We start from the raw sequence: 120,543 nt of genomic DNA, 5'->3' as shown, positions 1-120,543 counted from the left end.
ATACATTAATTAATAAACTATGCCGACAACTTTGATGTATTGAGTTATCTAAGATTCAATGTTACTCATTAATGCATAACTTTGTCACGCAACATCCAATTTAGCTGATATAAGTTGAATCGGAAAGGTAAATCAACGAACTACAATTTTTCGTATATCGAATTTTGCCAAATTCCAACTAGAAAATGTCAAAACCGATTTCGATGTTAAAACGTTATTAGTAAAATTGAAACGACATTTAATATTTCATATTTTAATATTTGGAAAGGTGATGTTTTTCAATAAAATTGAGTAGAAACTAATGCATTTTAATAAATATTAGACAATAAAATCTAATAAAAAAAAATTATTTATTTGTATTATATATATATTATCAAATATTTTGTAATTCAATATTTTCCTTTTTGTTTTTTGTTTTTTGTTTTTAAAAAGACAGTTGGCGTTTGCTTGGGGTGAAAGGTGGCTGACCGCAGCCGAGGAAAGGAAAAGGGGGTGAAGTCGACGGTCTAATCATGAGTTGCCACGTAAGATTTGAGAACCCCACGTGTGGGTGGTGGTGCTTACGTAACTGCTTGCGTCACCAGCACGGGACTCTTCTTCTGTCTTGTTGTTAAACGTCGGCTGGACTGTAAGACTAACAAACTGGCCCTAAATCAACGAATTTAATTTATTTGGGGGTCTCGTGTGAATTTAAATATTTGGATGAAAAGTAATTTTAAGTAAATTTACTAATTTGCTCCGATCCCACCCTCCAAAAGCCAAATACTATCTACTTAATACTTATTAAAAATAAATAATTAGAAAGGATTACTTACAATCATCATCATTAAAATATTTTGTATATAACTAATGAATAAAATATTTTGTATATAACTAATGAATAAAATATTTCAGAATAAGTAATGACGTGAATCGGAATACCTCGAGCAACTCTAATGGTGTTATTTATTTAATTTTTTTTGGACGGTGAAATTGAATTTATTTGGCTAATGATGCCGAATTAGAAGGAAAAACATACTCGTCCAAATAGTTATTAGGGGATTTGAGCAATAGCATGAGCTAACTTATTTCCTAAACGCTTGATAAAACTAGATAAACATTGATTAAAATTTTGAGCAAGTCGAAGACAGTCTTCCAATAATGCTCCAAAAGAAGACGATTCGATGTCTCCATCTCGTAAATTTGTGATAAATTGAAGGCAGTCGCTCTCAATAATTATGTTAGACCAACTCTTTTCTTTTGCCATTATTATCGCTTTGAGCGCAACCATCGCTTCGCACTCCACCGGCTGTAAATTGTCATGCATCTTTTCCACTTTCCAACATAAACAGCATCATTCGTCCTCACCGTCGCAACGGAAAATCCAGCTTGTCCACGTGGTAGGGCCGCATCGAAATTGACTTTGATTATTCCGTGTGAAGGTGGTATCCATTCGCTTGGATGCATATATCCCATTCTGGAGTTGGGGCAAAACTGCGAGTTTCGAAACATAGCCAAGTAGTCCTTGCACCAATCCACAAGATCTTGAGGTTGCATCAACTCTAATGGTGTTATTAAATAGGGTATTAAAATACTGAATCAACTGAGGGTTGTATTTTGATATTTTACCTCTCCGAAGGTAAAATATACTTTAAGGAGAAATAATATCAAACAGGAGTTGGATATTTAACAACATAAATAATCAATTAGAGAATAACATATGGTAATTAAATATATAATCACCTTAAATATATTTAATTAAGAATTGGAGCAAATAAATTCATATAGGTATTACAACAAAATATTATAAGATGGTGTTTCCAAAAGCTTATTTAAAAGCATAATTAAGTGATTTTGAGTAGGGGTTGTCTAGGGTCCGAGAGGGGTTGTACTACTCGGACCCAAACGATTTAATTTGATGCGTAGAAAATATTTAGTAAAAAAATACAGTCGTTGATTTAAAGTACGAACTAGTACGATCCAGTACGAACCTATGATTCTATAAATTAAAGTACGAACCCAGTAAAAATAGATCGTACCCAAGTCGTACTCCATCGTACTTCATGTAAAATTACTTTATTAATCTTTCATAATTAAACCTGAGAATTAAAAGTAGGGTTAAATGTACATTGCCCATAACTTTGGTCGTTTTTGCTCTTTGCCCCCAAATAAAAAAAAGGTTCTACGATCATACCTTGACTTACTAATTTGTCGCATCGATAACTAAAAAGTCTATTTTTTGACAAAAAAAAAAAAAAAACCAATTCAACTCAAATTTCATAATTTAAACCCCAATTTAGCCAAATTTTACCAATTAACCAATTTTTGACTCTAACTTTAATTTTGACCCGCCACCACCAGAGACCCACGGTCTCCGGCGTTCACTCTTTTTTATTTTTCAAAACTTTTTTTTTTGTCTGAAATTTGTTTCCGGTAGGTCGGCTTTGACTCTTTTTTTTAGAATTTTGTATTTTCTTAAAAAAATATTTTAATTAATATTACTGTCTTGGCTCAAAACTACTGCCTTCAACAGTAATTTAACTATCTGAGGCAGTAATAATATTACTGTATTAATTAATTTTATCGTCTTGGTCTGCATTATTGCTGTCTTCGACTGTAATTTACTCTCTCCGACAGTAATATTACTGTCTCCGACGGTAATATTACTGTCTCATGCAATAATATCACTGTTTGGGACAATAATATTAGTAATATTACTATTCGGGAAAATAATAATCATAATATTACTGTCCGAAACAGTAATATTATTGTCCAAAACAATAATAATATTGTATGAGACAGTAATTTAGCTGCCAAGACAGTAATATTAATTAAAATAATTTTTTCTAAGAAAAACATTTTCAAAAAAAAAAAAAAAAAAGTCAACGCCGGAGAGCGGCGGTCATTTGCGGTTGACCAATCGGAAAAAAAAATTCAGAAAAAAAATTATTTTCTAAAAAAAAATATTTTTTCAAAAAATTATTAAAATGGGGGTTAATGTGATATGTTTGTTTAAATCCGGGATCAATGTGTAATATTAAGGAAGTTAGAGTATAATGGATGGAATGGATAAACAATATATTATGGAGGTATTTTAGAGTAAAGACACGGAGATGGGTTTACTTGAAAGATTATTGTTTTGTGGACCAATGTTCATTTAAGTCCATTGTCATGTCCTTTTTTTGTCATTTGCCCTAATTATTAAACATTATTAATTGTTACTTAAGTTTTAGTTATTGGGGTTTTTATGTAATTTCACTTATAAGGTAGGTTTCGTACTTTTTTCATGTGGTTCGTACAAATCATACGTGTCACATTTTTTTTTTTGCTTGATTTTCAATTGTTTGGATTCGAGTAGTACAACCCCTCTCGGACCCTAGATAACCCCTTGTGAGTTAACTTGATATTAAGTGTTTAATTCTAAAAGTTTGAGGTGCTTGCAAAAATTTGGAAGATCAATTTAAATAAAAAAGAAACAGGTATATGGGTGTTTTTTAAATTATAGCTTAAAACAGATTATTTTAAGAGAAGCAAAAGCAAAAGTCAATTTCGCAGACACCTAAAAACAAATTATATGAGAAAAAAAACTCATAATCTATTTTTAAATTTTTTTTGCAAACACCACCTAAATATCAAATGAATATTCGACACTTATTTTGATAAATTTAGATTGGATTTGCGCTTACAATTTAGAATTTCACGATCCTAATTGATGAAAATATTTATGTTCTATTTTATTAGAAATCATTTAAAAAAATAAAGGGGTATAGATTGATTAATAATTTATGAGTCATTAGCAATACACCCCTCCTATAGATAAAAACTAGTGATATGTTTATACCATACTTCTTCCTTTGTGAAAACCCCCTAAAATATTTATTTTCAATCTTACCCTTTAGTACCTATGACCTTTTTTTTTTAATAATTATCTAGTATTTTCAAAATCCCTATTAATGAGCCACCTAATCCCGCTAATTAGGCTTAATTATATACTTTCCCTAATAAAATGGTTCCTAGTATAGTTTATCTCAATTATTCATTTTTCTCTCTTTCCATGACAACAATTTAATTTCTAAAAATCTGCTTCCAAATTTCTAAAAAAATGCTATCAAATCAAAAAAAAAATATATATATATATATATATATATATATATATATATATATATATATATATATATATATATATATATTTGGACTTTACTTATTTATTTTTTATATTATTTTCGGACTTTAAGTAGCCATTTTTTACTTATTTTCATTTTTAATTTTTTTAATAAAAATATTATTTTAAATTTTTTTTAAACAAAAAATTGATATTTTTAATTTTTCTCGACATGTTTGCAACGCCGAATATGACTACAGTTGAATATGACTGACTATATGTGACTATAAACTGTAGTCATATTCTTTCTTTATATTATTGTTTTTTACATTTTGAACTTAAAAAATTCGATTAAATGGCATAGTCATGTTTATGAAATCATGTAAAACAACGAAGATTCCCTATTATTTACTAAAACAATTCAATCAATATCCACACAAAAAATCCCAATTTGAATCTTGTTATTAGGAGTCAACTTGAAAACGAGAAGATAGAACATATTCAACAATAGTCATATTCGAATATGACTACAGTCATATTCGAAAAATACATAAATATGACTATAGTCATGTTCGAATGTGACTATAGTCATGTTACAACTGTTGTTCAGATCTGAAAAAAAAATCGAAAAATACATAAATAAAGATAGAAAAATAACGAGAGAGAGAGGGGGATGGGAGTCGACGAGGTCTTCATGCACAAAATCACCCTGGCATATTTTCACCCCAAACGACCCTCCATACTTCAACACAATCATCAAGGTTGACGACATGATGTGCAGCACTACAAAAAAACATGAGAATGTGACTGCTATGTGAATAATTATGCTGAATGAATCTGCGCTATTCTGTAAATGCAATTCACATAATATTATGTGAATTCAATTCAGCCACAAAAAACACATTGAAACTTACATTAACATTTTAAGTAACGCAAAAAAAAAATTACAATTCGAATAACTAAATACATAAATATGAGTATAGTCATATTCGAATATGACTATAGTCATGTTGCTGCAACTGTACAGATCTTAAATTCTATTTTCAGATCTTGAGAAAAAAAGAGAGAGAGAAATCGAAAAATACATAAATGAAGGTAGAGAATTAACGAAAGAGAGGGAGGGGGAGTCAACGGCGATGGCGGCGGTGGTGAACGAAAGATAGAGTGAGAGAGGCGGCAACGGTGGTGGTGGTGGTGGTGGGCATATCTGGAAAAAAAAAACAAAAAACTGAGCAATCGAGAAAGATAATGAAAAAAAGAGAAGGAGCCTTACGTGAAAACGGAGGAGGCGGCGACGGCACAAGCGACGACGGGGGTGGTGGTATGCAAATCTATGTAAAGACGATGGTGGTGTAAAGAGAGAACGAACACGAGATAACGAGATTATTTATGTGGAGACGAAGGAGGAAGCGGCGGCGGCGACAAAGGAGCGGCGGCGGTGGAGACAGCGGTGGATGAAGCTTGAAATTTTAGGAGTGTTTTGAGGGATTTAAGTGGAGAGGTGGAGAAGAGAGAAGATGAAAGTGGTGGGTGGGCAAATAATTAGGGTTATAGTAGTTGAGGGTACTTTTGTCTTCTCACGCTAGTCTAGGGGGGTCTCACTAATTAAGAATGAAATTTTGGTGTAGGCAAAAGTCTTTACAAGTCAATTGAGTTTAGTGCAAAATATTTTCCATTTGAGGGGTGTATTGCATATTTCCCTAATAATTATTACTAATTGCACAGCCGAGGTATAAATAAAAATGGGGATGAACAACGGGTGAAAATCGAAATGGAATTTCCAAATTCCGCCAATTCCAATAAGATACTACCGAATTTAGAAACGCATTTTTTCATTCTGATTTCTGATTCTTTCAAATTTATTTGAAACTAAATAAGAATGGTATATAAAATTACAATAATTCCGATTTTCGATTTGATTTTACTTCCGAATGTTTCTATGGTCTTTCGAAATATATAGTATAATTTTATGATATATTTGTAATTCCATAACATAACTTATGTTATATTTTATATGAAAAATAAAAATACCGAAGAGTCAAGCAAATTAAAACATTAGAAAAGATTAACTGATATAAAAAATCTTATGTTGCATGTTTCCTTATAAGAAAATTTTTGTATTTCAATTTGTTGTTTCTGCATTTGTTTTTATTTATTGCATTTTGTCGACTCGCTTTTGGATTTTCATGCAAAAAAAGTTCAGAAAAGATAGACTACAAACTAACATAATTTTCAGAATTTCCGAAATTCTGCCGATTCTTAAGTATTCCAAAATCGAAATGAACTATTGTAGTCCCATTCTTTTGGAACAAAAATTGAAACACATGTCTTACTTTCGAAAAAAATCGAAAATTTCCAAAAATATATTTTCCGATCAATTCTGTCCGATTTCCGACCAACATAAGATGAACCTTATTTTTTGGTAAGGATTTTCATATTCAGAGTGTCAGCATGTTTTATTGTGGGGAATGATGCAACCCCACTACCACACTACATTCCAATTCTCATGTCTCTTTGATTTACTTTGCCCAGAGACCATACGAGGAAACAGAAAACGACATCGCATCAATAAAAATTGATATTAATATTAGTAATGTTTTATTAATTTTAAGAAAAATAAACATAAGTAAATATGTAAAATAATAAAAATTTAAATTACTTATTTAATCGAACGTTATTACGGTTGATACATTGTACGCTCGAATAAAATCAAGATTCGGCCCGACTCAATAATGAGATAACCAAAAAAAGAAAAATCAAATGAACCAACATTAATTAGTCAAACAAGAATAACCACATGTTGACCTTTCAACAAAGTTTTGTAGATAAGTCCATCCAACTTTATCCAAAAAATAAAAATAATTATTATTTAATAATTAATAATAATTTTACATGACCCCACCAACCGGTGGCCATTGTGACACTATCCAAACCTTCATCAATAATCATGAATCATGATTAGTGGAAATTTTATCAACACTTTGGTTATGTTTGGCTGTGAAAATCAGTGTAGTACGGACACGAAAATAACGATATGAAAAAACGGAAATATGAATAGGGGGAACGGGTACGGAGAAACGGTAAATCCCAAAAATAGCAAAACATGAACTGCTTGGGGGAAACGTACAAATATTTATAGTATTGATATATATTTATAAATATGCTATATAAACATACGTAGGATTTTATTTATTTAGGAACTCTTTTTATATATTTCCATACAATTATATTCAAAAGAAATATTATTGTCAACTATCATTTTACAATTGATCATTAAATTATATAAATAATTAGAGAAGTAATACAAATCTTTGGAAATTCGCTATTTGGAAATGTTTTTAACTTTTCAGCAATTGCAAAATCACCCGTAATTTGTGACCGGTAGGTAACGGAATATATATCCGAAACATGAATACGTTATGAAATTGAAATTTTCGTGCTGCATTGCTGGCAACAAATTGCTCAAATAGGGGATTTTTCGATGAATTTAATTTATGAATTAATCGTGAGATAAGTTTGTGTAGCAACCAAAGATTGACCCATGAAAATTAAATCAAAAACCAGTAGAGACAAAACTATGATGACGTTTGACAAACAAGGTGTGTGTGACGTATTGCATGACGTAATCCAGATTGTTAATTAGAAAAGTCCTTCGTTCGTTTATGAAAAACTAACAAACTCATGTCTAATTACGGGATAATTAAAACTGATATGCTAAATCTTACACAAATTTTACCAAATCATACACATAATTGAAAAAAAAATTCTCTCTAAAATCTCATTTTCTCCTTCCCCACTCTTCTTCTTTTTCTCTAATTTTTTCACAAAATCACAAACTAAAAACGTCCATATCATTCCAAGTTCGAATTTGACAAAAATCTTCATGTGTTCAAACTAAAATAAAGTTGGAATTTGAGGAAAAAATCTAATTGATATGATTTTAAAATAATTAAAAAGGCATAATGAAATTGAAAAATATTAAATAAACCTAAACTCACTTTTTATGATTATTCACGTGAAAGATTAACGAATTTTGAGTGACTTGGAAAAAATCGTCATAGAGAAAAGTTAGAGAGAATATAAGTAGAGAGAGATATATTTTTTTTTAATTTATGTGTGTGATTTAGTAAATTTTAGTGTGGGATTTAGCATGCCCCTAATTAAAATTAGTGTTTCAATTTAAAATAAAATAACTTATTTCAAATGTGCTAATTTCGATATGGTCCATTATTATTATTTTTTTTTCTATTTTTATGAATCATTTGAATGTTAGACTAAGAAAACATTGAATAATAAATACGTGCATGTATCCGGTGGCATTGTAGGAGGGGGTAGCCGCCCCTCAAAGAAAAAAACAATTGTTTAATTACTTTTTGACATAATATTTTTTAAATTTTGATTTTTGGCCCCTGCCACTCTGGTTTTCTTTTCTGGGCAAATTCTATTTTCACCCCTTATACTTTGGTTCAGTATCACTTTAACCCCTTCTTCTCTTGATGCATCGATATGCCTTCGTGCACTTGAAAATTTGTCTCAATGTGGCCCCAGCTGTTAGTTGTCAAACATTTGACATTAACACCGTTTGGTCTAAACTCTAAAATTACAAAAACGCCAACCTCCCAATTTAAATAATTATTAAAAAAAAACAAAATAGAAAATAAAAAGTCAAGACAACGAGAAAGCATAGTCCACGACGGCAACTACAAATTTTTATTTTATTTAATAATTATTTAAACTGGGAGTAGTCACTGTTTTTGTAATTATCAGACCTTAGACCAAACGGTGTTAAGGTTAAAGATCTGAAAACTAAAGTCGAGGGCCACATTGAGATGATTTTTCAAGTGTAGGGTGACAAATCAATGCAATTAAAAGTAGAAGAAGGTAAAGTGATATCGAATTAAATACATGGGGAAAAGTAGATATTTACCCTTCTTTTTTTTCCTCTTTATTCCCTTATGTAAATTTACGTATATTCGCAATTTTTTTAAGAATAACACTAAAAGAATTCGAGGGCGCTGCCTGTTAAGTGTATATTTTTACACTTTATCGTATCTTTTTATTTGAGCTTTTGGTGTGTTTTAACGATAATTGGTGCTTAAAAAGTTGATTTATTGTATTTTAGGTACAAATTGAAGAATTGGAAAAGTATGGGGTCAAAACTGCAATTTTGGCGAAAATATGGGTCAAAGTGAAAATATCAAAATTCTGAAGATTTAAAGCTCGGACCCCGTCCCAGTTTTAGTGCAAATTGTGAGACCCCCGTCCGAGACTCCGAAGCTGCGCAGTAAAGGAATTTTAATTGCACAAGGAAACTGCCTTCTTCCCCAAGTTCTTCACCCTATATAAGACCAAGCCAAGCACACAATTGGGGAGCCATCTTTTTACCAAATTCAAGAGCAAAGAAGATCAACGAAGATTCAAGCATAGTTTTTCTTATTTAATTTATTTATTTTATTTTATTTATCATAAGAATTACGAGTAGCTAAGTCTTTATTTCTAGGATTTTATTTGGAACCCTATGTGGGATTTATGAACCCTTTTCTATGATTTTATGCAAGTTTTAATTCCGGATTATTTCCTCTACTTGTTTTATTAAGTGCATGAACTTGATCAACTTATGTGCTTTTATGTTATTGTTAATCGCATGAATCGGAAGATCGGGTTGATAATTAGAACTGTGGTAGAATAGCCTTTGTGGTATTAACATAGGAATATAGTTAATCTCTTAGGTAGCCATTATTGAGATTTGTGCTTAATGCTGTGTTCTAGAATTAATTGCATAGGAATATAGTAATTGAATCTAGAGTATTAGAATCGTAATGCACGCGGAAGCGGGTTATGATTATTTTAGCATCTCATGTTAATAATCCGGGTTAATTGCTTGCATAATTGAAGGAATTGGGGGGATAATAATCACATAGGGGGAAGAATAAAATTCTAGGCTCGTTTACTTTGATTAAATCTTCGTTTTAAATTGCTTTCTTGTTTTCACTTGCTTTTTAATTTAGTTTAATTTAGTTAATTCCCTCTAAAATTAGACTGTGTAGGGTGGACTTGATAGCAATTGGTAAAATTTAGCGTCTAGGATTAGATAATTAAATATTCCCTGTGGGTTCGATATCCGGACTTAATTGTCCACTATATTACTTGTACGATACGTGCACTTGCGTGTAGGTTTTCGGCCAACACTGCCACCAAACCCCACGAAAAATTAAACCTTCGGTTATGTGTATTACCGAAAAAACCCGCCCCTTACAATATGGTCTGAATCCGCCCCTACATATATCTATGAAAAGAAAATTAAAATAAAAAAACAAGTAAAATTAAAGTTACTTTCATTAATGTAGATATTAAAGTGGTCCAAATTGTTAAGACTGTCTAAATATTTCTAGCAAGAGCTACATTCCTAGAAACTTCTTTCTTTATTGTATGCTGACTTTCAATTCCAATATAGAATATAAATAAATATTAAAAATAAAATAAATTTTGAAATTATTAAATAAAATATAAGGTGTCACGACTCACGATCGAGACTTGCCACTACCCCATTAAATTATGTTGCACTTTAATTTAATATGTCACGATAAAGTTTATTGTAAGTTGAATTTGTTCAAACTCGATGCTGTACAAATTATATTATATATTTGGCAACCAAAAAATCTATTATTTAAATGGTGTAATTTATATTTTATAAATTTTATATCCAACCCGAAATATCGAAAATAAGAGATATATATATATTATATTCGTCGGATATTTTATTTTGCAACGATGGGAAGTTATTGTAACGAAAGTGTCAACTATATATGCTAATACATGTTGTCATGTTTTTTTCCCTAAGGATTATTAATTACCAACTTGACTTTTAACCTAATTATTTGTTACTCTATCCGTTCCTAATTAACTGTTGTTTTTAGCTTTTCATAAGTATTAAAAATTAATAAATATAGTCTTGATTTTGGGAAAAATACACCAAAAAGACTAAAATAACCTTGATCATTCATCTGATAAGAGAGATTAATATTTGGAGTTGAATTAATAAGATTAAAAAAATGCATTTAATACAGTATTGGAAATATAAAGTGACATATAATATGGAACAAAAATATTTTAAAAAAGAGACAATATTTTTTAAAATTGTCCTTTGACAGGGAATAATAGATCGTTAGGATCGTGGACGATTTAGAAGATATAATCGAAGTATTCAATGAATTTATTTTTATGAATTTAAAATCCTTCTACTAACACTCTTATTGAAATGCCCTCAACTTGTCAAAGTTTTGCATGTGCTAACACACAATAAAAGTTTTGCTTATGTGGATCCCCATTACTTAATTAGTGATTAATTAATTTTAATTATTGTATTCATCTCTTTTGACTATTTTGCTAATTGAAAAAAGACTAAAGGTGTCATATTAATCCTTTGTCCTTTAATATTAATTTGAATAAAATAATAATAATTAATAATGATGGTAGTTTCAAAACTGGACTAAGTGAGGTGAATTTCATTTCACCAAATTGTTTTGAGTTTTAGAAAGTTTTAAAAGAAATACAAGAACTTGTAACATTATTAAATTAAAAAAAAAAAAGCAAATACATGAAAAACCTTTTAAATATAGGTTGAAAAATAAATATAAGAATTAAAAAAATTGACTTTTCAATAATTTTAGGGTTAAATACAAAAACACCCCTGTACTATGAACTTTGTATCATATACCCCCCTTACTACACATAAATACAAAAACCCCCCTTACATTACATTTTTTCCAAAATATGACGAAAATACCCCTACTCAAGCACGCGCGCACGCGCACACACACACACACACACACACACACACACACACACACACACACACACACACACACACACACACACACACACACATTTTCACTATGTATTTTACCATTTTCAGTCCATTTTATGTGGAAAAATTTGGTATTTATATTTTTCTCTCCAAAACATCTAATTACTTAGATTTTTTTAATTTTCTGAATAAAGCCTTTTATTTTTGTCATTTTGAGTTTCTTCATTTTTTTTCTTAAATGTTTTCCGGTAGTTCAGACATCTTAAGATTACAAACATCTTTACAATCGAATGATTGTTGAGAATTTGAACTAGTGGGAGACATTTAAGAAAAAAAAATAAAGAAATTCAAAATGACAAAAATAAAAGGCTTTATTCAGAACATAAATAAATAAATCTAAGTAATTAAATGTTTTGAAGAAAAAAATTAAAATATCAAAATTTCCCAAGTAAAATTGACCGAAAATGTTAAAAAATTTAGTTGAAAGTGGCTCAAACAAACCCTTATATTTATAGGCTTAGCAGGGGTATTTTCGTCATATTTTGGTAAAAATATAACAATAGGGAGGTTTTTGTATTTATGTGTAGTACAGGGGAGTACATGATACAAAGTCGATAGTACAGAGGTGTTTTTGTATTTACCCCATAATTTTATTTTGACTAAGACAATAATTGTATGTTGACAACCAAACAATAACTTAAGTAGAAAATGGAAGTGAAACAATGGACCACCTTAAGTAGCTAAAGTAGATATATTTTTTTCTAATTCTAGAAATTTCAGTCTAAATTGGGAAAGTAAGTGCACTTTGCATACTGAAATGTTAAATATTGTTTTATTTTTACTGGTATCGTTTCGATTTCGAAACATAATTTTGATCCTTATTCAGTTTGAATTTGATAAAACTCAAAACATCGAATTTGTAGCCCTTCACATTAACTTTCTAATTAAACTTAAATCATCTAGATTGCACGTCAGATATATGAAAAAGTTATGTATAATGAGTAACGGTCTAAATTTAGAAAGCTCAAAATATCAAAGTTGTAGTTAATATACATTCATTTATGCACATTCCCCTCGGTCCACATCCAATCTAACTGATTCAAAATGAATTATCGAACTAACTTTAAGGATTACAAATTTAGTGTTTTGAGGTTTGCAAGATTCAGATTGAAATACATCCAAAATCACATTTAAAATCAAATTAATATTTCAAATTATTCTACTCAAATCATGGTCATCAAATTAATTGTCAGTTGGAAGTTTTTGATTTATTATATTTATGACTGGCACATATAAATTTGTAATTGGATGACGTTTCAGTGATTAATTTTTCTGATATGCTAAATCTTACACAAATTTTACCAAATCATACACATAATTGAAAAAAAAATTCTCTCTAAAATCTCATTTTCTCCTTCCCCACTCTTCTTCTTTTTCTCTAATTTTTTCACAAAATCACAAACTAAAAACGTCCATATCATTCCAAGTTCGAATTTGACAAAAATCTTCATGTGTTCAAACTAAAATAAAGTTGGAATTTGAGGAAAAAATCTAATTGATATGATTTTAAAATAATTAAAAAGGCATAATGAAATTGAAAAAATATTAAATAAACCTAAACTCACTTTTTATGATTATTCACGTGAAAGATTAACGAATTTTGAGTGACTTGGAAAAAATCGTCATAGAGAAAAGTTAGAGAGAATATAAGTAGAGAGAGATATATTTTTTTTAATTTATGTGTGGGATTTAGTAAATTTTAGTGTGGGATTTAGCATGCCCCTTAATTTTTTGATAACTCAATTTTCAGAAAGTATATTTACATACAAAATAGGTGGAATGTACGTCAAAATAACTAAATGTTGATCATGTGTTTGATCACATTTCACACACACACATTCATATATATATATATATATATATATATATATATATATATATATATATATATATATATATATATATATATATATATATATATATATATATATATATATATATATATAAATAATTCAAATTCACTGAACCATTCCATCTTGAAAACCTGGAAAATGGGGTGGCATAATCATCTTCATCTGCAACTTAAGGCCTCTCCATTCTTCTACAAACAAGTTATAGCTCGAATTTTTCGCCACGACATCCACCGAAACCTCCTTCCTTTCGATCATCCCATTCGCGTACGCTTCAAAAGTTTCGATCTTTCCCAACAATACCAAACGTCTCCCCATATCCGTTTCTCCTAAAACCCGATAAATCCCGTCTCTCGCTTCCTCAACCCTAGCCCAAAAGCACGAATCTTGCGTCAAACTCGCGTATTTGCTTCTCGGTTTGCCTTCCTCGTCTCCGACTGTTCTCTCTCTCCACCACTTATCGAAAATCTTGAACCTTTTCTCCCTCCCATTCTCGATATAATGCCCCTTCTCCATATGCACATTTTTTCGATAATATTCCGCGATTTCCAGCGGCTCGACTAGTAGTTTGTAGAATTGTGAGGCGTTGACGTATTTCGGCAACTTGTGGAAATCGTGAGTTAAGTGATTGTTTTCGAGCTTATCGATAAAATCGTCCCAAAAGCATCCGAGCCTTATCCGGTTCATGTTGACTTTGGCGTCTCTTCTAGAAGCAACTATTTGCTTGAACGAGTCGTAGTAGCCCAATTCATTGTCCGAATCGTCGCAGTACGATTTGTACCACTCTAATTGGGCCCTACAAGGGTTGATCTTGGCTAACGAGACGGCCATCTTTGCGTTGTTGAGGTTGCGCCTCCATCCCGATTGTCGAGCGTTTGCTAGGCACTTCTTCGCGGTTTCGTACACCGTTTCCTGTTAGAAGCAAGCGGAGAATCATAATATTTTAGAGGTGATCATAAATTATATAACTGTGAAATGATAAATACAGGACGCCTTCTAGTAAATGGAGGATATTTTTTCAATTGTAAGTTTTTTAACACTACTCCTCCCATTTATCATACGTAAGTCAAATACTCTAATTTAATCAAACACAAATTCTACGATTTTAGTCTTCCGATAAAATCGTGTTGATGATTAATGATGCGAAATTATGACAAAATAATATCGTTGAAAATTTATTAATCAGCGTTCACTAAAAGTCGTAACCCGTAACCCTAATTATAATCAACGTGATTTATTAAGAGTTAAGACTTAAGAGTGCCACATGTCAAAAAGTTAGTGGAATCCGATTTATATTAAATATCGGCTGATCCGCGCAAAATTTAATCTCACACATATATATATATATATATATATATATATATATATATATATATATATATATATATATATATATATATATATATATATATAACCTGAGAAGATATCCCTGATGAAGCCAATGCCAATGCAATCCCTGCTTCGCTGCTTGACTCAGAAAAGCTATCCATGCACTTACCTTTCCCTAAGTACCGTCGACAAATTTTTCCGACATAATCCTCGTACTTGAGACCATCCTCAACAACACATGAGTTATTAGGGTTATTACAAAAACCCTCACGAGTCATTGTCAAGCGAAGAAACTCCACAATAGCCGTTGCGTTATCCAAGCAGATCGCCCCGTTTTCCGTGATAAACATATAGCTCCCAAAAGGCCAATATGGACTCATCGTATTCTTCGTTTCTTGATCGTCAATAATAATATCCGACACTTCGTCGAATAACGATGGCATTTTTGGAATAAGTACAATGTGGCAGAAATTTCCGGACCATCTTTGTTGGAGAATGGCTTGTGAGAAGGGCTCGTTTCCGAGGAGAGGCGAACCGTAGGTGATGCATAAAATGGGGGTTTGAATATCGTGTGAAAGGAGCCAAAGGGTCGAGAGCGAAGCGACTGCGCCTCCTAGTGAGTGACCGGTAAATATAATCGATTTGCATTTGTTCGAGATTTCCAAAATCTGCATGCATTTTTTCGAATGTACTATAAGGTTATAAAAATAGCAAAAAATAAATAAAATTTTGTGTATTTTAATTAAATTATATAAATTTAAACGTATATTGTCCAAATATAATTATTGGAGCTCGTTAACCTACATTACAAATCAGTGGGGGTGGGCTAATTAAATTTGATTAGTACTATAAGATAGTAGTGTATAAATAATGGGGTAAATTACATCTACCCCTGAGATAAGATCAAATTACAGAAAAACCCTTAATGTTTGGGTAATTATAATTATCCTTCTCAACTATAAATTTTCTTACATGTACACCCTTAATGGCACATCTATAATTATTTATTTTTAATATTTTTGTTCTCTAATAATTTTCTAACTATAATTTTCAATAATTACTAATCTCCTATTTATCATCAATATATCTCAAATCTTAAGAGATAAAGATGTAAATTCGTTTTGTTAAATCTTAATATGTAACATTTATAATATTACATTATTATTTTTTTCTATATTAGTGTATTACATTTTCTCACTATATAGTAAATTGATTATTCTTTTTCACTTTTGAAATAATACCCCGTACATTGCACGGGGAAAAAAATGCTGGTAAGAGAGTAAATTAAAACTAATTAAATTCACAAAATTAGGTACCGGTTGGAGACATGGAAAAGGAGTTAACAGTATATATGACGAGAAATAACATCACTAATCGTAATAATGATTTTTTTTTAAATAATAATAATAAAAAAAAAAAGAAAAAGAAAGAGTAATTACAATTACTAACTCCTCATAATTAGATAACATTAGGTCCTTTTCAATTCGGTTAACACTGTACAACTATGCCTTAGTTCTTAGGACTGTAGCCACCAAAAAGTGTCTAGGCTTTTTGGATGAAAGCTATATTTGGTAATGTTTGCTAACTTTTTCAAATTATTCCACTACTTCTTAAAACGGAATTATGTTAATTTTTTTTTTTTTTAAATTGTCTATCTTTCGAATATGATTTAAGTATAAAATATTCATTATGCAATGCGATTCGGAGTAAATGAACTTGTGTCAATTGACTTAAGTTCGAATCTACTTGCCAACGGACGTCAGGTCGAGTTTGTCACACATGGTTAACCTAAAATGAGTTACGACTCTTGTACGATTTATAAACTATTATACGAGAGTATATGTTTAGCCAGTGCACCTATATAATTGGGTATAGGTTCATTCATTAACAAAAAAAAATTCTAAAATATTCACTAAAATACTGCAAAAAAAAAAAGAAAAAGAAAATCACTATATATATATCAAAATAGTTGCCCAAGAGACTTTTTTCAATATTCAATTAGAAAAAAAAAAACAAATAACTATATATTTCAGATTATTTGTTCAAGTTACTTTTTTGGACATAATGTGACTGCTATAATATAAATTACACTACAAGAAAAATGACTTTTAACAACTTGAATTCAACAACGTGCGGGTAAAGCATCTTGTTATATTATATATTTGACAAGACGCTATAAATGCATGTTGTTATTTATCCGAAAAATATGTATATTACAACATGCGTAGTTTGTGTGTTGTTAAAATGACATACTACAAGATACTTACGCGGCTTGTAGAATGGGTTTAATATAACAACACTCCTTCGTGTCTTGTAAAATAAATTAAATATAACAACATCTATAAGTGTGTTGTGAAATATTGTAATTTAAATTTGTTAAATAAAATTAAATATAACAACCTGCCAAAGTATGTTGTAATTTAAGAAAAGCACGATATATGGTAAGCTTTTATTTTTCCTTTCTTATATTTATTTTTCCTTTTAATTTCCCTTCATCAGAACGTTTTATCCCCTCTCACCCTAGATTCCTCTTTTCCCTGCAATTTTCTCCCACGTTCTCGTCTCTCTTTCTAGAATTTCGACCACCGCCTGCACCACCAGCATCGCACAACGGCCAATCTATTTCCCTGAGTTTCGCTCTTATCAAGGACCAGCCACCACCACGCCACCACACCACGAGGAGCCACCACCGGTACCTCTTCTGTCTATCTCTCGCAGAAATCAGACCATATGAAGAACCAGCCTTCACCACTACACCGTACCACAGCCGGTTTCTTCAATTCGGGTAATTTCTCATTTTTTTTACCTCATGTACTCTCTTAAATTTTGAATTGTTACTGAAATTCAATTTTTTTTAATAATTTGGATTGGAGAGTCAATTTATTTTATGAATTGAAATGAATTTAGAGATTCGGAAATCCATTGATTTTAAAATTTAATTCTCGACACTATATGTCAGATCTCAGTATTTGTTTTTAATTTTTAAATTTACTTCTTGAATTTGTAATTTTGAGGATAAGTGTATCTGTATTCCAGGCATGAATTAATCTAGTTTTTTATATTTCTTAATGATTTTACTTGTAACTAAATCTACAATTTAAATGCAGCATAATGGAACTGATGGCACATTCTGGTGGGAAGGGTTTTGAGATTCACGTTTGTATTCTTTCTCCTCTCTCATTTTGCTTGGGAAATTATTTATTTCATTATCAAGAGTTATGTCTATTACTACAATTTCTTGCATTTGAGTATTTATTATATTATAGCAGGCGTTGAATGATAGGTGTTGTGGATTTCATTAATGCAGATAAAGAAACAGACAACTCTGAAGGTATTTGCTTATAAGTTTGATGATATCTTGAAGCTTCTTTTTCATTTATCATCTTGCCATGATTTATATTATTTTCTTGTTTTTAGTACATTTCAATCAATTCAGAGGTAATTTGTTTATATGCAAAACACAAAAAAGTTGCTTTTTTTTGTACTAATTTGAGCGAATCTGCTTCTTCTTAAGCAGAAAATGGAGAATGAGAAACTAAAGGTAGAAGTTGTTCAAATCCGAAAGGAGAATTGCGACAAAGGATGGATCTGCAGATGCACATGAACTTAGACAGAGTATTCTAATTTCGCTAAGAAATCTCTGAAAAGAAGATTCATCTGGTGAGATTTTTATGGTTTCTATAGCTAGGAAAATTCACATATAGTGAGCTAGTGAGTGTATCGGATGATATGATTTCAGGTGATTCATGTTGTACGCGTTCGGCTTCATAGCATCACATTTCATTGATATTAGCATAATTACATTGTAGTAAACAAGTTTAACTAAATACCCTTTTTTTTTTTGCTTACAGGTAGGAGATATCGAGTAAGTGAATGTTTTCGTAATTGATTCTTTATTTCTTTTTCTTAATTTTATTTTAATTTATTTGGGCACCAGTTAACAACACTTATTGCTATTTTCAGCCTATTCTAGTAAACTATTGGAACACTTGGCATCCAAGAACCTAATTGAGTTGTGCAGTTAAGCAACGTTGAGGAATTTCGAACAATGTTGAGGAATTTCGACAATGGGAGACTTGAGAATTTGTTAGACATAAAATAAATTAGTTTTGTTATTTCTTAGTACATGATATGCGATTATAGTATGGTTGGATATTTTTGTGTTTAGAGAATTCTCGCTTGTTTCAAATTGTATTGATTACGATTATGTAATTTTTTTTTTTTCTAATAATAAATCATTCCACAAGGTGCAAACGGATCTGGTTGAAACTCTACCGCAAGATGCCATGGTGGCTTGTTATAAAGTCTGTTACAACATACAAATACATCTTGTGAATAGCTTATCACAACATAATGTGCTTGTTGTTATTCTTCAACCGCAACATGCGTCGCAACACTCATAGCGTGTTGTTAAAATTCTAAGGCTTTAACAACATGTTGGTCTACCACGTTCACGCGCGCGTTGTCTATACAATTTAACAACACGTGTTGTTTGTTGTCGAAAGGCCTTTTTCTTGTAGTGTTAATTCTTTTCAAATAAAATACAAACACAAATTATTATCTTTTCAAAATTCTCACCAATATAAAATGAGAAAATTTAAAAAACATTGTGTGTTAGGATGTGACATATTCATTGAATATTTAGGCAAATGAAGGAAAAGTTAAGAATATATTTTTTCCAATCATAAATAATCATAAGACATCTCTCCAAACTTGATCTTTAACGTTTCAAAAATTATTTTTCAAATACTATTTTTATCACAATAATAATACATGTAAGTACATGTGAAAATCGGACGAAATAGATAGAAAATGTCTTTTTTGTTCAATTTTTTTCGGAAGTAAAAAATGAGTTTCAATTTTCGTTCCAATTAAATCGCAATGCAAAAATTCATTCCGATTTCGGAGTGCCTCGGAATAGGCAGAATTTCAGAAATTTTGGAAATTACATATAATTAGTTTGAGAAAAAAACAAAAATGAGCTTGGGCTCAAGATCGACAAAATGGACATGAGCTCGAGCTCGAGCCTACCAAAAGAGGCGAGCTCGGCTCGTTCACACCCCTATTCATAATTATACAATATATTTTGTGTGTTGAAAACAGTTATCGTTATATTTTAAAATTTAAGATACAAATTTAAGCATTATAAGTAATATTTTAAGGGGTAGGTGTTACGTATGCTTCAGCTATGCGAATTGTATTTAATCATTATATATATAAAGGTGATGTGCATGGACAAATGAAAAACATTTGCATGGATAAATGAAAAACATTTGCATTAATAATTGCAAATATTCACTACAAAAAAAAAATAATAATTAAAGAGAATAAAAAAAAAATACCAACCTGTTGTTGAAAATTGTGGTTGTGATAAAATGAGAGAAAGAGTTGCAGAATGCCAGCGTGGACCATCACCTTGGGTTTTGATAATCCCCTCTCAACAAATGATGAACTGAAAACCCCCTTACTATTTTCCAGCTCCACCAGATTCTCCTCCTCAGCCGCCGCCGCCGCCACCACTTGCACGGCGGAGAAAGCCACGTACGCCACCTGCCCCACAATGTTCACCGCAAAGCTCCCGTGGTGTGTGGCGGCGGCGTTGGCGCGGCTGCACAGCCGCCACGACTCCTCCAGCAGCGGCGTCGCCGCCACAAACGTTGCCAGCGTTTCAGTTGACTCGAACCTGCAGCCATCCATATATATTCGTTAAGCAAATTCATGAAAAAAAGTTACAATTGCAAATTGAGTGCTCGGAATTCTGAGTTACGTACTGCGAAGTTTCGGGCGGCGCCGCCATTAATGGATGAGCTAGGTTCTTGAAGTTGGGTTGAAGATGGTGTGTTAATTATTTCAAGAAGTGGGATTTGAGATGAAGTGTTTATTGCCCACTTTGAAGTGGGTTGCCTTGTAATTATAGCTTCCACCATTTTTCATTTTTTTCATTTTTCTAGTGTGTATGACGATTTATTTCATATTATATAGTGAATATATTTTTATGGTTCATTCGATCACACGTAAAAAACACACACATCTATGTTAGTATTTATAGATGAACGGTAAAGATTTATTCGTCTAGATAATATTAATCTTATGTAATATAGATTTGATATTGTGCAATATAAAATACATTTTTTTTCTTTATTATTAGTGGCAATGTCAGAATATACATTAAAAAATGGGGAAGTTACAGATAAATCCATAGTCCAAAACACAAATAAAATTAGTTCCTACTCACGCGCCTAACATGCAGATCAGTCCCTAATAAAATGTACAAATACTAAAATACCCTTTACTTTATACTAATTTTACATAATTTATTTTCAACCTCCAATGCGCCGTTTGTGTTACACGCTCTTTGCCCGTTATATTTTAAAAATCAAACAACAAGAAGGAAGCTAAAAAGGCACAGAAAAAACCATCGTTATGAGTTTATACCCATTTCCAAACAAAGAAGCAACAAAGAAGAAACAAAGAACAAAGAAACAACAAAGAAGGAAGAAACAACAAAGAACGAAGAATCAACAAAGACGCAGAAAAATAATAAAGCGAAAGGAGAAATAAAAATAAACAAACCCATTTAATTTCTAGACAATGGTGAAGCAAAGTAAACAACAAGGTTTGATTTTTTTTTTTTTTTTTTTTTTTCATTTTCTTGGAAACATACCTATTTGGGTGTTGCTTAAGTTTGCAAAAAGGTTTATTTGTTGTAGAATTGCATGATTTTGACATATCCACTCGTGGGTATTATGCCTCGACTTTATTCGGTGTTTCCCCTAATCACTAATTCGGCTCCAGTATCTGTTGTTTTGTTGTTTGAGTTTGCAAAGATCATTTATTTGTTGTCAGAATTCATGATTTTGTAACACTTTCCTCCTGGGTATTATTCTTCGGTGACATTAGCATGTCCCCAAAGCATTTTGAGTTCTAACAAGGGTTTCATATAGGATATGGGAAAGAGGCTCATTGTATTTTTCGTACTGGTTCTATAGTATGTGTCATGCGCAGTAATTGTATTAATAGTGCATTTAAATGGTACTGACACAGGGTACTCGAAGTACTGTCCCGAAAGCATTTAGTCCTAACAAGGGTTTGATGTATGATGTTTGATGGTTCTGTAGTATATGTCATATGTAATAATGGTATTGCTCTTGACTTCAAATGGCATTAACACTGGGTACTGAAAGTATAATGTTTGATGGTTCTGTAGTATGTGTCATATGCCACAATAGTACTGCTAGTGCCTTTGAACGGTATTGTTAGTGACTTTGGATGGTATTGACACAGGGTACTGGAAGTATAATGTTTGATGGATATGTAGTATGTCATATGCCACAATAGTATTGCTAGTTCCTTTGAATGGTATTGCCAGTGCATTCGAATGGTATTAACAAAGGGTACTGGAAGTATAATGTTTGATTGTAATGTAGTATGTGTCATATGCAACAATGGTATTGCTAGTGCATTTGGATGGTATTGAACGAAATTACTGGAAGTACTGAAAGTGGAACTTTATAGAACGTTATATTTGTTATAATTGTACTTTTATGTGTATGTAATTGCATGAATTAATGTAAAAGAAGATAGCAATAGGCTAGCAATAGGCTGCAGGTACTCACCGATCGCTTTACAAGCAACTACGGAAGGTGTGAAGAAGCTGATGAAGAAACAACATCATGAAGAACTGAAGAAAAATCCCTTCTATCACTACATGGACGTGCCTAAAATAAACCACAGCTTGCACAGGGCTGCGTCTCTCAAGCAAGCGTAAAATATAAAAGATCGGGCCTTCTCGTTTGGGGGAAATACTATACGCTTGGAATTCACTCCGCAACAATTATCTATCGTATTAGGGCTGCAATACGAAGGCGTACAGGTCGATGTGAATATGGATGGCAGAGACACTAATTTCATTACACGTATTTTTGATGGTAAATTATCATTAGCGACGAGGCCATATATTTCTTTCAAACTAGAGGCCTATGCAAATTATGACCGATCTACAATCTGTTGCAGATTTAAGTAGATTGTACACTATTTATCTATTTAATACAGTTTTACTGCCAAAGGGTAACAAAACATTATAAAGGTGGATTTATCTGCATGTAGAAGATTTGGGGGTTTTAGGGTCTTTTGCATGGGGAAAGTTGGTATATGATTTTCTTGTTGAGAATAGGGATATGTATTTGAGAGGGGGATTAAAGTATTTTGATGAATGCATTATCTGCTTATCGGTAAGTGATATCTAATAGTGAATATATATTATGTTATATTGAATATACAAATTAATACTGATTCCAAAATGAGCAAGCATGGGGGCATGAAAGGATCACGTTATTGGGGGTTCCCACCAGTGTTTACAAATTTCCCCGGTTCTTCCGGTGGCAAGACAGCAAACTCCCAACAGATGAAGAAGCAACTAGGTTGCTTTTTGATCAGTTAAGAAAAGTACATGTAACACTGTGAGTTACATTATATAAAATGTATTAGGTATTTGCTAACAATATTTTTACGTTTATTAGGTTATACCATTTTTTGTGTACCCAAAAGCGAAAGCGTTGAATTTTGGAAATAATTTATTGTCCAGTTGTTGCAACAAAGCCAACGATAAATGTTGATAGGTTTGTTGAAATAAGTTCTCAAAGTAGTAGTGGAACATTATAGTACGTTGTATTTGTTATAATTGTACTTTTATGTGTATGTAATTGCATGAATTAATGTAAAAAAGACAGCAGCAAGCTAGCAATAGGCTGCACGTGCTCACCGATCGCTTTTCAAGCAACTATGGAATGTGTGAAGAAGTTGATGAAGAAAAAACAACATTATGAAGAAGAAAAATCTCTTCTATCACTACATGGACATGACTAAAATAATCCACAACTTGCATAGGGCTGCGTCTCTCATGCAAGCGTACAATATAAAAGATCGGGCCTTATGGTTTGGGGGAAATGCTATCCGCTTGGAATTCACTCCGCAACAATTATCTATCGTATTAGGGCTGCAATACGAAGGCGTACCGGTCGATGTGAATATGGATGGCAGAGACACTGATTTCATTACACATATTTTTGATGGTAAATTATAATCAGTGACGAGGCCATATATTGCTTTTAAACTGGAGGCCTATGCAAATTATGACCGATCAACAATCTGTTGAAGATTTCAGTGGATTGTAAACTATTTATCTATTTAATCTTGTTCTACTACCAAAGGGTAACAAAACGTAGGATTTATCCGCATGTAGAAGATTTGGAGGTTTTAGGGTCTTTTGCATAAGGAAAGTTGGTATATGATTTTCTTGTTGAGAATATGGAGATGTATTTGAGGGGGGATTAAAGTATTTTGGTGGATGTACTATCGGCATATTGGTAAGTGACATCTAATAGTGAATATATAATATGTTATATTGAATATACGAATTAATAGTGATTCCAAAATGAGCAGGCACGGGTGCATTAAAGGATCACGTTATTGGGGGTTTCCACCAGTGTTTACAAATTTCCCCGGTTCTTCCGGTGCCAAGACAGCAAAATCCCAACCGATGAAGTGGCAGCTCAGTTGCTTTTTGATCAGAAAGGAAAAGTACATGTAACACTGTGAGTTACAAAATATATAATGTATTAGGTATTTGCTAACAATTTTTTTTACGTTTATTAGGTTATACCATTTTCAGTGTACCCAAAAGAGAAAGTGTTGCTTTCTCCAGTTTTGGAAATAATTTCTAGTCCAGTTGTTGCAACAAAGCCAACGATAAATGTTGATAGGTTTGTTGAAATAAGTTCTGAAAGTAGCAGTGGAACTTTATAGTACCTTGTATTTGTTATAATTGTACTTTTATGTGTATGTAATTGAAGCAATTAAGATAAAATAAGATTGCAGGATGATAGCAATAGGCTGCAGGTGCTCACCAATCGTTTTTCAAGCAACTATGGATGGTGTGAAGAAGCTGATGAAAAAACAACATTATGAAGAACTAAAGAAAAATCCCTTCTATCACTACATGGACATGCCTAAAATAAACCACAGCTTGCATAGGGCTGCGTCTCTCAAGCAAGCGTACAATATAAAAGATCGGGCTTTCTGGTTTGGGGGAAATACTATACGCTTGGAATTCACTCCGCAACAATTGTCTGTCGTATTAGGGCTGCAATACGAAGGCGTACCGGTCGATGTGAATATGGATGGCAGCGACACTGATTTCATTACATGTATTTTTGATGGTAAATTATCATCATTGACAAGGCCATATATTGCTTTTAAACTCGAGGCCTATGCAAATTTTGACCGATCAACAATCTGTTGAAGATTTCACTAGATTGTACACTATTTATCTATTTAATACTGTTCTACTACCAAAGGGTAACAAAACGTAGAAAGGTGGATTTACTCGCATGCAGAAGATTTGGAGGTTTTAGGGTCTTTTGCATAAGCAAAGTTGGTATATGATTTTCTTGTTGAGAATGAGATGTATTTGAGAGAGGGATTAAAGTATTTCGATGGATGCACTATCGGCTTATTGATGAGTGATATATAATATTGAATATATATTATGTTATATTGAATATACCAATTAATAGTGATTCCAAAATGAGCAGGCATGGGTGCATGAAAGGATAACGTTATTGGGGGTTTCCACCAGTGTTTACAAATTTTCCCGGTTCTTCCGGTGGCAAGACATTAAAATCCCAACCGATGAGCAAACAGCTAGTTTGTTTTTTGATCAGGTAAGAAAAGTACATGTAACACTGTGAGTTACAAAATATATAATGTAACAGGTATTTGCTAACAATTTTTTTACGTTTATTAGGTTATACCATTTTATGTGTACCCAAAACAGAAATCTTTGCTTTCTCCAGTTTTGGAATTAATTTCTGGTCCAGTTATTGCAACAAAGCCAACGATAAATGTTGATAGGTTTGTTGAAATAAGTTCTGAAAGTAGTAGTGGAACTTTATAGTACGTTGTATGTGTTATAATTGTACTTTTATGTGTATGTAATTGCAAGAACTAATGTAAAAGAAGATAGCAACAAGTTAGCAATAGCCTGCAGATGCTCACCGATCGCATTGTAAGCAACTGTGGAAGGTGTGAAGAAGCTGATGAAGAATCAACATTATGAAGAACTGAAGAAAAATCCCTTCTATCACCACATGGACATGCCTAAAATAAACCACAACTTGCATAGGGTTGCGCCTCACATGCAAGCGTACAATGTCAAAGATCAGGCCTTCTGGTTTGGGTGAAATACTATACGCTTGGAATTCACTCCACAACAATTATCTATCGTACTAGGGCTGCAATAAGAAGGCGTACCGGTCGATGTGAATATGGATGGCAGAGACACTGATTTCATTACACGTATTTTTGATGGTAAATTATCATTAGTGACGAGGCCATATATTGCTTTCAAACTAGAGGCCTATGCAAATTAAGACCGATCAACAATATGTTGAAGATTTCAGTAGATTGTACACTATTTATCTATTTAATACTGTTCTACTCCCAAAAGGTAACAAAACATTAGAAAGGTGGATTTATCCGCATGTAGAAGATTTGGGGGTTTTAGGGACGTTTGCATAGGGAAAGTTGGTATATGATTTTATTTTTGAGAATATGGAGATGTATTTGAGGGGGGATTAAGTATTTTGATGGATGCACCATCGGCTTATTGGTAAATGATATCTAATAGTGAATATATATTATGTTATATTTAATATACAAATTAACAATGATTCCAAAATGAGCAGGCATGGGTGCATGAAAGGATCACGTTATTGGGGGTTTCCACCGGTGTTTACAAATTTCCTCGGTTCTTCCGGTGGCAAGACAACAAAATCCCAACCGATGAAGAAACAGCTAGGTTGCTTTTTGATCAGATAAGAAAAGTACAGGTAACACAGTGAGTTACAAAATATATAATGTATTAAGTATTTGCTAACATTTTATTTTTACGTTTATTAGTTTATACCATTTTCTGTGTACCCAAAAGAGAAAGCGTTGCTTTCTCCAGTTTTGGAAATAATTTCTGGTCCTGTAGTTGCAACAAAGCCAACGATAAATGTTGATAGGTTTATGTAAATAAGTTCTAAAAGTAGAAGTGGAACTTTATAGTACGTTCTATTTGTTATAATTGTACATTTATGTGTATGTAATTGCAGGAATTAATGTAAAAAAAGATGGCAGCAAGCTAGCCATAGGCTGTAGGTGTTCACCGATCGCTTTCCAAGTAACTATGGAAGGTGGAAGCTGATGAAGAAACAACATTATTAAGAACTGAAGAAAAATCCCTTCTATCACTACATGGACATGCCTTAAATAAACCACGGCTTGCATAGGGCTGCGTCTCTCATGCAAGGGTACAATGTAAAAGATCAGGCCTTCTGGTATGCGGGAAATACTATACGCTTGGAATTCACTCCGCATTAGGGCAGCAATACAAAGGAGTACCGGTCGATGTGAATATGGATGGCAGAGACACTGATTTCATTACACGTATTTTTTATGGTAAATTATCATTAGTGACGAGGCCATATATTGCTTTTGAATTGGAGGCCTATGCAAATTATGACTGATCAACAATCTGTTGAAAATTTCAGTATATTGTACATTATTTATCTATTTAATATTGTTCTACCGCCAAAGGGTAACAAAACGTTAGAAAGGTGGATTTATCCGCATGTAGAAGATTTGGAGGTTTCAGGGTGTTTTGCATAAGGAAAGTTGGTATATGATTTTGTTGTCGAGAATATGGAGATGTATTTGAGGGGGGGATTAAAGTATTTTGATGGATGCACTATCGACTAATTGGTAAGTGATATCTAATAGTGAATATATATTATGTTATACTGAATATACCAATTAATAGTGATTCCATGAGCAGGCATGGGTGCATTAAAGGATCACGTTATTGGGGGTTTCCACCAGTGTTTACAAATTTTCCCGGTTCTTCCGGTGGCAAGATAGAAAAATTCCAACCGATGAAGAAGCAACTAGGTTGTTTTTTGATCAGATAAGAAAAGTACAGGTAACACTGTGAGTTACAAAATATATAATGTAATAGGTATTTGCTAACAATTTTTTTATGTTTATTAGGTTATACCATTTTTTGTGTACCCAAAAGAGAAAGCGTTGCTTTCTCAAGTTTTGGAAATAATTTCTGCTCCAGTTGTTGCAACAAAGCCAACGATAAATGTTGATAGGTTTGTTGAAATAAGTTCAGAAAGTAGTAGTAGTTGAAATTTATAGTACGTTCTATTTGTTATAATTGTACTTTTATGTGTATGTAATTGCTCGAATTAATGTTAAGGAAGATAGCAGCAAGCTAGCAATAGGCTGCAGGTGCTCACCGATCGCATTTCAAGCAACTATGGCTGGTGTGAAGAAGCTGATGAAGAAATAACATTATGAAGAATTGAAGAAAAATCCCTTCTATCACTACATAGACATGCCTAAAATAAACCACAGCTTGGCTAGGGTTGCGTCTCTCATACAAGCGTACAATGTAAAACATCAGGCCTTCTGGTTTGGGGGAATTACTATACGGTTGGAAATCACTCCGCAACAATTATCTATCGTATTAGGGCTGCAATACGAAGGCGTACCGGTCGATATGAATATGGATGGCAGACACACTGATTTCATTACACGTATTTTTGATGGTAAATTATCATTAGTGACGAGGTCATATATTGCTTTTAAACTAGAGGCCTATGCAAATTATTACCGATCAACAATTTGTTGAAGATTTTAATAGATTGTACACTATTTATCTATTTAATATTGTTCTACTACCAAAGGGTAACAAAATGTTAGAAAGGTGGATTTATCCGCTTGTAGAAGATTTGGAGGTTTTATGGTCTTAAGCATGGGGAAAGTTGGTATATGATTTTCTTGTTGAGAATATGGAGATGTACCTGAGGGGAGGATTAAAGTATTTTGATGGATGCACTATCGGCTTATTGGTAAGTGATATCTATTAGTGAATGTATATTATGTTATATTGAATATATCACTTAATAGTGATTTCAAAATGAGCAGGCATGGGTGTAGGAAAGGATCATGTTATTGGGGGTTTCCACTAGTGCTTACAAATTCCCCGGTTCTTCCGGTGGCAAGACAGCAAAATCCCAACCGATGAAGAAGCAGCTAGGTTGCTTTTTGATCAGATAAGAAAAGTACAGGTAACACTGTGAGTTACAAAATATATAATGTATTAGGTATTTGCTAACAATTTTTTTACGTTTATTAGGTTATAACATTTTCTATGTACCCAAAAGAGAAAGCGTTGCTTTCTCCGATTTTGGAAATAATTTTTGGTCCAGTTGTTGCAACAAAGCCAACGATAAATGTTGATAGGTTTGTTGAAATAAGTTCTGAAAGTAGTAGTGGAACTTTATAGTACGTTGTATTTGTTATAATTGTACTTTTACGTGTATGTAATTGCAGGAATTAATGTAAAAAAAGATAGCAGCAAGCTAGCAATAGGCTGCATGTGTTCATCGTTCGCTTTTCAAACAACTATGGAAGGTGTGAAAAAACTGTTGTAGAAACATCATTATGAAGAATTGAAGAAAAATCCCTTCTATCAATACATGGGCATGCCTAAAATAAACCACAGCTTGCATAGGGCTGCATCTCTCATGCTAATGTACAATGTAAAAGATCGGGCCTTCTGGTTTGGGGAAATATTGTATGCTTAGAATTCATTCCGCAACAATTATCTATCGTATTAGGGCTGCAATACGAAGGCGTACTGGTCGATGTGAATATAGATGACAGAGACACTGATTTCATTACACGTATTTTTGATGGTAAATTATCATTAGTGGCGAGGCCATATATTGCTTTTAAACTGGAGGCCTATGTAAATTATGACCGATCAACAATCTGTTGAAGATTTCAGTAAATTGTACACTATTTATCTATTTAATAGTGTTCTACAGCCAAAGGGTAACAAAACGTTAGAAACTGAATTTATCCGTATGTAGAAGATTGGAGATTTTAGGGTCTTTTGCATGGGGAAAGTTAACATATGATTTTCTTGTTGAGAATATGGAGATGTATTTGAGGGGGGGGATTAAAGTATTTTGATGGATTCACTATCGGCTTATTGGTAAGTGATATCTAATAGTAAATATATATTATGTTATATTGAATATATCAATTAATAGTGATTCCAAAATGAGCAGGCATGGGTGCATGAAAGGATCACATTATTAGGGGTTTCCACCAGTGTTTACAAATTTCTCTGGTTCTTCCGGTGGCAAGACAACAAAATCCCAACCGATGAAGAATCAGGTAGGCTGTTTTTTGATCAAATAAGAAAAGTACAGGTAACAATGTGAGTTACAAAATATATAATGTATTAGGTATTTGCTAACAATTTTTTTACGTTTATTAGGTTATACCATTTTCTGTGTACCCAAAAGCAAAAGCGTTACTTTCTCCAATTTTGGAAATAATTTCTTGTCCAGTTGTTGCAACAAAGCCAACGATAAATGTTGATAGGTTTGTTGAAATAAGTTCTCAAAGTAGTAGTGGAACTTTATAGTACGTTGTATTTGTTATAATTGTACTTTTATGTGTATGTAATTACATGAATTAATGTAAAATAAGGTAGCAGTAAGCTAGCAATAGGCTGAAGGTGCTCACCGATCGCTTTTCAAGCAACTTTGGAAGGTGTGAAGAAGTTGATGAAGAAAAAAAAACATTATGAAGAATTGAAGAAAAATATCTTCTATCACTACATGGACATGCCAAAAACAAACCAAAACTTGCATAGGGCTGCGTCTCTCATGCAAGCGTACAATATAAAAGATCGGCCCTTCTGGTTTGGGGGAAGTACTATACGTTTGGAATTCACTCCACAACAATTATCTATCGTATTAGGGCAGCAATACGAAGGCGTACCGGCCTATGTGAATATGAATGGCAGAGACAATGATTTCATTACACATATGTTTGATGGTAAATTATACCCAGAAAAGAAAGCGTTGCTTTCTCCGGTGTTGGTAGAAATTTCTGGTCCAGTTGTTGCGACAAAGTCAACGATAAATGTTGTTAGGTTTGTTGAAATAAGTTCTGAAAGTAGTAGTGAAACTTTATAGTACGTTGTATTTGTTATAATTGTACTTTTATGTGTATGTAATTGCATGAATTAATGTAAAGAAGATAGAAGCAAGCTAGCATTAGGCTGCATGTGTTCACCGATCGCTTTTCAAGCAACTATGGAAGGTGTAAAGAAGCTGATGAAGAAACAATATTATGAAGAACTGAAGAAAAATTCCTTCTATGACTACATGGGCATGCCTAAAATAAACCACAGCTTGCATAGGGCTGCGTCTCTCATGCAAGCGCACAATGTAAAAGATCGGGCCTTCTGGTTTGCGGGAAATACTATATACTTGGAATTCACTCCGCAACAATTATCTATCGTATTAGGGATGCAATACGAAGGCGTACCGGTCGATGTGAATATGGATGGCAGAGATACTGATTTCATTACACGTATTTTTGTTGGTAAATTATCATTAATGACGAGGTCATATATTGATTTTAAACTGGAGGCCTATGCAAATTATGACCGATCAACAATCTGTTGAAGATTTCAGTAGATTGTACACTATTTATCTATTTAATACGGTTTTACTGCCAAAGGGTAACAAAACGTTAGAAATGTGGCTTTGTCTTCATGTAGAAGATTTGGAGTTTTTAGGGTCTTTTGCATGGGGAAAGTTGGTTTATGATTGTCTTGTTGAGAATATGGAGATGTATTTGAGAGGGGGATTAAAGTATTTTGATGGATGTATTATCGGCTTATTGGTAAGTGATATCTAATAGTGAATATATATTATGTTATATTGAATATACCAATTAATAGTGCTTCCAAAATGAGCAGGCATGGGTGCATGAAAGGATCACGTTATTGGGGGTTTCCACAAGTGTTTACAAGTTTCCCCGGTTCTTCCGGTGGCAAGACAGCAAAATCACAAGCGATGAAGAAGCAAGTAGGTTGTTTTTTGATCATATAAGAAAAGTACAGGTAACACTGTGAGTTACAAAATATATAATGTATTAGGTATTTGCTAACAATTTTTTTACGTTTATTAGGTTATATCATATTATGTGTACCCAAAAGAGAAAGCGTTGATTTCTCCAATTTTGGAAATAATTTCTAGTCCAGTTGTTGCAACAAAGCCAACGATAAATGTTGATAGGTTTGTTGAAATAAGTTTTGAAAGTAGTGTAGATGAGATTGAAGACATGAAAGCAACACATGTAAGTTATTAATACAATAAAACCTAAACTTCATGCTTCCATTCACATTGGATCGTACTATATGTCAACTAATATAATGCTACTGAATAACATGTTCCATACTATTGTTTTATTTTAGTTGCAACATCATTCTCCAAAGGCAATACCCGATGAAGGAGATCAAAAGAAGAATAACAAAAAAATGAAGAGGGGGAATGTAAGAGTAACAGAGGAAAAAAATAAAGAATAAAAAATGCAGAGTAAAAGTAAAACATTAGCAGTAAAGGGAAAGAAAAAAAAAAAAAGAGAAATAGAAAGAGAGAGAGAAGAGCAACAGAAAGAGAAAGAGATAGAAAGAACAAGAGAAAGAGAAAGAGAAAGAGACAGAGACAGAGAGAGTGAAAGAGAGAGAGAGAGACAAAAAAAGCGAGCGAGACTGAAAAAGAGAGAGAGACAGAGACAGAGAAAGGGAAAGAGACAGAGATAGAAAGAAGTGATAAAGAAACGAGAGCAGGAGAAGGAGAAAGAAATGGAGTAGAGGGGATAGAATGAGAAGGAGAACGAAATGAAGTAGAGCAGATAATAATAGAAGGAGAGAGAAATCAAGGACAGAGCAATGAGGGAGAGGAAAGTTCCACATGCCCAAAGTCAAAGGCCAAAGTTCCACGTGGACGAAGACGAGGACGAGGACGTGGTCGTGAACAAGTTCCTGTGTCCAAGGTTTCGGTTTCAGTCCCCGTGATTAAGGTATTTATGATTAAATTAGTATTACATTATTATTATTATTTTATGTCATAATTGGTGTGATTTATTCGTTATATAGAAGGCCGATTATTACCCGGAAAGAAAGGACTACGTACGTCGTGATCAAATATCCGAAGAAGAGAGGATATTGTTGGATCTGTTCTCGGAAAATGTTGATTTAGGGTAAGAGCACAACCACCTTGATAGTACATGTTAGTGTCTTTAATGGTATATGTCAAGTAAATACATAGTACATGTTGATTGAATGTTATAGTATGTAGTACATTTGTACATAGTATAAGTTTACTTATTCAATAGTACATGTTGACTACATGTTATAGTATGTAGTACATTTGTACATAGTATAAGTTTACTTATTCAATAGTACATGTTGACTGCATGTTATAGTATGTAGTAACTTTGTACATAGTATAAATTTACTTATTCAATAGTACATGTTGACTGCATGTTATAGTATGTAGTAACTTAGTACATAGTATAAGTTTACTTATCCAATAGTATGTGGTCATGTCTTATTGTAGTGAAATTATTATGGAGAGAGACCCACATCAATTGACTGGAAGGCAAATGTGCGAACTTTTATTTGATGACTTGCTGAGTGCGGAACACATAGATTTGTACTTGAATCTATATGTTCCGAATCTATTATGATCCAGCATGGACATGGGATTGATTACATTGACTCCCCTGCCCAGGTATATAGTGTTTTAACAAATATGTTGCATACATTACAATGTTTATCTAATATTTTCTATTATGTTTCGTAGCAAGAGTTACTGTCGCGACCTCGGGTGGACGTAGAAAAAATGGGGGATGCCAAGTTTGATTGTCTTCTCAATGAATTTACTATTTTCGGAACGATGGCGTTTGACAAGCCAAACACAACAAATATCTTCAGTAAAAAGTATGTCATGTTACCTACCAATTCCAGTGAACACTGTTCCTGCTTGTTCTGAACCCTACAGATAACGGTATTTACCATTGGAACTCCATAGACTATTCTCCGACTTTCCCAGGAATTGCGAATTATGCCGTAATCCCATATTCTTGTAATTAGTTATTCTTTATGTACTGGCTTTGTTGTAGACTAATATAATATTTTATTTTCGTAGGCCTCATTTTACAGCAAGGTGATTGAAAGAAGGTCTGGGTTGGAGATACAATCGGAAGCTCAATAGATTCATGGATGCAAGCAGCAGGATGAGAATCTTGATTGTGTCTTGTTTGTCTGTTTGTGGGCATATTGTCATGCTGTAGACAGTTAGATATTTGGTTTAAGGAAAAAACTTGCGATATCAAAACACTTCGCCTTAAACTAGCAATTATCTTTGTGAGGCATCGGGGAGTGGAATTGGAAGCTAGAGATGAAAGATATATAGCGTTATTGTGAAAATTTTGGGAGTGGAAGTATTTTGGGGTTTTTGTGTTTTTTTCTTTTTCATGAACAGATGAATGTGTTTTTGTGCCATAAACGATCTATCCTTTTGTTCTAGAGCTAATAATACTATTGGTTAGCTCTACTCGTACTTTTCCATTGTATATATCGTACTATATGTTTCGATGAATTGTACTTACCTTTTGAACACATGGTACTCTATTTTGCGATACATTTAGTTTGTATAAATAATATAAGCGTGCCATAAAAATGAGCAACAAATACTTTCTAGTCTATTCGAAGATACCTTGTCAACACTAGACTTGTACTTACTTGATGAACAAAGCGTACTATATTCACGAATAACCTGTACTTCACATGTGTATTCACGAAAAACTTATATTTTCCAGGTAAAGTTACCATAATCGATGTTGATCGACTCCCACATTGTCTCTATTCATTTTTAATAGTCTTAAAATGAAGAATTATGTCTTAAAATGCGATTATATGGATGCATTGGCCCCAATATATAGAGTGTAACAATACTATATGAATGGCAAACATATACTTTATCAATGAACAAAGCGTACTATATTCACGAATAACTTGTACTTCACATGTGTATTCACTGTACTTACTTGATGAACAAAGCATACCATATTTTGTGATATATATTTAGTTGTACCAATTTCATTGACACTTTAATGATCAATAAGTATGGGAGATGCATCAATTATGTTTTAGATGATTATTCTAAGGTAGGTGAGCATTATTGTTGCGTTTGGAATACAAGATCCCATAAATATGTTGAATTTCATACATGATACTCATATACTATACAAGATACTCATATAAGTGTACAATGCTCAAGTGTAAAACTAATATTTTCCTCAAATGTTACCATAATCGACATTGATCGACTCCCACATTATCTCTATTCATTTTTAATAGTCTTAAAAAGAATATAGTGTCTTAAAATGCGATTATATGGATGCATTGGCCCCACAATAATATATAGAGTGTAACAATACTATATGAATGGCAAACACATACTATATGAAAACGATAAACCATCAACCAACAATAGGCATACCATCCTATCTCATATCTAATACCATATAGTTCTATGATTGAGTCTTAATTATTTTGTAAGCCCTGTCATTCATGTACAATTCTACTTGCAATTTGACCCGTCCCAATGGATCCCCGTCCCGCCCTGAAAAAAATGGAGTGGGCATGGGGGTTGATTTTTATTTTTATTTTGATTGGGGACGGGTTTGCCTATACCCGTCCCGCATTATTTATATATATAATAAATTTATTAATTATTATTATAAATATAAATAATTAAATAGTAATAATATATTAAATACTAGCTACAAATGGAGATTTTTAGGTTTTGATTATATAATTAAATATTGGTTGTTTGTTGAAATAAGCCTTTAAATTATAAGTAGATTGCATATTTAATTACTAAAGAAAAAAGAAAAATAGATGGGGATTTTTACCCGGCCCAATACCCGATGCGAATTTTATGAAGTTGGTATGGAATTCTTTTTATAAGTTTGGGGATTTTGACCTGGATGGAAATGAGGATTTCCATAGGAGGATGGGAATGGGGTTTGCAAACCTCGCTCCATTTTCATCCCTAATCCCACTAATAATTATGCGTAACAATATAATTAAGGAGTCATTAAGCCACACATTTTTATTAATTTTATGAAATCAAACTAAAACTAGCTTCTAATTTTAGATGCTAGAAAGTTTTGTTAGCCAAAATCAATTAATAATTTAAAGAGTAATTTGGATCCACCTCCACTGGATTTTGATTGTTTGGCAGATACATTCCAAACGTTTGACCTCATGACGGACCACTGACGGAAAAATGGATATGCCAAATGGTTAAATTTTAGGGTGCACTTGTGATAAAACTGAAATGATTTACGCGGCAGCAAAAGTACGAATGTCGTTCACAATAGTTTTCTATTTCTCTCTCTAAAAGTCCTCAAATCCACCTAATTCCCAAAAGCCCCAAAATTTACAAAAACCCTCAACCTCTCTCACAAATCCTCCCAACCGAAAATCTCGTCAATCTGAGAGGTAATTAATCATCTAAAGTAGTTATGTATATTGAATTTGTGGTTAATCATGTGAAAATACACATAAAATTGCGATTTGAGGCTGTTTTTAGTGTTGGGTTTTCGAATTTTCCACATCTAAAATGGGCGTGGGAAAGCAGTTTCCACGCCTAAACCAGATGTGGAAACTGCTTTCCCACGCCCATTTTGGGCGTGAAAAATTAGTACGGGCGTTCGGTCCAGACATCGGTTTTGGACGGTCGTCCGGTTTATTTTTTATTTTTGCCCAGCATAACCGAAATGGATGATCACATTTAAATAAGTATTTATTAACAAACTCGTTGTAGCCTATTTGGTCAGGTGTTTTTATTATTTCACAATAGACCCGTGTTTGAGTCTTGATAGCAATGTGTATTTATTATTTTTTTGCCTAGTATAATGAAATAACGAATTACAGTTAAATAAGAATTTATTATCAAAATAGCTTTGGCCTAATTGGTTTGGTAAGTTGGTACTTCCACAGTCAGACTCATGTTCGAGTCCTTGTAGCAGCACAATTATATCATTTTTTTATTGTGTTCGAATCCTTGTAGCAGCACAAGAATATCATTTTTTTTATTAAAACATAGACAGCACGCTCGCACAAACCTTTATTGTGTTCGAATCCTTGTAGCAGCACAATTATATCATTTTTTTTATTAAAACATAGACAGCACGCTCGCACAAACCGGGCGCAGAAAGCTGTGTTGCGCGTCCAAACCGGGCGTGAAACGAGCTTTTTTGCGCCCAATTTGGTCGTGAAACGTATTTTTCGACGTCCAAATCGGTCGTGAGTCGCGTTTTTGCGATTTAAAGAAAAAAACGAACAAATTTTACCTCATTGGGTTCCGTATCTCGATCCTCATTCGATGCACTCATTTTTCTTTGCAAATCGCTACAATAACATGGATTTTGGAACCATTTTTAATATAAAAACTATTAAAAATAAAATTGTAGAGAGAGAAAGATAAGTAGAGAGTGGATTTTTTAAACCCGCATTCGTAATTTTGTTACCGCGGATATCACTTTCCCGTGAAAAAATCACAGTTCAAGAGAGGTGGGTGTAAATTACCCATAATTTAAATAAGGCGCCACTATATGTAATTGCACAATTTACTTAGGGCAAGACAAAATCAAATTTCCTACTAAATAACTATGATTCCCTTACTGAAATACAAACAAAATAGACTCAATTACTATTACAAGATCAAACAAAAAAAAAGATTTGAAAAACAAGAGGGAAAGCAAGTCGAGAGAAGAGGAGAACACAATGTCTGCCCCACTACCGTCGCAGTCGATGATCGTCACTGTCGCCACAACCCCCACCACCTACAAGTGTTGTCGCCACAGTCCATCGGTGCATCGCCTGGAAAACCATGTAAGGAATTACTTTTTTAATTAAGTTTTTTTAAAACAAAAATGTGATAATCATGAGTACCATTGAAATTTTGTTGTTAGAATAATGAATATAAGTCCATTAAGAACACAGTTGGGGGATTGTGTGAAAACAGTGGATGATTTTAGGGTTTTCCACCACCACTGTTGAAGGAGATGCGGTCCACACAAAACGACCTGCACTTGTCCTTTTTCTGCCTAATTTCGACACTAGTGTGTCATTTTTTGTGGATATCTAATAGCAATGTCGATTTTAATTGTATAATATCGACTTCAAGATGTCGTTATTTTTTTACAAAATTCAACCTGTATACATCGATTTTTTTTTTTGTGGGATTTTTTTTTTTGAAAAACGACCACCAAGCTAAAAAGAATTCAATATTTCTTACCGCATTGTGTTCATCGACCTTAGAATCCTCCATATTGTTTGTGAATTCATAATGTCTTCATTTGCAAATTTTGGTAGGAATTGAGGGCTTTGGGTGTTGAAGGCGTTTGGAGAATATGAAAGAGAGTTTGTTTGGAGAAAATAAGTGGAATGAGTTTGTGAAGAAAAAGAGAGTGGGTTTTGTTTGTGGGGGCAGACCTTGTGTTCTTCTCTTCCCCTGCTAGAGCGTACGCTCTCGTTTTTCATTTTGTTTTTTTATCTTGCAATAGTAATCAGGTCTAATTTGAATAAATAATATCAAAATTAATATTGTGATTTTATTCGTAATTTTCAATCCTGCTCTTAATAAGTTTATTTATATTATAATTTTCCACTAAGTAAGGTCTTGCCATGAGAAGATTTGGGATTGCAAATAGTTGTTGTCTTTAAATAAAGATTCGTTACTTTTCCATTAATTTAATGGTTGATAATTCAACTTACTACCACAAATAAGTACATTTGAAATCATAATAGAAAGAAATAAGTTGTCCCGCAAGGGATGACCAAACGAATGGAGTAAATGAATTTGTGTCAATTGAACCAAGTTTGAATCTCTCTGCCATCAGTCTAGGTCGAGTTTATCACACATATTTAGCCTTGTGTAGTTTACGTCTTTCGTACGGTTTGCAAACTATAGGTTTACCAAATGCACTTGTATGGTTGGCTGCGAGTTCCTTCATTACCGAAAAAAGGAAAAAAAAAAAATAGCTATTCAAATTGGACTATTGTACCGTAGAGTTGTAAACGAGTCAAGTTCGAATCAAGCTTGCCCGAGCTTAAGTAAATTTCTATGAACTCGAACCAGGGTTGAACTTGTTCGAGCCTAAATTTGTAGTGCTCAAGGTCGAGCTTGAGCCGAACTAGTTCGCATCTAAATTTTTAGGACTATACTTCATGCTAATCAAGCTCAACCTAACGAGCTTTTGAACAACTAAACAAGTTTGATTTTAAATTACAATTGTAGATATAATCTATCCATAATATTATTAGCTTAACAGCAATTCAATTGACAATTTTTTTTTTTTTGTAGTAGTTATAACCACATAAAAAAATAATTAAGAAATCATTTTTAAGTGAATTAAATTTAAGTGAGTGAATTAAATATAAGTTTCTCAAAATCAGGTGAATAAGAAATTAATAAATTACTTAAATAACTAAATGAAACATGAAGAGGTGAATAGTCACCATTGAAAATGATTGAGTTACTTAAACACCTCTTAAATCAAATAGGCAAAATGGTGCGATGTATTTTCAAGTGATCATTTTCTTAAGAGTTGTAACTTTTAATCATAACATTTGAAAATTATAAATATATTTCAAAATCCACCATTTGAATTATGTCATAAATCAAAGACAGTCAATTTGAATTCTTTTCTGTATCCGAGCATTTATAATCTCTCATTGCAAATTACTGCAAAACCTAGCCTTAGTTTTCGTGCCTTGTGAAAGACCACAATGTCATTTTGTCCGTCGCATTCCAAGAATTGTCCTACTTTGTTGGAACTGAAACACTCTATTATTTTGGAGAGAATTGTCGTAAACCGACAAAATTTATTGTACAAAATCATTGGATATACACAAAATCATTGTACATAGCAAAAATGTCTTAAGAAGAAAGAACCAAGTTCTTGAATCCACTACATTTTTTTAATCAAACCTCTATCCAAATTTTGTTCGATTATGTTTCGAAATACAACATAACATTTAGTGCATTTTAATCTGTCACGCATATTGCAAGATTCTTGAAATTAAATCAGTTGATTAAGCTCAATATTCAATACAAATCAACTTGAACATACTCAATATTTAATACAAAATCAATTGATTAAGCTCGATTCGTTAACATAAGGAAACAAACTCGAACATATTTTTGTTTAACGAAAACAATCAATTCAAACTCGAGCTCGGTTATGAAAAAAAAAAAAAAAACTTTTTGTAAAAACAGTTCGAAAAAATTGAACCATTAAAACAATCACCTTGAATCCTTCATCAACAATTAAAAATAAAATATTTTTTTAGAGATGAAACCTAAAAGAACATCATCTTTGTATGTTAGAAGCAACAAATAAGTCGAGAAATTAATAAAAATAAAAATAAACACACAAATTTAATAGTTCAAAGAGGTAACCTAAGTGGTTGTTGGCCCTACAAACACACCACAAATCACATCTTTGAAAAGTTATATACAAGTTTTTTTTGTGTTCTTTTTTTTCTAATATATAAAATGTCTTATTCAGCTGTAAATTCGTTCGGTGTTCAAAGAAGTTGCCAGTCGTCTTCTTGAGCACAATTCTCAGTTGCCAGGTCATTATCAGCAGTATTATTATCTTCAATTTCGGTATTATTGTTACCGGCTGGCTTTGCTGAAGTGCGTGTCTCGGCTATTGTAAATAGTGGGGCCCCGTTCGATTGGTCGATTAATTCCGATGCGCGTGCACAAAAATCATCAAAATCACCTGTCAGCAAAAACAATGTGATCCAACGGTTGACGAAAAAAAAAATAATAATAATAATAATAAATAATGGCGTACTTTTGTCCCTGCAATAAAATCCGATGGCCAAGGAGGAATCGATGGAATCCAGAGGAATATGCCTCACGACACTATTAAGTAAGAGTTTAGAGAAGTTAGGAAATGATATTTTAGGTGAATGGAAAATCGTTTTTTTTTTATTTAAGGAAGAAAATTTTGATTGTGTAGGATTAACTTACTTGCAATGGTAAGACGAAGTATCCAAATCTAGATTATCCCTCTTAATGTCGATTACCTGCCGATAGAATGAATAGCAATATTTAATAATATTTACAGCAGATAATCAAAGTTTAGGATCTTCTACAAGCATAGAAAAAAAACGTAATAACTAAAAAAAAATTAAACATAAATCGACACGTGCTCAATGTACATGGGAAAATATTCCGATGAAAATCGACACGTGCTCGATGTGTAACTTCTACTGAATTACCACCAACTTCCAAAATAAAAATTATAAAAAAGAAAAATTAAAAAAATAATAATAATAATCAAGAAATAGATAGTAGTCGATAGTACTGATCAAGAAGTATAATTGTCATAACTGTACAAGAGATTCAGTATGATCACAACGGGTTCTTCATTACTAATCAGGGTTAACTACAAAGACCTCACCTTGAAATAGCATAATCATCGACTAAACTCTACTTCAACTTTAACGGCATGTATTTGTTTGAGTTATACGTGTCTTGCAAATATTAGTTCTCGATGTTGAGTGTACAGTTGTCCTTTGGTTTTCCGTTTTCTTTTTCCTTTTTTTTTTACTTTTAAATGTTTAACAGAAGCATCAATGGAAAATGAGTCGATTGATAACTTATGTTTGAATTTTCTTTTATATTTTAAGAGATCTAAGCTTTCTTTTATATTTTAAGAGATCTAAGCTCAATATTACATCATCTCCGAGGGGAAGTCGTTGTAATCAACCCTAATAATTAATTGAAAGACAATAATTATCTCTTGCAACATAGAAACGTAAACGACAAAAGGGAGCATACTACTAATAACGAGCATGTGGATCCTAACATGACAAAAAAAAAAATCTTGGCGAATAATAAAAAATCAGCACCAGATCAAACATGATACTTTTTTTAAGTGAGTAAATCAAGAAAACGGGATTAATGTTCATTAAATATTACCATAAAAGAGCATATTTAAATACTTTTAACAAATTAAAATAAAATAAAATAAATTAAATAAAATTGCATTAACCTGCTGAACTTCATGTGGATCGAGATAAAAGGCCTTTTCGTCTTGCACACCAACTATGTATGTAGAGGCACCAGGTCTACCCCCCAAAATACCAAGGCTTTGCGGAAACGTGAATGTAGCACTCAGTAGTGGAAGATACCTGCATTCCAAAACGAGATATTGTTTTTACAAAAATAAAAATAGTTGTCGTTGCTGAATTCCTTACTATCATCATATATATCTAATTTTAGTTGTTCTTTTTTTCCTGAATTAGAGTCGAATAGGGATCAGAATGTAGCTTCACGTTGTTATTTTACAAAAAAGGTTTGATTTTTACGAGAAAATATGTACTACGCCTCGTTTGGTTCCTAATATAAGATTAGCCAAGATAAGATTAATAATCTTAGGCCTCGTTTGGTTGCCAAGATCAGATTAACCAAGATAAGATTAAATAATCTAATGAAAACCAATTATTTTATCGGATCCCGGGACGTCCAACTAAAAACTACCTAAAAGACAAGATAAGGCAAGATAAGCCACGAGAACATAAAAAGTTGCGGGTCGACCCGGCAAGGTATTGGGTATACCAAACATCAAACAAAGTCCTATTATTTAGTTAATAATGGCTAATCTCCCCAACCAAACGAGGCCTTAATGAAAATCCAATAAATAATCTCCCAATAAGTCAAGATAGGCCATAATAAAATTTATTTTCGGGTCGATCCGGGAAATTATTGGGTTTACCAAACATCAAACATAGTCCAATTATTTAATTAATCATGGCTAATTTTCCCAACCAAAACGAGGCCTAGCAGCTGGATTATATTCATGACAAAGTTTTCCTTTTTGGCCAAGTTCCTTTTCGCCACTCGGATATTAAAGAACCGTATGTATACACAAACTATCAAATCTAAATAAACCATCTTAGACACTTACTTTTTCCATCTCTTCAAAAAAAAAATTATTAGCATATAACCGTACCTTGGATTGACTTTCTCAAGACCTAAAACCAGAGGAACCATCAGTAAAATAGGAGCCCAATCAACTTGGCCTCCACCAAACTCGGAACAGTGCCTCAAAACATCCTCAATGCACACAACGGGGGCCCCACCTCTTTCACCATCTTCATCACCAGAAACCACATATAGCGCCATCGTTGATGCCAATACCCCATTATTACCAATTTCCTCTTTTTTATTACGCACCAAGCTTTCCCATGTACGACACATAGCATACGGACCGACCCACGAGCCTGGAGCAAGCCCGTATGCCTTTCCCGCTTGGAGAAGATTGTGCACCGAACAAGGGGAATCTTCAGCATCTCCGAATAGATGCAGTATTTCTACGTAAGTTTGGTCAAGTGGCTACACAAGTTTGAAGAAAGAAACGAGTATCAGCATTATGTATCACCCATCAAATGGAAATTTATTCATAGGAAGGTGATGGATGCCGTTTCGATTTTACTGATACCGTTTCGACCTGAAATGTGATTTGTGACTGTTTTTTCGAGTATGAGTTTCGCAAAAACTCAGAGCGCAAAATATGTAGTCCTTTAGGTTAGCTTTTTAATTCGAGCTGAATCAGTGATATTGAATGTCGTGTGAGAAAAAATATCCATGAATGAGGTTTTGAGTTATTTAAAATTCAAAATGTAATTGATTCATGCATAAATTTGTAAACTGACATCCAATCTAGCTGATTCAAGTTGGATTAGAAAGCTAACTCAAAAGATTACAGGATCCACGTTTTAAATTTTAACAAAATCAGACTCGAAAAGGGTCAAACGGTATCAGTAAAATTGAAACGACGTTTAGAATTTCAGTTATTTATATTACCTTGTGGGGAGATTTTCTCCACGATCTTCCTAATTTATGAACAAGAAACGCCTAAACAACACAGGGGGGAATAAAATCAGCAAAGTAATCTCATTAAAAAAAAATCAATAAAGAAACTAACGAAAAAGAAACACGTGTAGTAGTATGCCTGAGCAACGAGCATCTGGCTGCTTCGAAGCATACAACCCCAATTTACGTCACTAATGTACTTTGAATCTCCAATGGGCGAAAACCCTACAAGATCAAGATCCGACAAAAAACCTCGTCATTTAATTATTACCATTCCCATTTCAGACAAGTGACAAAAACCCGACAAAGAAAGAAAGGGTACCTTTACGATAAGTTATCAAAACCCGCGAAGAAAAATCCTCGACGAATGCAGCGAACCCCTCGCTCTGAGTCGGATCCGAAGAAGATTCCTCTCCTTCTTGAGAAACCTGATAACAAACCCCCAAAAGCCAAATATTGCTCTTCGAAGAAGAAGTGGTTGCCCTACTAAACCCCCAAATTCTCCTCATTGTTACACCATTCATCATCACTCTCCTCACTGCACCTCTCCACCCCTCATAATAATTCTTACTACCACTCGACGATTTTTTCCTAATAATATTCTTCGACTCGCTTTCGGTGCGATTACTGTTCGAAATTCCGAAAATCGGTATACTCGTCGGCCAAATTACCGACCAAATCGCTTCCGATTTTTTGTGGTTGCTGTATCGAATACTCGGTTCTGCCTCGGACGAGACAGAACCAGGGGAGTTCTTCGGTGAATTATCGAAATCGGAATTTTTAACGGCGAGGGGATCAGTGTCGATTTCGCGAAAACCCTTCATTAACTAAATCATGAGATTTAATGAGTGGCGCCCCATGGGAACAGCTTCCTATAAGAAGAATCAGTGACTTTGATCATCAGGGCAGGAGAAAAAAAAATTAGGTCTATTAACTATCAAATTAAAACAGGAATTAAATGTACATCTATCTCAGAATTTAAATAGCAAAGAAAACAAAAATTAAACTGATCTGTAATTTTTTTTTCAATTTTTTTTCGTTTTTCGTTCTGTGTATCGTTCGATTGTTACAGGATGAACTGAAGATGAAGAAAAAGAGAGGATTTAAGAAACGACGTCGCTTACCGGAGATGACAAGGGAGAAACTTGAAAGATGAACAGAATTTGTGGGTGGGGGTGGGGGGTGGGGGGCGGGGTTGATCTGTAGTTTGGGGGTGGGGGTGGGGTGGGGGGGATGGGGTGGCGGGGGGGGGGGGGGTGGTGTGAGGTGTTTGAGTTGGAGCTTGACGAGAATTGCTGTAAGCAATAATAATTCGGTTGCGTACAATTGGCAAATTTTGTTTTTTCCTTTTCTCTTTATATTTATGTTTTGGGTAAATTACATCCGCCCCTGAGGTGGTGAGGTCAAATTACGAAAAATATTTCAACTATGAATTTTCTTATACGTGGTGTCAAATTTATTACGTAGAATGTTCTCTAATATGTCCTCATTTGGTGCAAAAATGCAGTTTATGATGCACCACAATCTGATATATACAATCCAAAACCCACATTTTGTCATCATCTTGTTTCAAAATGTGGAGCTCGAATGGGATAAAATTGGTACAAAATTGAGAATATTCCATATAATCTAAAAGATTCCACTAAATTTGACACCGCAAGGGTGAACGTGTAAGAAGATTCATAGTTGAGGGGATGACTGTAATTACCCAAATATGAGGGGTTTTCATAATTTGACCTTACCTCATAGGTGGTTGTAATTATCCAAACAGGAGGGAGTTTTCGTAATTTGACCTTACTTCGGGAGGTGGTTGTTTCATATTGTTTTGTACAAAATACGAGTTAACATTTCGTAGTGTTTTGTACGAAATTATTGGTAAAACAAAATATGATGTTAATTTCGAACAGAAAACCACGAAACTCAATGAAGAATTTCGTGATATCTTACACGAAATGACTAAAAATCGACAATTATGAAACAAAAACGTATGTTTTTACCTCATTAATGAGATCGGTGTTGGCCATCTTGATAATTGTTGTGTTCTAACTGATTGTAGCGAAAATAAATCACGATCTACAAAATTCACTATATTTGGAGGTTGAGAGGATTTGGAATAAGGTTAAAGTATTTCTTGACAAATAAATTATTTCGCACTGTAACCTGAAAAAAATGCACTAGTGAATAGTAAGTCACTTTTTTAATTATAATGATGGGGTAAAGTTGACAAACAAAATGTTATTCATTGAAATTCTAAAATAACAATTAATATGAAGGAGGAGAAAAAAACATTTTATATGAAATGTTGGTAGTATTGTTTATTTCCAAGTGAATTCTATATCCATCAAACACGTGCGTTTGCTTAGAATTCTTCAAAGTATATTCCTATTCTAATTATTTCAATATTCCTTTAAACAAATAAAAAAGAGAGACAACCATATAATGATTGAGCAAATTACAAAATATTACAACATAACCTGTCATTTTCTATTCAATCATCCAATGAAACTATACCCTGTGCACTGCAGAAAATAGTATACACTGAAAGAGCAATTCATAAGCTAAAAAAAGTTCTCATTTTATTGGAAAATTGGCTAAAAGTCCCTCAAAAATATCTTGTATAACTAACAGTATGTCCGATATTTTGAATTCGTTAGAAGTCCCTTCGGACAGCTTAGTTCGACAACTTAAGTTAAAAATAGACAATTTAGTTGAAGAGTTTAAACTGATTATAGACAATTTACACTGGAAATGGACAGTTTAGTTAGAATGAAAATAACGTTTTTCCAATGATACTGTTATGGAAATTAGGCGGTCGGCGGCATTGGATTAGTAGGGGAAGGCAAAATAGTAGAAGAAATTTCATTATTTGGAATGGATGTGGTTTTAAAAACCGATAAGTTGAAGGATAATAATGTTCTTTCAGTATAAAATAACTATTTTCTGTCTAAGTTCTCTAACTAAGCTGCCCACAGACAAACTTTTAGTAAAATGCAAAAATACGACTGTCCTAATTTAAAAGGGTATTAGTGTTCAGAGATGTTTAACAAATCGCCCCTTATTTTATTTACTTCTTTCTTTATTTATTTATATTTATTCTTTTTTACCAGCTAAGAAAAGAATTGTCAACACCAAGAGCTGCAACCCAACTGAAGAATTTAACCTATAATAAATACTACAAAGTAACCAAAAAAAAAAAGGTCCAAAATATTCTTCTGTATTAAAAATTGCAGTCCAGAGTGATAAAATTACTCTAGAGTTAAATAATTCTAGAAAAAAGGAATATTCCTTCCTTCAAGAAGATTCTCACAAAAGTTTAATGGTCCAGTCATCACCAATCCTTACATCAGGCTTGCGAATAGTCGGGACCGACGGGCCTCTTCCTCCCCGAAGCAGGAGTGGGCCCATCTCGATCTCTACCTTCTGATTGGCTGGTTCAATAACGGCGTTTTTGGGTGGATTGGATAAGCCCAACAGTATTATTCTCTCCACGGTGGACTCCGTTTCAAATTTGCGGTCGCCAGCTGTCGTATCGTCGGGCCTCATATTCGAAGAAGTGAGCTTTCCATTTGAGAATGTGAAACGGCGGTGTATGTACGCGCCTTTCTGGAATTCGAAGCTTTTACCGTCGTCTATGTATAGCTCTCCTTCTGCTGACATGGATTGATTTAGAGCTATAACCTGGCAAGGGCGAAAATGTCCATTGAGTATCGATAGTATTTTATAATCGTACGCGAAGTAAAAAATGATGAACTTAAAAAATTGCACTACTGTGAGAATTATTCGGAAAATGTAAAGATATTAAGTTATAGTCCTTCACGCTTTCGGGTGGAAATTGGATGGACAATTTTATCGGAAGTGGAAAACTAATTATAATTTCGTTTCAAAAAAAAAATCAGAAAAACTGGAAATCGGGAATTTTACGAACTGGAATGAAATTTTTTGTTCCAAAATCGGAAATTTTAAGGATCAGAAATGTGAAATTCCAAATTTTTGGTAACCTTTAATACGAAATACATATTAATATTGATATTATAAGTGTAATTTTTGGAAATGTTTATGGAAATTAAAATCGGATAGGAAACCGGAATCTAATATGTATTCTAATTCCGTTGCAAAAAAATCAGAAATCAGAAATTTCAGAATGAAAATTATTGTTTCAAAATCGGAAACTTTCGGATCAAAATCGGCGGAGTTCGGAAAATTTCCGCTCGAATTTCCACCCCTATTCACACCAAGTCTTCAAACTGCATAATTTTTGACAGAATTTGAACTGGAACGTTTGTGTGTGGGCCCACACATGGGAGTTTCCGAGTGTATTTATAAACCACATACACACATACATATACATATACATATACATATATTTATATATATACATATACATATATATATATATATATATATATATATATATATATATATATATATATATATATATATATATATATATATATATATATATATATATATATATATATATAGAGAGAGAGAGAGAGAGAGAGAGAGAGAGAGAGAGAGAGAGAGAGAGAGAGATACCAGAGTGTAAGGATCATTTGCCATTTGAGTAGAGCTACGTCGAAATCTGTCCTTTCTAGGTAAAATAGTACCACCCCGTATGAAAGAAGGCACACTGTCTTCTAAAACATCGAGCTTATACGTTTCTCCACCCTTGTAAGAATTCCCGTTTTTAAAGTCGTACCAAGGCTGATCCCCAGGTAGATACACCTCCGCGTGTTTAGCTCCCTGTTGCAAAATTTTTTTTTAAATAATCAATTAACTTAAAGAGCTAATATACCAAAAAATGATTCGAAATTTGTTGAAGTTTATTATTACGAAAGGGGAAAAACGAGAGACCTGGGTGTATATTCCTTGTACCAAAAGACTGTTTCCGACCATAAACGCCTCGTCGTTGCTAAATGTCTTCTCGTCGGACGGAAATTCCATCCAGAGGGGGCGTGCAACGGGGGTCCCACTGGAATTTGCCTCTCTGAATAATGTGTAGAAATACGGGAGTAACATGTACCGTACATGTATTGCTTCCCTCATGAGCTCCGTATTTCGTTCTCTGTAAGCAATATCACACATGAGAAAAACAAGAGAGAGAGAGAGAGAAAATATTTTCGAACACTCGAAAAACGAGAACAGGAATTCAAAAAGGGTGTGGAAAATTTCATTGAGATTAGAACATTGTCTGCTTAAACCATAAGATTTCATCGCCAATAAACGATAGCAAAAATTATTCCAAAAAAAAAAGAGTTTATTACATATACGATAAGTAAGCATGTTCAATTGAAACGAGAGATGAAGTGGTCTTTTACGTGTGTTTTGACTGCATTGAAATTTGAAATTGGATAAAACTAACACTTTAATGGTATACTTAGAGCTCGTCAATAATATCCGAAAGGAAGAGGATAAAAGTAAACTATCCATCGAAACATGGAATAAAATGTGTAAGATGAACATATCATCTCGAAATTTCTTTCAACTCTCGATCGATTATAAGAGAAACCTCCGATAATTATAACCTAGATAAAACACTAATCATAGTAAAATCATTAATTATTAAATATATATATATATATATATATATATATATATATATATATATATATATATATATATATATATATATATATATATATATATATATATATATATATATATAAATGGAAAGAGGAAGCATACCCGAATAACCAAGGCTCGCGTCTTTTGGTGTCGTGGTGAGCATGACCTCTAAAGAAGGGATAAAAAGCACCCAACTGATACCATCGAATCAACAACTCCTTATCGGGATTTCCGAAAAACCCCCCAACATCAGCACCTATGTAAGTACATAAATTAGTACCGAAAAAATACGTAAAAAAAGTTTGTATCTTTTTTAAATAAAATAGCATAAATTAACTCAAAAAATGCAATCTTTGTTAGCAAACTACCCCCTACAACCTCACCATTTTAAAGGGTTCTTTTTGCTAATATTAATAACGCGAGGACTTTTTAGCAATTCGATATGACACAAGGGGTACTAAATGCAATAAGCTCGTATAAAGTATTGTCAAGAAAGAAATTGACTGACCAGAAAAAGACATTCCCGTAAGACCAAGTGTGAGAATCATTGGAACGGACACACGCAAGTGTTCCCATTCGGCAGTGTTGTCTCCCGTCCAAACGGCTCCGTATCTTTGACTTCCGGGGAAAAATGCTCTCGACAAAACAAAAGGACGATCTTGCCCTTTCCCTCGTTTAGCAAGCCCCTCGGCTGTAGCCATGTGGAAATAGTAACCGTACGCGTTATGCAACTCTCTGTGCTCTACATCTCCGTAGTGCAACGCATCTCTTGGCATCGTAACCTAATCAAGAAAGAAAAAAGACCCTCGTCAGAAATTAAATGATCATCTTGTAAACTTTGTTCATTGTCCTGCAAATTTTTCGAAGTCCCGTTTTTTCACTACAAATTTTCCGTCAAAATCCATCAGAAAAAAAAACAGGGCAAGGTATCATCCAAACGAACAAAATTCGCAAGCAACAATAAACAAGACTAGAATCGCACTCGAAAAGGGTTTTTTTTTACCTCGGGCCCGTTGAACACGGAAGGTTCGTTCATGTCGTTCCAGATATACAAAGACGGAGTGGACCCCACGTAATTCTTGCACGAGAATTTCTCACCCCACCAAGACCTAATCTTCGGATCCACCATATCCAAATACGACGAAGAACCCGGCCAACACCACCCGTCGAAATCATTCCCGGTCTTATCCTTCACATAATAGCCCTTCTTCGAAGCCTCCTCGTGGATAAAATACGAGTCGTCCCGTTTAATATGAGGGTCCACAATAGTTACCATGCGCCTCCCCTTCGCAGCCAACTTATTCTGCATCTCTTCAGGGTTCGGAAACAGCATCTTATCCCACGTGAAATACTTCTTCCCATCCGTATGCTCGATATCTAGCCACAAAACATCGTACGGAATATCATGCTCGTCGAATTTCGAGTCGACGTTATACACATCCTCCTCGTCTCTATAATTCCACCTACACTGATGGTAAGCAATGGAAAACAGCTGCGGCAAAGCGGTGGGGCCCGTCACACTCGCGTACTGTCTTACAACATCCTTCGGAGCGGGACCCACGAAAAAGAAAGCATCCACCACACCAGCTTCGCTCATCCACAATGTATCGATCCTCTTCTGATCGGAAGGCAACTTCAAGAATTCGTTCGAATTATTAGGGTCGAAGACGTCTATCTGCATTTCAGCGGCATTGAGCCAGAAGAAGCCGGAACTTCCGCGCGATTTCCCATGCGAAATCATGAACGGGATCGATCCGTATAAACCGAAAGGCGAATCGTGAATGTACTCGAACACATCGAGATTGAAAAGCCTATAGGGCTCGGAAGCTTCCACTCCGGACCCACTAGTCGGCTTTAGAGCTAAACTAGTGGCATGTTCGGGAATGCCATACACGAAATCAGCTCCGTAAAACGACACATCGAAGCTGATGCTCTGCGGCCCATACGGCCTAGAGTCCGTATGTGTTCGGAATTTTTCTTCCCAATCCTCGTTTTCATCTTTCTTATCCTTAATCTGTTCGAAATCGAACAAGCCGTTCGAGTTTAAAGACAGCACCTTTTTCCCATTTTTACCCCTCTCCCTCACAAAAACCTCAAAAGGGTCGTGCCTAATTACACCCTCGTACCCATCTGATAAATGTACGACCGAAATTAAACCTGAATTTTCTTCTTCTTCTTCTTTCAAGCTCTGTAGCCATAGCTTCTTGTCGGAGAATTCTGGTACAATTACATCGGGGACCTCAAATCGTTTCTTCCTAGGGTTTAAATCTTGGTCCTCATCGATCTTGAGCCTCATTACCCCATCTTGGTAGGCGGATATCTTGAGAACAAGTGGCTTCGTGGGGGTTTCTTGATTGGTTTCTTTGGCGACGAGTTTAGCGACGAGATCGCCGCCGGAGATGGAGATGTCGGTGGCGGTTAACGAGCACGCGCCGGGTTGTCGGGATCGGGCGCGTTTGCAGAATGGGGTCTGATCGCAGTTCCGGAACTCCTCCTTTTTCCAAGAGAATGCGGAGTTTGTGAAGAGGAGGAAGAAGAGAAGTGCGCACGGAAGTTTTCCCATGTCGAGTAAGGATTTTTCTTGAATTAGTGGTTACTGTGTCGGAAAATCATGGAATCGGCGGAAATGGTTAATGGGTTCAAGAACTTGTATGCAGATTTCCTAGGGAAGTGGAGAGTGAGAAAAAAAATATGAGAGTGGTGAGAGAACTGAGAACAGACTGCGGAGAATTATGTTTATTTCATATTCAAGTCCTTCGTTTTCATTCAAATCTCATTTTCTTGGGTATAACAATTGTATTTTGGCTTAATCCCACTTTGCCCCCTTGAAATATACTATTTTGGCATTTTGCACCCTCGAAACAAATTAATAACAGTTTGCACCTTGGAAATCGAAACACAATAAATCATGCATAATGTATTCCACAAATGTCAAATTATTATTTTTTTTATTCAACGGTTATTTTGAAACTGAAAATTAAAACTGCAAAAATAAAAATACATCTCATCAACATATTTAAAAATTATATCTTTTATCACAAAAAAAATATTTTACGAAAAAAAATTCATTCAGCTATTTCGTTATCAAGTTATATGAAAATCATACTTTTCTTTAAGATATTTTTACCTAATATTTTCATCAGTTACAATAAAAGACCCATGAGTTACCTAATGTAGCATTTTTTCAGTAATCTAGTGTGATTTTTCTTTTATGTGCGCTCGAAATTAAGTTGAAGGTTAAAGAAAATAACAATTTAATTTTTTATTTTGTATTCCCCGACAAAATGGAACTTCCTTTATTATTGAATTTATAGTGCATTATGAATGATTTGTTGTGTTTTGACAGTGAAAAATGCTATTATCTATTTCATACACTATTGTGTTGGACAAGAGAGACTTGTTGAGATGATGACATGCGAAGAGGAAGAGTCGTACGAGGTATTGGTACAAGAAGAAGAACTAGTCCTAGGTCGTTGTCTGCACAAGATGGCCCCCTTGTCATTCTCCTCCCCGCCCCCCTTTCCCGGGCCATAAAACCTCAAAAAATCGAGAGACTCGATCCTCGGTTCCCCCAAAGTGACGCAACCTTCCAGCATCCCCACAACATTCGACATCGTAGGCCTCAAACTCGGCTCCCCTTGCACGCAGCACAACGCCACCCTCACCATCTTCTCCACTTCCTCCACCCCTACCTCACCCTCCAATCTCGGGTCCACCACCTCCAAGTACCGCCCTTGCTCGTGCATCTCCAACACAAACAGAGGGAAGTATATCCAACGCTTCTCATCGTCCGCACCATCCCCCAATCGATCGTGGCCCTCCATTTGCACCGAGTAGTTTTTCTTCCCGCTTATGATTTCAAGAAGCATCATTCCGTAGCTATACACGTCCGTTTTCTCCGAAACAGCCGAATTCGTCAGCCACTCCGGCGCGAGATAACCACGGGTCCCACGCATGGTGGTGAACCACCCCGACTGCTCGGGGGTAAGGAGCTTCGACAGCCCGAAATCGGAGATCTTCACCGCCGCCGTGTTGCCGCCGTGGAGGAGGATGTTCTCAGGCTTGACGTCGCAGTGGACGATCTTGTGATCGCATCCGATGTGAAGGTAAGCTAGCCCTCTCGCCGCCCCGAGCGCAATATCGCATCTCTCCTTCCATTCCAAAACTGATCCACCACCACCACCGTCGAAAAGAGAGCGATCCAACGACCCTCGGTTCATGTACTCGATGACCAAGAATCTCTGGCCTCGGTGCACACAGAAGCCCTTTAGTCGGACCAAATTGACGTGGTGAATCTTGCCGATGACTGCAATCTCGGTTAGGAACTCCCTTCTGCCTTGTAACCCCAAGCAAGTGATCTCTTTCACTGCAATATCGGTTCCATCGAGCAGAGTCCCTTTGTATACAGTTCCGAATCCGCCCGACCCAATCTGAGTTTTGAAATTCTCGGTTGCTACTGCAAGTTCTTTGTAATCAAACCGAACCGGCAAACCAGGTACCGAGACGAGATAATCCATATCTTCATCTCTTGCACTTTGCCTTCGACACCACCACCACCACAATAGAGCTGCAACGAGAGCAATGACTATAGCACCTAACGATGGCAGCAAAACGACTAAAAGAATCGGGAAATCGGATTTCTTCTTGTCTGAAGAATCACCACTTTGAATATTCCCTACCTCAACGGCTTTAACATATCCCATACGATTTGCATCATACGACTTAATCCGAAACGAACCCAAATAGTCCGCGATCACATAGCACGACCCAAATCTCTGACCGTAGAAAACGGCCGAGCAAGAACAGTTCCTAGAACAAAGATCCTGACAGAAAGAAAGACTGACATTATTGATCACGGGATCCGTGAAATCATTGGAGAAATAATCCAAATCCTCCCTTAGATTCAAATACTTTATAACGGTACCGTTCGATGATGAGCCGTTACATGGAATCGGCAAAGACAAAGAACCATTTGAAGGGACACAATCGCCATTACTCACATTTAGACCTAAGTGAAATCCAGGTGGACATTGACAAGAACCACCATCGGTACAAACACCGAATCTCTTACATATAGATGGAATCCGACAGCTATCAGCAGGGCCCGCGAATTCTGGAACCGATCCATCGATCTTGTTGATCTTTACAACACGAAAAACCCCTTTCGGATCCAACTTCACCATACAAAAACCCGAAGAAGATTCGTTAAACTTGCTGAAGATCATCTGAATCACAATCACACCACCATTATTATTATTATTATCATCTCCGATCAAATACACACCCGTGGAGTTCATCACCATATACTCGACTGCAGCATTGCTGTTCTTGAAAGCCGTTAACTCCATCGACATCTTCCAGTAATCGACCCCGCCCCATTGCAGCATCGCATCACTATCTCCGAGAACCAAGCGATAGCTGCCTTCGGATAAATCTGCATCGCTCACGGAAGACACCAGCGATTCCCCGAGGCGCAGTTTCTGCCCTGCGACGATTAAGTCCGTCGGAGAATCGAAACTTTCCCACACGGCATTGTTCGTGGTGTCGAGCAATACTAAATTTCCGGAATCCAGGAGCTTCATGGAAGATACGGAAGAAAGATTGTGAGGCGGCGTTGACCAAATAGGGTGGCCTGTATCGTTGTACAGAGTGAGACCATCGCTCGAAAAATGGAGTTCGGCGGATGTTGAGATCGGGGTGTTGCGATTGGCGGACCAAACAATGGTGCCGGAGATCACGTGAATAACTACGAAGTAGCAGGAGATCGGATGGGGATTTGTGCTATATATTCGGGCCTGGAAGGAGTTGTTCGGAGAAGATAAAAACCCGCCTGCGTAGTCGATGAATTGGAGGTAAGAAGCTGTGAAATTAGGGTTTATGGAAGAGGTGAGAATCGAGCTGGAATTGGTAGGCTTGGGAACGATTACTACTGCATAGAATAAGAAGAAGGCGGTGGCGGCGGCGGCGGCGGCGGCGGCGGCGGATGAAGCTCCCATTCCGACGCGGCGGAGGAAAATGGGAACTGAATTTTGTGGAAAATTGGATTGAAGTTTGAAATTTCAACTTTCATATCTGCAATTTGGCTTGACCAGTGAGGAGTAAGTAAATGTGTGGGGGCGAGCGGTGGTGGGCCGGGGGCGGTGTTCTTCCTTGGTCGACGCGGCGTTGATTTTAACAGCGTCGTATCGTAGTGGTCAAAACTCGGAAGTCAGAGACAAATGTCTTTCTCACACGGCTTAATTGCACTTGGCACCCTCGAAATATTTCACCTTTGAAACAAATTAATAGCATTTTTCACCCTCGAAACACAATAAATTCTCACAATGCACCCTAAATTTAATATTTAAAACTTAACGAAGGAAATTTAATTTTTATTGGTTTTTTTTTTTTCTGGGATGCAATTAAAAAATTAAAGTATTCTTTTTTTCCACTGCCAACATAATTTCGAGCGTACGAAATGCGGAAAAAAAAAAAAGAACTACTGAAAAAACTATATTTTCTTAAAAAAAAAACAAAACAAAATTCACTAAACGATTCGATTGATGGATTTTTAAATTGTAATTAGTGAAAATATTTGGAAGAAAATATAATTTTCGAATAATTTGATACTTAATAGGTGAAGGATATTTTTTGTTCTTTTTTGTTTTTTGTAATTTTCTTTTTTGTGAAAAAAATAATAATTTAATATGTAGATTAAATGTATTTTTATTTTTGCTTTTGTAATTTAGAAATGATTGATGAATAGAAAAAATTGATTTGACATTTGACATCCTAAAAAATACTACTAAAAATATTAAATTACCTTCATTAGATTTAAAAATTCATTTAGGATGTATTATGCATGATTTATTGGGTTATGAGGGTACAAAGTGCTATAAGTTTTTTACAAGGGTGCAAAGTGGAACTAAGCCTTCTCTCACTATATATATTTTTATTTTTCTTTTTTCAAGGCATTTGTCATTTTTTTTTGTCAAATGGGGATTCGAGTTTTTTTCCGGTAGGTCAACCGCCGGTATCTGGGCTCGATTTTTTTTTCGAAAACTTTTTTTTTTCTGAAATATTTTTTTCCAACAGCTCAGTCGCCCTTGACTGCCGGTTTCCGACGTTAACTTTTTTATTTTATTTTAACTTCAAAAAAACTCATTAAAATTACTATTTTGCCCTGCAATATTACAAACAATAATATTGCAGTAAAATAGAGTAATATTAATGTCTCGGATAGTATATAAGTAGGACACACAATTGAGCCGGGCCTACCCGAACCCCGATAGCTCGGCCCAATTTTATTTAAGTCGAGATCCGATTAATTGTGAGCCGAACCAAGTTTGAGCTGTTTCATTAAACCCATTGAACTATGGGCCAAGTTTGAGCTTATCATGGCTCAACCGGATTAAATTAATAAATATACATAAATAAACTATGGGCCGAGTTTGAGCCGAGTCCGATTAATTGTGAGTCGGGCCGAGTTAGGAGAACATTTTGAATTGCTTCTATTTATTTTATTGTATGTTTTTTTTCATTTTGAACTCGGATGCATTTTTTTCATATACTCCCTTTATTCCACAATAACTGTCTCTTTTTAAAATTATTGTTGTTCCATATTATCTGTCACTTTACATTTCCAATACTGCATTAATTGGATAATTATCAATTTTACACTTATTAGCTATCTCCAAAACTCTCTCACATTAATTATTGGCAAGGGCATTTTAATATAAGAACATATATTTTTCTAAAATAAAACAACATTTATTGAGATCCTTAATCCTTGTGCACAAGCTAAAAATGACAATTATAAAGGAACGGGAGAGTAATTAATTAAGGATTAAATATTTGCAACATTAAATTTCTTGTTTTAATGAACAAACTATACTTTTTTTTATCTTTTTTTTAGTTTTAATAAATATTTTAGATTTTTCTCTTAGCCTGCGAATTTTTTTTTGTTTTTTCTAACATGCCCGACTATAAAGTTGTAAAATATATAATTTATTTATTGCCCGATATAAGCCCGATATAAACAAAAACCCTTAGCATATAGGCTTGAGCCCCGATGATATTTGAGCTTGAGCCTATAATAATGAGGTCCGATGGTATTTGAGCTTGAGCCTATAATAATGAGGTCCGATGGTATATGAGCTTGAGCCGACCCAGACTCGGCTTGCACATGGCCCGATTGCCACCTTTAAATATTAGTAATATTATTGTATGAGACATTAATATTAATGTATTAATTAATTTTATCGTCTTGGTACAATATTGCTGTCTCCGACCGTAAATATTATTGTCTCATGCGGTAATATTACTGTTTGGGGGAGTAATATTAGAATATTACTGTTTGGGACAATAATATTACTGTAATAACTTTATTGTTAACATAGTTATTTCGAGAGAGAAAAAAAAAAGTTTCAAAAAAAAAAATCAACGTCGGAGACTTGTGGTCAACGCCGAAATCTAGCCAGAAAAAAAATATTTTCTAAAAAATATTTTTTTTTTTCAAAAAATTATGAAAGTGGGAGGTCAATGTGATATATTTGTTCAAATTTGGAGTCAATCTACAATATTGATGAAGTTTGAGATTAATGGATGAAATTGATGAAAATTATATGATATGGGGTATTATAGACAAAAAACGGGATAAGCTATTTACGAAACTGTTTTTTTGTCTGGACTCTGGACCTATGTGCATTTGTCCTTATAAATACTTACGCACCTGCTTTCTAATATGCAAGATTAAATTAAAGGAAAAACTAGCTAACATTCTCTCAAAAATATTTTATATAGCTAACAGTTTGTCCTAATATTTTAAATTCACTAAAAGTCCCATGGACAACTTGGACTAAGAATAGGTAGCTTAGTGAAAATAGACAATTAAGTTGAAGAGTTTTAGATTAAAATAGACAATTTAAGCTGAAAATGGACAGCTTAATTGGAGAGTTTGGCCTGAAAAAAGAGGACTAAAAATGAAAATATCATTTTCTAGTGACGTAGTTGGCGTTATAGTAGTTAAACTCGTGAGATACCGCGATATGTATTGCGAGATGGTACGGGCCCAATCTAAATGATACAACTCATAATATGTATCGTATGTGGATATATATCGGTAAATATCGCGAGATATCGTACGTCTCACCATATCATGATATGATACAATATTTACGATATTAGTTAAACTATTAAATAAAATAAAAAATAAAACAAAAAAAGAAGAAAACATAATATTCACATAATCAGGGTCTGAAAAATGGATTTTAATATTATTTAATACTTTTCTTTTTTACAAAGGGGGTCACTATAACAAATCCCAACTTTTGCTTACTTGAATACTACCAAGTTTAAAACCAAAATTGAGTACATATTTATAAGTTATTTTCTTACTTTAATACCAAAATAAAAAGAAAATTACAAAAACACCCTTTCATACAAAATATCAGTTTTATCAATTTTTTTTGAAATTACCTATTTTAAAACCAAAAAAAAAAAAAAAAAAAAAAACCATTTTTCTTTCAAATTCCCTCCACCGTTTCTTCTCCTCTCCACCGTCGTTCACCGCCGCTCCAACCCTCGCCGCCGCCGCCGCTGAAACCTCCATTGTTATCAAGCCGCCGCCGCCTTTGCTGTACAAATAATAGTTGTTTTCGATTTTTTTTTCTTTAATATTTATTTAGGATTTGATTGTTTTAGGTAGGAATGATCGTTAATTAGTAATGGATGCATCTAATTTCAGTCGATTTGAGCATTGATTTAAGATTCGTGGGTCGGTTCTTCGTTCAAAATAATCGACCTGTATATGTCGATTTGTTCAGAATTTTCGACAGATTGATGTCGAAAATTCTGAAAAAAAAAACGACATGTAGTTGTCGATTATTTTGAACGAAGAAATTAATGTTTGGTAATTCGACAGAACACTGTCGAATGCTTTCTGTGTAATTTTTTTTTTTTTTTTTTTATTTATTAATTTTTTTTTTCCTATTTTTTTTTTCTTTTGTTTATATTATGTATATTTATTTTTATTTGTGTGTTATTTTGCAGTGGAAGAACCACGTGAACCTTGTAGACCTCCGACTGTCTCGAACCGTAAGAAAATAAAGGAATTATCCGATAAGGGCAAGGGCAAGGCAATCACGACCAAGAAAAAGACCACGACCAAGAAGAAGTCTAGAGAGGGTTCTTCCTCAACAAATCCGGTGCCGGCTCTACCTTCGACCGTAGAAGTTGGTGATTCGAGCAACGAACCGGTCCGAGGTCCCGAGATACTGGAATTGTACACAAATTTTGATAAGCACATTGCTTATCATATTGTGAACGGAGGTGTGATTCAATTTTTTTTTTTTTTGATAATTTGAAATTTTTATTTTTTTTCTCCAAAAACACTTAGAATATATTTTTTATGTTACATTGCAATAGATTTGAGGTTAATTTCATAAAAAAAAAAAGCGAAATTGCAATTTATCAAATAAAAAATAAAAAATTGAAACAGAGTAAAATCGACGGCTAGCTATCGAATTTGGTCTTAAAATTCGACAGCTAGCTGTCGAAACCTTTCTGTTTCAATTTTTTTTTCTTTTTTTGATAATTTGAATTTTATTTTCCAAAAAAAATTAGAATATGTTTTGTATGTTACAATGCAATAGATTTGGGGTTAATTTCACAAAAAAAAAAAAAAAATTGCAATTTATCAAAAATAATAAAAAAAATTAAAAATAAAACACAACACTTTATAACATTGAAACTATCACCAGTAACTTTACATAGTTTTGTTCGGAGAACTATCACCATTCCAATTCTTTTACATACTTCACGAACCCATGCCAATAAAGCTTCTTTTGTTGGGAATTTTTCTGACGTGGTAAATGAATGGGTTCAATAGATCTACACAAAAGTGGAGAAAATATTAGACAAGTAAATTTGCAACAGGGAAAAAATTGACACCTAATTAAGTGTCGAATTTGTCCCCTACTTTCGACACTTAAGTGTCGAAAACATGGGAAAAAATCGACACTTAGGTGTCGAAAATATGGGGCAAATTCGACACTTAAGTGTCGAAAATAGGGGACGAATTCGACACTTAAGTGTCGAAAATAATAGCAAAATTCGACGGGTAACTGTCAATTATTATGTTGTTCGACACATACATGTTGAAAAATAAGCACATTTTCGACCTGTATGTGTCGAAAGTTGATGGCGAATTAAAAAAAAAAAAAATAATCAAAATCGATGTTTTAGCTCAAAAAATACATGAATACATACCTTAATGGGTTCTCCTTACTCGTAAACTACCATTATATTGTCATTTGACGCCATTTTGCAAGTTGTGTAAGGTTTCGATTTCTTTAGTTTTGAGGTTTTTTAGGAGGGTTTTTGTGGGAGGGAGAAGGAGGTTGAGAAGGTGAGGGGTTTGTGAGTGAGGAGGGAAATGGTTTTTGAGAGTTTTTGATTATTTGGTATTTAAGAAAAAAAAATAACATTTGTAATATTTTTTGGTTTTAATTTTCATTAAGGGTATTAAAGTAATTTACCATTAGTTATTTATTTTTTTATTTTTTTGGTATTCAAAGAAGCAAACGTTAGGATTTGTTATAGTGATTCCCTTTTACAAACATTAGGTCCAAGAAATTTAAACGCCAAGTTTGATATTATGAAAAAAGGGAAAGGCCAAAGTTGAAGTTGATGAAGTTGAAGAGATTGATAAACATGAGGATAAATACACTCGTTTGAAATTGGTGGATGAAAAAGATTTAAGTGAGATTGATCTTGAAGATTATGAGTGATAGGTTAGTTTTTTAGAAATTAGGAAAGGCGGCCGCTATATGCAAGCCCATTTTTTTATTAGTTCAAACCCACATAAAAAGATTTATTAGTTCAAATCCCTAAACTAATTTATTTTTATTACATCAAGACCAAAGAGGACGAATATACCCTTATCCACAAATAATACCTAAATACAAATAAACCCTATTTTTTATTTGTACAAGACCAAAAAATAAAAAAAACTCGAAAGAAATAAAAAAAAGAATATGGAAAAAGAATACGACAGCCGCACGACCACCGCAGAAGACCGCCGCACGACCACCGCATAAGACTGCCGCACGACCACCACTAGACCGCCGACGACGATCAGCAAGCCACCACCACCGCACCACCACCACCAAACCATCTCCACCGCACCATCACCATCACCCCACCACCACCAACAAGTCATTTTTACTACACTTTTGTTTGTCAATTCAAAAATATTAATCGAGCATCGATTCTTGATAAATATGCGTGGATGAACATTAATCTATGCTTACTTCTTGTTGGGTTGCAATGCGTTAGCCGATTTTGGAAAAAAATTTGAGATTGAAATTGATTTTTTTGTGTGTTTTCGTTGTTTTCCCAAATTGGTTTATCCAGACCGATTTTGTACACGAAAATCGGCATCACAATACCGATTTTTGTTAACAAAATCGGCGACACAACGCCGACTTCACAAGTCAAAATCGGCGTTGTAACGCCGATTTTTTTTTTATGATTTTTTTTAATTTGGTTTTGAATTTCATTAAGGGTAAATTAGTATTTTTATGTTGAAGGTCTTGAACTAATATATATCCGCCGCCATTAGGAAATCAAATTTTAATTTTGTTGATGTTATTTTATGAGCAATTATGACTTTTGTCATATTTTATTATGCAATACTGAGTAGTTTGAATTTAAAATATTATATTTTTACGTGCTTATAATAATTTTATTTTGTAGATATATTTATTTTATTAGTTGGTTAAAAATCTTACGATACGATACGATACACAAATGAAAACGATACATCGATATTTTCCGATTCGATAACCATGCATGATTGGCGTAAACTTGGGGGTCGGCTGTAAGGGACTAATTAGGGAGGGGATAAGTGGTGGAAACGTCATAATTTTAGAGTGGACGAGCTCCAGAAGAAGCCACTTTCGTGCTACTAGCTTACTAAGCCTCTTTCCCTCTATCTCTACGAAAAGTACAAGTCACTCCAGACGCTTTCTCATTACTCGCCCTCGAGCCCTGGGCCGGTCGGCCGGGTCTTTCCATGTTGTTCTGTTCCTGCCACGAGAAAGACGCGCGGAAGAGGTATGCCCAGCGCGCCGAGGATCCGTTGAGAGTTTGTCTCGGTGGGGAAAACATTACATATCGATATCACGTGACAAAATAAAATGGACACGCTACATCACATATACTTATACACATACAATATTAAATTAATAAATAAATAAATAATATACATATTAATAAGGGAAAATTTGGCAAAACCCCCTGATTACACAAGTGGCATTACAATGAGCCCAATTCTATTTTACATTTTTAAGATAAATCCAAAATATTTTTTACTAATTAAAACCACCTAATTATCACCATTGTACCCCTAATTAAAGAATAATGTATATTTAATTTTAATATTAAAAGATATATAATATCTTTTCTAATTAAGGGATGCTAATAATTAGGGAATTAGTTATCCGTTTTAATGACATCCTCTCTCTCTCTATTTGTTGAAAATTTGTGCAGCCGGTGGGTGTTATCATTTTAAGAAGACTATATATATATATATATATATATATATATATATATATATATATATATTAATCTGTCGTTTGTATTTGCTCAGATGTATGAACATGTTTGGTTTACTTTAACGTTATAATGTTGTTTATCCGAGCAAGAAAGCGAATTTGTAATCATACAGAGTGGTTTCCACGTTTACATAGCTGTTATACATAGTGGTTTTCATGTTACATAATTATTATACACAGAGTGGTTTTCAATGAACATACAGTGAATTACACTAATTTAACAGTGGTTTACACTAATGTAATAGTGGATTACGTTAATATTAATGTGGATTATGCTTATTTTATAGTAAATTTTTACTTTAATTTCATATTGATTTTCGATAAATTTAGTGGTTTTCGATGAGTATGTAGTGGATTTCAATTTATTTTAAATATAAACTATTTAAAAAACTTAAGAAAGAAAAAATAATTTTTGTTTTAAATTGTAAAAAAAAGAAACTATTAAAAAATTAAAAAAATTGGGAAAGCATAAAATAAAATTAACGTTGTGATAGGAGAGATAATAGGGGATGGTGTGAGATGGGGGAGAGAATAGGGGGATTTTATCTACCAAAAATGGATTGATTTTTTCGCAATAATATAATATAGTAATTTTCAATAATAGTAAATAGGGCATTTTGGATAATTAGAGTTAATTGGATTTATAACAAATATCAATTAAAAAATATGGATTTATCAAGAAGTCAAAATTCAATGAGGGGTGTTTGTCAAATAGCCCCTATTAATAAACTCCCACATTTGACGGGGAATCATAAATGATTCATATTTAGATTAGTAGATATGATCATATACATATGTCTGTTGAAAGAGTACAGTTAAACCTCTATAAATTAATACAGTTAGGACCACCAAAATTTCATTAATTTAGCGAAATATTAATTTATCGATAAATTAATAATTATTAATTTATACATTAATTAATAACTTATTAATTTATGATACTAATTTTATTATTATTTTCAATACATATTTTTTTTTTAATTTTTTTTTTACGTATATATTATTCATTGTACGGTTAGTTTAATGCACTATAGAGCCCCTTTCACGAACGGAAGCTCTTAAAACGACTTTATGTTGAGTTATGAGAAAACTATACCGAAAGTTCTAACCATATTAAGAAAAGTGAGGGACGAGATTGATGGTAATGTGAACTTCAACAATAAACAAGCGACAATTAATTAAATTGTATTAAGCCTTCATAGATCTCACCAGTGTTCTAAAAATCGGCCGAGGCGGCCGATTAATCGGTCGCCGAGGCGGAGGCGGTCCAAAACCTTTACGATTTTAGTGTAAAGGTTTGAAAAATCGGTTTTTTGCCTGTGAGGCGGTCCGAGGCGGTCCGAGGCGGTCTGAGGCGGTCCGAGGCGGTCAAATCGGCAAAAAATCGGTCAAAAGTTGGTTTTTTCTTTTTTTTTTTATAAATCAAAATAAAAGTTGGGATTTTAATAAAAAAAAAAAGGAGTTTATGCTTTATTTTGTTTAGGTTAATTATTATTTTTAAAGAACTAATGATGTATGCCAAGAATGTATGTAAATTCAAAAAAAATTGCCTTTTTATTTATATTTTATAAGGATATTTATGTATTATGATCTTATTATTATTAAACTTTTATTATGTTATTAGAATATATATACATGATGGAGATATAACTATGTTTAAATATTTTTTATCTATGTTTTGAGTGTTTATAAATAATAACTACAAATATATTATATTAAATTTTAAAAACCGATTTATTTCCGATTTATCACCGATTAATCACCGCCGCACCGATTAATCGTGAGTCGGTGCCTGACCGACTCGGACCTGATTACCGCTTTTTACAACCTTGGATCTCACTACAAAAAAATGTACTTTTTGTGACAATTTATTGTGACGAAAGTAAAATTCGTCACATCAATAACAAGTTTATATGACGAAATCAGATGTCGTCTCATAAAGTAATGTTTTATGAGACAAAATTGTTTTCGTCACATTAAGTTCGTCTTATGTGACAACATTATAAATTCGTCTTGAAAAGAAATGTCTGACTCATTCCAACGATTGGTGCACCCGTTTTAGTGATAACATTTAGCTGTTTTATGACAAAGTAATTTCGTCACATTCATTTTTATTGTGACAAAATTACTTTTGTCACAAAACCAAATAATTTATAATTAAATATAAATTTAATTATAAATCTTTTGTCATTTAGCAATTCAATGTTAATTTTCTCATCTACAGTATTATTTTGCATCCGTCTGTTGTTATTTTTCTCTCGCCATTTTCCTTCCACTCCCTCTCTCGTTTCGCTTGTCGCCTCCGCCACCTCCGCCAGCGTTTCGCATGTCGCCTCCGCCACCACCGCCAGCCTTCCGCCGCCTCCGTCACCACTAGCCTCTCAATCGATTCAAGTAAGGTAATTTTGTTGTTAATCTCTAACTCTAGCCTCTCTACCTCTGCTCATCTGTCATTTTTTTTCTCTCCCAATCTGCAATCGAATGTTAGGATTTTGGTTAGAAGTGAGTAAACTGGAGTTTTTGAGCCTCTACATCTACACCGCTGTCATTTTTCTTCTCTCTAATTCTGAAATCTAATGTTAAGGTTTTGGCTAAAAGTTTGTAAACTAGGTTTTTTTCCTCAAAATTAAAGTAAGGATATCTAATTAAATTTTCAAAATTCATTGAAGAATTCTTCGGTGTTTGAATCTAAATTAGGTTTTCTGAATCAGAATTATGGAGTTTTCTGGTATGGTGCTTCAATGGAAGTGTAATAATGAAGCCCTAAAGGAAGAAATGAAGAGTGAAACGAGCATAGATAAAAATTGAAGTGCATAGATGGAATCCCCTTGCTCTTGTTTACTATTAATTAATTCTATTTAGCCCAAATACTTTTGTGTTCTCCTTTGTTGGTTCATCTGCTTCGCTGGTGTTCGTTGAAATCGGCATTGGCTTTACTGACTGTCTCTAAGTTATTGTATGAATATACTTATGGTTTATTTATATGAATTTTTGGTTTTTTTGATTGACTAATTAAGATGATCCGAGGATTAAAAAGCGCAAAAGCAAGGAAGATGACGAAAAACACAAATCTCACAAAAAATTCCAAGCGCCATTGAGAAAGGTATTTTCCAATACCTGAATTCCATTTAAATTGGGGTTAATATGATATTTGTTAAAACCTTGGCATACAAACTGTACGAAGATAAAGAAGAAAGAACAGAGGGTGTAGGCTAAAGAAGAAAGAACAAAGGGGGTAGGCGAAATGTTAACCGTTAATACACTGTTTCTCTTATTCAAATTCCAAGGTAATGATTTTTCATTTGCAGTCTGTTGAATTTCAATTTGGTTTTCTTCTTTGTGGTAGATAATTTGATAAAGATTAGGCAATTTCTATCCTTAATTTACAGCTTCAGATTGATGGGTGTATCTGTAATTTTCATTACATTTGAAATAAGAAATATGAGATTACGATTGATTGATTGAACAGGTTATCACAAGTGAGAGACAATTTGCAGATGTGTTTGTGCCTTGTCGATTTCCCAAAGGAAGATGCTTCTCTCTTAAGATGGGATTCACTACACACCAACTTCTGCAAAGGTACTCTCTTTCAGACTCTGAATGTAAGACAATTGATTGTTGTCTGTTAGATGAGTCGAGTCGAAATCGATGTAAATATCGAGTCGTTTTTTCCGTAACTAATGTTGATTGTTAACGTCAACTGTGAAAATATGTGATATCTCCGCATTGATTAGTTACCGATGCTTTCTCTAATGCAGGAGTACTGCAAATGCAGGTGTATGGGTTGTCCTCGTATCAGGTGCAAAAACGAGCGACGATTATGCAATTAATTGCTAGATAATATTCTATGTTCTTTTTGGAACTAATGACTCCTTTGGATTGTGTTGTTACACCAGGTGTCGATGGCTTCGAAGTTTCTTCTTCTTCTTCGGTTGAAGAGTTCAGTTTTACAGCCACATCTTCTAACAAAGACGACAAACTAAAGGTAGTGAATACTGTAATAGTTTCCGGAACCAAAACACAAGAAATATATGATAAAGTTTTCGCCAAAATGTAGAAATAATTTTTTTTTTCTTTTCCCTAATGTAGAATATACCTTCTTGCAGATACCGAAAGAGATTCTTTTGGAAATTCTAGGCCCGTCGAAAGTGTACCACCAAGTTATTAAGAAAGTGATAAACATTGCAATTGCTAAATATGTAGCTAAGGTATATATACTGCTGCCTTTACTTGACTACATATTCAACGAATGGGGTTATTTTATATAATTATAATTTTCTTGAAATTGCAGGAAGGTTTGAAAGTTGGTAAAGAATTACAAATCTTTAAATGGAATTCAGGTCTTGGATTGTTGTAAAGTTTCCGACTTGTTTGGCAATTTTAAATTGAAGGAGACTTGGTCTATATTAGCTTGGCATTCAACGTGGATTTGTGTTTGTTCTAAATTATCTCACATTTTGCTTAGGAAACTTAAGTAACTGTGCTAATAAGTATATTTTTGGATTAGGATATTCTGCTCCATATTAAATTATTTTTTATTTCCATTACTTGTTATGGTGGCCTTGAAATTTTAACCAATTCGAATTTCTTGCTTCAGATAACAAGTTGAGTGGGAAACGTAAAGACAAAAGCCTCAAGCATGATAATTCTTCAATTGTGAGTTTCTTGCTAAACTCTATATGCCGCGAAAAGTGTTTGTGCATGTCAGCGGGTGATGAATTGATTATATTTCAATCTGAATCGCCTCTGTAACACCAAAATTCATTTTAACTAACACAAAATTTTAGATAATAGTTTTAATTAACGTCGTCTCTGGTTCTTTTTGTAGGAAGAACAACACTATGGGATTTCTTCTCTGCTACAAAATCAAAATCACTTATGGTGGTGTTGTTAGGGGCATGCACCTTGGTTCCTTTCTAAGATTTAACTTACTATGCATAAAATTAGTGTGTAAGTATAGTTGCCTAATTATTGATTTTCCCTTTGCAGAATAACAAGCAAGGAATGAGCCTTTAGCGGATGGATTGAGTAGAACCAATCACTTTCTTAGTCAAGGTTTCTCTTCATTGTACGGTTTGTATGGATTTCAGATTTCTTAATACTTTTCGTATTCATTATACAATATACTAATTATTGATCAATATGATAAAGTTGCTATACGCGTATCTTTGGTTGTGTAGACTTGTATCCTTATTACTGCAGCTTGATTCCGTTTAAGTTCATATTGCTTGAAAGGAAAAGTTTCCGTGCAAAGGTGCATCTTTGTCTTCAGGTATTAGTACTACAGCTTGATTGCTTTAAGTTCATGCATGTTAGTATTTGCATATTCCGCTCAATAATTTCCATGGTGAAAAGTTAGAATTCATTAAATTTCAGAACCCTCTAAGGTACTTGTTCAGTTATTTAACGTCACAAATCTTTAATTTTCAGGTTTTTAAAGAATTAAGAAGTTAGACAATTTTTCGAGAACTCCCGTTTCATCATTTGAAGCAATGGTTGGAAATAGAATTTCTACATTTTACTTATCCATTGAAGTGCAAAGAAGATTGTGAGGAGGAAGGATATCGCTCCACTAAAGGAAGGACTTTGTATTTTATATATTATGTAGTTTATATTTTAATGTAAGTTTCAATTTAATTTGTATGTGAAATGGTACGATATATTGCAATACAATTTTATTTTCGAAATCGTTGTTTAGTTTTTTGTAATTGTATTATTAGTTTCTTTAATTTAAATGGTAATAATATGAATAATATAAATAGTATATAACAAATTATATGTTTACAATAAAATTTTGAAAAATAACTTTTTGTGACGAAATAATTGTCCCAATAGATATTGTGTCTTCTGCGACAAAATAAGTTGTCACAAGAAGTAAGTGAACAGATTACTTCTTGTGACGACAACTGTTTTAGTGACGAACAAATTTGGTTTATGCGACGAACACTTCGTCGCAACAATACAACTTTCTGTGACGAAATTTGCTTTTGTCACAAAATTTGGTGACGAAAACTTCGGTTTGTCATATAACACCTTTCGCGACGGGGCCTACGCGACGACCACTGTGACGAAATATATTGTCACCTAATTTTTTTTTGCGACAATATATTGAGTTTTTGCGACGAATTCTTGCGTCACATAAAATAGTTTTTTTTGTAGTGTCTATAAAATATGTGTTGTACCATGTAATTTAAGAATTATTTTTATGCATTATTAATTTATATATTATATGGGGCTTCTTAACATTTTTGAATGTGTATTATCTTATAAATTTAACGAATTATTAATTTAGCACGTTGTCCCCGAGTCGGGACCGGGAAAATTTATTATTTAAGCGAGGTTATTAATTTATCGGATATTAATTTATCGAGGTTCTACTGTATATACATTTTTGTTTTCTTTCGATTTTTTAATTTTGTTATTTTCATTTTTCAATATTTCGAATTAAAATTTACTAACAATTTAAAAATATTATAAATGTAGATTTTAGCCCCGTCAAAAAAAAAAAAATCCTTCTATATACTCTTATGTAACATTATATATCTTTTTCCCCTTAACTGTTATTTTACCAATCTGTTTCACAATATTGGTTACCTTTTTAAAATGATTTGATCATGTATTATATGTTACTTTATATTTTTAATATTATATTAAATATTTTTTTTTAATATTTTAATTTTATTAATTCAACTAAGTACTAACTCTCTCTTATTTTACAAAATCAAGCAACATCTATGAGATTGTTAATACCCATGCATGCAATATTGTGTCTTTCTTAAAGTGAATGAAGCATTAATTACGCTATTTTTAATTTTTATCTTGATCATTCTTAATTAATTAACTGAAAAACAATTAGTACTCACAGTGATATTTTAATTTATTGATTTTCTATGTTTTTTTTAATATAACCTATGCACAATTATTGATTTTCTTGATTAATAAGTGCACGACAACAAAAAAACAGACATAAAATGAGACAGAGAGAGTATGCTAATTCTTTTTTTGTCAATTTATGATTTTTATTTTTTTTTTGTATATTTCTAGTTTAATAAATTAAATATATTTTCTTTTTAAGTATTTGACAATAGATTATTCTTGGCTTTATGTATATTTAAGCTCTTCCATGCATGTATGACCCTTGCCCAGTCTAGAGAGAGAAAACTGAATTAGAGTTCTTCCCCAAAACACACAATCAAATCCATGGCGGCCACCGTCAACGCCACCGCCGCCGTCCCAGGCTGGCTGAACAAAGGCGACAACGCGTGGCAGATGACCTCCGCCACCCTGGTCGGCCTCCAGAGCGTCCCCGGCCTAGTCATCCTGTACGGCAGCATAGTGAAGAAGAAATGGGCGGTCAACTCCGCCTTCATGGCGCTCTACGCCTTCACCGCCGTCGTACTCTGCTGGGTCATCTGGGCCTACAAGATGTCCTTCGGCGAGCGGCTCCTCCCCTTCTGGGGCAAGGCGGGCCCGGCTCTGGATCAGCACTTTCTGATCGGGCAGGCGAAGCTGCCCGCCACCGTCCACTACTTCAGCGACGGTGAGACTGACATGGCGGCGCCGAACTACCCGATGGCGTCGATGGTGTGGTTCCAGTGCGTGTTCGCCGCCGTAGCGGTGATCCTGACGGCTGGGGAGGATGAACATCAAGGCGTGGATGATGTTAGTGCCGCTGTGGCTGACGTTCTCTTACACGGTGGGGGCGTTCAGCCTCTGGGGCGGCGGGTTTTTGTTCCACTGGGGTGTTATTGATTACTCCGGCGGTTATGTCATCCATCTCTCCTCGGGTATCGCCGGCATCACCGCTGCTTACTGGGTTAGTATAAGCACTTGAAATATTTTCAAAAACACATATGCCTTACACTTGAAATATTTTTAAATGGGTGGCTGTGGGATTCGAACTCAGGACCTTTCATTTGGCCTGACTCTGATACCATGTTGAATGACCATCTCAACCAAAAGCTTAAGCTGTTAGTGAAATGTATTATTTTATATTAATATATTCAAGTACTATTATAAAAATATGTGTTTTTGTCTCTCCTATTTTTATTTTCTTCTCTATTCTTTTATGTAACTCCTAATTTTATTTTCTTCTCTATTCTTTTACGTAATTTTAGATATTGTTTCTATATTTGTTATTACAATATAAAATACAACTACTAAAATATATTTTTTCACTTCAAAATTATAAAGAGATTAAATTCTGAGGTGATCAGCCGTTAAGTTAGAGGAGTTATGGGTTCTGCTGGGTTTTCTTTTTCCTATTTTTTTTTCCAATTATTAATCATAATTATATTTTTATTTAAACTATACAGGTGTCAATTATCCTATAAAATCCGATTTTCCTATTAAAACCGGTCATCCAGTCTAAATTTGCACCCAACTATAAATATATACTTATTTTAGAAATATTTTGCGAATAAGTCATAAAACAATTTGAGGCACTGCCCCAACCCCGAAAATTATCACCTCCCTCTGAATATATTATTTTCTACAAACTTCGCCCCATTAAAATATTATCTAGATCCGACACTATTAGTATATATACTACTGCTCTCTCTCTCCTCTCTCCTCTCTCCTCTCTAACTTTGACGTTGACTTTAAATACGACTTGTATAAAATGAAAAACAGGTGGGCCCGAGATCAAAAGCAGACAGAGAGAGATTTCCACCGAACAACGTGCTGCTAATGCTGGCGGGGGCGGGGCTGCTGTGGATGGGGTGGGCGGGGTTCAACGGCGGCGATCCATACAGCGCCAACATCGACTCATCCATGGCGGTGCTGAACACCAACATCTGCGCCGCCACAAGCCTCCTCGTCTGGACCTGGCTTGACGTCATCTTCCTCGGCAAGCCCTCCGTCATCGGCGCCGTTCAGGGGATGATCACCGGCCTTGTTTGTATTACACCTGGCGCAGGTAATTATATATTATATTTTTATATAATATACCACTCCAGATTATTTGATTTGTTTTTAATTCTAATGTTACATTATTTTTTATTCTTTGTTAATTCTGACTTTTCTTTTGTGTGTTTCTTTTAAAAATCTTTCAATCACGTACAAACCTCTATAACTTACTATGGCTGTGTTTGGTAAGCTTTTGGGCTTCCATTTCCATTTTATTCTGGAGAAAGATGTTTTGGGAGAAGAATTTGAAAATAAAATAAAGTTTTTTTGTGTTTTGAGAGGAGACAATTTGTACTGTAGCAAGTCAAATCATATCTAAAAGGTGTTGGAAAAATGTATTTTGGAAGAAGAATTTGAAGGATAAAGAGATTTTAGTTTGTAATTTAGTGAAGACAGTTTTCACTGTAGCAGTCAAATAATGTATGTTAGAGAGAAAAAATTTTGAATTCTTTTTGGGGAAAGTTTTTGAAAATATTTCAGAAAGGCAATTTTATTTTGGGAAAAGAATGAAAATAATTTGAGAAGTTTAACAAACATAGCCTATGTATTTTAAATACTGATGAATTTGACCTCAAAAAATAAATTATATAAATTAATATACTAGAAAGAAACTGACAAATTTAAGTTTATTAACTGTGTAAAATATTAATTAATTGATAAATTCATAATTATTAATTATATAATTTGGACGAGCCAGTAAACATGGAAGGCGGGTAAACAACCGAAACCCCATGTGAAAATATGCGCCAAATTCTCTCCTTTGTTTTTTCTCTTGCGTAAAGCCCGTTTGTGTTTTATTTTATTGCACAGAATTCTCTTTTCTGTTAAAAATTAAACTTTAGAGGAAGATTATGCAATTTTTTCATAACAAAGAGGGATTAGGTGCATATTTTGACAATACAAGGGAATTTTATGCAAAATTAATTTATTAGTTTAAAATTCATATTGTTTTCTTAAATTAAGTCGAAGACATGATTTATTCAGTTACAGTATGAAAACTAGAAATTTAATAAGTATGGTGAATATTTATTTATTTATTTATTTATTTATATATGATTTAATTTACTAATGTATTTAAAGTTTTTGATTTTTTAAAATATATAAAATTTTTTATTAGAATTATTTTATATTCTTATAATTTATATTCTGGATTAATTATATGTGAAAAGAAAATAAATAGTTTGAAAATTCGTTCCAACTTCCATCTCGAATTTTTTTATTTTACATATTTTAAATTAATAAATGTGTTCGACATAATTTAAGAAAATAATTTGAATTTTAAATAAATAAATTAATTTTGCATTACAAAACCATACACCAAAGCCCCCTATTTTACAAACTTGCATAAATAAGATCCCATCTATTGTTAACGATGATAATTATTACGGGAATTTCATGCAAGAAAAAATGAAACACGAGGGAGTTTTACACAATAAAAAGAATACGGGGCCCAGGGATTTGGTGCATAACATGGGGGATTTTACGCTCTCGTAATGCTACATTGTCCTCTAGTGGTCGATATATATTCTATGCGTGAAATACATCGGGTAGATCTTTATCATTTATTTACATACAAACACATACACCCACATCAATTAGTGTGGAGATTAACGATAAAAAATCACTCAGTGTACAGTCTTCACCCCGGATGTAGTGTAGAAATAACCGTCATCTAGTTTTGAGCAAATTTATTTTACAGATATATCATACGTTTACGTTCAAAATTTGATAGGGCTCGTTCAAGGGTGGGCGGCTATAATAATGGGAATCATCTCCGGCAGCGTCCCGTGGTTCACGATGATGATAGTCCACAAGAAGTTGTGGCTCCTCCAGACAATCGACGACACCCTCGGAGTCTTCCACACCCACGCCGTCGCCGGATACCTTGGCGGCATTCTCACCGGAATCTTCGCCGAGCCTGTTCTCTGCTCCCTTTTCCTCCCCGCCACCAACTCGCGCGGCGGCGACTACGGCGGCCTCCAGATCTTCAAGCAGATCGTGGGCGGCGGATTTATCATCGGCTGGAACGTAGTCGCCATCTCCGTCATTTGTGTTTTAATTAGCTTTGTTGTGCAGCTGAGGATGCCGGAGAAGGAGTTGCTGATCGGAGACGACGCTGTGCATGGAGAGGAGGCGTATGCTTTGTGGGGCGATGGGGAGAAGTACGATTCCACGAAGCACGGCGGCATGTCGGATGATATGCCGCCGCCGCCTCCTCAGCACAGGGCGCCGCCGTAGGTGGTATATATATGTTTTACATATGATGAAATGCTGTTGATGGTTTTTACGTTTTTACCCTTGTGAAGTTAATAGTTCAGAGTTCAGATGGACGAGTACAAGATTTACAAATTTTAGTTTTTATTTCTAACTTATATTAAATTATTAATGGGTGTTTCTAAGGTGAGACACCTGTGTTCTAAACTTATATGAGATATATATTAATTATTATTAATTTTCTAAGATTAAATCTGGACCCTAGAAAAATAACATGACCTATGTTCTAAAAAATGAAGTACTTTGCCAAATTATTCTTCGATTATTTTTTTTATTAAATTAATATAAAATTGATTAACATTGAATTGTCTAATTTACCCCCTACTATATTTTAATTAAATAATTAATTTAAATTCATTGTGCATTCATTAGTGATATAATTTGGGACATCTTAATACATTCATTACTCCTAAGTCCTAACCATCCAAACACATTAACTTATTATGATATATTTAACCATAATTGTATAAATACTATTACTTAAAATATTAATTGCAACATTCATTATTATTAAATGATATTAAATAAATTATTAACAAATTTAATATAATAAAATTTGAAAAATATAAAGAATTGCAGTTCAATACGCCAAACATCTATCATTAATTATATAATATTAGAATTATTAATAAACTCCACCATTTAAAAATGTAAATAATGCTCAATTAAATATAAAAAAATGCATAACTTAATTCAAACTCACGTATGTTATAAAATCGATAGTGTGACAAATCCAAATAAAAAATAAAATAATATGTTTATTTAGAAGAAGAAAAATTTATAACTCATTCCAATTAGTAGTTTTTTCACTTTAAAATAAAATTATATACTACAAATACTATATTGTGAATTTTCTTTTAATATTTAATTTAATCAAATAGTAAGATTTGAATCGATTAAGTTCAAATCCTTTGAATTAGTAAACATTATTCAAATATTTGAATCGGTTGCTTAACTATTGACATAACATGTTACACAATTGATTTAACTATTTATAAGTAATGTCTAATATCTTTTTAATTTAATTTTGTCATAAAAAATAATAAATTTAATTCCTAATACATGTAAGAACCTAATCGTAAATCGTAATATTTTATCAAAGCGTAATATTTGAACCAATTAAGCTCAAGTCCTTTCAATTTGCAAACATTATTCAAATATTTGAATCGATTAATTAGCGCGCTCAACTATTGACAAGAACGTCTTAATCAAATTAACTATTATTAAATAAAGTGTGATACATTTTTAATTCAATTTTATCATAAAAAAATAATTCCTAAATTACGTAAGAATCAAATCATAAGATTAATTAAAGCGATGATTTGAATCAATTAAGCGCAAATCCTTTTAATTTGTAAATATTATTCAAAAATTTGAATCGATTAAGTTCAACCACTGACAAGAACGTATTAATCGAGTTAATTATTTATAATTAAAGTGTACAATCCTTTTAATTCAATTTTAACAAAAAAATAATAATTTAATTCTTAAAATCATAAGAATCAAATCGTAAATCGTAAGATTTAATCTAACCATGAACCGATTAAATCTTACAATTTTTACGAATTAATTAAATTTTATTATTTTTTATGATAAAATTCAATAAAAAAAAAGATACTAAACTTTAACTAGACAGTTTGATTAATACGCTATTGTAAATTATTGAGTTTAACCGATTAAAAAATTTGAATATTGTCTACGAATTGAAATGAGTTGAGCTTAACCGATCAAATCTTTGAATATTGTTTTTGAATTGAAAACACATGAGTTTATTTGATTCAAATATTACAATTTAATTAAATCTTACAATTTACGATTCAATTCAAACTTCAAATTCTTTCGAAATTCATTTTTAAATTACACGAGTTGATCAGCATTTCCTTAGATTTTTAAAATATATTATATAAAGATTTGTTAGTATGGGATATTATTAATATATAATAATAATTATATGAGAATTAATAATTTATTTAACATTATTTATATACGTTTTATAACCATTATAAATTGTAGCTTTGTGATATATATCCGTATTGTTAGTTTATTGTCAATTATGTGTTGTGTCTTAATGGTAAGTATTCTTGTATGTTTTCAGATGGTCACAAGTTTGAATTCAGGTTGATGCAATTTTGAATGGGTGGTTTAATGATTTTTATGAATAATGATATAATTCACTTTATTAATTTTAATTCAGCAATAAATATAGATTTAAAATTGCATTAAAATAGAGAGGGTAAAATTGACATTTCATTAATAATTTATAATTGCCGATTTTTTAAAAATAATTATTGTACGAAGGGTATTTGCGACATTACATAAATGAGGAAAAAATAGGTTTTTTGCTGGGATACGTGTCGCAATTTGAAGGGGTATCTCATATAAATTTAGAACGCATGATCTCATGGTAGAAACACCCTATATTAATATATCATTATTAAATTAGTTTGGTGTAATTCATGTTCCGAAGACCGAAATGTAGGACACTATGTAGCACGGACACATGACGTGAACACCGCAAAACGGATAAACGATACGAGAAACCTTATTTTCCAAAAAAATGGATACGGGAATGTGGGAAACGTGTAATTGTAAATATTAAAAATATATGGGCGGGGGCATCCATAATTTTAAAAAATTATTATAACGTTTAACTTATATATTTATCATCAATTATATATTTGTATCTATAAATTATATATAATTTACAACTTCAGCTCGAAATTATCATTCTACAATTACATTCGGAGCATATAAATTTATTTTAGTATAAATTTGCATCTCATAATTTTTTTGAAACATCACTACAAGTGAAAAAGAGGCATAAGATTTAAGATTTTTTTAAGCACATGATTTTGGAATTTTTCGGGCGGAAACGCGTTTTCATTTTTTCATTACTACCAAAAATGTACCCGAAATTTTTAAATATTTACAGAAACGCCCCCCAAACGTTTTCAACAGGTGTCACGACGTTTCGGTTTTCGAAACGTTTCTGAAACATAAAAACGCGTGTGTATAGAAGTTTCCGTGCATCATAGGTAGGAGGGTTGATTGTTTTTACCCTTGTGAATCTTATGTTCATTAATTCATTAGCTGAAAAATAATTTGCCCTATTTCAATTTTACCATTTATCACTCTTAATTAATTAACTGAAAAAATAATTAAGTACAACGATATTTTATTGATTTCCTATATTTTTTATTATAACCTATGCAGTTATTGATATTCTTAATATATGCACAACAACAAAAAACAACATATAAAATAAGACGGCTGAAGTATACCCGAATGATAAACAAAATGTACTAGTGAAATAACACATTGACCTTGTTTTTATTGGTAGAGTAAATCATGATTACTTTTGTAAATTATAAATTATTTTGCATATCTCCAAATATATGTTATAAACATAAATAGCTTCTTTTGCCTTTGGACTTACTCTTTTAGCATTATGTTGTGAAAAAAATCACAATTTTCATTACATATAAAACAGTTATACATAAATACATTGGTTTTTTTTTTTTTTTTTTTTTTTTCATGAGTTTTTTATCTTCATTTTTGTTGTTTTTTTATATAGGTTTGAAATTTGCCAAATTTTTATATATAAAAGAAAGGTTTACCCCAGAACCCTAAAAGTATATTTATTTTAAAATATTGTTGTTAAATATTTGTTTCCTTTATTTTACTTTTTAATTATTTTTTTTTTTCCTTCCAACACTAATTTTTCTCTCCTTTTTTATAGCACACATATGTGTATCAAATTTTATTGTTAAAATAAATATATAGATTATGATTGCAATTAGTGGAATGTTTACATTTTCGGTGTTCCATTGTTTTGCTATTTTACATGTCATATATGTTTACTAATTACTAATTTCTAATTTTGCTTATCCTATATTTTTTTTTTCAATATCCACGAGGCAAAATACTATATAAAATGAGCTAACCCTATTAATTCTAATTAGCAACCCTTTATTATTTTTTTTTCTCGTATAATATTCTAATTATATAGTTTACTTTTTTTTATTTCTTATCTTCATGAAACGGCTTTCTTTGTTATTCCGCTTTCTTTGTTAACTCATTTGTGTAATTATTATTATTATTATTTTTTTCTCTTTCTAATTTTCAGTTATGAAATGTTATTTCATACATGGCACAAGAAAAATACAAGTTAATATTAAATTGCGGGTGCAATATGATTTTCTAATTTATATGGATATATGTCAATACCCGGTTCGATTTTTAAAACATTGCTTACAAGTACACCGAGTAAATTACATACTTCTTAAAAAAAAAGTAAATTACATACCACGAAAATGGAACTGAATTTTTTAATCCGAGCAATTTTTTGATAGATTTTTTTTTTCAATCTCGAACCAATATTTCGTTTCGAATTCTGAAAATTTTGATTTTTCATTTTCTAATACATATGAGATCTCAATTCTAATTTCCGAAAATAATTCCAAAATTTTTAAATCTCTTGTTCCGAAAAATTACACCTATAATATGAATATCAGTATAGGTGATTTAAAATATAGAAAATCCCGATTTCCCCTGGTAATTATCCGGATAGATATCGATCTTCGAACAAGTTTAATTTGAAGTTTCAAAGTTTCTATTGACGAATTTTCCGTTCTGTTTTAATTTGGAAGAATCTAGTTTTTCACTTCCGAAAGAATTGAAAATTTTCAAAGTATATTTCCAATAGGAATTAGAACACTTCCGAACAAAATTATTTTTTTTCTGCCCGAAAATACTAATTTCGACCTCATCCGTTCGATTTTAATGCCCACCATTTCCAAAGAACTTGACCTTGGCAAGCTTTGTACGGTTGTCCTTGATGACTATTATTGTTATTATTGTAAAAAGAAAAAGAAAATAATAAAAATAAGGATAAAATGCACTTTACCCCTTATAAATTTCCCATTTTCACACTTTTCTCCCTAAAAATTCAAAAACTGAATAATCGCCTTCAAAATATTATTTTGGTTGCATCTTGCCCCAAAAGCCAATTTTTGATGGGTATTGTGCAACAAAAATAACATTTTAAAGGGGGCAATATACAAAAAGATAATGTTTTTAAATGGTAACGTGCAACAAAAATAACATATAAAGGGACAATGTGCAACAAAAATACTCAAATGCCGATGGACAATCCATCGATTGTTTGCTATTTTGGGGTAATGTGCAACAAGAATAACATTTTAAAGGGACAATGTGCAACAATAATAACATTTTAAAGGGGCAATGCGCAACAAGAATAAAATTTTAAAGGAGTAATGTGCAAAAATATAATGTTTGTAAGGGGTAATGTGCAACAAAAATAACATATAAAGGGACAATGTGCAACAAAAAATACTCGAATGCCGTTGAATAATCCATTGAAATTTCGCTAAAATGTGCAACAAGAATAACATTTTGTCACTTCTTAAAATTTTGAGGGGGTAAAGTGCACAAACTAGAATTTTTTAGGGGGTGATGTACAATTTTCCCTAAAAATAATTGAAAAAATCGTTCATGGAAGCCACTACCAAGTCATCACGTCTAACCCCAAACAAAATCCATTAATGGAAATCGAGTTAATAACGAACAACCAAACCAAACCAAACCAAATACATAGAAATTTATCACACGCGTCGAAAAGTAGGAAGATGAAACCACCATTTTTATCTCAACAATCTTCGCCATTTTTCGAGCCCCTTTATCTGTAACTGATCGACTAATAAATCCATGCTCTTTTTTTGCTGGGATTTGTTCATCTTTTTGATGGGTTAATCTTTTTTTTTTTTTTTTTATACGAGAAAACTTCGCTTTTCGATCAGTACTCAGTACAATCAAGAAAATGGGGACGAAGAACAGAAGCAGAGCGATGGTGTCGCTTAAATGGATTGCAATTCTGTGTTTCATTAGCTTTTTCCTCGGCGCACTTTTCACCAACAGGTTTTTCATTCTTTCTGTAATGTTTCTTCGTTCTCTGTGTGTGTGTGTGTGTGTGTGCGCGTTTTACAGGTTAATTGTATGTATTTGCTGTCAAGTTATGTATTGTTCTTTGTGTGTGTGTGTGTTGCTGATTATGTATTTGATAGCAGGCTCAAGTTATGTAATGATTCTTTGTGTGTGTGTGTGTGTGTGTGTTTTGTTGCAGATTATGTGTTTGATATTATGCCCAAGTGAATATTGATGGTTCATTCATGCATGTGTTTGTTTGTGTATTACAGAATGCAATACAGAGATGATGTATATATGATGGGATTTTCTTTCCCTTTTCTTTCCTTTTATTTTTTCTTGGAAAAATTGATGACATAATAGTTGCTGATTCATCATTGTGATGCTGAAAATTTAATTTGATTATAGAAAATTTTCTCCTCAAAGAAGTAACTGATTTAATGCTTACATGTGTGTGAATCAATTTTTATATTTTCTAGAATATGGGCTGCTCCTCGATCAGATCATCGGATTCTTGAAATACGGCGTAATGTGGGAGATTCCGCAGCTTCTTCCTTCGATGACTGTGACACTAACAAGGTTCACCTTCGATCGTGTTCTGTTTCTGTACAAAAATGTTCGATTGCTATTTATATGCATCTAATTTTTTTTTATTTTTTTTGGTGTTATTGTAGAAACTAATTCGGGACGAGGAAGTGATAAAGGAGTTCAGCAAAGCGCACGATGCAATACAGTGAGTAAATATATATATATATATTGTAAAACTTGTTTCCCTGTTAAAATAGATCGTAAAAAAGGGTAATTTTCTTGACTAAAAAGAATGGAAAATAGTGGATGGAAGAGATTGAGTAATTTCCAGTCATTTAATCTAATTAAGTTACAATTTTAGTTCAATCAACTTTAATTTCTTTTAACATTTTCAGAACTTTGGATTCTTCTGTTACTAAACTACGGTTGGAGCTTCCATCGAATAAAAAATCCCGCAAAATTGGACACTTCGAGAATTCAACTTCCGTTTCCGAAAATAATGTGACGAGGAAAAAGGCATTTATGGTAATAGGTATAAACACAGCTTTTAGCAGCCGAAGGAGACGTGATTCTGTTAGAGAAACATGGATGCCTAGAGGTACCAGTTATTCATACCAATATTAAAATAAAAAATAAAATAAAAAAATCTTTAAAATCTTTTTTGCTTATAAATTTCTCATTGTTTGATTAGGTAAAAGTTTAGTTCAACTCGAGAAAGAAAAGGGCATCGTGGTTCGTTTCATGATCGGGCATAGGTATAATTTTCATTGCTTCCACTGTGATTTATGGAGTTCGAAAATCGCTAAAGTTAAATGAAGATCCATATTTCGTTAATCACATTTGTCGAAAGAAGTGAGTAAATTAATTAACCTTGACTGATATTTTGTTTTTCATATTGGTTAGTGCAACATCGAACAGCATTTTGGACCGTGCAATCGACTCTGAGGAAGCACAGCATCACGATTTTCTCAGGCTTGTAAGGAACTTATATATCCCTCCTCGATTTTACGTAGCTGAATTTTTTTTCGTAAGTTATTTTCATAATTAAAAAAACCATTTTTTCTCAGAAACACGTAGAAGGATATCATGAATTATCGGCAAAAACAAAATCATTCTTCGCCGCTGCTGTAGAAAGATGGGATGCTGAATTCTATGTCAAAGTGGACGATGATGTTCATGTAAATTTAGGTACATTACATTTTCTTTCTTTATTACTTCCTTCAAATTTTTATTTTATCTTTCTTCAATTTTTTATTTTATTTTTAAGATTATTAAATCTATTAACAAGTGAGTATAATGCAGGCACACTAGCTGCAACTCTTGCACGCCATCGCTCTAAGCATGGAGTATATATAGGATGTATGAAGTCAGGGCCAGTTCTTTATCAGAAGTAATTGTTTTTTTTATTTTACTGCTTTATTTTTATTTACGTCGCATATAAATTCAATCCTTTAATATATATATATTTTTTTTGTAGGAATGTTAAGTACCACGAGCCCGAGCATTGGAAGTTTGGAGAAGAAGGAAACAAGTATTTTCGACATGCTACTGGTCAGATATATGCCATATCAAAGGATCTGGCTAATTACATCTCCGTTAATCAGTAAGAACAATTTAAAACCTCTTATCTAAAAATAAAATAAAATAAATAATACAACATAATTCTAGTACGATTATATTCTCACACACTTCAACATGAACATCTGAAAAGAGGTCTTAAAACTACGAGGCAAAATGGAGTTATATTAACTAATGTTTTATTTTCATAACTTTTAACTTATGCATGGAAAAGTCCAATTAAATTAGTTGTTTGAATACTTAACAATTGATTTATATGTTAATTTTTTTAAATCCGATTAACTTGTGATTTCAGAAAAATTCTGCACAAATATGCAAACGAAGATGTGTCGCTTGGAGCTTGGTTTATCGGACTTGACATTGAGCATATTGATGACCGCAACATGTGCTGTGGAACCTCACCTGGTATTTATTTATTGTTTATTTATTGATAATTCTATATTAGTCTTTTTTCGAAAATTCTCAGCATCAATTAATTAACGGGATTACGCAGAATGCGAATGGAAAGCAAAAGCAGGTAACATTTGTGTGGCGTCGTTTGATTGGAGCTGCAGTGGCATTTGCAAGTCGGTGGAAAGAATAAAGGCCGTCCACGCAAAGTGCGGTGAAGATGCTGCCATTCTTCGGAACGCCCTCGTTTAACTAATGTGTAATCACGATTTTTCTTTTTATCTCTCCGTTTATTTTATCGCTATTTATCACGAAAAAAAAATTGGCTGAGGAAATAGAATGGGAGAAAATTGATGACAGGACGAAGATTCATTTTGTAAATGAACATATTTTTTTGTTGCATAGGAACGACTAGGCAAATTTTGTCAAGTACATTTAAATGAGTTATGGTAGAGGGAAGAAAGAACAATGTGTGTGTGTGTGTGTGTGTGTGTATGTATATATATATATATATATATATATATATATATATATATATATATATATATATATATATATACTGTTGTTCTTCACATGTGGAAATTTTGCATTATTTTAGTGGACCTACTTATAAAGTTATACTTCCACACAGTTAGTGGTGACGGACAAAAGTGTCATCAAAATAGCATAAATTCACACAAGCTTTATTCGAATACCATACTTGGGTTTTTTTTTTTTTTTTTTTTTTTTTTTTTTTTTTTTTTTTTCTGAATAGTGATAATAATGGCTTCATAGCAATTGTGAGAAACTTGGATATTTATCAACCATTCTCTCTCTCTCTCTCTCTCTCTCTCTCTCTCTCTCTCTAAGCAAGCCAATTCTTCTTTGTATGGTGAGAAATGGCTTATGCTGCTCTAGTTTCACTTGCACAAACCATAGACCAAATCCTGAATCATGATCAATACACCATTTCACCTCAAGAAAAACAGCAAATCACACTTATCCACGAAAACATTACTTCCTTGCAAGCGTTTCTCGACGATGTTGTCGAGAAAGCCGAAAGATTGGAAGGGAGAATTGCTGATGTAGCTAATGAAGCAGAAGATATCATCGAACACTTCATGTCCGAACAAATTCGGGCACGTCACGGTTTGGTGATCGAGTCGAATATCCAACCATCGAAATGTAAGTTCATGCCATGTATAAGGGGCACTAACCGTACTATGTACAATAATCAGCTTCTCGACTTGAAAAAAGTAATAGACGAAATAGAGTCTATAGCTCAAGCGACGATGGAAATCAAGAACACCTCCAACATGGAGGATTCTCCGCTCGATGATTCTTCGTATCCCGGTTCTTCATCAAGAACTGTAACCACGGCGGGTGATATGGTTGGTTTCGACGATGACTTGATGGAAATTAAGACTCGTCTTTGTGGAGAATCATCGAAACTCCAAGTCATTCCTATCATAGGTATGGGTGGTATTGGTAAGACAACTCTTGCTAGAAACGCTTACGATGATCAACTAATGGTGCAACGCTTTGACATTCGTGTTTGGGTTTCTGTATCACATGACTATAGTCCGACAAGAATTCTTTCGGCCCTCTTGGTATCCATGAAAACATTCATCAACCAAGAAAGATCTGAAGACAGCAACGAATCGAAGCAGCAAAGGTCTGAAGAAGATAACATTGAATCGGAGGAGCAAATATCTGAAGATGACAATGAATCGCAGAAACGCAGGCAATTGGATATGTCATTGATGGCGGAAAAAGTGTATAAGAGCTTAAAGGGTAGGAGATATTTGATAGTAATGGATGACGTGTGGAGTACAAAGGCATGGGATGATATAAGGAACATGTTCCCCGACGACGACAACGGGAGTCGAATCGTGTTGACTACAAGGCTATTGGATGTGGCATCTTATCCGGACCCTTTTACCCCTCTTCACGAGATGCACTTCATGGACACGGATCGAAGTTGGAGCCTCCTTCAGAAGAAGGTATTCGCGGGCCAGGATTGCCCCCACGAGCTGGAGAGAATTGGAAAGGAGATTGCCAGAAATTGTAGAGGACTACCCCTCGCGATTGTTGTGATCGGAGGGATCCTATCCACTATAAGTAGGACTCGCGCTTCGTGGAGTGAAATCATGAGAAACGTGAGCTCGGCTTTTGCCACGAACAACAACGGCCAATTTGAGAAGATATTGTCGTTGAGTTACACCCACTTGCCACATCATCTAAGGCCGTGTTTCTTGTACATGGGAGGTTTTCCGGAGGATTACGAGATCCATGTTTCGAAACTCGTCAAATTATGGGTAGCCGAGGGTTTCTTGAAGCCCCCACCGGATATTGGACGTAAAAGTCTCGAAGAGATTGCCGAAGAGTACTTGTTGGATCTCGTCAAGAGAAGTCTTGTTTTGGTCACCGGGACAAAATCCAACGGCCGGATCAAGAGTTGTAGCGTCCACGATCTCGTGCGGGACTTATGCATAAGAAAAGCCCAACAAGAGAGTTTTTTTGTGCAAGTCGTGGATAAGCACGTTTTCTTAGAGAGCGTAAAATATTTGCGCCGTGTGAGTACTTCTTATTCGAATCTTCGTTACCGTTCAAGCATTGTCCGTACTATTATGTACTTCGATCAAAGATCCGGGAGTTCAATAGATTCGTCACTAAAATTTAGATTGTTGAGGGTGTTGGATGTCGATAATTCTTATATCTACTCAGAGTTTGTGCCACTGCCTAATCAGTTGTTCGAGTTGTTTCATTTACGGTACCTTGCTTTAGACTATCCGACAAAGATTCCGACAACCATAACAAACCTTAAGAATCTTGAAACATTAGTTATCCGCCCGAGGAAGACATTATCGAGGAGATCTTATTGCATCACTAATTTGCCTTTGGACATTTGGAGGATGCCTAAACTAAGGCATATTTTTTGCTTCTACATTGGACAATTGCCCGACCCAGAAGGATCGGCAACTTGTGGTTTAGAGAATCTGCAAACCCTTTCGTCATTAACGAATTTCGTATGTGTTGAAAGGATCATAAAAATGATCCCGAACCTCAAGAAACTAGGACTTGCTTTTTGTACGAGCGATAAACCTTATGAAGATATAGAACACTATTGTCTCGAGAATCTTGTGTATCTTCATCAACTCGAAAAGTTGAAATTTGTGGTAGAATCCGATTTTCCTTCTCCGGTGAAGCTTCATTTTCCCGTTTTTCCTATGAAACTAAGGAAATTGACGTTGAGTGGATGGAGACTGCCTTGGAAAGATATGACAATCGTTGGTTCGTTGCCTAATCTTCAAGTGCTTAAACTGAGAGAATCGGCCTGCGTAGGCGACACGTGGGAAACGATTGAAGGAGAATTTCTCGAGCTGAATTTTTTGATGATCGAGGAATCGGATCTTCGAAATTGGATAACCGAAAGCAGCCACTTCCCGAATCTAAAGTGGCTGGTGATTCGTCGTTGTCGGTATCTGAGAGAGATTCCAGACGGCATTGGAGAAATCGCAACGCTTGAATTGATTGAGGTCGAGATGAGGAACAAATATCTCGTGGAATCGGCCAAACGGATTCAAGAGGAACAAGAAAGTTTGGGCAATGATGCCCTTCAGGTTCGTTTCGTTCAGTAATATGATCATATTTCCATAGTTCTATATTTTGTTGATGATGATCGTATTCATGAGTCGGCTCAACAAACGCTCGACTACAATATGTCATATCGAGATCTGATCGAATTCAATGTTTTGTTTCAATATGGACGTTATCTCATCTTATACGCGTCTTTGTTTTAGCAAAACGCACTATTTTCTGTTTGCATTCCAAGCACAAAGATGCAAAGGAACGATGATTTTTTTGTTCCCTCCCATTATTGTTTTTTACATGTTTTAATGAACTATTCTTTTGTTTAGTAGTATGAACTATTCGCGTTTTTACATAATGAATCGGATTATTGGAAAGACAAACTACAAAATATTCAACTAGCAAGAATCCGTATTTTATGGTACTAAGATTACCGAAATAAGCATGCAAAATAATTTGATCAACGCAGAATCCAATGTTTCACAAATACAGAACAAAATGATGTACAAAACTGGACAATCGCGTGATTTTATTAACAGAATCCAACCAACGAGCACAAGTACATGATCGTACTCTTTCTCGAGGTCAATTATCAATTTTTACAACACCCCATTTAAATATTTCTTCCCGTAAGACCGAGATACAGGAGTTAGAGCTTCTACCCTTTTTCGGTGTATAGATTCGTCTTTTTTTCATCGAAGAAAAATTGGTTTGATATAACTTACATCTTTTTTTCTTCTATTTACGGGTGCAAATTACAGTACCTCTTTTTCCAGTTTCAATACAGCCATAAATGCTTCTTGGGGTACATCAACCTTACCGATTGCCTTCATTCTTTTCTTTCCCTCGGCCTATTTTGGTGTATAACAAACAAAACAAAAGGTCAAACAAAGTAATGCATAAATTGTTGTGTTAATAAATAAGTAGATATGTGTGTGTGTGTGTGTGTGTGTGTGTGTGTGTACAGCAAATATAGTTCACCTGTTTCTTCAGTAGCTTCTTTTTTCTTGTGATGTCTCCACCTACATGAGAGACCAAGGAAAAGCCGATTACATACAAAAACTTGAAAGTGAAAAATAGACGAAACATTCTAATCGTGTTGTATCAAAGAAGAAAGTACCTCAATTAAAATTGTCAATTGAAAAAAAAAGAAAAAAAAAACCTCATTAGGAAGGCACAATGTCCAGAGATGGAAAAGATCATTAAAATGCTATCGTATATTTTACAAGTACATGATCAAGGGGAACAGCTCATATACATTAAGGCCTCGTTTGGCTGGGGACATTAACCAAGATTAACTAAATAATTGGACTTTGTTTGATGTTTCGTAAACCCAATAATTTTCAGGGTCGACCTGGAAATATTATTTTATCATGGGCTTACGTTGCCTTTTAGGGAGATTATTCATTTGACCTCCTATGGTCGAATAATACAATTGGGTTTTCATTAGATTATTTAATCTTATCTGGGCTAATTTTATATTAGGAACCAAACGAGGCCTTAGGAGTGAGAATCTCACCGTAGCATTTGGCAGTAACATCCTTCCTGATTGCAGACAAAGCTTCACTAGCAATCACTTTGGTGCCTATGCATGCCTGTCAGTCAATCGGGAAAAGACAAAAGTGTCTAATGTGAGAGCTTTTCCAGCTTGAAGATATAGCGCGGGTATAGAAATGTGTGAAGCTTACCTGAATTGGCACTTTAAACATTTGTCTGGGTATTAGTTCCTTCAGTTTTTGAGTAAGCGCCCTTCCAATAGCATAAGACTGATGAAGGGGGGAAAAATGTTTTCATTTCAGCTTACAAAGAGGAACACAAGTGTGAACCGGAGTCTAAATAAACATAAGCGAGGTTGACCGAGATGAGTCAAATGAAGAAGTCAACGGAACCTTGTCTTTGTGCACTATAGTTGATAAAGGCTCCACCGGTTCCCCATTGATTTGAATGTCAAGCTTTATCAAGTCGCTCTGTTTGTACCTGTCGATGAAATTCAAACAAACTTAGTGTAACATACAAGAGATTCTCGTTTACGATTTTTTATAAAGAGTCTCCAAGGGGAAAACCATGGTTACCGAAAACATTCTAACGGAAGAACCAAATAAAATCATACAAAATATCATGGAGCCGAACGATTATACAGAAAAGTAAACGGGGGTAATTTATCCGGACAACACTCGCCTTGTTCTAGAACATATTAAACGAACGATATCTGTTTGATGACAAAAATAACAACAATTTTCGTTTTTCTAAGAATTCATACAATAACAGTCATAAGGTAGATTTGATGGACTTACCCAATAAAGGAATACTCCATGCTAGCATAGCCTTTACTCCTAGACTTTAGCTGATCAAAGAAGTCGCCTACCATCTACATACAAACAAATTTCTTGATTATGATTGGCAGATCGGATATAATGTACTACTTCCTATAACTTTCAACGAAAAGCTATTTATCAGCCTCGTAAAGTAATACCTCAGCCAGGGGTAACTCGTAGATAATCGATGCTCTGATCTCAGTAATGAACTTAAGTTCTTTAAATTCACCTCTCCGATCCTGGGCAAGCTCCATAAGTGCACCAATGTATTCTTTTGGCGTGAGCAACTCAATCTGTACATGAAACATTTATTTACATCATCAAGCAGTAAAAAGAAAATTGTGCTGTAGGTCGAATAAAAGGCGAGCTACGCTAGACAACCTTAACATATGGCTCTTCAATTGACTTTCGGATTCCAGCTTCAGGAAGTAAGGATGGATTCGAACATTGAACCTAGATAAGAAAAACATACAGATGAAGGAAATGATGTACAAACAATGTCTTATTGAACCAGTGGCACACGATCAAATCAATGCATACAGAAGAATAAATGATGTAGAAATGGTTAGAACAACCAACAAAGAAAACAACTTGAAGTACTGAACTATTTTCAGACTTCTGATAGCTGCTGATTAGGTCAGACGTCGTTATATTCTCGCTTATCTATTCAGCAACTTAACAATCAGCACAAACTTATAAAGCATTCTCTCGAGAAAATAAACTCCAGTAATATTCAGTTCATATATTTGCAAATTACATGAAGATGAATTTATGAACTCGGCTTCTAATTGTAACCAATGCATCCCTCAGCAAAAAAAATATTGGAAATAACCAGTTAACAGTGTCCATGATCCGTGTCTAACGTAGAGTCTGCACTCAAGAATCTAAATGCAAAATTAATAAATTTAACGAGAATAGGATTAGAAGAAATTACAGTATCACCATTTACGCAAATGACTTTGTAAACCACACTTGGGGCTGTGGTTATCAGACTCAAATTGTACTCGCGTTCCAGTCTTTCCTGCAAAACAGAAGTTATCATGATTCGGGAAATGCTAGAAATTATAACGAAGACTGAAAGTCAAAAAAAAGTTAAAAAAAATTCCAACCTGAACAATTTCCATATGAAGAAGACCAAGAAACCCACATCTAAAGCCAAATCCCATGGCACTTGAGGTCTCTGGCTCAAACTGTAAAAAAATTGCAGTTGGTAAATTTTTCCCATTAAGTATATCAATCAGATGAGTTGCCAAGCGATGGAAACTTAAAACTGATGCTATCTCCAGAGAATAATGCACGCACTATAAATTTGCAGAATGTATCTAGTAAAGGTATTGTATTTTTGTTGCATTCAGCGTCACTATCTAAGACCTTGGATAGTAAAAAAAATGTCCATTACAAATCAACGGCCACGATTTAATGACCATTGCTCATATGATGAACCGGTGGGATGGTTTGAACCTGCAGTTAACTGGCGCGATATTATTTTAGTTCATTTCCTAAATTCATTAAAACCACCTTTAATACTTTTAACCATTTTTTTCACCAATTCACAATAATTTTCTTTAAGCTCTCAACTTTCTGAAGTCTTAATTCTCTCAAGAATTTCAATTCTCATACACAAGTCATTTCATATTGGTGAAATCATTTCTCAACTAGTGTAATCCAATTTCCATATTAGATTATTAGCTAACCCATCCTTTTTTCCTCTAAATTTCTTCTTTCCATGATTCCTCCACCTATTTTCTTCTCAAGTTCTATGAGTAGACATGGGCGATTAATTCTTCCTCTTAAATCCTTTATTTTTACGAAGAATTTCGATAAATTGACGCTTCCATCCAGAGAAATGCTAGCAAAATACAAATATTACAAGGTAAATTTCATTAGTATTAATTAAGTACTGTAGTTGTTTTTTTATCATACGATTCAGAATTTTCAATATACTAATATTTCTTAATATTTTGTAGGTACCCTATAAGTTTGTGGACGACGGCGGTAATGAATTTGGAGTTGAGGCAACCATGTAAAGAAAAAGCCACTAAGAGAAGTACTCCTACCTTTAGAGCAGCATCATTAAGTTGCAATTTCTCTAAAGCATCACGCAACTCTTGGAACCTACAAAAAGGTTCAACAAACATTTTAATTCACCGCTTTCATCGGTACATTTAGTGAAGAACAAAAGAAGAAGATGAAACAGATATATACTGGTCAGCATCAACAGGAAACAAGCCACAGAAAACCATCGGTGTAACCTCCTTATATCCGGGAAGCGATTTTTCTGCCTTTCTACCGTGATGTGTAATAGTATCACCAACCCTAGCATCTGCCACTGATCGTATGGAAGCTGAAAGATAACCTACCTAAAAATTACTGAAACTTGTAAATACTGCAGGTAACACAGAATAAACACAGAATGACTTACGAAGAAATGGAAATGCACAAAGAAAAGTAATAAATGGTGACTAACATAACATGTTCATCACTATTTATATTACGCAATAGGATGAGCGGTTTCTTTTTTAACCTAGATAAGAAACCTTCTAGTCCTTCACCGAAAAACTCCTTTAACCACGACGTGTGAATATATCATTTTAATTATTTCTCTCGAGTTTTTTGAGGACTGTGTGACAGCAAGGATAAAATATTAACATAGTTTAGATTGTTCACCCTGGAAATTAGAACTTTGAGGCTGAATAGTGAAACCAAAACAGTGAACAACTGTAAAGGCCCAATCCTCGACAACCAAAATAAAAATATTCACTTAGTACAAAGCCAGGTTTAGAGAGTGTTCCCACCTCTCCAGCATATAACTGATCAACCTGCAACTGGTTGGGAGATAAAAATCCAACTTCATCTGCATAATAATCCTGCATTTTAAAATTCCCAGGTTAGTAAACGGGGATTATAAAAAAAAGATTACATCTTATATACCTAATTACAGTTTTTAGCAGATCTTATAAAACCCCTTTTTGGACCTAAATCTTACTACTGATATTCATAAAACCTCACCAATTTTAAATATGTCCGCACAAATCTTGTTAAAACAAAATTCGAATCGGACCCACTATCAATTATCATCATACATTGATCAGCTGTGTTCCACTTAAAGACTCAGAATCGACATACATTGATCAGATTGGATCTACAATCATACTCAGATTTCAAGGACAGTAATTGGATGGGAATTTTAAATGTTAAACTTAGTTTGTGAGTTCAACCCATCGACAGCCCTATATGTTTTAAAATCAAATTTCCCAACTTAAGAAAAAAAATTGGCAGATAATGTACCAATAATACGGTTTGTTTGATGCTACACCCAGTTAACTTCACCGGGTAAAATTTCACCTTACACTAGTATTGATAACTACCCACTTTGCACACATCCACATGTATTTGTGTGTGATTGTGTGTAAATCTATGGTGTAAAACCACCTAGTGTATTTCACCGAGTGTAGCTTCTACGTGACCCAACGAATCCAGGTACGATCTAAAAGAAAAATAATTACCGCTTAAAAGGTGATAACTATACCCCCATGAAAGAAAACTTGTAATTAGTAAGTATAGTGACATAAGAGTTTTGGATATAAGAAGGAACATCTACACATCTATATATTTATGTATTTATCTATGTCCTTTCAAGATATGAAAATATCTGCAAAACTGGAACATTGGAAATTGCTCAAAGAAATACCAATGAACAAAATGTGGTCATGAAACTGTTACAAGGCCATATTGCTGTACCTTTTGACTGGCCATAAACATTATCCTGTCACCTTTCTTTAACGTCCCATCAATAAGTCGGAAATATACAATGACACCTCGGTAAGCATCATAGTAACTGCAAAACAATTTGAAACCAAATGCAATCAGTAGCCCTAAAGTGATGCATAACCTAAGCAAGAAAACATCAGCGTTCTTCGAGAGTTACAAATTCATATATGAGCTTACATAGAATTTCAATAATCAATATGGAAAATTTGCTTCAGAAAAATGAGAATTTCTTTCGCAGAAAAATAAGATCAAAGCAAGCAAAGACACCATTACAAGGAAAAGATCAAATATGTCAAAACATGAAATAACATATAAACAAATATGCATAACTTTAAGAAGTTTGATACTGTAAGATCCTGCAAGAATATAACACGAGTATATATTCATATAGATATGCAAAGTTAACTTTAAGGAGTTTGATCATAGTACCTAGATCAGATACCTATCAAATATGAGAGCCCTCAAGGGCTTTTCTGCATTATCCTTAGGTGGGGGGATCTTTTGAACTATTGCATTTAGGATTTCGTTGATACCTATTCCTTCCTACAAAACCAAATCTTTGATATTAATACATTTGCTACATCGAATTTCTAATTACAAAATCACAAGTCACTTTCCACTTTATCATAAGGATATTAAAACATAAAAGGCTAGATAAAATATGGTTTGAATTTACATGGTTTACATTTACTTTAGAATATATTAACGGGCAAGGAGAAATTGGGGAAAAAGTACCAACCTTTGCCGAGCAGTAAATTGCATCGCTACAATCAAGACCGACGACCTATGAAGATTGAAGACGGATACAAGATCATAAGGCAGAAAAACTTAATCAGTGAAAATAAAATATTAATAAAAATCGCATGACGAGAAGTTCAATACATCTATATAAACCAACCTCTTCTATCTCTCTGCAAACACGTTCTGGCTCAGCACCTGGAAGATCTATCTTGTTCAGAACCTGAAGATTGGAAATGACTCGAACAACTGAAAAACCCATAAGCAGCTAACTATTTAAAGTAATACAAGACGGAAACAGATATAAAGTTTTATCATGAAGAATAAGCAACATAGGTCGTACTAAGTTACAGTTGCCTGGTTATATGAAGTTCCAGTTGCGTCGATTCTCCATAAATAAAATCACTCAAAGATAATTTAACAATGCAAGAATACAAACACTCAGATGCTAACATTGCCGACCGAAAATCCCAGAAAAACATAAAATCACATCCGGAATTCTGGATCATGAGTCTAAACATGTCCACAGATTCGACTATTTATTAGATTAAGAATCAGTGGGTTATGACTCTTACTCCATAGTATGCCATGTATCCTCCTTTACGATTACTTTTCTTTAAACAACTACCATTTTCTTTTCAGTCTCTTTTTTTTTCATTCTGAATTACGATTTTTTGCTAAGTAACTCCCTCCCTCCCTTATTTTTCAGTAAAGCAAAATTTTATTGTACTTCTGATTTCTGATTATGTTGGATTTTTATGGTTTACTTAACCATAAACTACAGTTATTTTGTTCATATGCTAAACATGCAGATAAATCAGCACTTTTGACACGTGTGCTTCTCTAAAGTATGTGCTATGTTTCTACAACTTAATTAAACTCCCAAGGGCCCTTAGCATACTTCAAAACAGTAAAATGTGAACAGAATAATGTACTCAAAAGTGATTATAGGTTCAGAAACTTACTGGAATAATTTCAAGGTTGTTTTCCAAGGCCAAATAAACATTAGCCAATGTTTGGGCCTCCACTCCCTGAAAAATAAGGTTAAACCCTGATCATGACAACTAACTATTACAAGATTAAAAAATATTTCAATTGGGAATTTGGAGTAATAATTATCACATTTTGAAGTATGTGATACAGCATATTATTGACGAACTCATCCATAAATAGCATGACTGGTGCAAAAGATGATTTCGGTAAATAGAAAAGAATGCAGAAGTACCTGGGAGGCATCTACAACAAGAAGTGCACCCTCACAGGCAGCAAGAGAGCGTGAAACCTAAAATTGATACGAGATCATGATATTATAACAAGTAAAATACAAAGTTTTCATTTGCTATAGGAAATGGATGATACACTAGGAAGGTTATATATGGTCTTCCATGTATAATTTCAATCGAAACTGAGGAACTTCATATAGCATGAAGCAGAATATCATGAAATCAATAAATAACTTGTTTTGGTCTAGTAAATCTTATTTTTTACTCTTCTTTTCAGTTTTTCCTCTTTCTTCTGCTACGCTCCTTTTAGTCAAAAGGAGAATAAACAACTTTAAAATACATAGAACCCCATGACTCACAGAATATTAGCTAAATTATTAAATAATTAGAGTCATCAAAAAGATAACCACAGTTCAAAACATTCCAACTGCATAGAAAGAGCATCTTTTTTTCTTGTGAGATGGTTTGTAAGACTAAATAAAATGTTAGCTTATCATCTATAACCGTACGAATATATTTACATCAACACCATTTTTTATCAGACAACAATTTTGAGGGACAACTATTCTTTGATTGTTTCAGAAACATACCTCATAGGAGAAGTCAACATGACCAGGTGTATCAATAAGATTCAGGCAATATGGTTCATTGTTATACATAAAACGCATCCTTGCAGCCTATACAAAAACAAAAAACAAAAAAAATCCAGAACTCAATAATGACTCTTCTAAAGTATCACAATGAAAACAACAGACTCAGTTGAGGGTTCGTACTTTAGATTTTACTCATCATACAGAAAATTTGGAATTTTAAGTTACAGGGAGAAAAATGAAAAGTAAACTTATTACAATGAAGTATAGAGAATTTTAGATAACAAAAAATGATATTGTAGCTTCTATATACCATAAAAGCAAGTGTGCAAGACTTTAATTTCAAAGGCACTGTCAGAGAATGCAGGCGAGCATAACGAAAACCAACCGTAGGATACAATGTATGCAACATGCTTACATTAGATTCCTTGCAAGAAAGAAAAATAGATTCTACTCAAGTGTCAAATTTTCCCGATTCACAAGTAACCTTAAGTAGTTCCTAAATGTATTCCCCTAGTTAATATAAAACAACTTTATACAAGTCCTCATGCCATATAAGTTCTACAACGACTTAATCCGGCTGCATCTAATTTGAGTACATGAAGAGTTAAAGCCATAACTTTTCAACTATTACATGTCGAATTACTATGTCACATGCATTTTGTATGCTATGATGAAACATAAACAACATACATGTGCTGACTAACACGCAACCAATAAACCATTTTCTCAATATATTCATCTTAATTTGGCATTTGGCAACAAAGCAGTACGCACATACTTTATGTACATATACGAAGTGATTTTGTTCTAACATAAAATATAGAGGACCTGTAATTTGATGGTGATGCCTCTTTCTCTCTCCAAGTCCATATTATCGAGAAACTGCTCCTTCATATCTCTGTTTTCTACCGTCCCAGTCATCTGGAGCAGCTTGTCCGCCAGTGTCGATTTTCCATGGTCAATGTGTGCTATAATGCAGAAGTTCCTTATATTCGACGAAGCCACCTAAAATCTCGATACACATATGCGTTCAATCAGACGAATAGCACATAAATTAGGCCATTAAAATACAGTCGACTGAGTGAGATAGTAATCAATTACACCCTAATAGTTCAAAATTGAATTCGGTACCTTCAATAGGCGGTCTTTCCCCGCACGAGCGGTGAGTGCAAGGTCCTTCTCGGAAGCGGCAGAACGGGGTTGAACACCAGCGCCGGCGGCCTGGCAGCAGACCCCCAACCTACTACGACGCCGTTTGTGGTGCAAAAAATCGAATTTACCGGTGGATAAGTAATTTCTAGGGTGGAATTGAAATTCGAATTTGTTTACGCTAAATGAAATCGGGGCAGTAAAATTAGTGGCGTAGGGGCGGCGGTTGGGAGTGTTTCCGGATGAAACGAATTCGAGGCGGCGGAAATCAGCGGTTGCCGCCATTTAAGTGCGGCGGAGGAGCGGCGGAGCGGGGGTGGTTGGGGGGTGAATAGTAACGCCTTTTTGTGGATGAATGAGTTTTGGTACCAATTTAAAGAGCTATGGTTTCTTCATTTTTCAGCCACAGGAAATTGAAAAGAAGACAAGCCTTCAACGGCTAACTTATCATCATTCCGCATAAATATAAATTTCGGAAATTCTTAAACCTCTATAAATTAATATAGTAATACAGTTTGGATTAAAGAAATTTTATTAATTGAGTGAATTACTAAATTATTGGGTTAATAATTTAACACATTTTTATCCTATCGAGATCGAAAGAAACTATTATTTAGTAAAAGTTCTTAATTTATCGAGTTCGTACCGTAGTTAATTATTTTTTAGAAATAATTCATAAATAAATAAATATTGAATAAAAAAATAAAGTGACGTGCTAAATGCTAATTATGATATCAGTATATGGATGATCAAATAAAATCAATTGAAGAACTAAACACATCAGAACTTTAACACCATGTTTGGCTAAATTTATTTAAATTTTTTTTATAAGTTTTTACGTCTAATAAGATATTTTAGGAGTTGATAAGTTGTTGTTATATTTTGTTGGCGCTTGATTTTACATATTGAAGATTGAGGAAATTCGTCAAGTTTTGGAATTAAAGATTGACAAATATTTATTTCGATGTTATTTTTGGGAATTATTTAAGGGGTCCCAATAATTCTTTGGGTATTTGGCACTTTGCACCCTTAAATTACATGTCATTGGCACTTTGCATCATAAAATTAGAAAATTTACAAAATGCACCATCTAATTACATTTTGCTTGCCACTTTGCACCCTAATTTATTTTTTTGTTAGAAAAGTGACCTGCTACCTGTTATGTGAGAGATTTGAATAGGGGCAGCATTTTTTTTTCTTTTATTGCTCACAAACTTCCATTTCTTTTATGATTTCTTAGACAAGTACGAGATTAGTGTCAATTACATCAATCCAAAAACTAATTCAACCATCTATTTCTGCCATGGAGATAAACCAAACATTAGAATATTTATTTGTAGATTTTCTCCTATCTTTTTAGTTAAATATCTACTCCATAATATTAAATATAAAAATTGATTTTCTTTAGGCATTTGATGTTCTAACCAATTGACGTAATGAAAACAATAAAAGTAAGGGGTCTTAAGATATAAGTCCCTAGTGATAAAACTAATTAGAACTAAATGACAAACTCAACAAATATTTGCTTCACATCCTTTATAAAATTTATTCCGCTAATGCCCTTTCACTCATCTTTATTTTTTCAATTTTCACTCTAACATTTTCTACATTATTATAAACAGTTTTTTTCCTTATTTTTTATATTTTATTGGAAATTATGGGAAACAAAATTGTTAAATAATTCAGCAAATTTTAAAAATACTATGGTACACTATGATATACTATGGTGTACTATAATTTTTACAATATTATTAAAAAACAAATCCTACATCATATTGAAAATTACGAAAAAAAAATTTATTTTTCCTTTTTGTTAATTCACGCTACATATATTTTAATTTTTTTTTAATTTATTTGTTGTCAATAATGTAGTATACCATGTAGACTATGGTACAGTGTACTATAGTCTACTACGGTGTACTACCAAACCCTAGCACCCAACAACACCCAATCTCGCCAACCCTAGTCGTAAACACAGCAGCCGTCAAACCCTAGAAGCCAACACCGCCGACCACCACAACCCCCCCAACACCGCCGACCACCGCAGCCCCCAACACCGCCGACCACCGCATCGCCCAACACCGCCGACCACCACAGCCCCCCAACACCGCCGACCACCGCAGCCCCCAACACCGCCGACCACCGCAGCCCTCCAACACCGCCTCGACCACCACAAACCCCCAACACCGCCACGACCACCACAACCCCTCGCCGTCGCCTCGACCACCACAACGCCTTGCCGGAAGATAAAGAGGCGAGAGGGAGAGGGAGAAGAAGATGCGGGAGGGAGAGTGAGCGGCGAGAGGCGAGATAGAAAACAAAAAAAAATCTGAGAAGAGGCGAGAGGGAGAGGGAGCGGCGAGATGCGAGAGAGAAAACAAAAAGAAATATGATTAGTTGAATAAACGTGGGATATTATATTTAGGGTATAAGGGCAAACTAGGGATAAAATAAAAATTAGGGATGTGGGTCATATATTATTTCAAAATAGGGATTTAATTAAAAGATTGAATTTAAGGTTGTCATTTAGTTCAAATTAAGTTTCATTTAAGGGACTCTTAGCATATTAACCCTAAAAGGAAACCCCTTTTTTTTTACACAAATAACCACATAATTCTCCTTTTAAGTCCATGAACAAGAAAAATTAAGTTTTATTATCTGTTTAAAATACTATCTAAGTAGTGAAAATTTATGGAATTGCAGATTGTATGATCCATTAATTTTGAAAAAAACATTTATTCAAAATTAATTTCTTCAAAAAAAAAACATTAATTTTGAATGCTTGATTTTAATTGAATACGTATTTATTTTAAAATAAATAAAATATAAATTTATTCAAAGTGCCAATGACATGTAATCGAAGGGTGCAAAGTGCCAACTACCCTAATTCTTTTAATAGGAGATAACTATTTTGCACCATTTGAGATTCTGAAATACTAAATCTCACACTAATTTTACTAAATCATGCACATAACTAAAAATATTTCTCTCTCTAAAATCTTCTCTTCTACACACTTCTTCCTTTTCCCTATTTTTTTCACAAAATCACACACTGAAAACGTCCCTAGCTAGCATTCCAAGTTCGAATTTGACAAAAATCTTTACATGTTCAAACAAAAATAAAGTTGGATTTTGAGGAAAAAAAACCGAATCGATATGAATTTGAATAATTAAAAAAACTTAATGAAATTGAATAAATATTAAATAAAACGGGACTCGTTTTTAAGGATTATTCACGTAAAAATTAATGAATTTTTGAGTGACTTAGATAAAATTATTTTAGAGAGAAGTTAGAGAGAATATGAGTAGAGAGAGATTTTTTTTAGTTGAGAAAATTCACTCCTAATTTCAGCTAATCATATTTCCAATTATGCTCATGCCAGTTCACGAGCACTATCACCTGCTATGTGGGTACCTAATCAGCCTTTTATTATTATTATTATTATTATTATTATTATTATTATTATTATTATTATTATTATTATTATTATTATTATTATTATTATTATTATTATTATTATTATTATTATTATTATTATTATTATTATTATTATTATTATTATTATTATTATTATTATTATTATTATTATTATTATTATTATTATTATTATTATTATTATTATTATTATTATTATTATTATTATTATTATTATTATTATTATTATTATTATTATTATTATTATTATTATTATTATTATTATTATTATTATTATTATTATTATTATTATTATTATTATTATTATTATTATTATTATTATTATTATTATTATTATTATTATTATTATTATTATTATTATTATTATTATTATTATTATTATTATTATTATTATTATTATTATTATTATTATTATTATTATTATTATTATTATTATTATTATTATTATTATTATTATTATTATTATTATTATTATTATTATTATTATTATTATTATTATTATTATTATTATTATTATTATTATTATTATTATTATTATTATTATTATTATTATTATTATTATTATTATTATTATTATTATTATTATTATTATTATTATTATTATTATTATTATTATTATTATTATTATTATTATTATTATTATTATTATTATTATTATTATTATTATTATTATTATTATTATTATTATTATTATTATTATTATTATTATTATTATTATTATTATTATTATTATTATTATTATTATTATTATTATTATTATTATTATTATTATTATTATTATTATTATTATTATTATTATTATTATTATTATTATTATTATTATTATTATTATTATTATTATTATTATTATTATTATTATTATTATTATTATTATTATTATTATTATTATTATTATTATTATTATTATTATTATTATTATTATTATTATTATTATTATTATTATTATTATTATTATTATTATTATTATGCTATGAGCCCCTTAAATCAAACCTAATTTGAACTAAATGACAAGTCTAAACTCAATATTTTATTTAAATCCTTAGTTTGAAATAATATACGACTCACATACTTAATTTTTCTTTTATCCCTATTTTGCCCTTATTTAAATCATATAACTTCACGTTTCTCTACTCAGATTTATTTATTTTCTTTAATCTTCTCTCTCGCCTCTTCTCCTTCCCTCTCTCGCCTCTTCTCCTTCCCCTGTCTCTCGTTTTCATTCTGTTAATTTCCCCTCTCTCTCTCTCTCTCTCTCTCTCTCTCTCTCTTTTTTTCTCTATCTCGCTCTCTCCGATAAACATAAAGGCCGGGGGCGATGACTGAGGGAGCAAGAGAGGGGGCAACGACGGAGAGAGCGGGAGCGATGGCAAAGGGGAAAGTGGTGGTGGAGGCGGCGGCGGCTGCGTGGCGGAGTGAGCAGGGTTCTTTATATATATATATATATATATATATATATATATATATTTGCTATTTTTCTATATTTTTTGTGCAGATCTGTAATTTATAGTATATTTTGATCGATTGCATATGATTTTAGTGATTTTTAAGATTTTTTGTTTGGTTTGGATCCGATTTGTTACTTTAATTTGACTTGTTGCAGGTTATTTAAGAACGTTCTTAGAGGAAGATGATTGCGGGGCGGCATACGTTAGGGTTCAGCATAACAGATCTATGTTTTACAAAAGTAGGTAGGTGACTATGGATGCAGCGGCTGCGTGGTTGGCTGCTGGGTTTTTCACGATGGTTGCGTAGATTTCTAGGGTTGGCGACGGCTGGGAGTTATTGGCGGCTAGGGTTTGGAATAGTATACTGTAGTAAACCATAGTACACCGTAGTACACCATAGTAAATCGTAGTATAGCATATTAAACCGTAGTAATGTTGTTGTACTGTATATGAACAACCATATGGTGTTGTACTGTATATGTTGTGATATAACTACATTTATTTATAGAAGATAAAATTCAATTAAAAACGATAAATAACATGTTTTTTTATTTTTTATTTTTGTAATTTTCAATGTTATGTAGAAAAAAAGAAAAAAAATAAAGTTATATATATATATATATATATATATATATATATATATATATATATATATATATATATATATATATATATATATATATATATATATAAGACAAACTAGAAAAAGAAATTAAAAAACGTAAGAGTGAAAAATTAAAAAATTAAATGCATCATAAAAAACTGATAAATGCAGTTTAAATTTACTTAATGCAAATTTTGAATTTTGTATTGGAGGGGCATTTTTGGAATAAATTTTATGAAGGATGTGAAGCAAAAGTTTAGTTAGACTTGTCATTTAGTTCTAATAAGTTTTGTCACTAGGGACCTATATCTTAAGGCCCCTTATTATTATTATTGTTATTATTATTATTATTATTATTATTATTATTATTATTATTATTATTATTATTATTATTATTATTATTATTATTATTATTATTATTATTATTATTATTATTATTATTATTATTATTATTATTATTATTATTATTATTATTATTATTATTATTATTATTATTATTATTATTATTATTATTATTATTATTATTATTATTATTATTATTATTATTATTATTATTATTATTATTATTATTATTATTATTATTATTATTATTATTATTATTATTATTATTATTATTATTATTATTATTATTATTATTATTATTATTATTATTATTATTATTATTATTATTATTATTATTATTATTATTATTATTATTATTATTATTATTATTATTATTATTATTATTATTATTATTATTATTATTATTATTATTATTATTATTATTATTATTATTATTATTATTATTATTATTATTATTATTATTATTATTATTATTATTATTATTATTATTATTATTATTATTATTATTATTATTATTATTATTATTATTATTATTATTATTATTATTATTATTATTATTATTATTATTATTATTATTATTATTATTATTATTATTATTATTATTATTATTATTATTATTATTATTATTATTATTATTATTATTATTATTATTATTATTATTATTATTATTATTATTATTATTATTATTATTATTATTATTATTATTATTATTATTATTATTATTATTATTATTATTATTATTATTATTATTATTATTATTATTATTATTATTATTATTATTATTATTATTATTATTATTATTATTATTATTATTATTATTATTATTATTATTATTATTATTATTATTATTATTATTATTATTATTATTATTATTATTATTATTATTATTATTAGTATTAGTATTAGTATTAGTATTATTATTATTATTATTATTATTATTAGTAGTATTAGTAGTATTATTATTATTATTATTAGTAGTATTATTAGTATTATTATTAGAGTAAAAAGCAGTTTACCCCCTAAACTAAGGGCCGATTTGCACTTTACCCCCAAACAAAAAAAATTTACACGTTTTTACCTGAACTCGTTAATTCGTTGCACGGTGCCCCCTAAACTCAATTTTCCGGCAATTTTGGACGGAATGTTATATCATATGCGTTGCACGTGCAATTTACAGGGGTAAATTTGTCCATTTACTTAAATTCTATATATTAATATAAATTAATCGTTTAAAAAAAAAAGGAAAAAATCAAAACACGTGCCACATGCTTTTTTTATCTTTCTTTTTTATTCTCCATTTTATTCCCTCGTTCTATTTCTTCTTCTTTGCCGTTCATTTATCCTCCGCCGCCGCCTCCAATTCCCAGCACTTTGGCCGCCGCGATTTACCTGACCAACTCCAGCACAACAACTGAGAACGGACTCCAACAACAAGACCCACCCCCAAATCCCAGCCCATATCCCCAGACCACAACCTAGCCGGCTAGCCCACAATCGCCCACCAGCCCATTGTTAAACTACTCTGTTTTGCCGGCGACGAGGCTAATCAATGTGGCGAAGCCGTGGAACTTGGACTGACGAAGGAGCCTGTCAAAACTTCAGCGGCGAAATCGAAAAAGGAAGCACGTGTTAAGAACAAGATCAACATCAACAAAAATGGGGTAAAATTGGGGAGGCTGAGAGAATTGGTGATGGGGACACTTATGATTTCGATTTCTCTCTCTAAGGAAGAATCGAGGACATTTATGATTTGACCGGAGAGAGAGAGAGTGGACATTGGAGCCCATATAGTGGATGCGGTGGAGGTAGATGGAGGAGATAGTGGCCTCCCCTTCCTCCGGCTCTGGCGAAGACCCTCTATGACACTGGCTTTACGACACCTATCTCTCCTCCGATCCCGACTACAGCTTGTCACCAACCTCTTCTCCGGCAGAAAGCCCAACGACATACTTCTCTCCCTCGACGACAATCAGTCCATCCAAGAGGTCTTCCTCGGAGCTCGAATTTCATGGGTCAATCAAATCGAAAGAGACCACCGGAACCAGGTTGTTTCTCGGAATTTTGTCATGAGAATCAAAAAAAGGGATAAGCGGAGGGTACTGAAACCTTATCTTCAACACATACACACAGTATCCGACGATATCGAGCAGAGGGGGATTTACAATAACCGGAAGCAACGGCAGGTGGAAATCGGTTCCTTTCAATCACCCGGCGAGTTTCGACTCGCTCGTAATCGACCCAGACGTGAAAGCCAAAATACGCAACGATTTGGAAATGTTTCAGAAATCGAAGCAGGTTTTCGAGGATTTAGATTGTTATGTGTCGGACAGATCGAGGTCGAGGATTACGTCATCCGGTCTGATGAATTTCATGGATGGGCTGTTGAATTCTGAGGATGAGAGAATTATGATTTTCACGAAGGAATCGATTCAGCCCTCTTGCGTCCTGGGAGAATCGATATGCACATCCATTTTCCGATGGAGGAGATAAAACGAACAAGAAAGAAAAAGAAGAAATAGAACAGAGTGAAAAAAGGGAGGAAAGAAAAGGAAAAAAAAAAAGGCCTGTGGTGGGTGTTTTTCTTTTTTTCTTTTATTATAAATCATTATTTTATATTTAATATATACAATTTAAGAATGGACAAATTTACCCCTGTAAATTGCACGTGCAACGCATATGATTTAACATTCCGTTTAAAATTGCCGGAAAATTGAGTTTAGGGGGCACCGTGCTACGAATTAACGAGTTCAGGTAAAAACGTGCAAATTTTTTTTGTTTGGGGGGGTAAAGTGCAAATCGGCCCTTAGTTTAGGGGGTAAACTGCTTTTTACTCTTATTATTATTAGTAGTATTATTATTATTATTATTATTATTATTAGTATTATTATTATTATTATTATTATTATTATTATTATTATTATTATTATTATTATTATTATTATTATTATTATTATTATTATTATTATTATTATTATTATTATTATTATTATTATTATTATTAATATTATTATTAATTATTATTATTATTACTATTATTATTATTATTATTATTATTATTATTATTATTATTATTATTATTATTATTATTATTATTACTATTATTATTATTATTATTATTATTACTATTATTATTATTATTATTATTATTATTATTACTATTATTATTATTATTACTATTACTATTACTATTACTATTACTATTACTATTATTATTATTACTATTATTATTATTATTATTATTATTATTATTATTATTATTATTATTATTATTATTATTATTATTATTATTATTATTATTATTATTATTATTATTATTATTATTATTATTATTATTATTATTATTACTATTACTATTACTATTACTATTACTATTACTATTACTATTACTATTACTATTACTATTACTATTAATATTACTATTACTATTATTACTATTACTATTATTACTATTATTATTATTATTATTATTATTATTACTATTATTATTATTATTACTATTATTATTATTATTATTACTATTACTATTATTATTACTATTACTATTACTATTATTATTATTATTATTATTATTACTATTACTATTATTATTATTATTATTATTACTATTACTATTATTATTATTATTATTATTATTATTATTATTATTATTATTATTATTATTATTATTATTATTATTATTATTATTACTATTACTATTACTATTATTATTATTATTATTATTATTATTATTATTATTATTATTATTATTATTATTATTATTATTATTATTATTATTATTATTATTATTATTATTATTATTATTATTATTATTATTATTATTATTATTATTATTATTATTATTATTATTATTATTATTATTATTATTATTATTATTATTATTATTATTATTATTATTATTATTATTATTATTATTATTATTATTATTATTATTATTATTATTATTATTATTATTATTATTATTATTATTATTTAATATTTTTTTTTATTTTTGAACTTTTTTTTCTCTATCAGGTATATTAATCAACTATGAATCATATTAATCGATTATGATGAAGCATAGTCGATTAAGGAACTGACTACTAAAAATTTAAAAAACACAACTACATAAAAATGAAAATCAACTGTTTTTTTTACAAAAAAAATAATATACATAAATTGTAATTGATTTATACAAACCGAAATTAATCAAAACCCAAACTGAATTAAAAAATAAAATCGAGTAACATTAATCGACTATCAGAGCGTAATCGATTAACTTAACCGACTTCCAAAAAACATAGTCAATTAAGAATCCAGCATGCGCAAATTTCTCTACTTGAGCCGTTCTCCGCTCAATCTACCAAAAAACTCTAAATTTGCTCTTTATCGTGGTTGTCGCTAGACCACACCATCACCATCCCCAACCATTAACGCCGTCTGCCTCGCACGTCCCCTCCAACGTCAACCACGTCCTCGCCGCCACCACCACCCACAACCACCGCCCATGCCATAATTTCCACTTCCCCGACCTTCCGATGCCGCCAATTCAATCCACCACCGCCAACCCCTACTGGCCTCATCGGTGAATCGAGCGACGTCAAATTGGAAACGAAGCAAGGCGGAGCAACGAGGAGAGAGAGAGAGATTTGGGATAAATGAGTTTTGAGATTTGGGATAAATGAGAAATGGTTATGGTTATAACAAAAGGGGTGATAATGAAATTTTATGTTTAATAATTAGATTTTAGCTGTGGGGTTTTCTCCAGTTACTTTTTGGAAGGGGTTTTTTTTAACTACAATTTCTAGATGATGGTTCATGCTAATTTTTCCCTATTTAAAGTCCTATTTTGTATAGGTTTTATTTAGTTATGACTAAATTTTATTTTCATTTAATTATTTTAGATTATGTATCTTTGTATTTATCTAAAATAGTGATATAAATAGAATAGGATAGTATTGCATAAACACACAATTCATTTAGGTTTAAGAAAGGGTTTGGGAGAGTGATCTTGTGCTTGTATAAGTCTCACAAGCCGTTGAAGAACCTCAACGCTTTTATTGGAGAAGAACATCTCATTGTATTGAAGTTGTGCTATCGTTGTTGTGTGCCAACATATACATATTTGTTGTACAAATCTCAGGAGAGGTCATCCACGTTCTGAAGGGAATTCAACCTTGAAGGAAGTTCACGGAACGCGGAGAGGAGCTGCCGAGAATAAGAGAATAAATATGAAGTTTGAGTTCTGTACAAGGACGACATAAAGTTTAAAAAAAGACTATGTAATATTTTTATTAAGTGCTATTAATATACATTGTAAATCTGAACTAGTAAAACCGTGTTTGCAGGTCCTCGTGGATGTGGGTCACATTTGTATCCGACCTACTTTAACTGCTTGTGTTCATATATATGTTTTTAATAAGTTAATAATTGTGCTAACACAAGAACTGTAGTTGCAACATATTATTGTGTCAACAATTAAACTATTACAACTAAGAATAATTAATTTATATAGACATATAAATAAATATATTTTATTTTAAAAATTATTTGTTAAGATATTTGGAGATGTATAAAATAATTTTAGATTTTATAGGTAGTTAGGTATTTCGAATATATTTTTTCTTTTCTAAACAATGATAATAAAGTGCATGATACCATTCATTATAAATGTCAAAATTATATTACTATAATATTTTTTTTCCAAAAATATTATTATAATTTTTACAAATTAATTATGTTCAAATAAAATATATTATAAATTTTATATTAAATAAATTAAAAGTGATTCTTTTTAAGTTGGTATGATATTTGACTTGTTTTATAAATAAAACTAAGTATAGACAATATTTTCAAGAAATAGGTTTATGAAAGTTTCAACTTTTTACCCCGTTTATATATTAATATAATAAAAAAGTCCTTATTTTTGTAAATAAATATAATTTATGATTGATATAATAAATTATTTGAGGTAATTTTGTAGTTTAAGTGTTTTAGTAAATAAATAAATAAGATATTAAATAAAAATGTCGGGGTGTAGGTATTTTTTAAAAACAACTTGTGAGATTCCTAACAACTTACTTTAAAAAAAAAAATAAGATCTTTCTAATACAGGCTCTAAGAGGGTTTTTTTTTTCTTTTTTTCTTTTTTTTTGTTTGGTAAAAAAGATCTTATTATTCCATTATTTAGAGGGTGTTTGGCTAAGCTTATTTTAAACAGCTGATAAGCTCTTACGTCAGATAAGATGTTTTACTTTTAAGAGCTGATAAGCTGTAATATCTTATTTTTATAATTAATTTTAGAGTGTTTGGATAATGAACTTATTTCCTATTTTTACTCATTGTAAGATCTCAAATAAAAAGGTGGGGTAGAGGTACTTATTTAAAAAGATCTTATTTGCTCTCCAACGGCTTATTTAAAAAAAAATTAAGATCTTTTTCTAAAAAATACCAAACACTTTGGAAGAACTTATAAGCTCTAAAACATCTTATAAGCTCCTTTTTAACATCTTATAAGCTCCTTTTTAACATCTTATAAGCTTAGCCAAACACCCTCTTAGAAGACGATATTTGGTTAAACTTATAAGATGTTAAAAGGAGCTTATAAGATGTCCTCTACCCCACATTTTTATTTAAAATCTTATAATGAGTAAAAATAGGAAATAAGTTCATCATTCAAACACTCTAAAAATTAAGGGATTTGCTATTATCACTGTATTGTTTTCCACTCGCAGTGCAAAATAAATTTTTTTTTTCAAATCTTCTCTCAAACACTCTTAACCTTTAAATTTTGAAACTTGCAAATCATATATTTTTTCTAACAATATCAGTTCGAGCACAACAATTATCAACATGGATGAAAGCGACTTCGATTTTGAGGTGAAAATACACGGTTCTTGTCCATTTCCAACATTTTTACGCGTTTCGTGTTTTATTTCACGAAATTTAATCTTTAATTTCTTGTACTACGACACGAAATCTATCTTGCTATCCGTTGGTTGTTTGTTTCGTGAGTTTGTGCACAAAATGTTACCTTTAATTTCGTGTAAATTCTCATGAAATGTTACCTTTAATTTCATGTAAAATCTCACGAAATCCCTTAAATATTGTTTTTTAATTTTAATATTTATGCCTGAACTAAGAGAAGAATCTCACGATCATAGTCCATTCTTTGATTGTGGTATTGGGTTTGATAGTAGAGAAGCGTTAACTATGTGGGCAAAACACACAGCAATTAGTCACCATAATCAACTAATTAATCGTTGTAAAACAGAGACATTTTATGTTTTGACGTGTGTAAGATATCAATTTGTACGACGCGGAGTATTGAAAAAACGTTCCTGTCCCTTCAAGTTAATTGACAAAAAGTCAATGGATGATGGATTATGGCGATTGAGTGTGAGTGATGGTAATCATAACCATCGGTCGTATTTAAAGCTTAACTTATGTTTTGGAATATTTAAATTTGTAATGTTGTGTTTTGCATTTTAATGTTTAACTTATGGTTTGGAATTTTTAAATTTGTAATGTTGTGTTTTGCATTTTAATGTTTAACTTATGTTTTGGAATGTTTAAATTTGTAATGTTGTGTTTTGCATTTTAATGTTTAACTTATGTTTTGGAATATAATGTTTAAATTTGTGAAGTTTTTTTTTTTGTATTTTAATGTTTAATTTATGTTTTGGAATGTTTAAATTTTTATTTTAATTTTTAAACTTGTATGTAATTGGTAAATTCATGAAATTAGTCACCTATAATACATAAGAAAATCATACAACTAGTAAATTAAAATACAAAAAAAACTAGTAAATTAAATAGTTTCTAACAATAATAAAAAAAAGTAAATTAAATAGTTCCTAATAATAATTTAAAATAAACTACTAAATTATATAGTTCATAAAAATACATAATAAAAAATATCTCTAAATTACCGCCTCGCTCTCCTCGGTGGCTGCACCTCATGACGACAATTATCATCGTCGTGGATTTTGTGGTCGTGGTCATGGTCGATGTCAGTATATCGGGCGGCGGGGAGCATAATATCTGTAAGGTTGATGTCAGTATATCGGGCGGCGGGGAGCATAATATCTGTAAGGTCGATGCGTAAATCGACGAACTGCTACATCCAGTCATGTCCAATGCTCCTGGTGATCGGGTACAAGACACATACTATCTGATAATAATCTGGCAGATCTGGTGGCGTCACACTCCCTCGATGCGGTTCAGCTGGACTTATATCGGAGTTGGTGTCTTCAGATGATCCGATCAGTGTACCACTCCATGTAGTGCTCGTTGACTTCCCTCCGTTGTCGTGTCGTCTTGTAGTCGAGCATGGACCGTGTCCGACATACCACCCGAAAATGGGTAGTTGTTTTGTATGATGCACCTCTTTTCGGACCGCGTAAACATGACTATATCGATGAAATCAAGCCGCACGGAATATCCTGAACCCAACCGAACTGTCGGATGCAGCGATCAGGCATATACGGCTCTACGACCCACATGTACTGGATTGTGCCATGATACAACGAACAAGGGATCCTCTCGTGTATATCCCGACCATATGGTAGCCACTCGACATAAACAGTGAAAATATAAATACATAAATCGATAAATTCAAACAAACAATCATATGCATACACATAAATAAATAACTTACATCATTCGCAGTCATATTGTCGAGTATATCTCGAATATGCTCGATTGTGTCCGCTTTTGGACGCATGTTCCACCTCTTGCATCGAGGCTGGAAGTCGCGGTACCGCTCTCCTCTGGCGACTGAAATCTTGGGAAGTACACATATATCCAGCACTGCGATATTTTATTTAAAAATATTTAATTAAATAAACAATAGAATATTTTTTTTATTTGTCAAATACATTAATTTAAAAACATTATGAATTTTTTTTTACATAAAACATATCAATTTACATGAAGAAGGGTGGTGCAACCCGCCAAGCTCCTCGACCGTGCTCGGCTGCATATACCGAACTCCCTATATAGATTGGCCAAACATTTTGATTGGCCAGACATTTTGAATCCCACGGATACGTGCCGACCTGATCAAGTACGGGAACCTCGAGCATGTGCATATACCACAGCTTCACCTGATCACATGTCTTGTCGGGAAATAAAACCGACCTGAGAAAAAACACCAGATATATCTGAACTCGACGTCTCATGGACGTGTCGGCCATCAACAGTTGTGCCTTATCACCCTCCATGTGGGGTCCCCATGTTTCCATGCCTCGTTAATCTCATCAAGATCGAGGTTCATAATCTCGGACAATGAAAACACGCAGTTTGTCGCTCGGTGTCCTCGTCGTACCTAGGCTTGACTACCCATCTATCCATATGAGCACTTAGTACCATCTGGACATCTTGGAGAGTGATAGTCATCTCTCTCCACGGCATATAGAAACTGTTCGTCTCCGGCTGCCACCGCTTCACGAACGCAAACAACAATGGACCATCTATGCGTTGTTTGAAAGAGCGGATTAGGGGGTACAAACCAGTCATCCGCATAAAATGCTTGTCTGCAGTGACATTTATGCCGAACGGGATCAGGGCATCTCCAATCGCATCGTACCGTTGAAATGGGTCATGAAGCTGATACGATACTCCACTCATCCCGAACGTTCCTGCAATCATTTATTTAGAACACAAATTAGTTAGTCAACATAAGATATAACAATTAAAATATTAAAATTAAAACAAGTAATTAACTTACTTCTCCCCTCAAAATATACGCCGCTACGTGCGACTTGAAACTCGGAATCAAAGTCGAATCTCACGGGCCACTGGGAAATGAACCATCTAGCACAAACGGATTGACAAGACTACGACTTCGACCACCACAACCTGCACGAGCTACAACCTCAGTCTCGTGAACGGGGTCCACCGTCTCATCTACCTCCATAGCATGGGAAAGCCCAACCTTGGCATGTGCAGTTGATGGCCCAACTATACCAGCTCTCTCAGTCTCTCTCCTACGTCGTGTATACATAGTCATCCGCTAGCACTGACGTTTGTTAAGTGTATATTTTTACACTTAATCATATATTTTAATTGGAGTTGTTGGTGTGTTTTAATGAATATTGGTGCTTAAAATATTGATTTATTGTATTTTAGGTACAAATTGAAGAATTGGAAAAGTATGGGATAAAAACTGCAATTTTGGAGAAAATATGGGCAAAAACTGAAGAAGTAAAAAATCTGAAGATTTATAGTCCAGACGGACGTCCGAGTTTTAGTACAAAATTCGGGACGGCCGTCAGAGATAACGAAATGGCGCAATAAAGGGATTTTAATTGCACAAGGAAACTGCATTCTTCTCCAAGTTTTCCATCATTTATAAGACCAAGTCAATCACACAATTGTGGATGCATCTTTTGCGCAATTTCAAGAGCAACGAAATTATACACCACAAAACGCGAGGAACGAAGATCAACAAAGACTTAAGCATAATTTTTCGTATTTTATTTATTTATTTTATTTATTTATTTTATTTTCTTTATCATAAGAATCACGAGTAGCTAAGTCTTTGAACCCTATGTGGGATTTATGAACCCAATTTTATGATTATATGCAAGTTTTAATTCCGGATTATTTCTTCTACTTGTTTTATTAAGTGCATGAACTTGATCACCTTATGTGCTTTTATGTTATTGTTAATCGTATGAATTGGAAGATCGGATTAATAATTAGAACTGTGGTAGAAGAGCCTTTGTGGTATTAACATATGAATATAGTTAATCTCTTAGGTAGCCATTATTGAGATCTGTGTATAATCTTGTGTTCTAGAATTAATTGCGTAGGAATACAATAATTGAATCTAGAGTATTAGAATCGTAATACACGCGGAAGCGGGTTATGATTAATTTAGCATCTCAGGTTAATAATCCGGGTTAATTGCTTGCATAATTGAAGGAATTGGGAAAGTAATAATCACATAGGGGGAAGAATAGAATTCTAGGCTTGTTTACTCTGATAAATCTTAGGGCTATCTGCTTTTTGCTTGCTTTTTATTTGTGTTTTATATTTTAGTTTAGTTTAGTTAATTCTCTCTAAAGTCGATTGTGTAGGGTGGGCTTGATAGCAATTGTTAGGATTTAGCGTCTAGAATTAAATAGTTAAATATTCTATGTGGGATCAATATTCGGACTTTTATTCCACTATATTACTTGTACGATACGTGCACTTGCGTGTAGGTATTACACCCAACAAGTTTTTGGCGCTGTTGCTGGGGAATATTTTAATTATTTATTTTATTCTAGCTCTGAATTTAAACAATTTTCATGATTCACCCATATAATTTTTGTTTTATTTTATTTTTGTTTTAGGTACTGTGTATGCGCAGGAGACTCGATCTTGCTAGAGAACCGTTTGATCCCGAAATCGAACGTACTTTTCGAGCCGCTAGGAGACTTCAACGCGCAAACAATATACTGGAGGACGAAGAATGCAGAAACGTAGAGGGTAATTTACTCGATGCTAACGGAAACCAAATCCAAAACCAACCCCACAACTTCCAATACAGCCAACAGTTAGGCCACGGGCACTTCAAAGACTACATAATCCCGACTCTTGACGGATTCTGCCCGAGCATCCAATATCCACCTAGTGAGGCGCACAATTTTGAGATCAAGCAAGGCCTCTTGACGATGCTCCAAAATAACGGGATATTTAGTGGATTGGCGGGTGAAGATCCCCATCTTAACATTGTCAATTTCTTAGATACCTCTAATTCCCATCGTCTAAAATGCGCTTTCCAAGAGGCGCTTCAATTAATTCTCCTGAAGCACTCCTTACATGGAAGAGCTCGCCAGTGGTTGATGTCCAAAGCCCCCCACTCTATCTCGTCGTGGCCTCAACTCCTCAACCTTTTCATGAAAGTTTACAGCTCACCCGAAAAGGACGAGATAATCCGACGAGAAATTCATAACTTCATCCAAGATCAAGGGGAGCAATTATACGAGGCATGTGAGAGATTTAAAACTCTTTTGCGGCAGTGTCCAACACTTTGAGTGGAGCAATGGCGACAAATTCACATCTTCTACCAAGGGATTAACGAGAATGCACGAACCATCTTAGATGCATAAACCGGGGGTAACTTTATGAGTCAATCGATACCTGATGCATTCATTATGTTGGATCAAATTGCACAAAATCGGTTTGCCAAGTTAAGCGAAAGGACGGTTAGTGGAGCCAAGAAAGTTCCCGGAGTTTTGGAGTTAGATGCAATTACGGCCATTCAAGCTCAAGTGACCCAAATTGCTCAACAAAATCAACTCCTTCTACAGCACATCAAAGTAAATCCACAACAACAAGTCTAAGCCGTCGACTCTCCATGTTGTGAAATTTTCGGTGGAAATCATTACACGCTCCAATGCCAACAAGATGTGGAATCGCTCAACTACGTCAATAATGCGCCTCGCCAATTCCAAAATCAAGGGTGGAGATCACAAGGGCAATACGGAGGAAATCAACAAACCCAAGGGTATCAAAGACCTCAAGGTCAATTTCAAAATCAAGCCCATCCCTCCTCAACAAAGCTATCAAGGCAACAATCCACCGGCCCAAAAATCAAACACGGATGAGATATTGTCCCAATTTATGACCACTTACCCAAGCCTCGCTGCGGAATTTGGAGAATTAATTCGCTAAATTCGCATTGAATCAAGAGAACCGTCCGGCAGGAGCATTACCATCGAATACGGAAGATCCTCGAAAGCGAAAGTTCGAGACGTGTCAAGCTATCGATTTCAAGATCGAGAAAAAAGGAAGAAATTCAAATAAAGCCGCAAGTCACTGTAGCCGAATGGGTGGAACCAATCCCATATCCCCAAAGATTGCAAACGAAAAATATCGAGGTCAAGATGTGCCAAGCAATCACCTTGAAAAATGGTAAGCAATTGGAGGAAGCCCCGCAAAAGGGAAGAGAACTACGGTAATCGAGAAGCCGAAGGTGATTGAGGAAAATGAATCAATTCAAGAAGAACCGCCATCAATAGTGATTGCACGAGCCCCACCAATTCCATATCCTCAAAAGTTTATAAAGAAGAAGCTCGATGCCGAATACCAAGAATTTTCGGACAAGTTAAAGGAAATTCGCATAAATATTCCTTTCATCAAAGCACTTTAAAAGATGCCAAAGTGGGTGAAGTTCCTTAAGGAACTCGTGACGAAAGGTAAGAAATTGCAAAGGAACGAGATCATCCAACTCACCGAGCAATGAAGTGCAATTCTTACTCGACCCTTTCCACGAAAACTCGGCAATCCAGGTAAGTTTACTATTCCTTGTACTATAGGAGGTAAAAAATTTAGATCGCTCATTGATTTAGGCGCTAGCATTAATCTTATGCCTTATTCCACTTTTCAAAATCTTGGGTTAGGTAAGATTGAACCAACGGCTATAACTCTTCAATTAGCCGATAGGTCTTTAGTTTACCGAAAAGGTAATCAAAGTTGATAAATTTATCTTCCCTGTAGATTTTGTTGTACTTGATATGGATGAGGATAGGGATATACCTCTTATTGTAGGAAGACCGTTTTTAGCCACGTCGAAAACTCTAATTGACTGTGCTAGTGGTGATCTTACAATGACGGTGCATGATCAAACAATCAAATTCAATGTTTTTAGTGCTAATAAAAATCCATGTGATAATAAGGAGTGTTTTGCTATTGAGCGTATGGATTTTACAAATCATGAAAATTTTGATGTTTTGATCTTGGACCATGGGAAACCATCTTTGAGTGCAGGAGATGGTGACGGAAACGGGAATCGGACGGAGCAAGTTTATTTTGTGAACTAAATTTCTACTTCTCCGAGAGAAAGTCATAAGAGTTGGGGTCTTAACGATGATGAAAGTGCAAGGAGGATGTTACCATCCAAAGAATCGAGCAAGCCACGAGAGAGGGAAGAATCAAGCTATTGGGGTCGTAAGGATAAAGTCAAAAAGAAATTGCACAAAGGACAATTGGTGTTATTGTGCAAATCCCGTCTTTGGTTATTTCCAAGGAAGCGCAAATCAAAGTGGTTGGAGTCGTTTATTGTCCAAGAAATTATTCCTCATGAAGTAGTCAAGATAAAGGAGCGAGATTCAAATCGTACATTCAACGTGAAACGGAGCCGGCTCAAACCGTTTTGGGAAGCGAGTGAAGATTGCCAAGTGACTTCAGTCACTTTTGCTTGAAAATAAAGAAGCAACGTCCGACTGAAGACTTTAAACTTAGCGCTTCTCCGGAGGCAACCCGAACTTTATTGTTTTTCTTATTTTTCTTTAATTTTTTGTTTTGTTTTTACTTTCATATGCATGCATTCTAATTAATCTATTTGAATTTTAATTTTCAGGATCGAAAACGTGGTCAGAGGGTCCAGACGGCCGTCCGAAATCCATAGACTTGAAAATCAAGTCTCTACTTCCCAGACGACCGTCCGAAAATACATCTATATCACGGCACGGCCGCCCCAACATATTTCGGGCGAAAAAAAAAAATTAGATTTCTTTCCCGCCAATTGTGTTACCCCGATGACGACGATTCCGACTAAATCAGGTGTTTTCTATCCTTAAACTTTGTGCCAATTTCGTTTAGGGCAACGAAAATTTTAAGTTTGGGGGTGAAAAGCATGTTTTTGTTTATATTTGCTTTAGTTTGCATGGTTTAGGTTATTTTATATATTTTTATTTCTTATTATTTTTGCTTGAGTCGAATGCATCGATGAGTTGTGATGATGAGAGATGATCAATGTTTAATGATGAAATTGCTTGTTTTGTTGTGATAAGGATTAGATGTTTGTTTAGCTTTCGATTCAACGGAACTTAGAAACGAATTATTGATCGGAATCACAGTTTGTGTATTACTTTGGTTGAATGTTTTGTATTTAAATTTGGAATTAATTTGTGTTAGATCATGCTATGTTCGGTTTTAGAACTCACCTTAGGAAATGTATGATACGAAGTATTGAATAATGAGTGATTTGGGATATGATTTGGGCATTCTTTGAACCGTTTGAGCCTTTCCAGCCGATCTTTTTATCGAAATTATCCTTAGAACCTTGATTTGAGCCTCGGAGAAAAAGTGTTCTTTCTTTTAGCCAATGTTTATAAGGTAGAATAGATGGAGATTCTTTAAAAAAATTACACACCCTTGGAGTTCGGTTGAATTTTTTTTTAAAAAGTCCTTCGAAAAAAGAAAGAGAAGAAGAAGAAGAGACTAGAAGGGAGAAGAAAGGATTAGTTGTTGAAATTATTTTTTTGAAAGCTCGATCCATTGCCTCAAAAGTAAAAGTGGAGACTTTTGAACTTTTGAAAATCGAGCTTATTAAAGTCCTTAGAGGCGAATTCATTGTTTCAAACGCCTATCTTTCAAATTTTGGCGTAATCACCTCAATTCAAGATGAATAGCCACATATACCCATATTTCCCACCTCGAACCAAAAAGCCTAACAATTGAAAGCCAAAAAGCCCCAATGATCCCAATAGCTTAATGTTCGATATTAGTAGAGTATAATAATTTGGTGAGTATTTGGAGTCAAACATGTGGGTGTAAGCATAAATTCTTTATATCTTTAATTTACAAATATTGGATGCTTGAAGCAATTGTATGATTTGTGGTTTTTGGCAATGGTAAGTGACTAAGTGTTGTTGAATTTGAGCTTGCGAATGCCTAAGAATTATCATTATAATTACAAGTTCTGAAAACGTGAAGTTGATCTTTGATCTATGTAATGTGATGTTGTAGTTGAGTTATTTGCTTATGAGTAGATTTTACTTGAGGACAAGCAAAAGTTCAAGTTTGGGGGTGTGTTAAGTGTATATTTTTACAATTATATTGTACCTTTTAATTGGAGCTTATGGTGTGTTTTAATGAATAGTGGTGCTTAAAATGTTGATTTATTGTATTTTAGGTACAAATTGAAGAATTGGAAAAGTATGGGGTAAAAACTACAATTTTGGAGAAAATATGGGCAAAAAAATGAAGAAGTAAAAAATCTGAAGATTTATAGCCCAGACGGCCGTCCGAGTTTTAGTACAAAATTCGGGACGGCCGTCCGAGATAACGAAAAGGCGCAGTAAAGGGATTTTAATTGCACAAGGAAACAGCCTTCTTCTCCAAGTTTTCCATCATATATAAGACCAAGTCAATCACACAATTATGGATGCATCTTTTACGCAATTTCAATAGCAACAAAATTATACACCACAAAACGCGAGGAACGAAGATCAACGAAGACTCAAACATAGTTTTTCTTATTTATTTTATTTTCTTTATCATAAGAATCACGAGTAGCTAAGTCTTTATTTCTAGGATTTTATTTTGAACCCTATGTGGGATTTATGAACCCAATTTTATGATTTTATGCAAGTTTTAATTCCGAATTATTTCTTCTACTTATTTTATTAAGTGAATGAACTTGATCCCCTTATGTGCTTTTATGTTATTGTTAATCGCATGAATCGGAATATCGGATTAATAATTAGATTTGTGGTAGAAGAGCCTTTGTGGTATTAACATAGGAATATAGTTAATCTCTTAGGTAGCCATTATTGAGATTTGTGTTTAATGTTGTGTTCTAGAATTAATTGCGTAGGAATACAATAATTATATCTAGAGTATTACAATCGTAATACACGCGGAAGCGGGTTATGATTAATTTAGCATCTCAGGTTAATAATCCGGGTTAATTGCTTGCATAATTGAAGGAATTGGGGAAGTAATAATCACATATGTAATCACATATGGGGAGAGTAAAATCCTAGGCTTGTTTACTCTGATAAATCTTAGTGCTATCTGCTTTTTGTTTGCTTTTTATTTGTGTTTTATATTTTAGTTTAATTTAGTTAATTCTCTCTAAAGTCGACTGTGTAGGGTGGGCTTGATAGCAATTGTTAGAATTTAGCATCTAGAATTAAATAGTTAAATATTCTCCGTGTGATCGATATTCGGACTTTTAGTCCACTACATTAATTGTACAATACGTGCACTTGTGTGTAGTTATTACACCCAACAGCGCTCTTGATGCTCGGCCTCACCACGAACTGCTTGCATATGTGCCTTTGATTTGCCTTTTCCTGTGCCATCTGTCACACAGGACATTAAAAAAGTTAATCTAATGTATAAATAATAATAATATGTAAAAGAAAAAAAGGGGAAAAAAAAGGGCTCTATTTCGTGGAGAAAATCACGAAACCTAAGCTTATGTTTCATGAGAAACTCACCAAAAGTAAACTTATATTCCATGGTTTTCTCCACGAAATGTAAAAGAAACTACAGAAATACAAAAATTTCGTTTATAGTACAAAAAAAAAAAAAAAAAAAACTTAAGTTTCGTAAGAAAACTTGCGAAACTTAAGTTTTAGTTTCGTCGTTTTATACACGAAACTTAGAGGAAACCAACAAATAACCACAGTTTCGTGAAAAAATCACGAAATTCATTGTTTAATTTTGCGATTTTTTTTCACGAAACGCAAATTTTTTTTTTGATGTCCTCTGAATCGATAAAAGCGCACTGATAATTGATGCAATTTGTTAATAGACAACTATTAAACATTGGATTGAAGAAATAGAGTTCGATTTTTACCTCAAATCGTTGTCGAATTGCTCGTTTAATTCGCGGGAATTCGAAGAGTGTTGAAGAGAGTTTCAGAGGATTTTGAATTTTTTTGAAAAAAGTTACAAATGAAAGTGCATTACAAGGGGGTAAACGTTGCATTTCAGAAAATTAATCCTAAAAATAAGGCGTAACAGCTTATCAGCTCTTATAACGTCTTATCAGATGTTAGAGCTTATCAACTGTTTAAAATAAGTATAGTTAAACACCTTCTAAGTCTAGAATAACTTTAACTCTTATATGCGAGTTCATATTTGTAACACCCCACCTTCCAAAACCCGAAAACCCTAAAACCCGAAACTAATATTTCTAACTCGAGCATCCTTAGGTAATATTATTACGTGATATTAATTATATGCCTTACGTGAATCTAATTACGTGACTTACGTGAATAATAACGTGCGTTATTATATGGTGATTTCATGAAATTCGTGAGTAGATATATATGTGTGAATTATGTGATTTAGTATCATTTCCGTAAATTGAAATTCTAGGAATTTCGTGAATTACGTGACTTATGTGAATAATTCATATCTTATTGGTAGATTGTTTTTATATGCTCGAAATTTGGTGAATTATGTGAATTATATTTTATAAAGTGTGATTATATATATATATACATATACGTACATATACGTACCTATATAGGTATGCATTTTCATGCATCTATATATATATATATATATATATATATATATATATATATATATATATATATATATATATATATATATATATATATATATATATATATATATATATATATATATATATATATATACACTAATAGTTGCTGCATATATATATATATGTGTGTGTGGCCGTGTAAATGTGTGTGTAGTTAGTGCAAGTTGTGTTTATTTTAAATAAATAAATTAGAGATAATATTGCATGCCTTTCTACTTGACAAATGATAATCATTTTGCCTAAACCCACTTGCTTAGTAGGATTAAAAGCCACTCTTCTTT

At 33.1% G+C, this 120,543-nt stretch overlaps 9 protein-coding genes and 1 long non-coding RNA gene across 12 annotated transcripts; 5 read left to right on the top strand and 5 right to left on the bottom strand.

Moving 5' to 3' along the window:
- Positions 1 to 13,906: 13,906 nt before the first annotated feature.
- On the bottom strand, positions 13,907 to 21,078 carry LOC105964865 (lipase-like PAD4). The gene is made up of 4 exons (XM_088826906.1): positions 20,899 to 21,078; positions 20,474 to 20,810; positions 15,214 to 15,795; positions 13,907 to 14,710 (listed from the first exon to the last, which is right to left on the bottom strand). Exons 1-4 carry the CDS (start codon positions 20,922 to 20,924, stop codon positions 13,907 to 13,909), a joined length of 1,749 nt encoding a protein of 582 aa, XP_088683032.1. The 5' UTR covers positions 20,925 to 21,078.
- LOC148766254 (uncharacterized) lies at positions 17,303 to 18,701 on the top strand. Of its 2 annotated transcripts, none has more exons than XR_016034922.1 (4): positions 17,303 to 17,912; positions 18,235 to 18,283; positions 18,397 to 18,458; positions 18,645 to 18,701. It is a non-coding gene; the product is annotated as an uncharacterized LOC148766254 (long non-coding RNA). The 2 variants fall into 2 exon arrangements; XR_016034921.1 differs by having other exon boundaries at positions 18,642 to 18,701.
- A 19,377-nt stretch (positions 21,079 to 40,455) lies between the features above and the next one.
- LOC105959866 (cysteine protease ATG4) lies at positions 40,456 to 45,328 on the bottom strand. 2 transcript variants are annotated; one of them, XM_088826468.1, is made up of 9 exons: positions 45,144 to 45,328; positions 44,342 to 44,891; positions 44,159 to 44,244; positions 44,011 to 44,061; positions 43,157 to 43,539; positions 42,197 to 42,335; positions 41,170 to 41,225; positions 40,991 to 41,061; positions 40,456 to 40,915 (listed from the first exon to the last, which is right to left on the bottom strand). In XM_088826468.1, exons 2-9 carry the CDS (start codon positions 44,841 to 44,843, stop codon positions 40,716 to 40,718), a joined length of 1,488 nt encoding a protein of 495 aa, XP_088682594.1. In that variant the 5' UTR covers positions 44,844 to 44,891; positions 45,144 to 45,328; the 3' UTR covers positions 40,456 to 40,715. The 2 variants fall into 2 exon arrangements, with proteins under 2 accessions (XP_088682594.1, XP_012839481.2); XM_012984027.2 differs by lacking the exon at positions 45,144 to 45,328 and having other exon boundaries at positions 44,342 to 44,953.
- Positions 45,329 to 47,207: 1,879 nt separating this feature from the next.
- LOC105959865 (putative glucan 1,3-alpha-glucosidase) lies at positions 47,208 to 52,373 on the bottom strand. The gene is made up of 6 exons (XM_012984026.2): positions 50,588 to 52,373; positions 50,093 to 50,366; positions 49,705 to 49,840; positions 48,874 to 49,084; positions 48,556 to 48,762; positions 47,208 to 47,697 (listed from the first exon to the last, which is right to left on the bottom strand). The coding sequence occupies exons 1-6, from the start codon at positions 52,145 to 52,147 to the stop codon at positions 47,323 to 47,325; spliced, it is 2,763 nt and encodes a 920-aa protein (XP_012839480.2). The 5' UTR covers positions 52,148 to 52,373; the 3' UTR covers positions 47,208 to 47,322.
- Positions 52,374 to 52,865: 492 nt separating this feature from the next.
- LOC105964878 (G-type lectin S-receptor-like serine/threonine-protein kinase At5g35370) lies at positions 52,866 to 55,797 on the bottom strand. The gene has a single exon (XM_012989389.2). The coding sequence runs from the start codon at positions 55,578 to 55,580 to the stop codon at positions 52,959 to 52,961; it is 2,622 nt and encodes an 873-aa protein (XP_012844843.2). The 5' UTR covers positions 55,581 to 55,797; the 3' UTR covers positions 52,866 to 52,958.
- A 1,874-nt stretch (positions 55,798 to 57,671) lies between these two features.
- Positions 57,672 to 68,866, top strand: LOC105960335 (uncharacterized). Its single transcript, XM_088827205.1, has 12 exons — positions 57,672 to 57,711; positions 59,614 to 59,845; positions 65,404 to 65,573; positions 66,197 to 66,282; positions 66,649 to 66,758; positions 66,938 to 66,978; positions 67,076 to 67,164; positions 67,286 to 67,387; positions 67,471 to 67,519; positions 67,777 to 67,835; positions 68,008 to 68,451; positions 68,610 to 68,866. The coding sequence occupies exons 1-11, from the start codon at positions 57,672 to 57,674 to the stop codon at positions 68,071 to 68,073; spliced, it is 1,044 nt and encodes a 347-aa protein (XP_088683331.1). The 3' UTR covers positions 68,074 to 68,451; positions 68,610 to 68,866.
- A 1,513-nt stretch (positions 68,867 to 70,379) lies between these two features.
- On the top strand, positions 70,380 to 74,324 carry LOC105969615 (ammonium transporter 3 member 1). Its single transcript, XM_088827204.1, is given in 4 exon segments — positions 70,380 to 70,807; positions 70,809 to 70,995; positions 71,811 to 72,096; positions 73,819 to 74,324. Coding segments are annotated over 4 exon segments (1,407 nt in total).
- Positions 74,325 to 79,920: 5,596 nt separating this feature from the next.
- LOC105976207 (beta-1,3-galactosyltransferase 7) lies at positions 79,921 to 83,268 on the top strand. The gene is made up of 11 exons (XM_013001489.2): positions 79,921 to 80,297; positions 80,783 to 80,882; positions 80,978 to 81,036; positions 81,227 to 81,429; positions 81,523 to 81,586; positions 81,735 to 81,807; positions 81,899 to 82,019; positions 82,134 to 82,221; positions 82,309 to 82,434; positions 82,705 to 82,814; positions 82,903 to 83,268. The coding sequence occupies exons 1-11, from the start codon at positions 80,200 to 80,202 to the stop codon at positions 83,049 to 83,051; spliced, it is 1,191 nt and encodes a 396-aa protein (XP_012856943.2). The 5' UTR covers positions 79,921 to 80,199; the 3' UTR covers positions 83,052 to 83,268.
- Positions 83,269 to 83,522: 254 nt separating this feature from the next.
- LOC105976205 (putative late blight resistance protein homolog R1A-3) lies at positions 83,523 to 86,703 on the top strand. The gene has a single exon (XM_013001487.2). It carries the CDS (start codon positions 83,678 to 83,680, stop codon positions 86,417 to 86,419), a length of 2,742 nt encoding a protein of 913 aa, XP_012856941.2. The 5' UTR covers positions 83,523 to 83,677; the 3' UTR covers positions 86,420 to 86,703.
- A 171-nt stretch (positions 86,704 to 86,874) lies between these two features.
- Positions 86,875 to 96,645, bottom strand: LOC105976206 (Small GTP-binding protein). Its single transcript, XM_013001488.2, has 22 exons — positions 96,141 to 96,645; positions 95,838 to 96,014; positions 95,007 to 95,093; positions 94,419 to 94,475; positions 94,159 to 94,224; positions 93,354 to 93,416; positions 93,195 to 93,239; positions 92,898 to 92,998; positions 92,426 to 92,522; positions 91,480 to 91,551; positions 90,890 to 91,044; positions 90,742 to 90,799; positions 89,794 to 89,874; positions 89,619 to 89,705; positions 89,066 to 89,137; positions 88,843 to 88,977; positions 88,664 to 88,737; positions 88,259 to 88,346; positions 88,058 to 88,135; positions 87,889 to 87,964; positions 87,351 to 87,391; positions 86,875 to 87,220 (listed from the first exon to the last, which is right to left on the bottom strand). Exons 1-22 carry the CDS (start codon positions 96,441 to 96,443, stop codon positions 87,125 to 87,127), a joined length of 2,109 nt encoding a protein of 702 aa, XP_012856942.2. The 5' UTR covers positions 96,444 to 96,645; the 3' UTR covers positions 86,875 to 87,124.
- Positions 96,646 to 120,543: the final 23,898 nt, after the last annotated feature.

This window comes from Erythranthe guttata, chromosome 12 (assembly GCF_056151865.1).
Source record: "Erythranthe guttata isolate IM_541 chromosome 12, IM_541, whole genome shotgun sequence".
NCBI lineage: Eukaryota > Viridiplantae > Streptophyta > Magnoliopsida > Lamiales > Phrymaceae > Erythranthe > Erythranthe guttata.
The sequence above is the reverse complement of the archived record's forward strand: the minus strand, read 5'-3'. Positions and strand labels throughout refer to the sequence as shown.

Bases quoted from the DNA above. Each gene is read 5' to 3' on its own strand.
- LOC105964865 (XM_088826906.1), bottom strand. From the start codon at position 20,924: ATGGCGGCGCCGCCCGAAACTTCGCA. The intron at 20,811-20,898 runs GTACGTAACTCA...GGATGGCTGCAG, and splicing joins GCGCCGCCCGAAACTTCGCA to GTTCGAGTCAACTGAAACGC. The intron at 15,796-20,473 runs GTTGGTATTTTT...AAATGCATGCAG, and splicing joins ACCACAATTTTCAACAACAG to ATTTTGGAAATCTCGAACAA.
- LOC105959866 (XM_088826468.1), bottom strand. From the start codon at position 44,843: ATGAAGGGTTTTCGCGAAATCGACACTGATCCCCTCGCCGTTAAAAAT. The intron at 42,336-43,156 runs GTACGGTTATAT...TTTGGAATGCAG, and splicing joins CTTGAGAAAGTCAATCCAAG to GTATCTTCCACTACTGAGTG. The intron at 40,916-40,990 runs GTACGCCATTAT...TTTTGCTGACAG, and splicing joins ATTTTATTGCAGGGACAAAA to GTGATTTTGATGATTTTTGT.
- LOC105959865 (XM_012984026.2), bottom strand. From the start codon at position 52,147: ATGGGAAAACTTCCGTGCGCACTTCTCTTCTTCCTCCTCTTCACAAAC. The intron at 50,367-50,587 runs GTAAAAAAAAAC...TTTCTTGATTAG, and splicing joins CCGTGTTCAACGGGCCCGAG to GTTACGATGCCAAGAGATGC. The intron at 48,763-48,873 runs GTCTCTCGTTTT...ATTTTGCAACAG, and splicing joins TACAAGGAATATACACCCAG to GGAGCTAAACACGCGGAGGT.
- LOC105964878 (XM_012989389.2), bottom strand. From the start codon at position 55,580: ATGGGAGCTTCATCCGCCGCCGCCGCCGCCGCCGCCGCCGCCACCGCC.
- LOC105960335 (XM_088827205.1), top strand. From the start codon at position 57,672: ATGGTATTTGAGCTTGAGCCTATAATAATGAGGTCCGATG. The intron at 57,712-59,613 runs GTATATGAGCTT...GTTATTTTGCAG, and splicing joins TATAATAATGAGGTCCGATG to TGGAAGAACCACGTGAACCT. The intron at 67,388-67,470 runs GTATATATACTG...TTGAAATTGCAG, and splicing joins TTGCTAAATATGTAGCTAAG to GAAGGTTTGAAAGTTGGTAA.
- LOC105976207 (XM_013001489.2), top strand. From the start codon at position 80,200: ATGGGGACGAAGAACAGAAGCAGAGCGATGGTGTCGCTTAAATGGATT. The intron at 80,883-80,977 runs GTTCACCTTCGA...GTGTTATTGTAG, and splicing joins ATGACTGTGACACTAACAAG to AAACTAATTCGGGACGAGGA. The intron at 81,808-81,898 runs GTAAGGAACTTA...ATTTTTTCTCAG, and splicing joins ATCACGATTTTCTCAGGCTT to AAACACGTAGAAGGATATCA.
- LOC105976205 (XM_013001487.2), top strand. From the start codon at position 83,678: ATGGCTTATGCTGCTCTAGTTTCACTTGCACAAACCATAGACCAAATC.
- LOC105976206 (XM_013001488.2), bottom strand. From the start codon at position 96,443: ATGGCGGCAACCGCTGATTTCCGCCGCCTCGAATTCGTTTCATCCGGA. The intron at 95,094-95,837 runs GTCCTCTATATT...GTTTTTGTATAG, and splicing joins GCATCACCATCAAATTACAG to GCTGCAAGGATGCGTTTTAT. The intron at 93,417-94,158 runs GTAAGTTTCTGA...TCCAATCTTCAG, and splicing joins ACAACCTTGAAATTATTCCA to GTTCTGAACAAGATAGATCT.